At 41.1% G+C, this 103,245-nt stretch overlaps 2 protein-coding genes across 8 annotated transcripts; both read left to right on the forward strand.

Annotated features, from left to right (window-relative positions):
- The first annotated feature begins 553 nt into the window (after positions 1–553).
- On the forward strand, positions 554–77,347 carry rhot1a (ras homolog family member T1a). 5 transcript variants are annotated; one of them, XM_073026426.1, is made up of 22 exons: positions 554–852; positions 14,750–14,808; positions 19,324–19,375; positions 21,900–21,981; positions 28,892–28,935; positions 30,001–30,054; positions 30,198–30,250; positions 30,612–30,720; positions 32,589–32,690; positions 36,552–36,650; positions 38,020–38,128; positions 38,946–39,066; positions 40,797–40,881; positions 42,726–42,871; positions 42,984–43,084; positions 44,107–44,237; positions 46,829–46,912; positions 52,647–52,769; positions 57,546–57,748; positions 59,196–59,318; positions 72,043–72,189; positions 76,143–77,347. In XM_073026426.1, the coding sequence occupies exons 8-22, from the start codon at positions 30,613–30,615 to the stop codon at positions 76,258–76,260; spliced, it is 1,800 nt and encodes a 599-aa protein (XP_072882527.1). In that variant the 5' UTR covers positions 554–852; positions 14,750–14,808; positions 19,324–19,375; positions 21,900–21,981; positions 28,892–28,935; positions 30,001–30,054; positions 30,198–30,250; position 30,612; the 3' UTR covers positions 76,261–77,347. The 5 variants fall into 5 exon arrangements, with proteins under 5 accessions (XP_072882527.1, XP_072882523.1, XP_072882525.1 ...); XM_073026422.1 differs by lacking the exon at positions 19,324–19,375; XM_073026424.1 differs by lacking the exons at positions 19,324–19,375; positions 72,043–72,189.
- Positions 77,348–82,937: 5,590 nt separating this feature from the next.
- LOC140714817 (uncharacterized) lies at positions 82,938–102,507 on the forward strand. Of its 3 annotated transcripts, none has more exons than XM_073026428.1 (11): positions 82,938–83,475; positions 83,739–83,816; positions 83,907–83,939; positions 89,782–89,865; positions 92,356–92,453; positions 92,867–93,048; positions 93,412–93,501; positions 96,646–96,723; positions 97,370–97,435; positions 99,538–99,646; positions 101,223–102,507. In XM_073026428.1, the coding sequence occupies exons 1-11, from the start codon at positions 83,407–83,409 to the stop codon at positions 101,242–101,244; spliced, it is 909 nt and encodes a 302-aa protein (XP_072882529.1). In that variant the 5' UTR covers positions 82,938–83,406; the 3' UTR covers positions 101,245–102,507. The 3 variants fall into 3 exon arrangements, with proteins under 3 accessions (XP_072882529.1, XP_072882530.1, XP_072882531.1); XM_073026429.1 differs by having other exon boundaries at positions 96,655–96,723; XM_073026430.1 differs by having other exon boundaries at positions 83,409–83,475; positions 83,739–83,808.
- Positions 102,508–103,245: the final 738 nt, after the last annotated feature.

Raw genomic sequence — 103,245 nt, forward strand, 5'->3', positions numbered from 1 at the left:
GTGCTGTCGTACCTTCTTTGTAATAACACTTTATGTGCTAGTCCGAGAGCAGATGCTCGCAAATGAGAACGCCAAGGAATTTAAAGTTATTGACACTCTGCACCTCCGACCCCCTAATAAACACTGGATCATGGACCTCTTGTCGCTTCGTCCCGTAGCTTTTTGGTTTTACTGTCGAGTGAGAGGTTTTGTTGTGGCACCATTCAACAAGATTTTCAATCTCCATTCAGCCTTTGATTCGGCCCATAACACTGGTGTCGTCAGGAAATTAAATTAGGCATTGGAGTTATAAATTAATTTATTACCAAAGTATGTATACCATATAGAACCTTCAGATTCATCTTCTTAGTGTTACAAGTATAAAACGAGTAAAACAGTGCAGAAATAAGAGTCTAGGCGCAAGTGCAGGGCAAATCGGGGGCACAATGAAACTAATAGAGTTGAGGATTAGGTTTAATCTGGACAAGCAAAGAATCCGGAGACGTGCATGTCGAAGCTCGGGCGCGCCTACGTCGAGCAAGGTGCGGGAGCGCGCACGTAGCTCGCGGGAGTGAGAGCGCAGAGGAGAGCTAACGGCGAGCGCGGCGGCGGGTGGGGGTGGTAGGGGCAATCAGGCGTGCTGATGGAGTGTAGAGTAACCGCGATGCCTGACCTCTGAGGAAACCTGACCCAGTCGGAGGGAGAGTTCGCCACCTGGAGACGAAAAATCAGCGGCCGCTGGGCTTGGGCCTAACCCCCGCCCTCCTGCTCCCGGCACACCGGGCCGCAGCTCTGCTCCTGGCCGGGCCCAACCGTGACCAGGCCTGGCGGCAAAGATGAAGAAGGACGTGAGGATTCTGCTGGTTGGAGAACGTGAGTGGGGAAGTGGGTACGGTCCACCTTGTCGCCGAGGTCCGAGAGCTGGCAGTGGGAGGGGGTCGCCGCCTCCGGACCAGCCTGTGGGGTAGTGGGACATGTCCCCTTAACTATGACCTTCCCACTTAACTGAAGCCGAAGGAGGTTAGAGCCTGCAGGGTGTCAGGACGAGAGCTACCGGCAGCCAGTCAGTTGGCGTTTTAATGGAAATAAAAATATATTCCGCTCATCGTAGGAATTAATCGACATCTTTAGTTGTCTCTTGACGTTGTATCCGTTCCTCTGGCCCATATTCCTCTGTGCGAGTGTGTTCTCGGCATCTTTTCCTGTAACCCCTTCTTGTTTCATCCTAGCATATTTCTCTTATCAACGTGGTTGTGCATAAAGTGTCACTAGTGTGACACTCATAGTTGATTCAGTCGTAGATGCACCTCGTGTGCTGTCACTAGTAGATCAGCTGTTCTGAAGTCAAGGCGTGTACGTCAACTGCTTTTGGTCGCTAAGCTTCTTAGCGACCAACATCTGTCCTTACGCTGATATTTTCCCATTTTACACTCACTTTAATGGTTGGGAAATTACAGGTATTTAGCCAGTAGCCTTTAAGGGATGGAGTCGTATCAGTTGTAATTATAGCCCTTATCCCCAACCCTAGAACGTGTCATCGTAAGCAGCACACACAAAACGCTGGAGGAACTCAGCATATCAGGAAATGGATAAACAGTTGACGTTTTGGCCGAGGACCCCCCCCCCCTTTCAGGACTGAGAAGGAAGGGGGAAGATGCCAGAATTAGAAGGTGGGGGGGAGGGGAAGGAGGCGAGCTGGAAGGTGATAAGTGAAGTCAGGTGGGTGGGGAAGGTCAAGGACTGGAGAAGAAAGAATCTGATAGGAGAGGAGAGTGGCCCATAGGAGAAAGGGAAGGAGAAGGGGACCCAGGGCAGATGAGAAGAAGTAAATGATCACAGTGGGAGTGGGGAATGGGGGGGTGGGGATTTGTTCACCAGAAGGAGAAATTCATGCCATCAGGTTTGTTGCTTCTCCACCCTGAGGGTGGCCTCATCTTGACACAGGAGGAGGCCATGGACTGACACATCATAACGGGAATGGGAATTATAATGTTTGGCGCAGGAAAGTCCTGGTTGTGGTAGGGGTGCTTGATGAACCGTTTATTATCCTACACTCTTAATTTCACCTCCCAATAATATTAATAGTGTGGCTCTTGGACCTCTCTCTTTCCACTTCTTAAATGTTCAGTCTATTACTCAAGTGGGTAGATCTCTCACATCTGAATCAAAAGGTCATGTGTTTCAACCCCAGTCCAGAAACTTCTTTATCTAACCTAGGTTGAGGTATTATTTGCCCTCTTGGGTATTAATGTAAAATGCATCAAAGAGAAGGAAGTTTGCCTTGTGTTTTGGCCACTCAGAGAATGGCTGATGCGTGGAATGCACTGTCAGTGGTGGAGGCAGATACACTAGTGAAATTTAAAAGACTACTAGACAGGTATGTGGAGGAATTTAAGGTGGGGGGTTATATGGGAGGCAGGGTTTAAGGGTCGGCACAACATTGTGGGCTGAAGGGTCTGTACTGTACTATTCTATGTTCTCCATTCAACCAACCAACCAAAGTAAAAATTACCGTATAAAAGCATTCTCTGAACTTTTTCCTGATCCCAGTGGAAGAAAGATGGAACTTTTCATGATAGAACAACATAAGTCCATTGGAAAGCCAAAGATGTTCCTTTTATGCATTGCCAATATTTTAATTCGGGAAATGTAGCCAAGTTACATGTGATGTTTCACAAACATATGCTGGACAGAGTGAATGGTGGGAAGGGGAGAGGCTGGATTTTGTATTTGACTGAGCTGTGCCCACAACTCTCTGCAGTTTCATGCTGACTGGCAAAGCAGTGGCCATACCAAGCTGCATTGCCTGCAGATAAGATACTTTCTGTGGTGCATCTGTAAAAAAAATTGGTGAGGATCATTGGGGACACGCTGAATTTCCTTAGCCTTCTGAGGAAGTAGATATACTGGAGTTTTTACTTGGCAATTGCGTCTACATGGTTGGACTGGGGCCTAAGTTATTGGTAATATTTAACACAACAGTCTCAACTATTTCCGTCGCAGCACCTTTGGTACTTCATCCCTCTTCATGAGTATGTTTTCCTCACATACTCACCTTCCGTCTAAACTTTTCATTACACTTGGAATCTCTTAACTCTTTGGAGAGTTGTAAAACAGGGAGTCTAGGATTGCAAGTCCATGGTTCCCTGAAAGTGGCATCATAGGTGAACAGGGAAGTTAAGTTGAATTTTGGCATCAGTCATCAGTCAGGGCACTGAGTACGGAAGTTGAGAGATTATGTTATAGTTGTACAAGACATCAGTAAGGCTGCATTTGGAGTATCGTATTCAGTTTTGGTCACAGAGGTGCAGAGGGGATTTGTGAGGATGTTGTCAAGTCTCGAGGGATTGAGTTGTGGAGAGAAGTTTGAAAGAGATTGAACATGTAGAGAAAATTTAGAAGGATGTTGCCAGGATGAACCTGAGGGAATGTGAGTGGGAGGGCATTGGTCAACTTGGAACAAAAGGGTTATTTAGTGGGAACTTACTTGGTAGCAGTCTCATAACAAGAGGGTAGGATGTGGCATATGTGAATCTTCTTTAGTTCACACTGAAATATAAATCCCTCAATCAGAATTCAGGTGGTACATGTCTCCCAAGCTGCTTATACAGAAATTCGGGCATTATTACCGCTAATGAAATACTTGCAAATGTGGAGCAATTACTTATCACTTTTGGCTTCACATTGTTGACCAGCTGCTCTGTAATCTGTTTGGTTCACTCGGTGAAACAGACATATCAGACTGTACTGGAACACCAGCATGAGAGGAAATTACTTTTCTATATTAAGATTGATAAATTCTGTGGTTGAAATCAACAAGTTACCATTCAGACAAAAATGTTTCACTGCATCATCAGTTCATTGAAATTTATTTAACAGCATGTCCCACAGTGCCTTTTATGTCCCACTTAAAATTTGCAACCTGTGCCTTTACTATAAACATAAGATATTCTGCAGATGCTGGAAGCCTTGAGTAACACACACACACACACACACACTCAGCAGGTCAGGCAGCATCTATGGAGGGGAATAAAGAGCCAACTGTTTATTTCCCTCCATGGATCTTGCCTTCACTACACTTGTAAGTTGCCATCACCATTTTTAGAGAACTGTGAACAGATTGGACTCAATCAACTTTTTTTGTTGCTCTCAATGACCATTGTTGTCAAGGTCAGTGTGCGTAGCCCCACCTGATTCAATATCATATTCAAGTCTTTTCCAGTAAACAAATGTAAAGGAGAACGAAATAATTGTTGCTCTGGAACTGATGCAGAACACACATTAATTAGAAAAACACAATAAATATAAATTCATTAGATAGTTTAAATATACATAAACTATATAGCTTTTTTAAATATATAAAAACTATGATAAAGTGACCTTAATGTACTTGTGGTACAACTGAGTGCAATTAACTTACAAGCTAAAGGGCAGTGAAGCAACAAGTACTTTCATATGGGGCTTGGTTCCACATCACTTGAGGATGTCAGATGTTCTTTTATTATAAGGTTGAAAGAGCATTGGTAAAATTTACAAGGATGTGCTGGGACTTGAAGACCTGAGGGAAATGTTGAATAGGTTAGGACTTTATTCCCTAGAGTGTAGGAGAATGAGGGGAGATTTGATAAAGGTATACAAAATTATGAGGGATATACTGTAGATAGGGTAAATGCAAGTAGGCTTTTTCTACTGAGGTTGGGTAGGATGAGAACTAGAGGTCGTCATGGGTTAAGTGAAAAGTTTGAGGGAAACTTTGTCACTCAGAGGGTGGTGAGAGTGTGGAACTAACTAGATACAGGGTTGATTTCAATGTTAAATCAAATTGGTTAGGTAGGTACATGGATTGGTGGATAGGTACATGGATTGGTGGGGTGTAGAGAGCTATGGTCTGGGTACAGATTGATGGGACCAGGCAGGTTCAGCACATACTAGATGGGTTGAAGGGCCTATTTCTGTGCTGTAGTGTTCTATGACTCTAATAGACATCAGTGTACCAGATAGGGTTTCCATTAGTGTTGTAGCTTCATATTTATTAAAGTAGATACTGGATTTAATTGATTAAGTGAATTTGAATAATTGCTTTGGTGAGATTGAAAATTATATCTCTGAACATTTGCCTAGATCTCTGGATTACCAGCCCTGTAACATGATTGCTTTGCCACTGTTTCTTTAATGTAGCAGGCCATCACCTCTCTCCATTATTCTGTTTATTTGATGCTATAACTATAATGATGGAAATTCAGGGATTTGATCTACCAGGAATGAAGTACAAGAAATTTTTATCTGGTTTGTTATATCATTTGGTGATGGAGGATATGAAGTTGGAAATACTTTCATAGTAATCTTTTGTGTTTCTCTGCAATCCATACTACTGTTAATGGAATTTGATTTAGCTTACCTCTTTAAATGTTATGAAACCCCTTTTTTTTTTACCAGGTTTCTCCAGAAACACGGCACGTTAGCCACTCGCTAACAGCCACTGAACACAGCAGTAAGAAATTTGCCTTTCTCGAACTCCATATGTCTAGAGTCAGTATGACTTGGGACCCACCAGACCGGAAAGTTGGGATGTTTCAACCACCCCAACCTCAATCTGAGCAAATACTGTGTAAATACTGCCCACATGCAAATGTCCATTGTTAAGAAATAACAGATCGTTCACTGCACACATTTATAAACAAGGTGTATTTATGAATTTCAGCTTAATGAAACAGTTATTAAAGGAAAAAAAGGAAAATAGAAGGGACCATATTAATTAAACCAATCAAATGTGCACAAGGTAGAGCTCATATCTTCCAAAAGCTGGATGTATCTCTTACTCATGGTGCCGATTCCCATTCACTGATCACCAGTAGAACCTCCCATCTTGAACTCCATAGAATCACGTATTCCAGTCGGATTGGATCTTACAGCCAATTCCCTCGACCTTCTCTTTCCATCTTCTGCTGAAAAAGACCACAACCCCTATCAGTGTCCTTCACAAAGCCTTTCCGTCCAGCTTTCTCCAGAACCACCCAATTCCACCATCCTTATTGACTGACCCAAAATTCCCAAGTTGAACATCACAACCCCTTACCTTTAATGGAAACTCAAACACTATCAGCAGAACACACTGCTTCTACAGAAAACTATTAAATGAAATACCCTACAGCATTCGCAGTAAAATTCTTAACCAGGGTGTTACAGTTATGGTATGTCATGTTGTGCCTGATAGGGTGCTCTGGTAGTTTCTCAGATTTCTGCCAAAAGCATTGAACTACTTATTAGAGATGAACAATTGGGGATTCTCCTCAAACTACAACCATCAGGCTCCTGAACCAGCATGGATAACTTCATTCACCTCAACTCTGAACTGATTCTACAACCTACAGACTACAACTCATTTTCTCAATATTATTTATTTTTCTTATTTTCACAATTTGTCTTTTGCACATTGCTTGCCAGTCTTTGTGTATAGATTTTCAGAAATTCTATTGTATTTCTTTATATACCTGTAAATGCTTGCAATAAGATCTCAAGATAATATATGGTGACATACACACAGTGGCCACACTTTATTAGTCACTGAGCGTATGTTTGAGTTACTGTCGCCTTCCTGTCAGCCTGAACCAGTCTGGCCATTCTCCTCTGACCTCTCATTAACAAGGTGTTTTCACCCACAGAACTGCCACTCACTGGATGTTTTTTGTTTCTTGCACCATTCTTTGAAGTTTGACCATTCTCTGTAAACTCTAGAGACAGTTGTGCACAAAAATCTCAGATGTTCAGTTTCTGAGATGGTCTAATGATCCCATCTGGCACCAACAATCATTCCATGGTCAAAATCACTTGGATCACATTTCTTTCCCCATTCTGATGTTTGGTCTGAACAACAACTGAACCTCTTAACCATGTCTGCGTGCTTTTATGCACTGAGTTGCTGCCACATAATTAGCTGATTAGATATTTGCATTAATGAGCAGATGTACAGATGTACCTAATAAAGTGACCACTGAGTGTGTATTGGCTTTGATTTTGAATTTGGACATTTTACCTATGTTTTGTTTTTGTACAAAGTTGTGTGCCACTGGAGGGCTAAGTAGAACACGTGACATTTAAAAAAACAGTTTGTTGGAAAAAGCTCAGTATGACAGGCATCTGTGGAGAGGGAAACAATTCAGTTGAAATATTTGGTCCATAACCTTTCATCAAAATTGTGGCTAGGTCACTGGATTTAACAGAAAATTGGGAGGAAGCAATTGTAATGCTTCTGAAATGAAAGCACTGTTATACAAGTAAATCTGATCATCCTAAATGACAAGAATCTACAAAATTTAAATGAGTAAATTAGCAAACTCATTATTAATCTTGGAAAGGGGAAACTTCTATGCTCTTTTGCAAGTTGTGTTATGGGATTCGTTAATAGGAAGGTGACGCTGTGATTTAATGGACAACAGTCACTTGCTAAATTATAGGCTCTGTAGTTGGAATGGATTGTGAACATAGATGAGAGGTTTCATGCATGAAGGAGTTGGTTTGACACGTCGGTAGTACAATAATGTGTAAGCACGGGGCTCTTGAAAATTAAGTTCATTCCTTAGTAACTTTTCCAAAATAATAATTTATTATAAATGCTATTTTAACAAAGGGAGTCATACTTAAGAAGGATATGGTTTTTATATCCTATTTAAGGAAGTGAACCAGGGACAGATTATTATAAAACAACTCACAAGCAAATTGCTGCATGTGCAACACAAACATAATGCTGGGGGAAATCAGGTCTTGCAGCATCAATGGAAATGAATAAACAGCCGATGTTTCAGGCTGAGACCCTTCTTCAGGACTAGAAAAGAAGGGGGAAGCCAAAGAAAGGGGAAGCCATTTGGCCTCGCCTACTGAGTTACTCCAGTATTTTGTGTGTGGTGCTTTGGATTTCCAGCACTTCTTTTATTTATGATATGCTGCATGTGCTCATAGGACAGTAACTGTCATTTAAATCATCTTTTGTGAAGCTTGAAACTGATCCTTGGTGTTACCAGAAGAAATGAATTAACTAGCTTTCTAAGTCGTATATGTGTGAGTATTTAGGTTTCAGTGGTAAAGGAGCTGTAAGTTTATTGTGAATTATGAACTGCAAGGCTTTTGGTTGTGAATATGTAAGCAGGTCATTTTCATGTTGGGAGAGAGTACTCCCTGGGTAGAATTGCTGCAGCTCCAGCTGTTCATATTCTATATCATTTTATAAAGGATTGTTGGTTGAATGCATGAATTCTGAGGACAATACAGAGAAGCGGGGGGTTATAAATGGGCTAAGCTACTCAACAAGGACAAGACAAGTGGAATATAATATGTGAGAAAGATTAGGATCATCAATTTCTGTAGATATGGATAAATTGATTATTTGGAATTGTGAGAGTTTGGGGGGAAAATTCAGAGGCACTTCATGGGCTTAAACATGAATCACTGAAAATAAACATACAGATAAAGCAAGCAGATAGGAAGGCAAACAATGTGCTGGCAATAGAATTTGAGTAATAAAGGTGTCTTTCTGCAGTGAAATAGAGTCCTAATGAGGCTGCACTTGCTATTTTGAGAACAGATATGATTTCCCTTTCTGAGAAATTATATTACTTATCAAAGTGGGATTACAACCAAGATTTACCAAAATGTTTCTTGGGACAAGGGCAATCTCTCACGGAGAAGAGAATAAGCTAGGCACTCTAGAGTTTATGAGAATGAAGTGAACTCATTAATATGCACAATTCTCAACAGTTCCTGACAGCATTGATTTAAGGGTTATGTTTCCTCTGGCAAGCGTCACAGTCTGAGAATAAGAGGCTGGCCATAAAGGATAGAGAAGAGAAGTTTCTTCAAGTGAAATTTTTCATCCTGTTAATCTTTGTAGTTCTCTCCCTTGAGGGCAGTGGAGGCTTGTTCATTATCTGGAAGTCATAAATTGATGGATATTTGGAGAATTGAAGGATTAGCACAGGACAGTGATGCCAAATTATAAAGATAAGCTGTGATCTAATTGAATAGGTGAGTAGATACAAGTGGATGGAGACCTCCACAGCCTGTATTCCTCTAATCTTGTCTTTATTTCTGTGTTCTATTGTCTGTTTGGTACATGGCTTGTGCACATTGAAACTAAATTTGAGTCATATTCTAAGCAAAGCAGGTTACAATGAATTACAAAGAGATCTTGATCAGTTAGGAGTATGGGCTGAGGAATGGCAAATAGATTTCAAGTAAGCTAAAAGTGAGATGATGCATTTTGGACATTGAAATCGGAGCAGGACCAATACACTGAGTGCTGTGGACCAGAGCAACCTGAGAGTGCGAGTTTACTGTTCACTGAAAACAGACGTAAAAGGAAGCAGGATGATACTTGTTTACTGCCTGTTACACCGCTGGCATTTAGGGTAACAATGAAGTTCCTGCAACTCTGGCAGTGTTCAGGGCTTCCTTCATCATGTCATTAGCTTCCTCTCATGAGGAAATCTGCAGATGCTGGAAATTCAAGCAAAATGCTGGTGGAACGCAGCAAGCCAGGCAGCATCTATAGGGAGAAGCAGTGTCGACATTTTGAGCCGAGACCCTTCGTCAGGAACGCCAGAGTTGCAGGAACTTCATTGCTGCCCTAAATGCCAGCGGTGTAACAGGCAGTAAGCAAGTATCATCCTGCTTCCTTTTACGTCTGTTTTCAGTGAACAGTACACTCGCACTCTCAGGTTGCTCTGGTCCACAGCACTCAGTAGCTTCCTCTCAGTTTTCCCTACTGTCAGTCATGAAAGTCCTGGGGTCAAGAATACCGTCACACTCAGATGTGGAAGTGTTCTTCATTGTTGCGTCATGACGTGGAAACCATAGAAAGGGATAAGAGTAGAATTACAAGGATGTTGCCTGGATTGGGGAGCATGCCTTATGAGGATAGGTTGAGTGAACTCGGCCTTTTCTCCTTGGAGCAACGGAGGATGAGAGGTGACCTGATTGAGGTGTACAAGATAATGAGAGGCTTTGACTGTGTGGATAGTCAGAGGGTTTTCCCCAGGGCTGAAATGGCTAGCACGAGAGGGCATAGTTTTAAGGTGCTTGGAAGCAGGTACAGAGGAGATTTCAGGGGTAAGTTTTTTTACACAGAGAGTGATGAGTGCTTGGAACGGGCTGCCAGCAACGGTGCTGGAGGTAGAAGCGATAGAGTCTTTTAAGAGACTCCTGGATGGCTACATGGAGCTTAGAAAAATAGAGGACTATGGGTAAAGCCTAGGTAGTTCTAAAGTAGTGTTGTTAGCCCTGAGCTGAATTTCTTCCCCCCCCCCCCCCCCCCAAAGAACCTGGAGGACCAGTGGACCAATCTTAATCTGTCCTCTACCCTTTGACCTGTTTGGCATGGATGATCCCACCAAGAGCCAAAGCATAAAGCCCAGATTCCAGCCAGCATAGCTCTCCAGGTCATTGAGGCATGCAAGCCTCCAACCACGACAAGGTTGTGATCATCTTGGAGGAAACAAGGTAGCAAAGAAGGCATTTATCATGCTGGCCTTCAGGCAAGACATTGACTTTAGGAGTAGGGACATTATGTTACAGTTATACAAGTCATTGGTGAGACCGCGTTTGAAGTATTGTGTACAGTTTTGGTCACCCCATTACAGGAAAAACATAGTCACACTGGAGAAACTGCAGAAGAGATTTATGAAGATGTTGCCTGGACTAAAGGGTCTTGAGTTATAGGACGAATTTGGCCACACCAGATCTTTATTCCTTAGAGCATGAGAGACTGTACAAGTTTACAAAGTCATGAGGAGTATACACTCATAGTCTTTTTCCCAGGGTTGGGGAGTCCAAAGCTAGAGGTAATTTCTTTACACAGAGGGGAGTGAGTACCTGGAATGAGCAGTCAAAGGATGGTACAACTGGAACATTTAAGAGGTATGTGGATGGAGGAGCTTGGAGGGCTAAGGGTCAGGTGCAGGCACTGCCATGGATAGAAGGGCCTGTTTCTGTGCTTTATTACTCTCTATAACATGCCTGACAGTCAATGGCTCAAAGCCAACAACAGGAATTTCAAGTTGTATTTGTTTTGGGGGGAACAAAATAATTTGGGTTTCAGACTTTAATTGTGGCTATTGGAATTGTTTTCATAGAATTATAGACTGCTGAGAGATAGTATGAATCTTAAATGCAAGAGGCCCATCTTCAGTTTATATCAGGAATTTTCATTATTGTGGATGCTTGAAGTTTCCTTATAGTTTCTACAATTTGAAAAAAAACTTTTAAAATAAAGTCTCCCTCTAGTGATAAGCACAAGAGATTCTGCAATTCCTGGAAATCTTGAGGAACTAACACAAAATGCTGGAGGAACACAGCAGGTCAGGCAGCATTTCTGGAGAGGAATAAACAGTCAATGATTTGAGCTGAGACCCTAGTGGTGATTGTGAGACTCTCCAACAAGCTTAGTTTAGGGTAAATCAATATAGGGACAGTGGCCACAAGATTAGGATTACCAGTTTGAATTTTATCCTTTCTATCAGTTTTGAAAATGTACTGGTATGTTCATATTGGCATTTGGAATACAAGTTTCCCAAGTGTACCCCTACATTTCACCCCACCCTTTCTATTCCATCGCTTACCAGGGTGCTCCAGTTTCCTCCCACAATCCAAATATGTACTCACGCAGTCATGGGGAGAAAATACGAACTCCTTACAGGTTGCACCAGATTTGAATTCCAAACTCTGGCACCCAAACTATAATGGCATCATGCTAACCATTATACTACCATAGAGCCCGAAGATTTAAGAGAAGTTTGGATAAGTACGTGGCTGGGAGGAGTATGTAGGGGTACAGTCCAAGTGCAGTCTGAAGGAGTTAGTCAGAGTAACAGTTTGGCACAGACTAGATGGGCCGAAGACCCTGTTTCGGTGCTGTAGTGCTTTGTGACTGGTTTGGTTGGTGATTCAGCCATCTTGTTTCTGAGTTTACTCCTGTTTGTAAGTTGACCAATGTTTTGATACACTTAGGGTTAAGTTACAGCTAGAGACACAGCAGAGGTAACTTATTGTTGTGTTATTTGTTTGTCTCACATGACACTTACGCCAGAAAAGCACTAGATCCTTTTTCAAGTTTTCTGTTAATACAAGTACAGATAAAAATCTACAACATGAAAGGTCATTCAGCTGCTCTGTCCTACCTGTTTCAAAATGTGTTTGTCTACATATATACATATATATTGTAGCAGGTTTCTAATTTATTGACATTGCTTAGGATGTGTGAGTTTAATGCTCGTGACCTCTAGTTAATTACTCATTGTCAAAGACATACATAACTTGTTCAATCTGAGAACAGTCCATTTGTTTCTTGTACATTACCCACTCACAACTATGTCCCAGAATGGAATCCTTTATTAAAAATAATTTTTACATTTCCCCCAGGCTGAGACGCAACCAATGATGTTTCCCAGGCTGAATAATTTCAGTATCTCATAGTCCACTATGTCCTCTTTTTATATGCAGCATTATGCTTTCCTCCTAACCTAATGTTATAAACTTTGTTAGATATTCTTCAGGAATGAACCTTTCTTCATTATGTTTCTATAATTAGTCCTTCTGAAGCTGGAGCTGACTATAGCACCCACTCACAGCATCACGTGGAAAGCCCTTAGGCTATCTTAGCAACCCAGATGTTTACTAATTTGCCTGAAATTACCAGTTTCAAGTTCTACATTCTTGCATGACAACAATATGACACTTGCCATCTGCTCAGCCCTGAATTTTCTACAGTATTCCTTGAGCCATCGTTAACTTCTTATGTTAATTCTTGGCAGTATGTTTTCCCCTTCACTTCTTATCAACCATTCCTTTGTGTCTAAGTTGCACATTCTACTGCTATTGACATTGCATTTTGCCTGTGGGTTTATCAGTAACTTTCTCTACTTACATTGGTGCAATTATACACCTAGTAGCCACTTTCTTTTATACATTCACCTGTGTACCTGCTCATTAATGCCAATATCTAATCAGCCAATCAAGTTGCATCTCAATGTACAAAGGCATGCAAACATGATCAAGAAGATCAGTTGTCGTTCAGACCAAACATCAGAATGGATTTCACCTTAAATAATTGTGAGGTGATACATTTTGGATGTTCAAACCAGGATAGGACCTATACGGGGAATGGTGGGGCACTGATGAGTGTGTGGAACAGAGTGATCTGGAAGTTTTATAAGAGTACGTGTCTCTGAAAGGAGCCTGTGTAAGTAGACATGGTGCTGAAGAGGGTGTTGAGAATGCTGGCCTTCATCAGGCAAGGCATGAAGTTTAGGAGAAGGGACATCATGTAGCTATTATATAAGTTGTGGACTAAAGGGCCTGTACTGTTCTATGTTTCCTATAATTGCATGGGAAACTGCTGCAGGGTGGGAAGTGGTTGATGGGGATGGAGAATTTTCAGAATTATTTTTCTCAAGGGTTTCTTTAGCAGGCTGCTGAATGATTTTGGCATCTTCCATAGTGTTGAAAGGGAAAGGGATGGGAAAATGTGTCTTGTGGTGGTATCTTGTTGGAGCTGACTGACAGTGCAAAGAATGATCAATTGAATGCCGAGGCTGATGGGATGGAAGGTGAGGACCAAAGAACTCCTTCCTTGCTTTCGCCAGGAGGAACTGCGGTGAGAGCAATGGTGTGAGAGATAGATGAGAAACAGTCATGACCCTGATGGGAAGTCATGGTTCAGAAGGAAAGAAGGCATCTGGGTGGGAAGTCTCATCATCTGAACAAACACAGCAGAGATGGAGGAACTGAGAGAATGAAATGAAGTCCTTGCAGGAATGAAGCTGGAAAAAACATAATTAAGACTGCAATGGGAGTCCGTAGGCTTGCAAAAGATGTGTGTGGTCCTTATGTTCTGAGATGGAGAGATGCAGAATAAAAGACAGAGATGGTCCATGTGAAAGTGTTAACAGGATGGAAATTGAGGTAATGAGTTTTGTGAGTTCTGTATAGTTGTGAGAAACGACACCAATCCAGTTACTGATATACTGGAGAAACAGCACATTTGTTGTACTTTGTGTAAAACTGAAACAAAGACAGCTTCATTTATCCCGCAAAGAGGCAGGCAGGCAAACCTTTGTGCATGCAAACTTAAAGTGCTTCAAATAAGAATTTGTCATGCTTTGCTAGAGCAAGTGTTCTTCCCAAGGAGTTCTTCAGTAGACCATAAGGCCATTAAGACATAAGAGCAATATTAGATCACTCGGTCCATTGAGTCTGCTCCACCATTCCATCATGGCTAGTTTATCATCCCTCTCAACCCCATTCTCCTGCCTTCTCCCTGTAACCTTCGACTCCCTTACTAATCAAGAGTCTGTCGGCACCTCTTTAAACATACTCAGTGACTTGCCCTCCACAGCTGTCTGTGGCAATGAATTTCACAGATTCACCACCCCTGGCTAAAGAAGTTCCTCCTCATTTCTGTACTAAGGAGATGCTTCTTCAATTCTGAAGCTACGCCCTCTGGCCCTAGACTTCCACACTAAACACTACTGCTTGCCTCTATATATGATTTTGGCATTTTCATATTGATCCTTTTTTTGAGTAAAACATCTTTGGGAACACTGAATATGGGAAAGTGATTAAGCAGTCATTTAAAGCAAACTCTGCTTGATATGTGTTCGGGTAAGGCCCTTACCACCTCACCAGATATTAGCAATGAATTGTAAACCTGCTGGTGAACCACCTGATGTGCTGACAGGTGATCATGACTAAAGAGTAAAGTTATTTATTTTCCTTTGTGCAGCTAAGGTGGGGAAGACATCTTTGATTATGTCTCTGGTCAGTGAAGAGTTTCCTGAAGAGGTATGTGACTTGTTTTCTTTTAATGTAGGCCAATGTGCCCCTGCAGTCTTTTTCTTGAAACTAGATTATGGTAGAATCATACAATTTACAGCAAAGAAGATCATTCATACCATTACTGTTACATTATTTCATTGAACAACCCAAGTTAAAATATTCTCATTTTCATGTTCTGCATAGCCTTGCAGATTGTTCAATTTCAAAGATACCTATTTGGATTTTGAAAATTACTTTCACTGTTATTTCCACTCTCCTTTCACACAGTGCTTTCTGGATCATTATACTTTCATAAAATGACTTTGGTTCACTGGAGTGTTTGCACATTATCTTAAGAAAAATGAATGAATCCGCCTTTAGCTAAGAGGCTGATTTACACACTGTTTGTGATTATTTTCCATTCTGCATTCAGAAAACTGGTCTCTAATTTTGTTGGAGTATCCTCAGTCAAAAATCATGCAAGTATAAACTTTAGTCATCTTGATAAATTTGGTCCCTATTTTAAGGTGATTGAAACAAAGTAGTTTACTTGAGTGCATTTTAATTTGGTGACTGATACTGATTCATGAACTCAAGGGAGACATGAGGGAGAAACTTATACACTCAGAGGGTCATGAGAGTGTAGAACAAACAAGTGGTGCATGCTCAATTTTAACATTTAATTGAAATTTGAATAGGTATATGGATGGCAGGGGTATGGATGACTATAGTCCAGGTGCAGGTTGATGGGTCTAAGCAGTTTAAATGGTTTGGCAAACGCTGGATGGACCGAAGGGCCTGTTTCTGTGTTGTACTTTCCCTTGATAAGGTGATGGCAAATAGCCTTCTTGAACCACTGTTGCTGTTCTGATGTAGGAGACACTGTACCAGGACTGAAACAAAGCAACAGAAACAAGTCTCTGGGCCTCTACTCACTGGAGTTTAGAAGAATGAGGGGGAATCTCATTGAAACCTATCGAATATTGAAAGAGCTAGATAGAGTGGTCATGGAGAGTATGTTTCCAGTAGTTGGGAGAGGCTAGGTCATTGGCTATATTTAAAGCAGAAGGTTGATAGGTTCTTGGGTAGTAACAGCATCAAAGGTTATGGGGAGAAAGCAAGAGAATGGGGTTAAAAAGGAAAATAAATAAGCCATGATTGAATGGTGGCGCAAACTCAATGGGCCAAGTGGCCTAATTCTGCTCCTGTGCCTTAATGGTCTTATGGATGTTTCATATAGTGGGGTAGTCTAGGATCAGAGAGCACAGCTCAGAATACAAGGACGTCCCTTTAGAACAGAGATAAGGAGGAATTTCTTTAACCAGAGGGCAGTGAATCTATGGAATTCATTGCCACAGTTGGTTTAGGAGGCCAAGTTATTCAGTATATTTAAAACAGAGGCTAATAGGTTCTTGATTGATAAGGGTGTCGAATGTTATGGGGAGAAGGTAGAAGAATGGGGTTCAGAGGAATAATGAATCAGTCATGATGGAAAAGTAGAGCTGACATGATGGGCTGAATAGCCTAATTTACTCCTATGTCTTATGGTCCTATAATTCCAAGTCAGGATGGCAAATATCCCACCTCTCCCAGAAGTTCCTGGAGTCTCCCACATATTGATAGCAGCTCCCTGACCCTGCAAATTATATACAATATCCTGGAAATCGAATTTTTTGAGAGTGAGAGATGGCAGAGTGTTCCAAAAAAAGAAAATATAAAACGTACTGCACCCCAGACTACACTAAGGTGTACCCCTGCCTAATAGGGGTCAAAAATAATGACTGTGTTGCTCGCTGCACTGTTTGCAACAGTAATTTTTCTATTGCCCATGGTGGGTTAAAATGTAAAAGACATGTTGAGGTGAGTTTAACAGGTGTCATTCGTTCATTAGCATAGCTAACATTAGTTAAACTAGCTGGCTCGCTGCTAAGGAGCTACCTTATAACCATGTAACAATTACAGCACGGAAACAGGCCATCTCGGCCCTTCTAGTCCGTGCCGAACACTTACTCTCACCTAGTCCCACGGACCTGCACTCAGCCCATAACCCTCCATTCCTTTCCTGTCCATATACCTATCCAATTTTACTTTAAATGACAATACCGAACCTGCCTCTACTCTATTGCAGACATTGCACCTCTCCTGGGAGTCTCCCGCAAATTGATGGTGCTACCTCCCTGAAATGAGTTTTTGCAGGGTGGGTTGTCTGGGACGGTGTGTAACTTGGAGATAGCATGTAGGTGTGATGTTTCCATGTACTTGAAGCTTTTGTGGTTGTTGATTTGGCATTAGTCTAGGAGAGTTATTGTAATGCATTTTGTGGGTGGTACATTTTGCAATCGTGTATCATTGGTGTAGACATGAACATATAGGGGAATGAATGGGGTAAACATTACTATAAAACACCTGCTTTATTCTGGATTATGTTTTTCATCTTTATTTAGAGATACAGCACAGTAACAGGCCATTCTGACAGTGAGCCCACACTGCCCAGTTACACCCATGTGACCTATTAACCTACTAACCCATGCATTTTTGGAATATGCAAGGAAGCTAGCACACTTAGAGGAAACCCACATGGTCACAAGACAAGCAGACAAACTCCTTAAAGACAGCAGTGGGAATTGAACCTGGGTTATTAGCACTGTAAAAGCATTAAACTAACCACTTCTCTATGTGCTGCTATTAAGATTCAGCTCTGAGGAACTCCTGCAATGCTATCCTGCTGTGAAGCTGTGTGTAAGCATTACATCTTTGATGGAAGGAATGTTATTATTGAAGCAGCTGAAGGTGTTGTGCCGAGGACACGACCCTGAGAAACTCCTGCAATGATATCCTGGGCCTGGACAGATTGATCATCCTCCATTGTGCAAGGTTTTCATTTAGCCAAATATCACCTTCATGTTAGACAATTTCTCTCTCCTCACTTCTGGAATTCAGATTTTTGGACCAAAGTAGTGTTGCAATCTGGAGCCAAGTGGTCAAAATCAAAGCAAGTTTTATTATCAAAGTACATATATGTCACTATATACAACCCTGAGATTCATTTTCTTGTGGGCATACTCAACAAATCTATAGAGCAATAACTGTAAGAGAATCAATGAAAGATTTCAGAAGACAATAAATCATTCAGATACAAAAAGAAACAATAATAATAAATAAGCTATTAATATCAAGAACATGAAATGAAAAGTCCTTGAAAGTGAGTCCGTCAATTGTGGGAACATTTCAGTGATGGGGCGAGTGAAGTTATCTCCTTTGGTTCAAGAGCCTGATGGTTGAGGGGTAGTAACTGTTCCTGAACTTGGTGGTGTGAGTCCTGAGATTCTCATACCTTCCTGATGGCAGTAGCAAGAAGAGAACATGTCCTGGGTAGTGGGGGTACCCGATGATGGATGCTGCTTTCCTGTGACAGTGTTTCATGTAGATGTGCTCAACGGTTGGGAGGGCTTTAACTGTGATGGACTGGGCCATATCCAGTACTTTTTGTAGGATTTTTCCATTCAAGGGCATTGATGTTTACATACTAGGCTGTGATGCAGCCAGTCAATATACTTTCCACCAGCCATCTATAAAAGTTTGTCAAAATTATAGATGTTATGCCAAATCTCCACAGACTCCTGAGGAAGTAGAGGTGCTGCCATGCTTTCTTCGGTATGCTGGGCCCAGGACAGGTCCTCTGAAATGCGGTCCAAGCAATATCTGCATTGTTCCCTCGTTGTTTTTTTTATTTCTTCCTGGAGGCAAAGTTAGGGCCAGCAGAATTTTTCACTGAGAGCAAACAGCATATAATTAGGAACCAGTTGCCTGATGTAAAGTGGTATGCAGTCCCTTGAGAAAGTTCTAGTAAGGTGTCCAAAATAACTTTATATTTAAAATCATCTTACTTTATATATACACACACACAATCAGTCTATGTATACAAGCTAATCTTTCATATATACAGCCACACTCAGAGTTACTTGTATATTGTCTTTTATAGGATTGATTTTATAATTATTGTGTTTTTTTAATGCTGCATCAGATCCAGAGTAACAATCACTTTGTTCTGCTTTACACTTGTGTACTGAAAAACAGCAGTAAACAATCTTGAATCTCAAATATTAATTTGTTTTGTATGTATAAGTTTTGTTATGATCTGGAATGGACAGCAAGAAAGGCTATGGAATTCAATGATAACTTGTAATAAAGATATGTTGTTGAAATTGAATAGTTTGCGAGACTCTGGAGAAAGAAATGGGAAATACTCTTGCTAAAAGGATAGGAAGATGACCTGGTTCCTGGTCCCTGTCGATTTCTTGCTGTGATTGTTCTTGAATGCAAGAATGGAAACAGCACAATGTACTTGGGATTCATTTAACAGGGTTAAGTATAATTAGAATGCATAAAGGTTGAATATATAACAAAAATAGTTAGTTACAGCAGTCACAGGCAAACTTTAACCTCAGTCTTGCACATTTGAATTTGTTAATAAATTTCATTCTCTGCTGTGTAAGAATAAATATCATTAAGAACAAAATCTTGCTGCTCTTTTCGATTTAGGTAATTTTCTCACAGTGGATATGGTGAACAAATCTGAAAACTAGGTGGTGGGGTGAGGAAGATTAATTTCCTTTCAGTCAGCAATGTTGATTCTCTTTTTATAGTCCAACAAATCCATAAAGGAATAAATTTTAGATTTTCTGACCATGTTCCCTCCTTGCTTACACTCTCTTGAACCTGAGATCCTGCTGATAAGATGCCTTTATTTCTCGGTCTGTCTTTACTTGACGTTCATTGCAGATCTTCTACTTACTCATAATTATTGCCAAGACAATGGTGGTGTAGTGTGGGGTTTCCTCTGAATCCTGTGGTTTCTTCCCACAACCGGTTGGTAGGTTGATTGGTCATTGTAAATTGTGCCATGATTAGGCTGGGATTAAATCGGGGCAGCGGGGTTCAAAGGGCTGGAAGAGCCTACTTCACCTTGTATCTCAATAATAAGCCACTGGCCAAACATTCAGATGAATCTTCTCCAATAATGGGGAAATCTGCATTAAAACCTATAATACTTTACAGCAGATTTTACAAACCATTCAAATGTTTTCCAGAGATAAGGCTACTTGTGTTCCTTCTCACATTCCCTTAGTCCACTTTCCAGCATCTATGTACTTAATGCTGTTTTACTAATTAAATCTATAATTGGAAAAGAATCCTGAACTTGCCAAAGTTAATTTTGCAAGTGTTTTACCCACATTTAAGAAATAAGTACCTCAGTGCTTGACAACCAGTGAAGTAATATTATTGACACGTTTAATTGGCAGATATTGTTGATAAAATACACCTGTGCTTTCAAGTAGCTGATAATAACTTTTTCCAGAAGTTTGAAGGTCAAAAGCTGAAAGCAGCACAACACATCTGGTCTACAGGACAGGAGAGGTTCATATCCTCTTATGTGCTTCTGGAACTTGAATAACCTGCACCACCTCCTCCAAAGTATTGAGTGCTATATCTGCACATTCCTTCAAATCCTCTCACAGGATCCTTAGCCAAAATCCCTAACATCGAGGCCTTAATTACACTCAAGTGGGCCAGTCCATCATAGACCCAAAACAGACTTGGCAGCTTGAAACCTATCACAGGAAGAAATGAGAATCATAGAATTCAGCTCAAGCATACTCATGATGCTTGCCTACACTGATCCAATCTGGCTGCATTAAGTCCTTCTTCTCCAAATGGCCTTTACTAGATGGATAGTGAAAGACATTGAAGGATGTTCTAAAAACCTTGGGGAGAAAATGCATCTTTCCCCATTGCCAGCTGGGAATCAGTGGCCCATTATCAAGCTAAAGGAGCATTCAGGATAGTACATAAGTACATGATGCATCAGAAACCAGAAGGAATGCTCCACCTGCACACATTTCAGTAATATTACTAAATTGGACAGTGCCAAAAGTCTGCTAAAACCTACTGGTAAAATAGATCTAATAAAAGATCATTACTTAGAAACATACAGTACAACACTAAACAGACCATTTGACCCACAATGTGCCAATCTTGATGCCAATTCATTCTAAACATCGTCCTCCTGTGTATCATCCATCTGCCTCCATTCCCTTCATATCCGTTTTGTTTATATATTTATTGCATTACAGTGTGAAATAGGCACTTCCAGACCTTTGAGCCACACTACTCAGCAACCCAGCCTAATCACAGGACAACTTACAATGACCAATTAACCTACTAACCAGTATATATTCGGGCTGTGGGAGGAAACCCACAAGGTCATGGGGAGAACGTACAAACTCCTTACAGACGGCGGTGGGAATTGAATCCCAATCGCTGGTACTATAAAGTGTTGTGCTAACCACTATGCTATCATACTGTGTCTATCTAAAAGCTTCTTAAACTGCCTGCTTTCACCACTACCTGTGGTAACCCATTCCTAGCACCTACCCCACTCCGTATAAAATAAAACAAAAATTTCCCCCTTTAACCTTAAAAGCATGTCCTCTGGTGCTTGATATTTCTGCCCCTAGAAAAACTGTCTACCCTGCCTTTGCTTCTCATAATTGTAAAAGTCTCCCCTCAATCTCCAAAACACTCTAGGGAGAACAACTCAAATTTATCCAACCTTTCCTTATAGCTCATACCCTCTAATCCAGGTTACATCCCAGTCAACCTCCTATACCCTCTCTTTGATCTGCAGAATTATAATTCCTGTCTTCAGGAAGAAGCTACTTCAAGGAGAGGTACAGGAACCTGAAAGCACACACTCAACAATTCAGGAGTAGCTTCTTCCCCTCTGTCATCCAATTTCTGACTGGACATTGAACCCATGAACACTTCCTCACTACTTTTTATTCTCTTTTTGCACTACATATTTAATTAAACTTTTAAATATATATATAGTAGTTTAGTTTTTATTATGCATTGCAATGTACTGCTGCCACATGACAAATTTCATAACGTCCCAATGATGTTAAACCCGATTCTGAATATGATTCATAATTTTAAATATGAATTGTGTTTATTACTATGACTCAGTCTTCGGTTAAGTCACACTTTGTTAATTGTTATTTTTAAAATTACTTTTGAATAACGTACTATGGTTATGCATTTATTTCTATTTTAAAAAGGTTCCTCTACGAGCAGAAGAAATCACTATCCCTGCAGATGTCACTCCGGAGAAGGTTCCCACACACATAGTAGACTATTCAGGTAAAGAAAAATCCATCAACAAATAGCAACAAAGTCTTTTACTAGAAAATGCTTCTTCCATCTTACTGCCATTGAGATTTTGGACCAGATTTTTCCAGAAACAATGTTGTTTTTTTTTTAAAAATCACATTTCAAATAGTTATCACCAGTTTAAATGGCTCAGTTATCTTAAGCCTATGGATAAAGCATATGCTTTAAATTCAGTATGTTATTTTATCCCCACTTTCATAGTTACCAACATTTATCTTAAATAGTAATTCTAAATATTAACAACAGGCTGACTTTTGAAATGTTGAATTTAAATTCAGTGCCAGCTGAAATTGATATTGCAGTAGTAGAGCTATTAGTTGAGCTATTAGAACTTGATGTTTCAATCAAATAACTGATGGAAACAGAATCCTCAGGCAGTATAATTTTACTCTGCCTCACTAAGTTTGTTGTAACTACAAAAGGTGAGAAGGGGTCTGCAAAACCACAATATTCTGTAATCCAGAAGAGAAGGTTCCTGAGAATGATCCCAGGAATGAAAGGACTACCGGTAATTTAGCAATGTTTGATGGCTCTAGGCCTGTATTCGCTGGAGTTAAGAATGAGAGAGGGATCTCATTAAAACCTATGGAATATTGAAAGGTTTAAATAGAGTGGATGTGGAGGGGATGTTTCCTGTAGTGAGGGAGTCTCGGATCAGTGGGCACAGCCTGAGAAAACAAGTATGTCACTTTTGAACAGTGATGAAGAGGGATTTCTTTTACCAGAGGGTGGTGAATCTGTGGAATTCATTGCCATGGATCACTGTGAAGGCCAAATCATTGGGTATATTTAAAGCAGAGGTTAATAGGTACTTCATTAGTTTGTGTGTCCAAGGTTACAGAAAGAAAACAGGAGAGTGTTGTTGAGTGGGATAATAAATCAGCCACAATAGAATGGTGCAGCAGACTCGATGGGTTGAATGTCCTAATTCTGCTCCTATGTCTTACAGTCTAATAGAGTTAGTTCTTTTAGGGTGTAATTGAAACGTTTCTAGAGATTAGCTTGACATTTTCATTTTGGTTCTTTCACCAAAGTAGGTTGTGTTCAGTAAGCTATTGCATTACATTTTGCAGGTCATTCTTGCTCAAGTATTGTGATGTATGGTATCTTCATGGTGGGCCTGGCTGAAGAAGGGTGGGCAGTGGCACAATTAGAAAGTTGTATTTTCATGGGATTCAGTTAACAGCATTACTGTACACAGTGCCATGCATATATTTAGATTATTTCTCTCAAAGTATACTACAACTAAATGAATTAGATATGTGCAAAAATATGCATTGATTGTATTTGTTGGCGTTTAAAATAAAATAGAGTAACATGCCTATCCTGTCTTACGCCTGACATTGTTCTTTGTGTGGACCTTTTACAGTGGAGATCCTTACAGGGTGTGAACTTAACATCTGATTAAATTTATGAATGTGGTGGGCTTTAATTGTGGGAATTTCATAAAGCATTTCTGATGGAGGGGGATGCAGTTGAACCATTATATTGAAGGTAAAATGTCTTTACAAAGTACAAAGTAAATTTATTACCAAAGTACAGACATACAAACCTGAGATTCATTTCTTGCAGGCATACTCAGTAAATCCAAGAACCATAGTAGGATCAATGAAAGACCACAAGGCCATAAGTAGTAGGAGCGGAATAAGGCCATTTGGCCCATCAAGTCTGCTCTGCTATTTCATGGCTGATCCATTTTTTCTCTCAGCCCCGATCTCCTGCTATCTCCTTTCTCCTTCACCCCACCCCCCACCCCCATATACCTTCATGTCCTGACCAATCAATAATCTATCAACCACTGCCTTAAGTGTACATAAAGACTCGGCCTCCACAGCTGCCTATGGCAACAAATTCCACAGATTCACCACTCTCTGGCTAAAGAAATTCCTCCTCATCTCCATTCTAAAAGGACACCCCTCTAATCTGAGGCTGTGTCTTCTGATCTTAGACACTCCCACCATAGGAAACAAGGCCTTTCACCATTTGATAGGTTTGAAATGGGTCATCCCTCATTCTTCTAAATTCCAGTGAGTACAGGCTCAGAGCCATCAAGTGTTCTACATATGACAAGCGTTCAATCCTGGAATCATTTTCGTGAATGTCCTTTGAATCCTCTCCAATGTCTGCACATCTTTTCTGAGATAAGTGGGCCAAACCTGCTCACAGTACTCCAAGTGAGGCCTCACCAGTGCTTTATAAAGTTTCAACATTACATCCTTGCTTTTATATTCTCGTCCTCTTGAAATGAATGCTAATATTGCATTTGCCTTCTTCACTACAGACTCAAACCGCAAATTAACTTTTAAGGAATCCTGCACAACAGCTCCCAAGACCCTTTGCGCCTCAGTGTTTATATTTTCTCTCCATTTAAAATAGTCAACACTTTCATTTCTTCGACCAAAGTGCGTAATCATACACTTCCCAACACTCTATTCCATCAGCTATTTCTTTACCAATTCTCCCAATCTATCCAAGTCCTTCTGTAGCCTTCAAATTCCTGAAAACTACCTGCCAGTCCACTTATCTTCATATCTTCTGCAAACTTTGCGACAAAGTAAATTCCATCATCCAAATCATTGACATATAATGTAAAAAGAATCGGTCCTAACACAGACCCCTGTGGATCACCACTAGTCATCAGCAGCTAGTCAGAAAAAAATCCCTTTATTCCCATTCTTTGCCTCCTGCCAATCAGCCACTGCTTTATCCATGCTAGTATCTTTCCTGTTATACCATGGGCTTATAGCTTGTTAAACAGCTTCATGTGTGGCACCTTGTCAAAGGCCTTCTGAAAATCCAAGTACACAACATCAACTGATTCTCCTTTGTCTATCCTGTTTGTAACAGCTTCAAAGAATTCCAACAGATTTGTCAGGCAAGATTTTCCCTTGAGGAAACTATGCTGACAATAGGTTATTTTATCATGTGCCTCCAACTGCCCTGAGACCTATTCCTTAATGATCGACTCCAACATCTTCCCAACCACTGAGGTCAGACTAACTGGCTTATAGTTTCCTTTCTTCTGCCTCTCTCTCTTGAAGAGTAGAGTGACATTTGCAATTTTCCAGTCTTCCAGAATCTAGTGATCTTTGAAAGATCATTACTAATGCCTCCCTGATCTCTTCAACCACCTCTTTCAGGACTCTTAGATGTAGACCATTTGGTCCAGGTGACTTACCTACCTTCAGACATTTCAGTTTCCTAAGAACCTTCTCTCTAACTATGGTAACGTCACACGCTTCATGCTTCTGACACCTGGAACTTCTACCATATGGCTCGTGCCTTCCACAGTGAAGATTGATGCAAAATATTTATTCAGTTCGTCTGCCGTTTCCTTGTCCCCCATTACTACCTGTTAGGGAAATTAATTTGCTAAGGAAGTTTGATTAAAGTTGATCACAAGTAAATTAGACATGGACTTTGAAGTAAAGAGAGCTTTATTCACTATATCATGGTGAGTGAAACCTCTAACGGTGGGGTTTGAACTGCAGGTAATACAGAGACCACAGTTCCTTTTATGTGCGTACAGATCAATTGCAAAAATAAAGGGTGTTCAGTTAACCTTATGAATTAGAAAAGATAAGCTACGTCTACATGCAGTTCTCTGGTGATAAACTATACCCATAGTAACAGCCAAAAATTAAAAATTCAGTCCCGTGTACAACTTTGTATTAACAAACAGTTTGTCTCATATACTTGAGTCTAATTCTTACAAGATAAGAAACTGCAAGTATTTATTCTAAAAGTAATCTCTGCTGAAAGCCAAGTCCATATCAATAACAAACTAAGCTGCAAACTGGTTTCCAGACCCAAGAAGCCAATATTAACCCTTTGTCTATCAAAATCCTTAACTCAATATTTTTCCTCCACACTACCTCTCCAGCATTGTTTTCCAGTGGTGCAATATCCACTCTCACCTCTTTTACACTTGATATGTCTGAAGAAACTTTTAGTATCCTCTTTAATATTATTGGCTAGCTTACTTTCGTATTCCATCTTTACCTTAATTACTTTATTGGTTGCCTCCTGTTGGTTTTTAAAAGTTTCTCAATCCACTAACTTCCCACCCACTAATTTCTGCTCTATGCCTTCTCTTTGGCTTTTATGTTGACTTTGACTTTCCTGCACAGCCATGGTCATGTCATATTTCCTTTAGAATACTTTTTCCTCTTTGGGATGTAGATACTCTGTGCCTTCCAGAAATTCTAGCCATTCCTGCTCTGCCATCATCCCCGCCAACGTTCTTTTCCAATCAATTCTGGCCAACTCCTCTTTCGTACCTCTGTAATTCCCTTTACTCCACAATAATACTGATACATCTGACTTTAGCTTCTCAAATTTCAGGGTGAATATGATCATATTCTGATCATTTTCTCCTGAAGGTTCTTTTACCTTAAGCTCTTTAATCAATTCTGGTTCATTACACAATACCCAATCCAGAATAACTGATCCTCTAGTGGGCTCAAACACAAGCTGCTCTAAAAAGCCACCTCGTAGGCACTCTAGAAATTCCCCCTCCTGGAATCCAGCACCAACCTGATTTTCCCGATCTACCTGCACGTTGAAGTCCCACATGACTATTGTAACATTGCTCTTTTGGCGTGCATTTTTTTTAATCTCCTGTTGTAATTTGTAGGCCACATCCTTACTACTATTTGGGGGTCTGTATACAACTCCCATCAGGGTCTTTTTACCCTTGCAGTTCCTTGGCTCTATCCACAATGATTAAACAGCTTCTGACCCTATGATTTGATTTCATTCTTTACCCCAACTCCCAGCTATAATTTTCTTTCAGCCATGATTCAGTGATGCCTACAACATCATACTTGCCAGTCTGTAACTATGCTACGTTCATCGACCTTATTCTATATATAGCACACCTACAAATATAATCCCTTTAGACCTCTATTCACCCTTTTTGATTTTGTCTGCCTTTTACGTTCCAACTCATCCTGTTGACTGCAATGTTGCCCCAACGCAAGCGTCTCTCTGCTGGGAGTCTCACTACACATTGCCTCTCTTTGTAAACCAACTTCCTCATCTTCAGCACTATCACTCTGGTTCCCATCCCCCTGCCAAATTAGTTGAAACCCACCCAAATATCTTTAGCCAACCTGCCCACCAGGATGTTGTTCCTCTGCAGGTTCAGGTGTAACTCACCCCCTTTGAATAGGTCATACCTTCCCCAGAAGATATCACAATGCTCAGTAAATCTGAACTTCTCCCCCGTGCAGCAGTTCCTCAGCCACATACACCTGCCAAATCATCCTATTCTTGCCCTCATAGGCATGTGGCACAGGCAGTAATCCAGAGGTTACTGCCCTGGAGGTTCTGTTTCCCAGCTTTTTACCTAATTCCCTAAAATCTCTTTATGATCTCCTCACCTTGTCTATCTGTGCCATTGGTGCCAAAATGCATCAAGACTTCTGGCTGCTTGCTCTCGCCCTTGAAAATGCTATAGACCTGATCCAAGACATCAGGGAGGCAACATAGCATCTGTGCATCTCCATCACACCCACAGAGCATTGTCTCCATTCCTTTGACTGAAGAATCTACTAACACTGCAGTTCTCTTCATTTTTCCGCTTTTGAGCCACAGCACCAGATGCAATGCCAGAGAACTGTTCACTGTGGCTCACCCCTGGTAGGTTGTCCCCTTCAATAGTATCTAAAATTATAGACTTATTATTGAGGCAAACTGCCACTAGTGTACTTTACTCTGGCTGTGCATTTCCCCTCCTCCTGACAGTTACCCAGTTACCTGTCTTCTGCAACCTAGAGTTAATTTCCTCCCCGTAGCACTTGTCTATTACCTCCTCATTCTCTCATATGAGTCTAAGGTAATCGAGCTGCAGTTCAGTGCCCCTGGTGCAGATGTGTTTAACGTCTCCCAGACTTCCCACATTCCACACAGAGTACAAAATACTGCCATTCTCACTATTCTATGCACTAATAAATGTGGAATGAACAAATAAGAACACAGAGAGAATAACTTACAAGACAATCTACCTCGCCCAAGCAAGCCACTCTAAAAACTGACACACTCCAAAACAATGCCACTCGGCTTGCACTTGTGATATTTTTTGTTCCTTTCTGATGAATCCCTTTGTGGTTTGGTCACACCTCAACTCAGAGAATCTGCCATGAAACTTTGCCTTTGAAATCTTGATTGCCACCCTGATTTAAAAGTAGCTCTTTTATGCACCCTTGGTGTGGATTGTCTTATTCGGAGAAAACTGGCTCAAATCTCTGCTTTTTAAACCTTGAATGTGGACCTGACTGAAATTAGCTCTTGCTGATTGGTTGCTCCTCAACTCAGAAAGATCATACCCAGCAGGATGGACAAACAATCAATGTGCAAATGACACTAAACTGCAAATACAAAAGAAAAAAATAATAATAATAATAAATAAGCAATGAATATCAAGAACATGAGATGAATAATCCTTGAAAGTGAGTCCGTAGGTTATGGGAATAGTTCAGTGATAGGGCAAGTGAAGTTATTCCTTCTGGTTCAAGAGCCTGATAGTTGAGGAGTAATAACTGTTCCTGAACCATGTGGTGAGAGTCATGAGGCTTCTATACCACTTTCCTGATGGTAGCATTGAGAAGAAAGGTGGGGGTCCCAGATAATGGATGCTGCTTTCCTATAACAGCACCCTGTGTAGATGTGCTCAGTGGTGGAGAGGACTTTACCCATGGACTGGGCCATATCCGCTACTTTTTGTAGGATTTTCCAAAAACTTTGTGTGGTTTCTCCTACAGTGTGTTAATTTCTCAATGTGGATTTTTTTTCTTTCCATATTTTTAAATAATTAAGTAAATTTCTCAGCAAAATTAGAAATTATGCTATCTTTGCCTAATTGCCTTTTCACCAACAGAAGCAGAACAGACAGAGGAGCAACTTCACAATGAAATTTCCAAGGTGAGACTAAAATTAATTTACTAATGTTTGCAAAAGTTTTCTGCTGAATCAAAAAGAGTGCCACACTTGCTGATGAAGTTTGCAATTCATAGATGGAGAGTTTGTATAATTATATTTCATGTTACCTTACTAATCATCATACCATATTTCCAGCTGCTTTTTAAGCAAGCTTTCAACTTGCTTCATAAGATAAATCCTGAATTAAAATCAGATAATGCTGGAAATGCTGAGTAAGTCCGGCAAAATCTGGTGAAATGCAGAGTTAATCACTGGCCTGAAAAGTCAACTGTTATTTCTCTCACAGATGCTACTGGAAATTTCAAACTTCTCATGTTTTTGTTTCAGATTTTTGCTATCTGTAGTATTTGTTTCTTCCCATTATAATTATTTCTTTGCTATGAAGGTAGTTAATGTTTTTAAAAAATGCTTAGGAAATGAAGCTATGGAGTGAGCCCACACTCGAAGCAAAAGAGAAAAAGGCACTAATTTATGGAAGAGGTTAGAAGTAAATGTCCTTGAAGCTTATAAAGTTTATTGCTGTCTCAGAAGAAAAAGTGCCTGTATGGAAGGTGAGGGAAATACACCAGTAGCCGCATTATTAGGTACTTTCTGTAGCTTTTAAGGTGGCCACTGAGTGTACGTTCATGGTCTTCTGTTGTTTTAGCACATCCACTTCAAGGTTTAACATATTGTGCATTCAGAGATGCTCTTCTGCACACCACTGTTATAAGGTATGGTTATTTGAGTTACTGTCACCTTCCCATCAGCTTGAACAGATTGACCATTCTCCTCATACCTCTCTCATTAACAAGGCATTTTTGCCCACAGAACTGCAAATGACTTTTTTTGTGGTTGTTGCACCATTCTCTGTAAACTTTAAGAGACTGTTGTGCTTTGAAAATGCCACAAGATCAGCAGTCAGAGATACTCTCAAACCACCTTGTTTGACACCAACAATCATTCCAATTTGATTTACTTGATTTACTTTTTTTTTCTGCAGTGAGTAAATTTTTGCTGTTACAATTTTTTGACTCATCCTTATTATTTTACACTTTCCTATTGCAGGCTAACGTGATCTGTATAGTGTATGCTGTCAACAACAGAAATTCCATTGACAAGGTTTGTATAGTTCAGATTTTAAACAGCCATAAGCAAAGGTTTGAAAGGGCTTTGTAATATCTTAGTAGCTTACAGAAACACTCACATTTGTTTGCTAAATTCAAACCTAGTTTGCATCAAAATCAAGTATTTGTTTGTTGCAGGTAACAAGCAGATGGATTCCTCTAATCAGTGATAGGACTGATAAAGATAGCAGGTACTGTGAAATTAGTTCAATACAAACAATTACTTTGCATGGTTGGATTGCCAAAGCTTTAAAGAAATACCTTTCTGGTTGTATTTAGCTTGTTGGCCAATGTAGTGTTAAAGTAATTAAAAGGAGGTCTTGCAGTTAGAGTTAATGTAGTGAATTAATTTCTCAATTTATAATTGGAATAGGTTATGTATTAACTTGTGAATTAAGTGGCGTTACCAGGTGAAGTGGTGTGGTGGGCCTTTACAGCCAAGTGAAGTTTGACTTATCTACATTAAAGATTAACTAAACTTTGCAAAGCTGTATTCTTGAACATTCAATGACTATTTGATTTACTGGAATTCCTATACACTTCTGTTTCCAGAATGCCCCTCATACTGGTTGGAAACAAATCTGATCTGGTCGAACATAGTAGCATGGAAGCTATTCTTCCCATAATGAACCAGTACACAGAGATAGAGACCTGTGTTGAGGTAGGTCATCCTTTCAGAAGCACACTTGGTGAGATTACAGCCATGAACCAAGCAACATTAAGTTACTTTTAAAATATTCAATTAAGCGGACCACCAAAACCACTTAACTATATATACACTCAGAGGTCACTTTATTTACCTCCTGCCACTGTAGCCCATCTACTTCAAGGTTTGACGTGTGTTCAGAGATGCTTTTCTGCACGCCACTGCTGTAAGGCATGGTTATTTGAGTTACTGTCGTCTTCCTGTTAGCTTGAACAGATTGGCCATTCTCCTCTGACCTCTTTCATTAACAAGATATTTTCATCCACAGAACTGCAGCTCACTTGATTTTTTTTAAATTTTGCACCATTCTTTGTAAACTCTAGAGATTGTTGTGCATGAAAATCCCAGGAGATCAGCAGTTTCTAAGTTATGCAAGCCACCCCATCTGACAGCAATAAACATTCCATTGTCAAAGTGGCTTAGATCACATTTCTTCCCCTTTCTGATGTTCAGTTTGAACAGCAAATGAGCCCCTTGACCATGTCTGCATGCTTTTATGCATTGAGCTGCCACATGATTGGCTAATTGGATATTTGCATTAACAAGCATATGTGCCTAACATAGTGGCTATTGATTATATAACTACAGGGTTTTTCTCTCTGTTGTCTCCTCTCACCTAAATTTAGATAATTTTTTACTACAAAGAATTACAAGTTTCAATAGCTTCATTGAAAATCATACTAAAACTCAATTTTCAATTTGAATAATTATTATATTCTGCATTGTGATACTCATACCTTAGTCTGTGAGTGTTGAACCCAAGGGAAAATATATTTCTTCACAATAAAAGTGCATCCATGAATTTATTTTATTTGGTTTCTGAACTGTATAAAAAGTTGAAAAATTAATTCCTTTTGTTTCTCTGTCTTTGTTACTTGATCTGAAGTAGTTCAAGAAGATAGTCTGCCAACACTTTCCTGAAGCCTACTAAATTAATGCTGCCATTGCCCAACAATACCCACATTCCAATTAATATTTAAAGTAACTGCATTCAAGGATTAGGATTAGTTGGCTACACCAGCATATTTTCATTGTCATTTTAACCTTATAAAACTTTGTATGTTTTTGAGTAATGCTTTTAACTAATTTATGAGAAAGAGTCATAAAGGCAAAAAAAGTTACTTTAATAGTTCGCTCTTTGTTTCTTTGAATACTGTGTTATCTAATGTTAACTATATTTGAATTTAACTCCCAAGTAATAACCATTGTATTGAAATCATAATGTTTTAGTACAGCTCCTCCATAGACCAAAAGACAGGAGCAGAATTAGGCCAGTCATTGAGTCTGCTCTGCCATTCCATCATGGCTTTACTCCACTTCCGCCAACCTCTCAATCCCATTCTCCTGCACTCTCCTTGTAACCTTTGATGTCCTTACTAAACAAGAACCTATCCACCTCAGCTTTAAATATACACAGTGACTTGGCCTCCACAACCGTCTGTGGGAATACATTCCATAGATTCACCACCATCTGGCTAAAGAAATCCCTCACCTCTGTTCTAAAGGGATGTCCTTCTATTCTGAGGCTCTGCCATCTGGTCCTAGACTCCCCACTATACGTAGGAAACATCCTCTGCATGTCCACTCTACCTTATTACAGGCTCAACCTGCAAGATAATCTTCAGTATATCCTGCACTAGGACTCTCAAGTTCCTTTTGCACCTCCAATATCTGAATTTGCTCCCTGGTTAGAAAATAGTCTACACCTTTATTTCTTCTACCACAGTGCATGATAATAGACTTCCTTTCTCCATATTAAAGCTGCACTATAATATTTAAACTAGTCAAGAAATATTTTAGAGGTCTACTTTTTAATTTTACAGTGTTCAGCAAAAAACTTGAAGAATATCTCTGAGTTGTTTTACTATGCACAGAAAGCTGTTCTGCACCCTACGGGTCCACTCTACTGCCCAGAAGAGAAAGAGGTAAAGACAGTCCTGCATAGTCCTATATCTGCATAGTGTTGCTTTTTGTATTGTCTTGTGTAAACATTATTATCTGGACAGTGGTGACCAAATACCCAGTTCTTTCATCGAAAATCAAAAGATTGTTGATGGTGGAAATCTGAAATCAAAGCAACAAATGTTCAGAAGTGATGCCTGGCCTGCTGAGTGTACCTAACACTGTTTTTAACCCATTATCTACGGTGTAATGGGTCCAATTACTAGTCCAGTCATAATTTTGCTACAGCTCCAGTTCTACCCACTGTTACCTGGATCTTGAATAGACCTTTTATATGATTCGATGGACTGTTGGTCTCACAGTCTACGTCATTATGATCTTGCACTTTATTATTTACCTGCACTGCACTTTTTTGATAGTTTTTAGATTTTATTCTGCATTGTAATTGTTTTACCTTATTCTAGTGCAATGCACTATACAATTCCAGTACAGTCGGCCCTCCTTATCCGCGGATTCCGTTTGCGCGGATTCAACCAACCACGGATCGGGAAAACCCAGAAGTTCTCTCTCCAGTACTCGTTGCTTGAGCATGTGCAGACTATTTTTCTTGTCATTATTCCCTAAACAATACAGTATAACAACTATTTACATAGCATTTACTTTGTATTAGGTATTATAAGTAATCTAGAAATGACTTAAAAGTACAGGCAGTCCCCGGGTTATGAATGAGTTCCATTCCTGAGTCCGTCTTTAAGTCAGATTTGAAGTCGGAATAGGTACATCCTGTATTATTTAGCGTCAGTTAGTCAAACGTTTTTCTTAGTATATAGTATATATTTTGCCTTTCTATACATATAAAACACTTATGAAACATACGTATTTCAGTAATTTAACCACTGCGTTGCTTAGTAATAATTGTAGCTTTCATCAGGGCAGGGCCTTTCCCATTCTCCATTAAAATTGTTCCGATCGTTGACCGACTGTAGCCTAACACTTTTCCAGTGACCGATGGCGTTTCATCTCTTTCTGATCGTGTTATTACTTCCACCTTATTTTCAGTCGTGATCGTGATTATTTTTGTGAACAGAAACGCTGCAGATTTAGAGCTGCGTCGCCAGGTCCTAATGTCCACCACATGGAGACATGTTAAATAAAGTCTGGGGTTCCGCTGGGTCCTAAAGACCTACGCACTGATACATGTTAAATAAGGGACTTGAGCATCCGTGAATTTTGGTATCTGCGGGGCGTCCTAGAACCAGTCCCCCGCGGATAAGGAGGGCCGACTGTACCAGTTGTAAACACAAGATTCTTCAGGTCTGAAAATCTTGAGCAACACACAAAATGGAGGGGAATAAATGGTCTTTGTTTTTGGCTGAGACCCTTTGTCAGGATTGGAAAGGAAGGGGGAAGAAGCCAGTCTAAGAAGGTGAGGGGTCTACAAGCTTGAAAGATGAGATCAGGTGAGGTGGAAAGTGGGTGGGTGGAGGAGGGGGAGTGACGTGCAACTCTGAGAGAGGATAGGTGACCACAAGCTCCAGTGGAATGTAGATAGGAGTAGTGAAGGGCTGGAGTGGGGAGTCCTGTAATATTGTCTAAACCATACGATTCAATGGATTTAGAATAGTATAGCACACTCTAGGCCCTTTGCCTCACAATGATAATGCTGACCTTTAACATTCTCCCAAGATCAATCTAACCCTTCCCTCCCCCGTGACCCTCCATTTTCCTTTCATCCATATGCCTATCTAAGAGTTTTTTAAATGTCCCTGTTGTATCCACCGCTGCAACATCATATAACCGTAAAGTTTTTGTTTGACTTGATAGCTCTTCTGATTCAGTACAAATCCATGGCTACTTATTAGGAAGACTTGCCAGTTAGCTGGATATGCTGCTCCCACATCCAAAGAAAAGCATAGGGTGTTGCCAAAGTTCAAAGTAAGTTTATTATCAAAGTGCATATATGTCACCACATACAACCCTGAGATTCATTTTTTTTTTGGGCACACTCCATAAATCAATACAATAATAGCCATAACAGAGTCAGTGAAGGACCACCCAACTAGGGTGTTCAGCCAGACTGCAGAAGACAACAAACTGTACAAATACTACAAGAAAAAAAATTAATAAATAAGCAATAAATATCGATAACATGAGATGAAGAGTCCTTGAAAGTGGGTCCATTGGTTGTGGGAACATTTCAATGATAGGACAAGCGAAGTTATCCCCTTTGGTTGCAGAGCCTGATGGTTGAAGGGTAGTAACTGTTCCTGAACCTGGTGGTCCGAGTCTTGACACTACTGTACTTTTTTTCCTGATGGCAGCAGTGAGAAGAAAGCATGTCCTGGTTGGTGGAGGTCCCTGATGATAGATGTTGCTTTCCTGCAACAGCGTTTCACGTAGATGTGGTCACTGGTTGGAAGGACTTTACCTGTGATAGACTGGGCCTGTCCACTACCAAGTGAATTGTCTGGTTTTGTACTTTGTTTTATTGATGTAAGGCTACCTACCCATGGCTTGCTAGATAATTAAAGTGCTTTTGCAAATGTAGAATTAAATGCAGGACTGACCAGACCAAACTAAAAAGAAAGGCATTTCTCTATATTGATACCTTTCCTGTCTCTTTCAGAATACCTTATTTTATTTTCCAGACAGTGAAACCCTTTCAGTGTGTTACTGCTTCAATGTGGGAAATAGTCAGTTTGTGTAAAGTAAACTGAAGTATGGTAATAACCAGTGGCAGTATTTGAGCTGGTGACAGTACTGTGTACTGAATTGTCATCCTTGTTTTTAGACAAGGATTCTACCAAGTGTTACCAAGTAAAGATGTTATGTTTCTTTTCCTAAAGGACATTATTTAACCAGAGAAAGTTTTGTGAAGGTTCAGCAGTTTAATGGTTGGGTTTACTGTTAGCACTTTTAAATCATTTATATGTTAATTTCATATATATTTATCTCTCTGAATTTAAGTTTGCAAAAATTTGGAAATTGTGTGTCCAAAATCCTGGATTACTAGTTCAATAATGGTGCTTCAACAATAACCGTCTTCAAGTGTACTAGAAATCTCACGTAGTGTATTAGAGGTGCTGGTGGAAGAAGTACTTTTGGACAATCTGAGATTATGGGAGTCACTTTATAACTTACAGATGTTCAGGATATCTCCAAGTTAGTTCATGGCCTCCTCTACTGCCATGATGAGGCCAAGTTCAGGCTGGAGGAGCTGTATCTCATATTCCACCTGAGTAGCCTCCAACCTGAACATCGGTTTCTCCAATTTACGTTAATTTCTTCCTCCTCCTCCTTCTCTATTTCCATTCCCTATTCTGATTCCCTCTCTCACCCCTTCTCTCCTCACTTGTTTATCATTTTGTTCCTCTCCTTCCCTTACTGTCCATGGTTCATTGTCCCCTCTTTTAGGATTCCTCCTTCTTTAACCCTTTACCTCTTCTATCACCTCCCAGCTTCTTACTTCACCCACCCCTCCCACCTTCCCCCTCACCTGGCGTCACCCATCGCCTGCCACCTTGTACTCCTTCCAACTGTGCCCCCTTCCTTTCCAGTCCCGATGAAGGATCACAAGCCAAAACGTCCCTGATGGCTGCCTGACGTAACCAGCATCTGCAGAATCTTTTGTGTTTCTTTCCCCATCTTGTTCTTCCCTTAAACTTCTGTTTTCTAGTGCTGCAGAAATTAGGGAGCTCTGGGCATGAATTAGCTGACAGTCTGATGAAGTTTACTAAAGCCCAAGTTTGCTTTGGTTTCCAAGATTAAAGCATGAATCTTGAATGACTAAGTCATAGATTTTATACATTTTTGCTTTGTAATTTATGTGATCAAGGTAGGAATCTGCATCACTCAGTTTAATAACCATGTTTGTGTACTTACAGATGAAACCTGCCTGCATCAAAGCCCTAACACGCATTTTTAAGATATCAGACCAGGATAATGATGGGATTCTCAATGATGTAGAACTCAACTTTTTCCAGGTAGAATCCTTGGTCTGTGTGCTCATCAAATTAATACTGCTTCCCAGTATTGGAACTGTTTCTAGTTGCACGCACTGGATCCTCCTGTATGTAATTTACAAGTTAAACCTGGGTTAAACAGTGTTTATAAAAGTTGAAGATCTTTTTCTAAAAGACCATTTTGTATGAGAGAAAAAATATTTATAGGAAATTGATATTACTGCATTTATCATTCACTTCCAAATTTAGCAAGAGAAGTCAGTGCAGGTTGCTTGCTAATCAGAAACCTTAAAAATAACAGTAACAAAATTTCCAATTTCTGGTAGGCAGAGATCAGACAACAAAGTAGGTCATCAATTAAGGAATGTAACAGCTCATATTATCCCATCACCTTTTTGGATTAGCAGGAGAGTTTCCTGATTAACTACTAGCTCACTAGAGTTTCACAGCCTTTACATCAGCAAGCCATTCCACTACACAGTTTAGAAACTGCACTGCTGAATGGTGGGAGCTTCTAGCCCTTCCAGTATCACTCTTGCTAATATTATTATAATATTAATGCACCAAAAATTTAATTCTTTGACTATGTCTCAAACTTTGTTTAAAAATAATCTGTTCTGCATCAGATTACTTTCCCTTTTTATTTTGAGAATTGCTGTTTGATTCCTGGCAAGGCTTTAATGAAACAAGTGATGTAGAAGCCATGTATCTATTTCCTATCTGTACTGTATTTTGTGTTGTGCGTTTATAGTAGTCACATGGGTTTGGGTGTGGTAGAAGTGAAAAGTTTAGTTACATATTTCTGATTTGCCTTAGGAGCCAGTCTAGTTTAGATAGAGCTAAGTGAGTGATGAGCTAGGGGTGATATCTCTTTTGTTGACCACTTAATTATGCTTAAACACACTTAAAATTGCTTAAATACATTTGAATATTCTTGAAAACCTTTAAGAATGCTTGGCTTATGTACATTTAATACACTAAGACCATTTATTTTGTTGTATTGCTAGTTTTAGTTTTGTTAGTAAGATTAAACATGTTGTTCAACTTTGGAACTTTGTTATTGGATTGGAGAGTGCGTTATATAGTATCAACCCCACCACGATGCTTAGTCTCCAAGCAATTTTGGTTTGTTCGATTAACCACTACCAGTAATAATAGGAAATATACATGATTAGTAGAAACAGATAGAGCTAATAGACTTTCATTTAAATGGAAATTTCCTGGGTCTTTTTAAACAAAATGTTAGTGTGCTGTAACCAAATATTCATTTGAGTAATCTGGGTAGTAGAGTTGCTCCAGTCTGCGGTTTGGTTGTAGGGTGCAACGTATAAATGATGTCTTAGCTATGGCTGAATATTTGGTGATCTTTTATCAATGTGTTTTAATTTAGAGAACCTGTTTTAACACTCCATTGGCACCGCAAGCTTTGGAAGATGTGAAGAACGTAGTGCGGAAAAACATGAGTAATGGTGTCGCTGATAATGGACTAACGTTGGAAGGTAACCTGATACAACTGTTTCTCTTGTCATTTTTCTTCTCCATTCTGTATTTTGACCCATCCAACTTATGTGACACCTCTCTTTGATCCATCTTGTGTAGCAGCATGTCAGAACATAACCATCATAATCTTAAGCTATTGTTTAATTTTGAAACAAGACTTGTTAGGTTTTATTAACAGGAAATTGGTTAAGTTCTTTATTTAAACATAATTTATAATTGGAAATTGAAAGATTGGCAGCCATTTTGCTTCTACTTCAGTTTTACCACATAATCCAGCAAAACATTAAAATAATTGTAAGCATCTGTTCAAAAGCTATTAATGACTTTAATTCTTGTCTATGTGAGTATTCACTTCCATCGCCACAAGAGGGGAAGTGTCATTGTATGGACCTCTGCTTGACTTAACCACAGGAGGAGAATGTGATCACATTTGTCAGTAGATGCTTACCAAGACATGTGTGAACCTTGAAATTAGAAATCTTTCTTGATTGATGCACTTATTTCATGGGCATTTCAATGGTTTAGGAAGTGCTTGGACAATTTTTCAGGGCTATCAGAGTTTTATCTTACCAATTTATTCAATGGTTCTCTCCCTCTCCCCCTCCCCCTCCCCCTCCCTCTCTCTCCCTCTCAGGCACACACACTCACACCACCCCCCCCAGCCATTGGCATTGGACTTTATAAGTTTCTCAATTCCCCAATGGAATTATCCCATTGCTCTAATTTAATTCAGCATTGAATTTAAATTCCTTGCCTTTTTGTTGCAGGGATGGTGATGGAGCCAGTTTCTCAGTTTGTCATCTGTTCTGTGTGCAGGTTTTTTATTTTTGCATACACTATTTATACAAAGAGGGAGACATGAAACTACTTGGACCGTTTTGCGCCGGTTTGGATATGATGATGACCTGGAACTTACACATGAATATCTATTTCCAATGTATGTATTTGGTGAACAATTCCTTAGAACCTTTTTTCCTATTAGTGGTGTTTTTAAATATTGTAGATTTGTGGAAGAACTGTTCGGCATGATCAGGATGGTATAAAATAACTGACAATCTGGTGTTCAATAAACCAGTGGACTGTCAGAGTTTAGTTTCTCATAACATACCAAACTGCGAAAGTGATAGTTTTCCTAACTCTCTGAACAACTCTCTTGCTCTCAGCTTCTGCAATAAGAAAGAAAAATAGTCTAATAGTTAAAATGCAAGTATTTAGTTTTTAGTTAAATTCTTCAGCCACTAAAAAAGATAAATGTTCTGAAAACTTTGTCTTTCATGTAAGCATTTTACAGAAGGAACTTGGTCTGTTAATTATTTTTAATTACAATGACTGTAATTACTTAATGCAGAGCAACTTTATTATTAAATATCCCTAAGCTGCCAGCCTTCAATGTCACAAAAAAAATGGATTGTAAAATGTAAAGAATAGAAGTGTGGAAGGGAGTGACAGAGGAACATGTTTGTTTTCCTGTTGTTTCTTTTTGCTTCAGGTGTTCTGTGTGGTTCTGCCAAGCGTTGTGGGCATGTTATGTTGGCGCCAGAATGCGTGACAACACTTGTAGACAGTCCCCAGCACGTCATTGGATGTGTTGGTTGTTAACATAAATAACACATTTTGCTGTATGTTTTGGTGTACATGTAGTAAATCAAATTTAGACCCCAATCTCAGATTTACACTCAGTGGCCACTTTATTAGGTACACCTGTATACCTGCTCGTTAATGCAAATTTTTAACATAGCAATTCAATGCATAAAGACATGCAAATGTGGTCAAGAGGTTCAGTTAGTGCTCAGACCAAATATCAGAAAGGAGAAGAAATGTGATTTAAATGACTTTGACCATGGTGCCAGAAGAGGTAGTTTGAGTATCTCAGAAATTGCTGATCTCCTGGGATTTTCACACATAATAGTCTCTAGAGTTAACATCCAGTGAGCAGCATTTCTGTGGATGAAAATGCCTTGTTAATGAGAGAGATCAAGCAGAATGGCCAGATTAGAAGGCAACAGTAATTCAAATAATCACACGTTACAACAGTGGTGTGCAGAAGAAGATCTCTAAATGTACAACATGTTGAACCTTGAAGTGGGTGGACTGCAGCACCAGAAGACCATGAGCATACACTCAGTGGCCACTTTATTAGGTACAAGAGCATGTAAATCTGACTTAATATCTGAAGTTAAAAAACAGGTAAGGAGGCTTCCATGAGGACAGTCAACATGGATGCTCAAAGCCAATTCCCTTAATCACAGCAGTTGTTCATACATTTTGGTTTTTTTGAGACACAAAAGTCCGCAGATGGTGTGATTTGGAGCAGATAACAATCTGCTAGAGGAACTCCAAGTTAAGCAACCAGGTTTCAAACTGAAATGTCAACAACTATTTGAAAACCAAGTTTTTTCCATAAATCCTGTTATATTAAATGCCTGCAAGTAAATGAATCGCAAATACATGGTGACGTACATATTTGAAAATGAATTTACTTTGACTTTGAGTTTTAGTTTAAGTTGCATGGTCAGCTTTTAGAGTGAAGCCACTTTGTTTAATCACATTGCTCAATGTCACATTCACAATAATGGAATACTCAGGTGTTCTGCTGTTCTAATGGATTGTGCAAGTTAAAAATTTGTTTGTGGGTGACAACTGAATCCATTTTTCCTCTTTTTACAGATTGAAAGTTCCTTCAGACTGCACGACTGAACTGAATCACCATGCATATCTTTTCCTACAAAGCATTTTTGACAAACATGATTTGGTGAGCTGAATTTGCAGATGTGTGCTTTATTAATTTAATTTTTTCTTCATTTCTGCGCTTTATTGATCTATTCTGTCAAATTTTGCCTATTTATCATAGCCTAAAGATTTTTTAAAAATGAAGATTAGCTTTATTTGCCACGTACATGAAAACATACAGTGCAAAGCGCCATTTGCGTCAATGACCAACACAGCACGAGGATTGTGCTGGGGGCAGCCTGCAAGTGTCACCATGCTACTGGAGCCAATGTAACATGCCCATAACTTGCCTTAACCTGTACGTCTTTGGCATGTGGGAGGAAACCAGAGCACCTGGAGGAATTGCAATTATAGGAAGAATGTACAATCTCCTTGCAGATAGCGGTGGGAATTGACCCCGGTCGATGATCACTGGTTTTGTAAATTCATAACCACTACGTTATTGTGCCACCCCAATTTCTATTCAATTAAAATAGAAATATTCAAATAATTGGGCTGGTTTATGATATCCCAGTTTACAAAGCTCCTTCACTCCAGCCCTTCTCATTTCCAATTTCAACCCAGCTTTTCCCCCGAACTCATCTTCTGTAGACATGCTATGCAGAATATTCCGCACATGCTAATGGTAGCCAGTTCTGTGTGTCCACCACCTCTCGATTCTTTTTGCTTCTCCTTGTATTATTACTGTGTTGTTTGATGTTATTTAGAATGTCAAGGTTGTATCTGTCATGTTTGTATCAGGTCCATTACTCTTTTTTGCTTTATCGTCCTCTTTGTCTCCCCTTGTCCTATTGATAGAAAACAGAACATTTCAGCCTCATTTTCTATAAAAGGCTTCATTCTTCATCTTTCAAAATGGCATCTAGTTGTTTAGTATTTTTTAAACGTATACCATTTAATTGTATGTTTCGATGTACAAATGACAAAGTTAATCTTTTCTTCATATTTGGTTATTTCTTAGTTGCCAAAGTTTACCCAAAGCCTGGTTCACAGTCAAGTCCCATTCCTTTACCAGTCCTGTGTTTGCTGACCTATATTAGCTCCTGTACTGTCAACACTTTCATTTTAGACCAAACTCGGGGGGAAAATCTGCAATAACTGAAGATACTCAGGAAGTCATGACCTTGTTTTAAAGTTCCCTTTCTTTTGTTTGTTCTTTCAAAGTGTTGCATTTTCCTTTCTCCAGAACCTGTTTAAGCCCCACAAACGTGTGGGATCTCTTCATTTGTTCAGATCTGTTTTTCATTCTTTTGAAAGAAAGATAAAGATTAGCTTTGTTTATTACATGTACATCAAAACATACAGTGAAATGCAGTGTTTGCATCAATGACGAACACATTCTGAGGATGTGCTAGGGACAGCCTGAAAGTGTCACCATGCTTCTGGCACGTAGCAGTCCCATAACTTCCTAACCCTAACCCTATGCCTATCCTGTACATCTATGTAATATGGGAAGAAACCAGAGCACCTAGAGGAAACCCATATGGTCATGGGGAGAATGTACAAATTCCTTACTGACAACGGCTGGAATTGACCTCGATCGCAGATGTTGTAAAGCGTTCCACAAACTACACTACCGTTCCGCCCCCTCTCATCTTAGTCAACTGTTATTGGTTGAGTCATTATCTATGTAAGCCCTAAATAATGTAGTTCTTGTCTTTTGTAATTTCTACCTTTAACTCTTTCTTTGAATACATTTTAAAACCTATCTCTCACCTAGTCTTATGTCATTCCTTCAAATTATTCCCTCTGTTCATTTTTATCTGTTAATAGATTTCCATAAAACATCTTAATCTAGTTTTTTATCAACCTTGGAGGTTGTGTAAAGATGAAAATTCTTTATTGTCCTTCTGCATCGTTTTTCAGGATCGGGATTGTGCGTTATCACCTGAGGAACTAAAAGATCTTTTCAAAGTGTTTCCCTACATGCCTTGGGGTCCTGATGTCAATAACACTGTTTGCACAAATGACAGGGGCTGGATCACCTATCAAGGTTATATTTGTCAGTGGACGTGAGTCATTTTTCCTTTGTGATTGTTGAGTAATATTTTCAATCTATTCTTTTTCTGTAAAATGCTGATTCAATATCTTTGTAAATAGCTGTATATTTGTGTTCTGAATCAGGCTGACTACATATCTCGACGTTCAGCGATGTTTGGAATATTTAGGTTATCTAGGATATTCCATTCTAAGGGAGCAGGAGTCTCAGACAGCAGCTATCACAGGTATGACAGTGGAATTTTATTAACTTTTTCTCCTTAATTTCTTAATTGGATGAATTATTTACATGTAGCTACATCTTAGCCATGTCTTCTCTCTCCATCATCCCTCTCAGATCTGTCTATATTTAAGACTTCTATCACACCTCCATCAGTCTTTCATCAAAAGTTTCTATTTGTGTTATCACCCTAGTAAATTCTGTATTCTGTCTCTAATACAGAGACTAGGATTATTTACTGTTTGCTGATCTAACTGAGGTTTCATTAAAACATTCAACGTATTTTCTGATCTATCCCTCCTAGCAAAGTTTGGTTGGTTTTTAACCACTTGAATTCAACTGAAGTTGATATTGTTGGACATTGCTATATCTGTAATACTGTAACTCTCTGCTTCTCAACCCATCATAAACCCATATTCTTTTCTTCCATCCGAATTGAAAACCTAACAATATGTTACTCTTAAGGTTTAGCTTCAGTGCAGTGGAAACGAAAATTAAATTGCCATCACAAAATGCTGAAGGAACTCAGCAGGTCAGGAGGCATCCATGGAAAGGAATAAAGAGTCGAAATTTTGGGCTGAGAACCTTCATCAGGACTGGAAAGGAAGTGGGCAGGAGCCAGCATGAGTAGTAGTTTGGAGAAGGAGAAGCCATACAAGCTATAAGGTGGGGGGGGGTATATATTGAGAAGCTGGCAGGTGATAGATGGAAAAGGTAAAGGGCTGAAGAAGCTCCCAGCTTCCCACTTCATCCCCCTTCCCCCACACACCTACCTTTCACCTGGCTTTACCAATCAACATCCCCTCCTCCCACCTTATTCCGGCTTCTTCCCCCTTCCTTTCCAGTCCAGATGAAGAATCGCCCGAAACATCAAACGTATATTGCGTTCCATGGCTGTTTCCTGACCTGCTGAGATCCTCCAGCATTTTGTGTGTACCACTCTGGATTTCCAGCATCTGCAGAGTCTCTTGGGTTTAAATTTCCTTTGCCTGATAAAAATGTCATAAACCATGCTTTATATTCCCTTAGTAACAAGGGATAAAAAGTTGGATCTGCAGAAAAAGCAAACACAAAGAAATGTGTTTCAATGCAACATTATTGGTATGAAGAACAGCGGCAAGACTGGAATTCTCCAAGGTTTCCTGGGCCAAAACCTGGCAGTAAGTATCTCCAATTATTCAAATCCTGTAGTTTTATATTATAATGTAAGAAGGTCCAATACCGCAAATTAATTGGATAATTGCCTAACTTTGAACTCTGTATCAAATTAGAATAAAATTTAAAAATCTTGTCTATCATTGAGGACACTATAGAGCTAATTGAATCAGATATTAATGCATATTGGAGCCACTTCACAAATCTATTTGTTCTGTGCAACACTTTAGTGGTTAATGATTTAGGGTGGAGAGAAATTGTAGATTTTCTTCAAGTCTGATTGATTCGGTATTATTATCAATGAGAAAAAGATTGATGGTTTTGAATAAAAGAGAATTGAGAGTATTGAAGAGGTTGAGAGTATTTGGGCGGTGAGCAAATCAGCCCTCTTGTGCTTTTTGATCTCGTCACTTGAGATTCAGTGTCACGCAATCCTGTCACTTTGATCTGGCCCACGCCTTCATTAACCAGGTCCAACACTAGCTTTTCTTGGATCTTGCCCCTCCTAATACAGGTCATCGGGTTTATGGTGGCGTGGCCAGGGTTAATCGGGGTGTGCCTAGGGTTAGTGAGGGTGTGCACCCCCCCTTGGACCTTAGGATTGGGTTTGAGGATAGGGCTGGCGGATGTGTATGTTGGGTTGGGAGCGATCAGGTTGTGAAGTTTTGTGGGGTGAGCATTTAGGGCTCTGCTGGAAAGGGTAGTGTGCTGCGGGTTTGTGGGGGTGTGGCCAGGGTTAATCGGGGTGCGCCTTGGGTTAGTGGGGATGTGTGCCCCCTTGGACCTTAGGATTAGGTTTGAGTGTTGGAATGGTGTATGTATTTGTCTCATGTACATCAAAACACAATGAAGTGGGTCGCTTTGCAAAAAAAACCATTTAATAATGTATTGGGTACTGTAACAGATAGTGTAACATCTTACGACACTAGCTGTAAGATCAGGGTTCAATTCCCACTGCTGTTTATACTGTTTGTATGTTCTCACATGGATTTCCTCGTGGTGCTCTGGTTGCCTGCTACATTCTAAAGCTGTGCGGGTTAGGGTTAGTGAACTGTGGGAATGTTATGTTGGTGCCAGAAGTGTGGTGACATTTGCAGACACAATCTTCATTGACTTGATTTGATGCAAACAACACCTTTCCCTGTATCTTTTGATGTATATATGACAAAGTTATTCTAAAATCTTAAGGGTAATTATAATGGTAGGAACTACAAATGAGAGGAGTGGGTTCAAATAATTTTAGTTATCAGCCCTATTGCTTCCTCTCTTACTGAAGTTCTGTCTACATCTCCCAGAGGCATGTTAAACATTCATTATTAATGATTATTTGTGTATCTAGGATGAAAAAAGACTAAAACCACTATGAGGTGTGTGGTTGGGTAAGGGATAGGGTCAGCAGATTGAGTCTATAGAATTTAACTTGATGGAGCAGAATGTGAATTTACACATTAACGTGATATGAAACCCTTGACAATTGTCATATGGGTTGTGCTTAGTGAATATACTCAGTGGTCACTGACCGTATGTTCATGGTCTTCTGCTGTTGTAGCCCATTCACTTCAGGGTTCAGCATGTTGTGCATCATCTGCACAATGGTGTGATAAAACAAAAAAACATCCAGTGAGCAGCAGTTCTATGGGTAAAAACACCTTGTTAATGAGAGAGGTCAGGGGGAATGACCAGACTGGTACAAGCTGACAGGGAGGTGACAGTAATTTAAATAACTGTGTGATACAACAGTGGTGTGTGAAGAGCATCTCTGAATGTACAACACGTCAAACCTGGAAGTGGATGGGTTAGAGCAACGGAAAACCACGGACATACACTCGGGCTATTGTAAGAGAGACAAACTGATCATCTGACTACTTGGGTTTAGGACATCATTCCCGTGTTCACTCGGCCCAAAGAAATGACACCACTAAACAGTTCTGTAGAATGTAACGTGTAATGTCGTTGAATTGCCCAAGAGTGTTGTACAGCAGTGAAACAATATCAATGCTTTATCTTCCCACATGTTCCTTTCTGTGTCTTTCTGTCTTTCCATCTCCCTCAGAGATTAGATTGCATGGAGCACTAGTTAAAACTCATCATGGTCTACAATAATAAACACGAGAGATTCTGCAAGTACTTAAGATTTTGCTCTAGAAATTAGCGTCATTTGTCACACGTCCATCAGAACATACAGCAAAATGTGTCATTGGCATCAATGACCAACACAGCCCAAGCATGTGCTGGGGACAGCCCACAAGTGTCACCAGGTTTCTGGTGCCAACCCAGCATGTCCATAACTCGCTAGCCCTAACCTGTACATCTTTGGTCTGTATGAGGAAACCGGAGCACCCAGAGGAAACTCGCGTGTAAGAACATACAAACTCTGTACAATGGCAGGAATCGAACCCTGATCCATGATCACTGGCACCGTAAAGCAGTTGTGCTAACCACTATGCTGCTGTGCTGCCCTAGTCATACTCTGTTTGATTTACTGAGTAGTTTATTTTTCACATTCACAATGTTAAGTCAATGTGTTTTGTAATAGATATTGTGACCTTCTGTTCAGAAGCTGTAAATGTCACTTCTGTTTTATTTTTCATCACAGAAACAAAGACAAATAAAAGAAGAACACAAATCGCTTTATGCCATAAACACAACGTATGTATATGGACAAGAAAAATATTTACTGGTAGGTAATCATGTGGACATAATAGAAATGAGTAGAAATTTTGTACATTTTAATCATCTGTGGTTCACAGTTGTCCTAAACTCTCTAATTTTCAGTAACAAATATTTTAAGACAATGTTAAATGTGTTGAATTTTTTTAGAAAGTTTAAAAGCTATCTAATATTATTTTATAGTAGATAAGACTCATAGAACACTACAGCACAGAAACAGGCCTTTTGGCCCATCTAGTCCATGCTGAACTATTATTCTGCCTAATCCCATCGACTTGCACCTGGACCTATTTCCCTCCCATCCATGAACTTATCCAAACTTCTCTTAAATGTTGAAATCAAACCCACAACTGCCTTTCTATTGCAACTCCTTTGACACTCGCCACACTGAGTGAAGAAATTCCCCTTCAAGTTCCCTAAGAATTAAACCTTTCACCCTTAACTCATGACCTCTAGTTCTAATCTCACCCAATCTTCTCAGTGGAAAAATCCTACTTGCATTTACCCTATCTATAGCCCTCATAATTCTGTAAACCTCTATCAAATCTCCCCTCAATCCTACGTTCATATTGGATTGGTGGTAATTCCACTCAATTTATTTTGTGCTCTATCAATAACTACTTAACATTCCTGAACAAGTATTATAACAAAGGGAGAAATCTATAATAAATTTGCTATTGTTGGGATTATGTTTGAACAACTTTTGTCTCAGCATTTGTGATCTTTTTTAGAAGTTTCCCCTGGTCTCAGTGTTTGGCTTCATTAAAGTTTTGCCTTTTGTACCAGATGAAACTGTATGGCAGGGTGGAGATGCATCTCTACCAAAGGAGGTGTAAGGTGCTCCTTCCCTTCGCTAGCCAGCAAGATGTAGCACCTCTTAGCCCCTGGTCAGGGTCACGTGAAGCCATGGGAGCAGCTGCTTAGAATGGCTGCATGTGCAGCTGGTGCATATCACAAGTCCTGGTTATGCCACTGACGGGCAGATGATCTCTGAAGAGTATTGATAATGGCTGGGGTCACCTGTCTTGTAGAGACACTGCCCAGAAGAAGGCAATGGCAAGCCACTCCTGTAGAAAGATTTGCCAAAAACAATGGTGTCATGGAAAAACTATGATCACACACGTCATATGACACGGCATGCATGTAATGATCATGATGACCAGATGAAAATCTCATTAGGTTTTACGTTTTGTCCTTCGGGATGATACCCATTATAGTTTAAAACCTCTGTTCTGAACAGCAAGGATTTCAGTCTGAAGCCCCAAATTACAAACCTTTGAACATGTTAGCTTATTTAACTGGTAGTATTTTCAATGCCTCAAAGTTACTATTTTGAGCCCTACTTTAGTAGGACATACAATTCCCTAGGCTAACATAGGAGGAGGTCTTATACTGATCCAAACTGACTGATCTCCCAGTAAGGAAGTTAAGGATCCAGAGGGAGAGGGAGATACAAAGGCCAAGGTTTTGAAGCTTGTTAATTAGTACTGAGGAGATGATAGTGTTGAACACTGAGCTGTAATCAATAAGCAACATTCTGACGTAGGTACTGCTGTTATCTAGGTTCTCCAAAACTGCATAGAGAGCCAGTGAGATTGCATGTACTGTAGACCAGTAGGCAAATTGCAGCAGATCCGGGTACTCGCTCAAGCAGAAGTTGATTCTAGCCATGATCAACCTCTCAAAGCACTTCATCACAGTAGGTGTAGGTGAAAGTCATTGAGGTAGCTCACCCTGCTTTTCTTGGGGACTGGTATGATTGATGCCATTTTGAATAAGGTAGGAACCTCTGACCACACCAGTGAGAAGTTGAAGCTGTCCTTGAACACTCTACCCAGTTGGTTGGCACGTGTTTTCATTGCCTTGCCAAGTACGCCATCAGGGTGTGACATCTTGCAAGGGTTCACCCTCTTGAAGGCTGCTCTGACGTCCGCCTACAAGACAAGATCACAGGGTTAGCAGTCGCTGTAGGGATTCCCAAGGTGTAGTGTTATTCTACCTTTCAAAGTGTGCATAAAAGACATTGAGCTCATCAAGAAGTGAATCATCACTTGCCACTTATGCTGCTAGGTTTCACCTACTAGAAAGGAGTGGCATGTAGATCCTCCCACAGCTCTCATACACCTGATTATGTCTCTAACTTCACCTCTCATAAAGTTCCGCTTCCTTTTGTTATGGTGATGCAAGTTCCATTTCAGCAGAGGAAACTTATTTAAAATATAATTAAAATAGTTGGAATTTTAAAGTTGAAGGTACATACTGTCTAGGGTAGTATTTAAAGCAGAAGGCAATATTGCCTAAAAGTACTGTTCCCTTTCTTCTGCATGTGCACACACACGAACGCGCCTCCCGAGTAGTTTTAAACATTGAAGCACATAAGGTCATGCCATTTACACCCTTGTTCAAAGTACCTATACTAGCCATATCCATATTCATTCATTCATTATGTATCATGTCGTATGACGTGAGCGATCATAGCCTTGACCATGATTGTTTTTGGCAAGTTTTTCTACAGAAATGGTTTGCCCTTGCCGCCTTCTGGGTGGTGTCTTTACAAGATGGGTGACCCCAGCCATTATCAATACTCTTCAGAGATGGTCTGTCTGGTAACAGTGATCACATAACCAGGAGTTGTGATATGCACCAGCTGCTTATACGACCGTCCACCATCTGCTCCCATGGCTTCACATGACTCTGATCAGGGGCTAAGCAGGTGCCACACCTTGCCCAAGGGTGACCTGCAGGTTAGTGGAGGAAATGAGCAACTTGTACCTCCTTTGGTAGAGACATATCTCCACTCCACCACCCCACCAAATCCATATACTACCCTGAGATTCCTACAAGAAAATGAACCTCAGTGTAATATATACTGATTTATACGTACTGTAGTGTTCTCGCTCAGGTGTAAGAGAACGCTGAACTAAACACCGAGGTAAACCGTCGTCAATGAAAACAGGACCGCAGTAAGATTAACCGTTTACTGTTCACTCTTCCACATTAACGTATGGTGAAAACTGTTGATAAAACAATACAAGATTTGTACAGTATTTGTTTCCTTCTTGATATCACATTTACATCGTAAATACTTGCAAAAGTAAACTACAACAACTACATTACATTAAAATGCAGCATACAGTCAGAATCTACTTACGCCATTGACTGCTTTAAATACACTTCAACACAAACTATCCGCAACTCTTTAACTAATGAAAACATAAACCTTATCGACCGTCGTTACTTTTAACAGAATCAGTGTTAACATTTTAATTCAACATATTGATTATCTCATGAACTTACGGCGTTGCTTCACTATGTTTCTAATGCGTAGAAGACAACTTTTCTTGCGCTGATCTCGCACATGTGAGCCCCCTCCTTCCCATTTCTCCAAACTGGTATTTTCCCACAAGATGCGACGAAACCGGATGTGACGTCATCGCATGCTGCGATATATCACAGACAACAAATTTACTTTAAACAATCCTAACTTTAACTAGAAAATGCTAACAAACGAATTACTAAGCGAAAATATTATAAACTAAACGAATGCCATAAAGGCAACACACGTACTTTGATAATAAATTTACTTTGTCCTTTGGTGCTAAAGCTCCAGAAACTCTTAAAATATTCTGTTTTACTTTTTCATGGAGGTACTTCGTACTTATCATCTCTAGATTAAATATATTCAAATTCTTTAATCTCAGAGTTCACTACCCTCACCTTTTGGATTACAGTACAGTCGTCCCTCCTTATCCACGGGTTCTGCATGCACGGATTCAACCAACCGTGGATTGGGAAAACCCGGAAGTTCTCTCTCCAGCACTTCTTGTTTGAGCATGTACAGACTATTTTCTTGTCATTATTCCCTAAACAATACAGTATAACAACTATTTCCATTGCATTTACATAGTATTAGGTATTATAAGTAATCTAGAGATGATTTAAAGTATACAGGAGGATATACATAGGTTACCGTGGATTGGGATCGGAAAAAAACACGGAAGTTCTCTCTCCAGCACTCGTCGTTTGAGCATGTACAGTCTTTTTTTTCTTGTCATTATTCTGTAAACAATACAGTATAACAACTATTTACATAGCATTTACTTTGTATTAGGTATTATAAGCAAGTCGGAACAGCTACATCCAGTATTGGTGTCAGTTAGTCAAATGTTTGTGTTAGTATATAGTATATATTTTACCTTTCTATGCATATAAAATACTTAAGAAACATAAGTATTTCAATAATTAAACCACTGCATTGCTTAGTATTAATTGTAGCTTTCCTCGGGGCAGGGCCTTTCACATGCTCCATTATTCTCACTTTATCCTTTAAAATTGTTCCAATTGTTGACAGACTGTAGCTTAAAGAATTCCAATGACCAATGGTGTTTCACCTCTTTTCGATCACTATTATTTCCACTTTATTTTCAATCGTGATCGTTTTCCGTCAATGGAACAGACACACTGCGGACAGCGGGTCCCGAGCTCCACCAGGTCCTAAAATTCACCGCACTGAGACACTTTAAATAAGGGACTTGAGCATCCGTGGTTTTTGGTATCCGCGGTGGGGGGGGGGTCCTAGAACCAATAACCCACGGATAAGGAGGGCCGAATGTATTTAGTTTTGCCGCCCTCTCATGTTAGGAACTGGTATTACATTCAAATCCATCTATTTTGTGTATCGAAATGGAAATAAGACTCCAGTAATCTGGCACCTTTGGGGCTTTGGTCATGCCATGTTTCCAGACTATTGGATGTTAATAGAACACAGTTGCCACTTTTGCTTACATGTTGTAAACTTGTATCTGGATTTCTGAACAATCAGGCTGGATTATTCAAGTTTTACTACTAGAGTTTGGCCAATAAGTAGCAGTAGAGGTGTCTGATAGTGGGAATGCCTAACGCTCTGTATTTTAATAGTTTACTTAGTAGATTTCCCAGGAATATCAAATTAACACTTTTACCATTAATATGAAATAAACCATTACGGGAACAGCATCTGGCCATTCTACCTTCTTTAACGTATTCTTTCATTTGGTGGCTCATATGGAACCCAATTACAGAGAGCCAATGTTAAATTTTCCAGCTTGGGATGTAATCCTGAGACTGTAAAAGGCACTGATGATGTCTGTCTTAGAGTATTATGAGCAGTTTTGGGCCTCCTATTTAAGAATGGATATATTGACGTTGGAGAAGATTCAAAGGAGGTTCAAGAGAATTATTCCAGGAATGAAAAGGTTATCATTTGAGCAACCATTGAAGAAGGCTTTGAGCCTGTACTGGCTGGACGTTAGAAGAATAATGGTGGATCTCATTGAAACCTATCAAATGTTGAAAGGCCTTGATAGGGCGGATGTGAAGAGGATGTTTCCTTTGTTGGGGAAGTCCAGGACCAGAGGGCACATTCTCAAAATAGAGGGACATCCATTTAGTGCAGAGATGAGGAGGAATTTCTTTAGCTAGAGGATAGTGAATTTGTGAAATTTGTTGCCAGAGGCTAGGTCACTGGGTACACTTAAGACAGAGGTTGATAGATCCTTGATTAGTAAGAGCGTTGAAGGGTTACAGGGAGAAGACAGGACAATGGGGCTGAGAGGGAAGTGGATAAGCCATGATCAAATAGTGGAGAAGGCTTGATGGGATGAATGGCCTAATTCTGCTCCTATGCCTTATGATCTTATATCCTGTTTTAGTACGTTGTTTTAAATATAAAGATTAATTCTAAGTTTGTGTATGTACTTTTCCAGCTACATGAGGTTTTGTCTGATTCAGAGTTTATTTCTGCCTCTGACACAACTTGTGATGTCGTTTGCCTCGTGTACGATGTCAGCAATCCCAAATCGTTTGAGTATTGTGCAAGGGTCTTCAAGGTACGTCTAATTGTAATATGAAATATGTATTAAATTTAATATAAAAATGAATTTGTGTTTGTAATTTCTGTGCCACCTGCACATCTATGGAACATAAGACAGAACAGTACGGTGCAGGAACAGGCCCTTTGGCCCACAATATTGTGCCGAACCAAATACATTAATAATTAAATGACTAACTAAGCTAATCCCTTATGCCTAAAGAATGTACCAACCATAGAATAGGTTACTCTGCTGAAATCTCGCCAGTTCAGTCCAAAGCCAGAGCTGAACTGGTCAACGTCATGGGCTTTTATCACACCTCCCCGACAGGAGTTATCCATTCAATCTGCTTGTTTCCATCTCACCTTTCTGTACCATTTGATGTGCTTGTAGTCCTGTCAGTCATCTGCACTAGTTAGCTTCTGCTTAGACAATAACTAATAGAGGAGTCAAAGCTTCATCTCAGTAAGTCAGGCAGCGTCAATGGAGGGAACTCATTACCTTCCTTTGCTGCCTGACCTGCTGAGTTCCTCTAGTGTTTTGTCTGTATTGCTAAAGATTTCCAGTATCTGCACGATCTATAGTATCATCTGTAGCTTCCCCTCATTTCTAATCTATCTGTCACCCTTCACTTATGTAATCCTGAGGTCAAATTTCATAATGCTACCATTTTATCTCTGCTACCTCAGTTTCCTGTCTGATGGCTTGAGCTATTATTTTTATAAAATTCTCCTTCATTTTATCTGCCATAGCCCTCTTTTGCTTTCCTAATGTCCTCCTTGTGTGTACACTTACACACTTAACCCCACTACAGATAGCCTCTCCCAGTTAATGTTTGCAAATTCTGCTCTGATGCCATTGAAGATGGCCTTCTCTTCCACCTCCCCCCCCGCTCCAGTTTAGAATTTTAACTTGAGAACCAGTCCTAACTATTTCCATTACTAAATTGGAACTAATATAATTATAGTCACTGTCCCTAAAATACTTTCCACCATCATGTCAACCACTTGCCCTGCCTAAGGGGAGTTTGACTGTAGCCCCTTTTCTAGTAGGGCCAGATATGTTTAGTAACTGGGAGGTATTGTTTAAAACATCCCACTGACCAACAAAATAATATAATACCATGTCACAGCATGGTAGCGTAGCAGTTAGCATATTGCTATTACAGCACCAGCCCCTGGAACTCATTGCCCAAGAGGCTGTTTAGAGGTAGAGTCACAATAGCATAACAGTTAGTGTGATACTATTACAGACCAGTGACCAGGGTTCAATTCCCACTGTCATCTGTAAGGACTTTGTATATTCTTCCATGACCATGTGAGTTTCTCCCCCACAACCACATTCCGAACATGTACGGGTTAGTAGGTTAATTTGTCACATGGGTGTAATTGGACAATGCAGTCTCGCTGGGGCAGTAGGGCTTGTTACTGTATTGTACCTCAAAGTAATATTAAACTTAAAAGAAATCAAATGCTGTGTCTGTGCTATCAGGAAGAAGATACAGGAGCCTCAGGACTCACACCACCAGGTTTAGGAACAGTTATTATCCCTAAACCATCAGACTCTTGTACCAAAGGGGATAACTTCACTCAGTTTCACTTGCCCCATCACTGAAGTTTTCCACAACCTATGGAGTCATTTTCAGGGGCTCTTCATCTTGTTCTCAATATTCATTGCGTATCTATTATTATTGTTTCCTTCTTTTTGTATTTGCACAGTACGTTGTCTTTTGCACGCTCATTATTTGTCCGTTCTGTTGGTGCGGTCTTTCATTGATTCTGTTACGTTTATTGGTATTATGGTTATTGGATTTATTGAGTATGGCGGCAAGGAAATGAATCTCAGGGTTGCATATGGTGACTTTGAACTTCTGAACTTTGAAATGTAGTAGGGGAAATATGCTTCTGAGCATTTAAATAATTTGAGGAGAAGTGTTGTAATTCAATGGGGTTATGTTTAAATAAGCAAAACCTGGAAAGAGGATTAGTTTTGTACTCTAATTACTTCACAAATACAGGCTTGCACTTCCTCATGGAGAAAATGACCCTAACAGCTGCTCGTTCATATCCTGCTTCAAATTAAAATTTACGTACTTACAGGTGTAAGTTCTACAAATATTAGCTTTTTGCAGCAGCAATGCGATGCATTATAGACATAAACCTAACACAAATTTTACAAAACTTCCACATGAGTAAAATAAATGACAAAATATAACATCATATTGCTTGGATGATGTAGGCCTGCTTGAATGGCATGCCATTGGTCAGGAACAGTGAAATGGTGCATGATGAGGGAGTGGCAAAGGGGTGAGGGAGGGTTGTAATTTTTTTCTAAAAACTATTAAGTTTATGATTCATTTATTAATGATAACTGGTTTCTTTGGATCAGTGAAGTTCCCATTTAAATTCTCTATTATTTTGTTAGCTGGTAATAATCGGAGTGCAACAAAGTAGGGAATGGAAAAGTCAGCCAGGATTCCTGTTCCTTATGGAGTCATAGAGCACTTCAGCACAGAAACAGGCCCTTTGACCCATCTAGGCCATGCAAGGCTGTTATTCTGCCTAATCCCATCAACCCGCACCCAGACCATTGCCCTCTTACCCCTCCCATCCATGTACTTATTCAAGTGTCTCTAAAATGTTGCAATCAAACCTGTACCCACCACTTCTGCAGGCAGCTTGCTCTGCACTCACACCATTCTCTTAGTGAAGAAGTTCCCCCTCAAGTTCCCCTTAAATATTTCACCTTTCACCCTTAACCTATGACATCTAGTTCCAGTCTCACCCAGTTCCAATGGGAAAACCCTATCTATACCCTCGTAATTTTGTATACCTCAGTCACTGGGTGGTGGGATGGAGATATGCCTCTACCAAAGGAGGTGTAAGGCACTCCTTCCCTCCATAAGCCTGCAGGTCACCCCTGGGCAAGGTGTAGCACCTAGTTAGCACCCCCGCCTACCTGAAACGTGAAACGATGGGAGCAGGTGGTGGATGGTCATCTGAGCAGTTGGTGCATATCACAAGTCCTGGTTATGTGACCACTGACGCCAGGTAGGCAATCTCTAAAGAAAAAACTCTTTGCAGGCTTCCAGCCAGGTACAAGTATCAATTTTTACTGATGTTTCGATGACAAACTCTGCCATCTTCATCTGGGATGATGCCTGGGCATGTCTAGTCCAGTGGTACTTATACCCCTGTAATTAGAGTACAAAACTTGCCCTCTTTCCAGGTTTTGCTTAATTAAAGATAATCCCATTGAATTACATCACTTCTCAAATTATTCAAATGCACAGAAGCATACTTCAAGGAGGAACCTGTCGCTGCCACCTGTCTTCCCTATATTCCTTTGGTTTCTGGAGGAATCACCTGAAATACCAGGTTAATAACATCCACAAACCCGTAAGGAAGCTTAGGTCACAGCTTGTATGGGTCAGAGATGGCCTGGGACTCAGGTCAGATGGCATTTACAGGATTCCCTGTGAATGCAGAGCGGCATGTATTGATCAGACAGGATGCACAGTGGAAACCCACATCATGGAGCACAGGAGTTGTACCTGGAGAAATCAGTGGTAGCAGAACATTGTGTTCGCAATGGCCAGAGGATTGACTTCAACAGCACAAAACTACCGTGCCATGCTAATGGCTTTTAGGACCGTCTGGTGAAGGAAGCCATTGAAATACAACTAGAGGAAAAGAATTTTGACAAAGATGAAGGCCTCACTTTAAGTAAGAACTGGATTTCGATTGTAAATGAGGTGGGACAGTGGAAACCTGATTGGAGGAGGACTAACCAATCAGGAGGGACAGGCAACAGGTATAAATACCATCGAACTGGACATACCCAGACATCATCTCTGATGAAGGTGGCAGATTGGTTAAAATCAATACCTGTACCTGGCTGGAAGCCCAAGAAGAGTTTATTTGTTATGTACGCTGGGAAAGCACTAGATCCTTTTTCAATTTCTGAAGAGTATTGATAATGGTTGGGGTCACCTTCTGGACAGTGTCTTTACAAGACAGAAGGCAATGGCAGAGGGGAAGAAGCTGTTCCTAAACATTGATCGTGTGTCTTCAGGGTCCTGTACCTCTTCCTGGTGACGGTAATGAGAAGAGGGAATGTACCAGATGGTGTTGATTGTGGATTTTTCTATTTTGAACTCCATGTATAGCAGGATGGATCACATCGCCCACCCTGAAGAAATAGCTTGCTGAAACTCAGTCTTGCTCCCTGTTAGATAGTAGTTGTTTCACATAGTACAAGATGGGGCCTTGTCACCAGATTACATCCCAGAGTGTATCTAAGAGTAGAATAGAGAATCATAAAGCAGTGTGGCATGTGTACCCACCCTTTGGTTCAACTGTCCATGCCCACTCAGCTAACTCCAATTTCCTGCATTCAGCCCGTATCCCACACACATCCATGTACCTATCCAAGTGCTATGTTATACTATTGTACCTGACTCGCCATGCTTCCAGCGCCAATATAGCATGCCCACAGTTGACTAACCCAAGCCATATGTTATTCGAATGTGGGAGAAAGCCAGAGCACCTAGAGGAAACCTTCGGGGTCACAGAGAGAAGGTACAAACTCCTTACAGGCAGCAGTGGGAATCAAACCTTGATCAGTGATGACTGACAGTGTAAATTACTGAGCTAACCACTACACTACTGTGCTGTCTCAAATTTTGGAAGCCATTTTTAAACTTGGGGTAGAGTAACAAGTGTTAATTAATAATAATTCTCATTGTACCTAAAACTGCAATTAATAATTGTATGTTTTTTTTTATGACAATAGCAACACTTCATTGACAGCAAAACGCCGTGTATTATTGTAGCTGCAAAATCAGACCTGCATGAAGCTAAACAAGGCCACAGCATTTCTCCCACTGAGTTCTGCAACAAACACAAAATGCCACCGCCACAAAGTTATACCTGCAATACTGTTGGCCCACCAAGCAAAGACTTCTTCGTCAAAGTGACTACCATAGCTATGTATCCGTAAGTATAATGGCAGTCGCGTCACCATGGCGCTGCGTGTGTTATGTTAAGATATGCAGAAATTCCCATTGTTAGCTACAAACTGACATGACACACTATTATCAAAGTTGAGCTGAAGTAACAGGAATACTCTGCAAAACTGGATGAATAATGACCAAAAATAACTAATGAATTCAGATAGTTCACCTGGGTCACTTTGTTGTAATATTTCAATGAACACAAATCTGTAACCAAATGTTCAAAATATTAAATTTTAGAATAGTTAGAATAACCCTTATCTAGGAAGTGATGTGCTGAGAAATGAGAGGGTCCAGAGGAGGTTCACAAGAATGATTCCAAGAATGAAAAGGTTAACATAATGAGGAACGTTTGGTGGCTCTGGGCCTGTACTCACTGGAGTTTAGAAGAATGAGCAGGGATGTCATTGAAACCTGTTGAATCTTGAAAGACTTTGACAGAGTGCACATGGAGAGGATGTTTCCTATAGTGGGAGAGTCTAGGACCAAAGGACATGGACTTCCCTTTAGAACAGAGATGAGGTATTTCTTTAGCTAGAGAATGGTAAATTTGTTGCATTCATTGCCACAGATGGCTATGAAGGCAAAGTCACTGGGTATATTTAAAGCAAAGGTTGGTAGATTTTTGATTAGTAAAGGTGTCAAAGATTACAGGGAGAAGGCAAGAAAATGAGTTTGCAAAGGAAAATAAATCCGGTGTGATTGAATGGTGATGGTGGGGCAGACTTGATGGGCCAAATGGCCAAATTCATTTTGTTTGTCTTATAGAAATGGAGCTGAATATATGATGATTGGAATTCCACTTTCTGGAATATTTCTATTTCATAATCTCTCAAATCCAGCAGAGTATGCTGTTATTAATGGTTCAAACTTGAATGCCCATTCCCTCTTTGTAGCACATGATGATATTAAGTGCATGGAGATTGCTTCTGAAATGTGTGATAACTGCAGGCTTCTGACAGTATGACAGCTGGCATCGGTGTATTCATATGACTTGGATTCATCCAGGGTATTTTACTAAAACAGGCAAATCCCAGTAAAAATAAGCTCTCGACTACAGCAGGGAAATGACAGCCAGTGAGTCAGCAGACTAATACAAAGCCTTGGTGTTATTTTCTTTCAAATCTAGTATCACTGGAATTGCTACGGATGCACATTGTCTTTTAAACGCAAAAGGACTTCTTGTGTTGCATTTCCTTTATTTTGCTCCATTTAGTTATTGCCATATATTGGTCTTGTAAATTTTACTTCCTTTCATTCCTGTAGGATTGTCACGTGTGTGTTCTCCCTGTGGGGAGTAGCTGAAAAATGTTCAGGACTGGCGTTGGACAGTTGGGGACTTTGACAACCATGTGAATCTGCGTTTTATTTTCTTTAATTTTTATTTACAACTGGCGACTCAACTGCCTTACTTCTGTGTGTTTCCGCAGCCATGCCCGATTACGCTGTCTATGCACCTGCAACAGGTGTACATTTTGCATCTGTCAGACCTTCCTCAACTCAGACTTGCTGCAATCTGTAAAGACCAAATTCTGCACTACAGTTCTTAACAGGTTCTTCCTTTTATTTATTGGCTCTCAGAAGATCTTTTGGTTGTTTTTCTGGGGCGGGGTAATCTTCAAAAGTCGGCTTCACTCAGCATATCCACTGAAGTTTATTTACATTTTCAGGATTTTAATTTTGAAGGTTTTTTTTTAAAGCTTTTATTCATGGGGGGGATTTTTTTTAAAAATTTCAAGCCCTTGACGTCAGAGGGAAGGGTAATGGCAGTCATTAAAATGTACTTGTTTTTAACTAGACTTGGTACATTCCTGTCAGTCATTACTCGTAAATTCTGATGAAAATTGTCTGGCAAGTCTGAAAAGATTACCTATGGAAGGAAGGATATTAAACATTTCAGCAAACACAACAATTAAAAAAAAATCACTGAACTGATTCTGCTACGTTTACAGTGCTGGATGAGCAAAATCACAGAATGTGATGTTTGATTCCTCATGCATGTAAAATAATATTCCACTTAAATCACTTAAGGAGATGCCCTTCCCCTGATTGTGTATCCATTTTGGGCAAAGTGAATGCACAGTCAATGTTAAGATTTAGAAAAGAACCTTCCTACACCAAACACCATTAAGGTTTCTAATGCTCAGAGCTGTGTGAGCAGATTAAATAAGCTCAAGTGGCTCTCTGCTTACCTTGATTTGCCTTGTGTGTTGTGAGTTTGATTAGAGTTAACAGATCAATGTCTACTCACAATATTTTGCATGATCCACATTTTCAGTGGAAAGTTTGTGGCTTGCTTTATGAAGAATTTAATGTAGGCCAGTTGTCATTTGTAACTCAACAGATATTCCCTCTTCTTTGGCAGAGGATTCCTGAGTGCTGAGCAGAATTCTCTCCATACAGCTCTGACATTACCATCTAAAACAAAGTAGCCAACTTGATTGGGACTCCATCCACCACCTTAAACGTTCAGTGACTTTGCCACACAGAGTGGCTGCAGTGTTCGCTATCTAGAAAATGCTCTGCTGCTGTTCGTCAGATTGACTCCAGTGACACCTCTCAAATCCATGACCACTGCCATGAAAGAGAACAGACACACAAGAATATGACCAGCATGTTTCCCTCTAGCCTAGGCATTACAGTAACTCACCAACACCTTCTCAAGGCCCAATAAACAGTGAGCGTGCCACCAGCACCCACATTGCCAAAACTAAGTATATTAAGATAACCAGAGATAAAGAAAGCACCAATAGGGACCAAAGCAGTAATTGTTGACCTTAGATGATGCAGGTGAGGTTTTAAATGTGTTCTGTATTCACAAAGGCTAAAGATAATGTCGTCATCGTCTTTATGTGCCGTGTCATAATGACGTGGGTGATCGTGGCATCCATGACATGATTATTCTTGACAAATTTTTCAACAGAAGTGGTTTTCTACAGAAGAAGTGGCTGCCTTCTAGGCAATATCTTTTCAAAATCCTCTTTGAGATTGTCTGCCTGGCGTCACTGGTCGCAAAACCAGGACTTGTGATATGCACCAGCTGCTCAAACAACCATCCACACCACCTGCTCCCATGGCTTCACTTGACCCTGATTGGGGGGCTAAGCAGGTGCTACACCTTGGCCAAGGGTGACCTACAGGCTAGTAGAGCGAAAGAGCACCTTACACCTCCTTTGGTAGAGACATATTTCCACCTCACCGCCCTAACAGATAACGTAGTGAGGTTGAAAGCTGAATTCTAGAGCAAGGTACCATTAATAGGGAAGAGGTATCAGAATCCGGTGTATTATTGATTTGTATATCATGAAATTTGTTGTTTTGTACGGTACAAAGATGTAAAAATTACTATAAATTACAAAATAGTGCAATAAAAAGAGAATAACGAGGGTTCATGAAATGTTCAGAAATCTAACAGCAGAGGGAGTGAACCTATTCCTAACACACTAAGTATGGGTCTTCTCACTTGTACCTCCTCCCTGCTAGTAGTAATGAGAAATGGCATGTCCCGGATGATGAGGCTCCTTAACGGATTCCATCTTCTTAAGGTACCACCTCTTCAATATGTCTACCATGATGTTAGGTGCCTTATCAGGATTGCAGGTGCATACTACCCAGGGCCTGGTACATTCGGGACATTTATGATGCTCTTAGATGAGCACATGGAAGAAAAATGGAGAGCTATGGGGGAGGGGAGGGTTAGATTGATCTTGGGATAGGTTAAAAGGTCAGCACATTGTGGGGTTGTATTATGCTATAATCTGTGTATTGCTAGCTGTAATGGGAGGCAAGGGGGAGCTGGGGCCCATAAGTGTAGTAGGTGTCAGATAACTGAAGAAACCACATGGATTGCCTGTGTTCAAGAAGAGCAGCAGGAATAAGCTAATCAATCAGTAGTAGGGAAATTATTGGAACAAGTTCCGAAAAACAGGATAAGTCTACTCTTGGAAGGCAGGGATTAATCACAGATGATCAGCATGGCTTGGTTGGGGAGATTCCCTATGACCAATTTGATCTAAATACTTTGAAGTCATAACAGAATGTATTGATGAGCAGTATGGTTGATGTTCTTTACACAGACTTCAATGAGGCCTTTAACAAACTCCCACGTGGGAGGGAGGACCAAAAGATGAGAGCCCACGAGATCTTAGCTAGGAACACTTCCCACTCCAGTGGGTTAGAGGGAGTGCAGTAATTAGAACTCAAACAGCAGATTATCAGAATTTTGCTATAGTAGAAACTTTTCTACATACCAGTAGGCAGAGGTTTAAGATCAAGGATGGGAATCTTGGAGAAGATTTTTGGAAGAATTTTTTTCACCTGGAGTCTGGTCAGCACCTAGAACACACTACCTGAGGGGCTGATGAATTCAGAAACTGTGTAATTAAGAAGTAACTGGGCAGGTGCTTGAATTGTCATGGCATTTGAAGGCTGTACACCTAGGGGTGGGAGAAAAGAACCCTGGATATTCAGCCTTAAAATGCTTTGACAATTCAAGTGCTTGCTGGTATACAGAAATAGGTTCTTGTGTTCTTCTTTGACTTTTTATTTTGGAATATAAGGCCTAGAACTTACACTTTTTTGCATTTTTTTAAAAATCTCCAGTATTTTCATAGGGGTTTCTGTAGATTAATATTATATCTGATGATAATTGTCTTATCACAAAAAACTCAGTTTAACAAACAATATAAATTAAATGGATTGACTTTTTAACCAGAAGCAAAGGGGCTCTTGTTTACACATGTAGAAGATGCAAAAGAAATGTGATGTGAGGTAGAATGATAAATTAATTGATGGTTCTAGCTATGGTTTGCAGCTTTTAGTAGTGCTGACTGAACCAGTAAACCAGTAACAGCTAGCATTTGAAATAAAACTGCAGCATCTAGCGTATCATCTAGTAGACCCTGTAAAATACAGCTGGGTTCTCTGCCTTACATCTGTCCTGAAAGACTGCACTTCTATCAGTCTAAATGATGTACTGAAGTCCGAGAGTAGGGCTAAGAGCAACAGTTCTTACTGGCTAGTGAAAAGAGTTTCTAATAAATCTGCATTAAAGGCTGAGGAAATTTAATGTAAAATTCATTTTTATGATCAATTACAACATAAATGAGATGGATGTGTTAGATGGATTTTCTTACTTTGTCATTTAGGATTATTTGTTATTTCAGATCAGTATTGATCTTGACTTTTTCAGTCTGGAACTCAGCATTATAGGGCAGTTTTATGAAACCAGCTGAATACTGGTCAAACCATCCTCTACATAGTATTGTATAGTTCCTAAATGCAAAGATTGGAGTAAAATGACCATCTACTAAAACTTCAAAGCAGGTTGAGATAAAGCAGCTGGTGTATTGTGTACAGGACCCACGTTAAAAGACCTTTACATAGAACGTGCACCTTTGGAAAATATCTGTTGATAGAATGCTTATAATGTGCAGGTATTACATGTACATGTTTACTGTCATGTATGTATAAATAAAGTATCTTTTTTTTTAAACTGACCAGAGATATTTAGCAAGCCAGACACTGCTATATCCAACCATATAAGAATGCTTTAGTTCATCCCTTTTCCTGTCCTGAATGCCCATTGTTACTGAGGTTAGAAACCAGCTATCCAAGAGGTGCACTGAACTATCTATAAGAATATCTACATGTATGTATGTGGAAGCTTTAGAGAAAGTGTAGAGGAGATTTCACAGGATATTGCCTGGACTGGAGGGCATGTCTAGTGAGGAAAGGTTGAGGGAGCTAGGGCTTTTCTCTTTGGTGTGAAGAAGCATAGAGTGGAAAACCAGTGTCTCTGGTGACCAATACCAGAGGGCATCCCTTTTAAGGTGAGCGAAAGAAAGTTTAGGGGGTATGTCAGAGGTTTTTTTACACAGAGAATGGTGGGTGCATGGAACACCTTCCCAGGAATGGTGGTAGAGGCTGATACTTTAGAGACATTTAAGAGCCTCTTAAATAGACACCAATGATAGAAAAATGGAGGGCTATGTGGGAGGGAAGGGTTAGATTGATCTTACTGCCTGTTAAGCTGCTGCATTTAGGGCAGCAATGAAGGTCCTCCATTTCCAGAAACCAATTTTGGTCTTGGTTTTAGTTTTGGCACTGTTCAGGTCTTCCTTCATCGTGTCAGTAGCTTCCTCTCAGTTTTCACTACTGCCAGCCATGCAAGTCCTGGGTGGAGACTCAGGAACTCAATTGCACACAGATGTAGGACGATTCTTCATTGCTATTTTCCTAACTGTTTTGTTTGACCAGTCAGCATTGTTAGCCCTGATCTGAACCACCCACCCCCTCTGAACCTGGAGGACCAGTGGATCATTCTTAATCTGGCCTCTACCCTTTCACTTGTTTGGCATGCATGACCCTACCAAGAGCCAAAGCATAAAGCCCAGATTCCAGCCAACATAGTTCTCTAGGTCATTGAGGCGTGCAAGTCTTCAGACCAGAAGAAGATTGTAATCCTCTTGGTGAAGATTAATCTTAGAGTAGATTAAAAGGTCAGCTCAACACCGTGTGCCAAAGGTCAGTACTGTGCAATAATGTTTATAATTACATACAAGTTGGAGATAGGTAAACTTAGTAAGTACCAGTTAATCTCACATGATGATGCAAAAGCAGGGTCAAACCAAGATTTCTTTGTGGGGTGATTTTTTGTCCCCCATTAAAACTCTATTTTTATATATTACATTAATTTTCTTTACATTTCTAAAAGAGTTGTAAATGTGAAGTTGAAAGGGTAGTTAGAGCTTTACAACTTGTCTGTTTAAAAACTTGAGATTCTAACTAGGTGGGCAAAATGCCAAGTTAACCGTGTGAGTTAATAATGTAAGGATGGGAGACCAGAAATAATGCCCAGGTGTGAGAATTGTCTGTGCTGAGATGGAGAGATATTAAATCTAGATATTAGCTTATTTTGACCTTGGAAATTAATTCAACACAATGTTTTCTTTTCACTAATATTGGGCTTAACTAGAAATTTGTCCAGTTCTGTTTTAGAACATTTTGTGTAAATTAATCTGACAAATCTGAGTTAATTCCTGTATAAAAACTTGCTGCTTAGCTACTTGCATTCCCCATTTTGATAATTAAGTCGACTTTGTGGTAAGAAATACCTTTTATTGTTTAGAGTAAGAAGTAATTCTCCCTTTACAGGCAAGTGTGAACCTAGAAATATTTTAACAGAAAATCTGTTTTTCCTGCTACTTCCCTACCTTTGCAATCTGCCTTGGACTTTTATAATACATCCTTCTATTTACCTGCATAGAAACATTGGAAGCATTTTGATTGCATCTAAGCTTTTTGAAAATAAATATTCTACATCGTATACTCCATTTTGGCTTCAGCAGGTGTTAAGTGTTACGTTTCTCAAGGTTATTTTCAGTTTTATGCCCACACCTGTTTTTTAATCGTTTTGGATTTTATTCTTCGACAGAATATTGTTTTTCCATACATCTTAGCATCACATGCATATTTTGAAACTACTTAAAGCAGAAAGTATGCCCTTATATTTGTTTTGTCCCATTTTCCCCCCAGAAAACATCAAAGTGCTTGATAATAAGTCTTACTTCTGAAGAGTAGTCACTGTTGTTAGCAAGCAAATGTATCAGTCAGATTCTTGATGGCAGGGTTGTGTAAACAGTAGTGCTTTTAACCTGCCTTGCTATGGGGAGAAATATTGGTTAAAACACTATCTTCTTTGAACAGTGTCGTGAGATTTTTCTACCTCCATCTGAGCAGGTAATTAGGGTCATGGCTTAATCCTAATGTAGAACACATTATCTGTAGTAATATACACTTCCTGAAGTCCTAAAGTAAAATACTCACAACTAATGGAAAAAAGTGTATAGGATTTTACCTCTGTTTCTTTTCCAAAGCTGCTATGTGACCTGCCTGAACATTTCCACCATCTTCTGTTTGTTTTGGGTCAAATTTATCCTGGACTAGAATGCCCGCAGCATCAAACGTAACAAGCCCCCTCTGTCTGGATCTTGTTACTCAACCTGTAATTGTTGTTATTTTAACTGATTTCCCATCCTGCAGTACTTTATAATAATCCAGTTTGCAACTTCCTCCTAGATCTTTTCAGTTTCTTCTCACCACAGATTACGGGTTGAAAGGGGAATAGACTAATGTAGTTTTTTTTCGGTTTTGGGGTTTATTGACAGTGAGTTGGAGATGCTACACTGAATCTCAAAATCAACACAGGCCAGGATGCAGAGAGGAAACTGAGTGCACAGAGTGGGGGAAATGGATCATTTCAGAATGTTGCTGATGCTCTTAAAGTCAGCAAAACTGCTTTTTCAAACTAGACTGTGCTTTCATTGACTTTCATGGCTTGGATTTGTATTCCCTGTGATCAGTAGGATAGACTTCAATACTTCCCCAGCAGTGAAGAAATTAATATCCTAATGATTTCCAGGGTGCAACCTCCAACTTGAGTAGCACTAACTACTTTTTCTCTGTTATAATTTCAGACTTCCCACTAAATGCTAATTAAGTTAAAACTAGGTTAAAAATACGTGTAGCAGCAATTTCTGATCCCTTGCTACATGTGTAATTCCCATTTTAATAGTGTATTGGAGTTTTCCAAACCTAACAATTAAAGATCTGCTTTATTTGTTACATACACATTGTATCACACACTGCATATCACGTATAGTGAATGGGAACCACAGTAGCATAGCAGTTACTGCAATGCTCTTACAACTTGGGGCATTCTGGAGTTCGGAGTTCATTTCCAGTGCTGTCTGCAAGGAGTTTGTATGTTCTCCCCATGAACTGCTTAGGTTTCCTCCAGGTGGTTCAGTTTCCTCCCATAATCCAGCAATGTGCAGTTTAGTAGGCTAAATTAGTCTTTGTAAATTGTCCTGTGTTAAATGGGTAGGTTGCTGGGCTTAGCGGCCTGTTCCATGCTGTATTACTAAGTTTTTTAAAAATGCTGCTTTTGTGTTAAGAGCATGCTGAGGACAGCTCGCTAGTGTCAGCATGCCAACATACCATGCCCACAACTCACTAACCCTAACATCTTTGGAATGTGGAAGGAAACCCACACGGTTACAGGGAGAATGTACAAACTTCTTACAGACAGCAGCGACCAAATTCACATACACTATTTTACACTTCTAACTAATTTTAAAAGATTGAAATTTCAATGGCTTATTTCTGTCAACAATCACTTCACCATATCTCTAGGCGACTACCTGCTTACAGTTTTGACATTAGAATTGTGATATCTGAGCTGATTGTGAGCAAGCATCATATGATTATGACAGGGAATGTCAACCCAGTTTGGGATGCTGCTCATACCACAGGACTGATGATCATATTGTTGCTGAACAAAGGAACTGATGCCTCAGACACCCAAGGGAAAGTGAGGGAATTGCTTCATTAGCTCAAAGACTATGCAACCAATATTAGGAGTGAACCACTTGAAAGTATTTTGGGGTCAAATTCAATTCCCTAGCTACACGTTCAGGCATCTCCATTCGAAGGCTAATTGCCTTCTTATACATGGAACAGTGTATCCTTCCTTCAGGTAAGTGATGTAAACTAGGCAGAACAATAACAGTGGATATGCCATGATTAAGGTGGCTATTGAAGAATAATTAATAAGTACAGGAACCCAAAGTACAACCAACACTGTTAAGAGTCCTGACCTTTTGATCAAATGCCTCCTTGTAATTTATAAGGCATTCAGATAATTTAAACTGATATATTCAAAACTGGAAATATATTTTTGGGATGGGTGGATAAAGGGACTTGATATTTAATGTTATTTGGTAAATTTTGGAGTTAACTTCCCCAATTGAATTGAATATAGTAATCTCCATATTGTAAAAGCATTTCAGAAATTATACCAATCAGTTTTCTGTTTGGGAAGTATGAGCAAGCTTAATATTGTTAATACCGTGTAAATGTACATGAGAGAAGTTAGCTGAGTTTGTTTAGAAGTGGTATAATTCTCACTATGTTGGTTGTATTGTGGGGTTTCTGTCTGTAATACTAGTAGCTGGGGCTGGGAAAATCTTTTCTACTCTCAATCTGTTATGGGAGTTCAAACCCTCATGCTAATAGTGTCAAAGGGAGTTCTTTGAGTTCTGGGTATACAAGGAAACACAGGAACTATCTAATGTTTTAATCTGGAACTTGCAAACTGGAGAGAAATTAATCTCATTGATTTAAAATTAAGCATTTTTCACACTTTCCTTCACTACACCAGTCTGACCCATGCAAAGGCTGATGAAGGAGAGCATTTTAAACTACTTGAATTGTAAAGTCAATGTCTCATAGAACCATGTTGCACATTAATCAAATTCTAAATCTACAAAGTTTGCTGAGCTAGAGAAAGTAACTCATGCAGTTAGCAGACTGCACACCTAAGCAGCCTGGCAGGTTCCCAGGTTCAATCCCTGCCTCATGGTGAATTCAGCCAGGTCACAGGTAGCTCCGTGCCTTACTGAGAGGCTAATCAGACAGAGGTCCTTTCTCTAATCACCTTTATATAATGTAGAAATGCATGTTAATTGATGTCCAGATTTACACCATAGGTCTGTAGGTGAAAAGGTTTGTTTTTACACTAAATTTGACATTAATAAAACAAATACAGATTTTTATTTTGTTGAATTAACCTCCTCTGCCGGGGAAATTTTTTTTAATCAATCCCACTTATCACTTGAAAGTTTAAAGATGAAAAATATTTAAAATTTTTATAGTCTGATTGAAAATATCTTGAGAGTTTGGCACTGGTGTTCAAAGTCATGAGTTTTCCCCCTTGTACTTAGTTGTAACTACTTTTATTCCATGAGAATATTGGTAGTCTAATGGGATGGACCTCATCTCCAGAAAATGATATTTAACTAATTTTCCATCGTTTGAAAAGATTGTTAAAAAGCAAGGCAGAAGGTAAATCTATCAATTAGTTTCAAGTCGGTAGTGAAATTTCTTTCTGTGACTTTATCAGAATTCAGGTTGTAATTTTTAGATATCCAAGTGAATGTGAAACATCTGTCATGTTCTGTTGCATGATTTCAGTCTCATCAATGTCAGAAATGTACAGACTCTCCCAATCCACTGCACCATTAGAAAAATTCTGGAGAAACTCAGCAAATCAGCCAGCATCTGTGGAGGGAAATGGGCAGATTGACAGTCTTCATCACGTCCTGTCTGTGTCTCTCCATCAATGCTGCCTGACCTGCTGAGACCCTCCAGTGTTTTGTATGTTGCTCCAGATTTCCAGTACCTGCAGTCTCTTGTGTCTCCAATATGCCATGATCTTGCTTTTACATTCTTAATTTTATTTAATCCTAAAGCCTGATGGTTTGAACTACTATTATTGCACTTGCCTTTGTAAAACTGAAGATTCATTATTGCATGCACAAATGAAGGCAAACTGTGGATAAATTATTAAATGTTCCTTTTAGATGTTCATTTTAATTTTATTTACTTGTCTGTAACAGTTCCATGCCAGTACCACAGCACTACTTATTAACTATATCACATAATCCTGTCTGTTATCTGTTCTTCACCCCCTGCCAGCTTGTGTTATCTTGGAAAGATCTTCCTGTTTTCCTTGAGAAGATAATTATTTGATATGTCATCTGTTTTTAATGTCATTATGTTTATTTTTTAACATTTTGGTTTCTGGTTTAAATTTTCTACACTCTCATTAACAGGATTTCACTTTGGCGGTATTTGCCACAATTTATTTAATCACTGTAGGTAACTTGCAGAGGTTGAATGCAGCAGATGGTCTGACGTTGGTGGTTCCGTCCTTATTGAACTACTATTATTGCACTTATCTTTGTAAAACTTCAGACTCATTGCATGCACAAACAAAGGCAAACTATGGATACGTTAGTACCATTTTTAAATTTTCCTTTTAGATGTTCATTTTAATTTTATTTACTTATCTGTAACTGTTTCCATGCCAGTATCGCAGCACGTTAACTGTGTTCCTGCACAAAGATCCTTTTTTTGAAAGGCAGTTTGATAACATCCTTGAGTCAGTCACTGACTTCTTAATGTATTTTTATACTGTACATTTTGTGGAAAATGACTGCTGCTTAAAAATTTTGTGACCAATTTAACCTCCCTGGTGCTTGATACTCATTTCCATCATAATTACTCAGTGGGAAACCCCAGTAAAACAATATTTGGAAAAGAGTTCCATTGTCCTTATTTCTCATTCCCACTTTCCCACATTGGCTGCTCCTTGTATAGACTCTGCTTAGCTGATCACAGCCTTTTTCTTGTAATGGACATCAGATTTTAAGCAACTTGGGGCTGGTATTCGGATTTGGGTGTCCTAGTTGAGAACCTCAATACTATGTCGAGATTGGTCATTTTTCATCTTTCTTGCGGTATAAGTGCCCTCAAAGTGAAATGCAGGTGTACTTGGCTGTTTAATCTGAATTGTTGCTATCCTTAACTTGCAGTTTTCATGAATTCATTTATCACTGTCATGCCTACAGCAGTTCCATTTTCCCTGGTGTATCTGTTACTACTGTTCTTAATTGTCTGCTGTGCTTGAGGCCCACTGCACCAATAATCTCTGAGCCATCACCAGAATTCTTGTTCACCTCAAAACAACCCTTCTAACTTGCACTGATCTTTGATCCTAACTTGAATTGACCAGTCATGAGCATGCTCGGTTAGCCAGTGCCTGCAGCCTGCTGGTCACTAACAGGCTAATCTACTGATGCCAGCATTGGTTTTAGTTGGTCATTTCGTAAGTGTAAGAGATGATGTGATGTAGACAGCAAGTGGCTAATGCAAATTAGTATGAAGGGGCAGTCCTGTTAAAAGAGAATGAATTTAAATTAGGTTTCAATTATAACTGAACTTTGAGAGTCTTAGAACTGGTCTTCAGTAAAACACCTTTGGTGTGGTTTTCATTATTTACCTAAACTGAGCTTTGTTCCCATCACGTTGGACTTTATCTTTCACCTAAGTTTCTCTTTTCAGCCCAATATTTGGTGATATAAAACCAGTTGCCCAAACCGTCAACTGTTTATTCCCCTCCGTAGATGCTGCCTGATGTGCTGAGTTCTTCCAGCATTTTGTATGTGTTGCTGTGGATTTCCAGAATCTGCAAAATCTCTTGTATTTATCAGTTGCAACTATTATTTGCACTGCCCATTAATGGTATCTTAATTCCAACAGCACAGAAATTTTCAGAATAGGATATTTTAAATGTTTTACCAGTTTACTAATCTGACCTGGTGTTTTAAGTTCCAGTGACACTGGCCTGTCATTGATTTCTGCCTGCTCAGTAAGGGTAATTTTATATAGTGTGTGGCTTTCATAAGCTACCTGTTTGAGCCCAGTTTTCGTACCTGTTCTACTTTGACCATCCCAGTGATTCTTTTAAAATGTAATTGATTCAAAACAACTGCCACAGTCCTTGATTTTCTGGTTATTGCTTATAATAAAAAAACAATTACTCTTTAATTGGTTTGGCTATTTAACCCTCCCCATGTTGTCCAGTTTTAGCAGAAGCTTCACTTGATTGGTATAGCTTCATGATTCATAAGGTGTAAACAGAAAGATGCTCTGTTACATGACAGAGTCAGAACAATCCACATGCACACTGATTAATTGACACAGAACGATCCACATGCTCACAAAATTACTAGACACAGAGGAAATTATGTTTGCCTCCTCAGCTGATGGCAATTCTTTTTAAATCTAAAGACAGCTGTATTAAATCTTTCGTTCTGCAATGCTACTTAAGGGCAAAAAATATCTCCATTTAACTATTGTCCAAAGAAACCTAGGTTGTATGCACTCAATGTCTGTTATATAGGACTGACAGTGATCTTGAATGAACCTTCCAATTCCTACCCCAATTGCACCAAACCACCTCCCTGTCATCCTCAATGTATCTAAGGTTAAAGAAGCACTTTAAGAGCTTCAACATTATAGGTAGTGATTTACATATTCCATTCCATTAATAAAGTTTAATCGCTGATTCAGAATCAGGTTTGTTATTGCCAACCAATGTAGTGAAATGTATTGTTTAGCAGCAGGAATACAGTGTAATGCATAAAATATACTTTGAATTACATGAAAAATAAATACATAGTGTAAAAAAGAGAGTAAAAATAGTGAGGTATTTATAAAATAGTAGAGGACTGCTCCTTGAATCAAATGATTAATCAATTGGGAATTCAAACTTGTGTAATGCAGAGAGGTGACCTGTGTGCTATTTTGTGCTATGTTATGAACTGTATACTTGTACGCATGTGTATGTGTGTGTGTGTGTGTATACACAAGGTTAAAAGACCGAGTAGACGAGGTGGGTGCTTTGCTGTTGGCGAATGATGAAGGCAGTCTCGTTCACCAAGTACACGCCGTCAGCTGTGTTGAAGATTCTATCTTCATGGGTTCTTCTGGTGCCTGCAGTTTACAGCCTGAAGACAGGTAACTGTATAAAGAGTAAATTCTCCTGAACCGAACTATGGCTGTCCCTTGGAAACAATAACTGATGTTTATTAGTTAACCGTTTCGTCCACACTCCAATTATCTGACTGTTCTCAGTCCTAAGCCTCTTCGGGAGTTTTAAAGTACGCTCTTTTTTCATTCAGTCCTTATTTTATATTTTCCCTTCCTACATACAAAGTAGCAAATGGAAACATCCAAAGCTCATACAGGAGAGGAAGGAAGGGTCTTGGCCCAAAACGTTGACTCTTTATTCCTCTCCATAGATGCTGCCTGACCTGCCAGGTTCCTCCAGCATTTTGTGTCTATTATACGCAGGCTTTGGTTTCTAATACATGAAGTAAATAAATTTACGCTGAAAGGTTGTGATTTTTTTATTATTATTTATTTATTAAATTTTAGAAATTACAAGGAATAAATGTGATAATAAAATAGTAAGAAAAATAATGTTGACCCTCCCCCCTCCCCTTAACCCTCCCCCCCCTTAACCCTTATCTAAAGAAAAGAAAGAAAGAAGAAAAAGATTGCCTGGATATCGGAGGACCCCCACATGCTCCATGGAGTTCAAAATAATTTTGATATTTATTTTTTACTTTCCCCAATTACTGTGATTTTATCTTCAAAGGACCTGTGTATTTAATCCTATCTTTTGTAAGTATGGGAGCCAAATTTTCAAAAATATATCATATTCATTTCTTAGATTATACCTAATTTTTTCAAATGGAATACAACTATGTATTTCATTATTCCAATGATTCATAGTTAAATATAAATCAGATTTCCAACTAACTGCGATAACTTTTTTGGCTACTGCCAATGCAATTTTTATAAATTTTTTCTGATACTTGTTCAATTTAAGTTTCGGTATTGTCCCTTCAATGTCTCCTAATAAAAATAATAATGGACTATGTGGGAGTTGTACTCCAACAATTTGTTCCAATAAAAGTCTTAAATTTATCCAAAATGGTTGAATTTTAAAACAGGACCAGGTAGAATGTAAAAAGGTTGTGATTATTGAATGTGGAAGTTAAACTTTGGGAGAAAATTATTTTGTTATTTAATGAGAAATGACCACAAGGTATAATATGTACACAGTCCAGAACTACATACTAGGAGCCAGTGAAATTTAATGATGGTTGTAATGTACTTTCACCCTGTGAGTCTGGATTGTTGAGTTTATTTTTAAAGCATTTTAATTTGTATAACTATGTATATGATGGTGATAGGTAGCCACCCACATGTGCCCAAGGTTGATTGGTCTAAAGAATATTCCCACTGTTTTTTTCACAGGCCTTGCAGCAATGTCTGTGATATGTGTGTGCATGTGTCTGTGTCTGTGCAGTTGTTATGGAAAATATATATCCAAGTTTGATTCTATAAGGATAAAGTATTTTTGTTCATAAAAATCATTAAAATATTCTACGATGTAAAAGTAAAGTTATATGTATATGTCAAAAGTATGGAATAATCAGACAAGTGTTAAGAAAGGAAAAGAAATAGCTTACTGGCTTGGCATTAAAATGTTTCATCCCAAAAGCATCTCCTGATAGTCCGAAAAGGCTTTGTTTCTATGCCATTTCAAATTGCTCTTTTATTAAAAGCACATTCAATGCTTATTTCAACACACTTTTGATTAAACCAAAGTTAACTAACTGTTGGAAAATCTAACGATAATTGATTAGTTTCTTACGCCTGGTGTTTGACATCTCTGTTTATTATAATAATTGGAATTGGTTTATTATTATGTAAAGCTTGTCTTGCATATTGTTCATACAGATCAAATCATTACACAGTGCATTGAGCTAGAACAATAATAGAATGCAGAATAAAGTGTAACAGCTACATAGAAGGTGCAGTGCAGGTAAACAATAACAGCAGCAATAGCTTATTTGTACAACATGTTTAATATATTAATCTAGTAAAACAGCTCAAAGGCACTTTACAAGAACACTCAAAATAGAATTCAACAGTGAGATACCAGGGTTTGAAGAACTGATTGATTAATGAGAGGGGAGACACTGAGAGTCACTGTGTGACGTGGTATGTGTGAAGTCATGCTTTTAGGTAGGAGAAATCAAAAGGCAGATCATCTGAATGGAGAGAAGTTGAGATACAGAGGCACCAAGGTGTTACTGTGCAGGAATCACAAAGGGAAGGGGGGTGTAACAAATAGTTGTGAAGGTAAATGGCACATTGGTCTTTATTGCAAGAAAGCTGAAGTTTGAGGAACAAGTGGTGATCATATTGAAATGTATAATGGAGCATCACGGAGTAGATGTTGAAATGTTTCCATTGATGGGAGAGACTCGTGGTTAATAGACAAAGGGGTGGTCATTTAAAACCGAAGTGCATAGAAATTTATTTTCACAGAAGGTGCGGCTGGATCCATGGAAGTATTTGAGGAGGCAATAGATAAGCAGTTAAAAAGGTGGCAAATTCAAGTCAGTGGGAATGGCCACAGAAAAGGAGTTAAAACCTGGAGCAGATACAAGATCAAGTTGTAATTATATTGAATAGCGTGGTCTGTTTTTATGTATTATTGGATATGCTGCAGGAGTGAGGTCCGGTAAAACTATGGAGATATTTTGAAAATTGGAATGAAAATTTTAAAACCAAAGTATTTCTTTAGCAGGAGCCATTGTGGGCCACTAAACATGGCGATATGTGGTAGTTAAGATTTTTGGATAACCTCAGGTTTACACAGAATAGGAACTAAACTGGTTGCAGAGCAAGGGTTTCAGCCACACACGAGTTGAGCTAAGAGAGTGACATTAGCATGAATCAGAATCACTGACTTAGGCCATGAAATCTGTTGTTTTGCTGCACAGTTCAGTGCAATGCATAAACTTACTACAAGTTACAATTACAAATATTTTTTTTAAATGAATAGTGTGGAAAGAGAACAAAATAGTAAGGTAGTGTTCATGGACCATTCAGAGGGGAAGAGACCCCTGATAGTAGCAATGAACAGAGGGCAGGTCTTGGATGGTGAGGCTCCTTCATGATTGATGCCACCTTCTTGAGGCATCACCTTTTGAAGATGTCCTTGATGCTGGGGAGGCTAGTAGTGCCCATGATGGAGCTGACTGAATATATGACCCTCTGCAGCTTTTCCCAATCCTGTGCATTGAGCATGAAAGGATGAGGGAAATCAAGAGTTCAATGCCATAATGTTTCAAGGTTTAAAAGCCTCCCTGGTGTAGAGTGGATGGGCCAGGTACATGGTTTAGTGTTTTATGTTTCATTGACATTGTCAAGTATGTTGATGAATGGCTGAGTCAAACTAACAATTCAGGTGGTATAAAACCCAGCTTTGCTGCAAAATGGAGAAAACTGAAAACAAGCAGCAGCTTTCTCAGCACCCGTAAGAGATGTGTCATCTCAGATATTGTTCAGTTATATTTTAATGAATTTCTGAATGTAATATTTGTATCACTAATATATTCTGCACTTATCTCTTACTAACTTTATCCAGTGGAACAGACATGTAAATGTGTTTAAAGTTTATGTGATATTATTTTGCTGGATTGCATTATCTTTCTGTAGATTTATTAAAAAGAAACTCATGCCGTACAAATGACTAACTCAGCCCTAGATCAGTAATCACACTGCCTCATTAACCAACTCTCAAAGTTGTTGTACTGTGAGGAGTCTGGCTGGCTCAGTGCTTAACTGAACATGCTCAGTAACCACCTATCACATTGTGTATCCTGCTGTGGGAGCATTTAGTGTGACTGTCAACCACAGCCATGTCTTTCACAACTGCAGTGTGGCCTATGGTACAAAGAGCATGACTGTTATTGTCTGTGAGAGGAAAATTAGAACTTTATTTTAAAGAGTTCATGCTTGTGCTTGAGCATGGTTTAAAATAAACTGCTCTTTAGATTTGGACTGTAGTATGTCAACAATTACTGTAAATATTTTATTCCTTTCAGACACACAACACAGGCTGACCTGAAGACTTCCACCTTCTGGCTTCGAGCAAGCCTTGGGGCCACAGTGTTTGCTGTCCTAGGATTTGCTGTGTACAAAGCATTACTGAAACAGCGGTGATCAGAACGGTGCTGCATCCTACGGTCACCATCTCAGTTTTATAAACAGTTTCAAGAGGCTGCAATGAATATTCTGAGTGGTTTTTTATTTTAATATGCAAGCATTTCTTTAAAGGTAGGGTGCAAGACAGTACTGTACTAAAAGATCGAGCTGGCCAATGGCTAGGTGATATCTGAAAGAGCGATACAGACTTGTACTGACCCTTCTACTATTTCCAAACCCGCTTTTGTTTGGAAGTAATATCCCTAGGGTACCTGTCATGTAAGAATAGCTCAAATCCGCCAATATCAGATCCCCAGAAGAGATATAATTGTGTAAATACTGTAAATAAGGATGCAATACACAAACAGCTTTGTTCCCCTAGGTGCCCACTACAGTTAGTCTACTCTAGCTCAATAGTGCAACAAATCGAATGTTACAGAGTGGTTGTTTCATGTGGATATTTAAAACTTGATCCACCAGCCAGAGATGCCTGGTGTTTAAAACAATGAGAGAGTTTTATTTATTCTAAAGTTAATATTTTAATTTCAAGGAAGCACGTCTACACAGAGAGGAATCATCAAGAGATTTATTTCTCAGGGTATCAGCCTACAAGGAATAGTGACCGTAATTCTTTTTTTCTCTCCCTGAGTAAAACTGACCTTATCTACCCAGAAAATTAGTTTTATATTGGGGGGGGGGGCTAACAGGTATTATTTCTGTCTTTTTCCCCCACCCCTCAGACTATTCTGCATTGTTGCATTGTTCTTTAAGATAGGTTTGTGGGGGGGGGGGGGGGAGAGACAAAGATGGTCTTGCAGGTCCCACGACCTTAACACTCGAGTAAATAAAGGAAGACTTCCTCCTCTTTTACTCTGTGCTGTGTTGCAATGCAAAGGCAGTGCGGGTATTGCTTTGTTAGTGTGTCCTAGTTGCATGTTCCACACTATCTCTTTTACAGTTAGCTCTAAAATACCACTCAGCAAATTTTCTGTTACAATCAACTTCCGTTCTTCCTGTATATTAAATGAATAACTGTTGCATCACATTGTTTTTCATCCTTGACTTTTTCAAACAGTTTCAATAAATATCTATGTGCTATATCGTACATTCTTTTGGTTAATTTTTTTGTGGGCAATTATTTTCATTCAAGACTGAAAATATTGTATCACAAGTGTCATGCCTGTCTGTAAAATGTTTGGTAGCAGATTCAAGTTTATTTATTTTGTACACATGGAAACATACTGTGAAATATGTCGTTTGCATTAACAGCCAGCACACCCAAGAGTGTGCTGGGGGCAGCCCGCAAGTATCACTACACATTCCAGCACCAGCCTACCTTGCCCACAATGCTTGGCAGATCAACACAGAACAATGAGCAATAAAACAACAAGTCTCTTTCCTCCCACGCACTCACACACATACAGTCCTTCAACCCCAGGACAAGCCATCTTCTTCCGTCTCCAGTGGACTTGGACTCGGGCTGCAGAATTCCCTAGTGGACTCTTAGGTCAATGCACTGAGTTAGAATTGGAAATCTGCTTTTTCAGTACCAGAGTTTTATGTCATTCTGTTCCAGGTTAGGAGGATTAAAATTTGTTCTCTCGATTTGTAACATTGTATGGTGCCAAAATTAGATATGTACACCATGGTAGCATCGTCATTAGCATAGCCTTGGGGTGTTATGGATTTCAGAGTTCACTTGCAGTGTGGTCTGTAAGGAATTGTATGCTCTTCCCTGAATTGTGGGTTTCCTCTGTGCTTAGATTTCCTCCCATAGTCCAAAGGCATACTGCTTAGTTGGTTAATTGGTCATGGTAAATTGTCCTGTCATTGGGCCAGAAGGGCCTATTCCACACTGTATCTCTAAGTAATAATAAAAACAAAAAATGCTGAAAATACTCAACAGGCCAGCCAGCATATGTCAAGAGAACATTTTGAGTTAATTGGCTTTGTGCATGGTAAGCCATGTCTAACTGATCTTTGTGCCATGCCTAACCTATCTTGTAGAGTTTTCTGAGGAAGTTATCAGGAAAGTTAATGAAGGCAAGGCAGTGGATGATGATCAGATCCCGCAGGGGAGGTTGGGCCAGAAGGTTCAGTCGCTCAGCATTCAAGATGAGATAGTAAATTGGATTAGACATTTTGGCTTTGTGGGAGAAGCCAGAGAGATGGTTGCCTCTCTGACTGGAGCACTGCAGGGATTGGTGCTGGGTCTGTTGTTGTGTGTCATCTATATCAATGATCTGGATGATAATGTGATTAACTAGATCAGCAAATTCACAGATGACACCAAGATTGGGAGCGTGGTGGACAGCAAGGAGAACTATCAGAGCTTGTAGTGGGATCTGCATCAGCTCAAAAACTGACTGAAAATGGAAGGTGGAATTTAATTCAGACAAGTGCAAGGTGTTGCACTTTGGTAGGATTAACCAGGGTAGATCTTGCACAGTGAATGGTAGGACACTGAGGAGAATGGTAGAACAAAGTCATCTGAGAATACAGGTCCATAATTCATTGAAAATGGCACCATAGGTCTATAGGGTCATAAAGATGGATTTTAGCACACAGGCCATCATAAATCAAAGTATTGAGTACAGGAGATGAGATGTTATAATAACATCCTACCTACAGAAAAGATGTAAATAATATTGAAAGAGTACAGAGAAAATTTACAATGACGTTGCTGGAATGGAAGGGCCTGAGTTATAAAGAAAGATTGAATAGGTTAGGACTTGGAATGTAGAAGATTGAGGGGAGATTTGATAGAGATATACAAAATTATGAGGGGTATAGATAGGGTAAATGCAATCAGGCTTTCTCCACTGAGTTTGGGTGGAACTACTACAAGAGATCATGGGTTAAGGGTGAAAGGTGAAAAGTTTAAGAGGAATGTGAGGGGAAATTGCTTCACTCAGAGAGTCGTAAGAGTGTGGAACAGGCTGCCAGTGTAAGTGGTGTATGTGAGCTCAACTTCAACATTTGAGAGAAGTTTAAGATGGGTACAATGATGGTAGGGGTATGGAGGGCTATGGTCCTGGTGCAAGTGGATGGGAGTAGGCAGTTTAAATTGCTCAGCACAGACTAGATGGACTGAAGGGCCTGTTTCTGTGATGTAGTTTGTTCTGATTATTAACACAAGAGATCCCGCAGGCACTGGAAAACCAGAGTAACCCACACAAAATGCTGGAGCATTATGTTCCTCCGGCCATTTGTGTGAGTTACAGGGGAAAACTGAATAAGTTAAGACTTTTATTCCCTGGGATATTAGGAGAATGAGGGGAAATTTGAGGGATATACAAAATTGAGGGGTATAGATAAGGCAAATGCATGCAGGCTTTTTGCACTGAGGTTGGCTGAGACTAGAACTACAGGTCATAGGTGAAAGGTGAAATGTTTGTTTATTTTAAATCTACACTGTGGGCTCCTGATGACTGATCCTTCTGAGTGCAAAATCTCCAACTGGATTTAGTGATGCTTTCATTCACACTTCTGCTCCGGGCTTCGTGTCTGCAGGCTCAGAGGTGTTGTGATGAGCTGGAGCTGAGGCTGAGGCCCGTTCCGGGCTTTGTGTCTATGGACTCATTTCCATTTTGAACCCTGCTTGCTCTTATTGTTTGCACAATTTGTTATTTTTCTTCCTCTCTCTCTCCCTCTCCACAGTGGGTTCTTTTGGGTTTCTTGTAGCTGCCTGTAAGGAGAGGAATCTCAAGGTTGTATAATGTATTCATACTTTGATAACAAATGACTTTGAACTTTGATTTTTTGAACACACCTTCACCACCCCATTCATTCCATTTCAAAGTCCACACACTTTACTGAGACCCCTAAACATGGATGGTCCTGAATTGGCTTTCTGGAAAACTAGACCAGGAATAGTCATTTAATCCAAAGTGCTCTCCTCCACATCCTCTGGTTTCCATCATCAGTATCATTATTTTCTCAGTAATTCCTACTCCCTTGAAAAACAAATTATGGACACTTCCACAAATATCCTCAAAGCTCACTTGCAAGTGGATGATATCTGCTCCACAGACAAGATCCTCTTCACTTCCTGATGAAGCGTCTTGGCCTGATACATCAGCTGTTTATTCCTCTCCATAGATTCTGCCTGACCTGCTGAGTTCCTCCAGCATTTTATATGTGTTACTCTGGATTTAGGGTGTTGGGGTGGAGATGTGTCTCTACCACAGGAGGTGTAAGGTGCTCCATCTCTCCGCTAGCCTGTAGATCACCCTCGGGCAAGGTGTAGCACCTGCTCAGCCCCCTGATCATGGTCACATGAAACCATGGGAGCAGTTGGCGCATATCACAAGTCCTGGTTATGCGAGCACTGATGCCAGGCTGACAATCTCTGAAGAGTATTGATAATGGCTGGTGTCACCCGTCTTGTAAAGACACTGGCCAGAAGATGGCAATGGCACACCACTTCGGTAAAAATGTTTGCCAAGAGCAATCACGGTCGTGGAAAGACAATGATCACCTACGTCATACGACACGACATGGCACAGAAGGAACAATGAACTCTGGATTTCCAGCACCTGCAGAATCGCTTGTGGTTATCTCTTCACTTGCGATGGCTTCCAGGCTTAGCTGTTTATTAACCTGATTTAGTTGCTTCGTGGTGCAATTCCAATACTGTGAATTACTCCCATCCTGTAAAAGGCCCTGGAACAAGTACCTTCCCACTACCTGGACTACTGACACTGATTAAATATTCTTTTGGAGTTGTGCGTTAGAATGTGAAGCTCTAGTTTAGAGTATCTTGCTGCTGTCCTGCTATTTATGCAGTACAGCCATAAAACATGATCCCTTCAGGGATTAGAAGGCGTGTCAACATAGACCAGTACAGGCAACACACACAAAATGCTGGAGGAACTCAGCAGGCCAGGCAGCATCTATGGAACAAAGTACAGTTGTCCAATCCTTCAGCATTTTGTTAGTGTCGCTTGGATTTCCAGCATCTGCAGACTTTCTCTTGTTTGTGACAGACCACTACAGTGTAGGAAGTAACTCTTCGGCCCACTGAGTCTGTGCTAACCATGATCTCACTCCAAACTAATCCCACCTGCCTGCATATGTGATTCAAAATTCAAGACTGTTTCTTGTCATTCTTCAGTACACAGGTGTAAAGGAGAACAAAATGGTTGTTACTCCAGATCTCATTAAGCATAAAGAGCACAATAAATATAAAAACAATCCTATAACCCGCAATGTACAAGTAACTGTTGAATGAGTCCATATATCAATAAGGTTCATGAGGTTCATAAGTTAAGATGTATGTTAACTTTCACCCCATTTAGTCAGTTTTTCGATTGTGAGTATCTTCCTTAAAACCCATTGTCTCCTGACTCTCATGGTGCTGAAACCAGGACGAACATAGTCCAGTACAGGTTCTTCGCCCCTTCTCTCTCACGTAACACTCCATTTTTATATCTTCCATGTGTCTAAGAGTTTCTTAAATGCCCCCTAATGTATCTGCCTCTACCAGCACCCCAGTGCATTCCATGCACCCAACACCCTCTGTGTAAAAAAAAGCTGCTTCTGACATCCCACCAATCACCTAACCGCCTCCTGAGTCCTTTGACAATATTTCTCACCATCCACAATTCCACTGGCATAGCAGATTTCAATTCTGACATCATCTGTAAGGATTCTGTATATCCTCCCCGTGGAATGCGTGTGTTTCCTCCAAGTGCTCCGGTTTCCTCCTACAGTCCAAATACGTACCGGTTGGTAGGTTAATTGGTCTTTGTAACGTGTCCCATGAATCGGATAGGGTTAAATTGGTGGGTTGCTGGGCAGCACAGCTTCACGCTGTATCCAACGGAGGTCCTAACATTGATCCCTGGGGAACACCACAGGCCACAGCTTTACAGTCAGGACAACGCATGTCCTCCACTCCCCTGTCTTCCCTAGCCAAACCAGTTTTGAATCCATCCATAGTTATCATCTTTTGGATCAACCTACCAGCCCATTTTAAATTCCTTGCCATTATTATATCAGAGCATCTGTCCTGGGACCAGTACTTAAGTGCTATAGTAAAGAAGGCACGACAGTTCTCCTTTCTGAGAAGTTTGCAGAGATTCAACATGTGACCAAAAACTTTTACGGACTTCTGTAGATGCACAGTGGGGAGTATCCTGACTTAGAAGAGGCAGGTGTGAGTGCAAAGCACACAAAATGCTGGCATGTGGCACCCAAGATTTCCAGAATCTCTCATTCAAAGTTCAAAGTTAAATTTGTTATCAAAGAACATATATGTCACCATATACTGTCCTGGGCTTTCAAGTTTAAGTTTAATTGTCATTCAACCACACATGATTATCCATGACTACAGCCAAACAAAACCCAGCCATTCACAGCACAAGGTGCATACAGTAACTACAAAGAAACATAATAGAAGCAATAAAAGTCTGACTTTGTGTGCAGCTTAGCAACCAATGTGCAAGAGACCAACAAATTGTGCAAATACAAAAAAAAGAGGGGGAAATCTTTTATTTATTTAATTTATTTAGAGATACAGTGGGAACAAGCCCTTCCGGCTCAATGAGCCACAATACTAAATAACTCACCTATTTAATCCTATGGGACAACTTACACTTGACCTACTAACCAGTACGTCTTTGGACTGTGGGAGGAAGCTGAAGCACCCGGAGGAAACCCATGCGGTCATGGGAAGGAAGTACAAACTCTTTACAGGCAGCACCAGGAATTGAACTCGGAAATCCAGAACATCTCCAGCTGTAACAGTGTTGCTCTAAGCACTATACCACCATGGCACCCTAACAAATAAATTAGCAAAAAAAAACTGAGAACATGAGTTGTAGAGTCCTTGAAAGTGAGCCCATACATTATATCTACAATGTGAGTGTTGCAACTGTTCAACCGCAGAAATGAACCTTGTATTTTTCTTAAAGAGGAGCCGGTTTCATTTTGCCCCCTAAAGAGTTAACTGAAACTGAACCTTGTGCTGACAGAACCAGGAAGTTCCTTGCCAAGCTGAGCCAAGAGTCTGGTTTTAAAGTGGGTGTTGCTGTCACACATACACCTCCACGCCAGAGCTGATCCTTCTCGAGAATAAGCTCCGTGGTTCTGGGAAGCAGAAACGACCTTGGGAGAATCTCTGTCCACCTCTTGATCACCTCGCTCCATCACCACACCACCATGACTTCTGAAGAAAATGGCAAAGACCTGATCTTCGAAGGGTACTTGAAAAAGCAAAAAGACAAGATGGTGAGCCATTTTCTACTCAATGCTTTTTCTTCACCTGGAGGGTCCTTTATGAATGAGGAACAAAAGTATTTAAATATTAATTTTCTGAAGAAGTAACAATCCTAATGAAAAGTCTCAGACTGAAACATCGGCTGTTTATTCCTCCCCTTAGACGCTACCTGACCTGCTGAGTTCCTCCAGCAATTTTTGTGTGTGGCTCTGGATTTCCAGCGTCTGCAGAAACTCTTGTGTTAACAATTGTGATTTCTTTCTATTCTCTGCAGAAGTTTGCTTGGGCAAAATATTGGTTTAGGCTCCAAAACACCACTTTATTTTTCTTCACCGATAAACAATGTGAGGCAGTAAGTAATCTATTTAAAAGATTTCAACTCCTTTATTGTCAAGTATTTTTGAATGTCCTGAATAACAATACTGTTTTATATTTTTTCTAGTGCCATCTCCGAGGGCAATATTACATCTACATGGTAAGCCATGTTCCAAATGTTTAATGTAGTGTTTCATTTAATGTAATTCAGTCAGCTCTGTAGCGTAGCACCAGTGATCGGGAGATTGGGCTTCAGTTCCTCCCACTGTCTGTAAGGAGTTTGTACGTACTCCCTGTGACCGTATGTGTTTCCTCCCACAGTCCAAAGATGTTAGGATTCGTAAATTGTGAGTGCGCTATGTTGGCAACACTTGTGGGTTTCCCTGAGCACAATCCTCAAACTGTGTTGGACATTGACGAAAAACGACCCATTTCACTGTATGTTTCAATGTTTCGACGAATAAGACCAACCTTTAAATCTTAAAACAATGCGTAAAAAAAAATCTGCCCTCATATCTCATTTAAACTTACCCCCTCGCATCTCAAATGCATATCCTCTGGTATTCGACATTCCAGCTGGAAAAAGAATCTGTCTACTCTATCGAAGCCTCTCATAACCTTATAAACAACTATCAAATCTCCCCTCAGTGTCTGAAAATAACCCAACTTTGTCCAACCTCTCCAAACCAGAATCAAGTTTTATTATCACTGGGATACAGAGTGTTGTAAAATTTGTTGTTTTGTGGCAGCAGTGCAGTGGAATTCACTAAGAATTGCTCCAAAATGTTTTATATGTATAAAAATAAATCATGCAAAAAGAGAGCAAAATCGTGAATTAGTGTTCATGGACCGTTCAGAAAACTAAGGGGAAGAAACTGTTCCTAAATTGTTGAGTGTGTGTCTCCTGTACCTCCTCCTGATTGTAGTTATAGCTCATGCCCTCTAATCCAGTCAGCATTCTGGTAAACCTCTTCTTCAGCCTCTCCAAAACCCTCACACCCGTCCTGTAACAGGGTGACCAGAAATATGCAGAGTATCCACGCACACGGGCACACATGCACGCACTTCTGCAGATGCTGGAAATCCAGAGCAACATACACAAAATGCTGGAGGAACTCAGCAGGCCAGGCAGCATCTATGGAAAGAAATAAACAGAAGATTTTTTGGGCCAAGATCCTTCTCCAGGACCTGGTGAAGAGTCTCGGCCCAAAACATCAACAATTTCTACAATATTCACCATGTTTCCTTATATCACTTGGCATACTGAGTTTCCAGGTTCACAGAACAAACCCATTCCCAGTGTCGCATGTCCATTAACTCCTCTTCCCACACCCACCTGTCCGCCCTCACATTCTCCAAGCAGCCACTACAAAATAAGAACAATTAAAAGAGGCCAATTAACCCAGCAAGTTGGATGTTGGGAGGATGTGGTAGGAAACCCACAGGGTCACAAGGAGAATGTACGAACTCCATACAGATAGCAACAGGGGTCAGAGTCGTACCCAGTTGCTGGATCTCTGTGCCAGTGCTGCTGTACCCACCCAGCGAGGAGTGGGAAGTGCTCTGATCTGGAATTCCCCAGGTATTAAGTTCCCAATTTCAGCTTCAGCAATAGTTATGGGTGAATATTCTTTTGTACTTTAATTCCTCTTTTGAAACAACTACTTCCAAGCATTTCTTCTGCCTCAGGAGGTCACAGTTGGTTACAAACTTCACTACGAGGTTCGATTGGCATTTATCTTCTGAGAGGTGACTAGATAGGGGTGACAAAAGGCACAGGCTGAGTGGACAGCCAGAGACTCTTACCCAGGGTGGAAATGGCTAATACAAGGGGGCATCGTTTTAAGGTGATTGAAGGAAAGTATAAGGGGATGTCAGAGTTAAGTTCTTTACACAGAGAGTAGTGAGTGTGGGGGACACACTGGCAGGGGTGTTGTAGAGGCAAGATACATTAGGGACATTTTAGAGACTCTTAGGCAACTGGATGATAGAAAAATAGGGGGTTATGTGGAAGGGAATGGTTAGATTGAGTAGGTTGAAATGTTGGCACAACATTGTGGGCTGAAGAACCTGTACTGTGTTACGCCGTTCAACGTACATTTGTTTTGTTTGCATCTGTCCTGATGAAGGGTCTCAGCCCAAAACATCGACTCTTTATTCCTTTCCGTAGATGTTGCCTGACCTGCCGAGTTCCTCCATCATTTTGTGTGTGTTACTCTGAGATTTCTTGTTTGTACATTTTGTCTTGGATGGGACTTTTCACTACTAAGGATTAGCCATTTCCGCCCTGGGAAAGTCTCTGGCTGTCCACTCGGCCTGTGTCTTTTATCTCCCCTATCTACTCACCTCTCAGAAGATAAATGCCAGTTGAACCTTATTTAATAAAGCTCCAAAGAACAAACCAAGTCTTGAGAATGAACAGCTTGTTCTGTTCTCTACAATTATTTTGCCTGTGTAGAATTACGTCAACACTACTCAGTCCGGTGCTTTCAAAGCGTACAGGTCTGACTTCCAACAGTGCTTGCAAGGAAGTGCTTCAAACTTCTGGGACGTGATGTGAAACACACACAAAATGCTGGAGGAACTCAGCAAGTCAGGCAGTGTCTATGGAGGGAAACAATCATTTATTTCAGAGACTGGCAGAGAGTTTAGCGTAGCCATCACGGGTTAATTCCTGCCGCTGCCTGTAAGAAGTCTGTATGTTCTCCCGGTGACCACGTGGGTTTCCTCTCACACTCTAAGGATGTATGGATCAGGGTTAGTGAGTTGTGGGAGTGTTGAGTTGGTGCTGGGAGCAAGGCAACTCTTGAGGGCTGCCCCCTGCATGTCCTTGGACTGTGTTGGCTGTTAACGCAAACGACATATTTCACTGTATGCTTTGATGTACGTGTGACAAATGAAGTTTATCTTTCGTTTTTTTTTTATCTTTTGCGCCGTACCTACGGCAGTGATTGGAGTACTGATCATATTTCAGCAGCTTGTTTGCTGTAAAGCACTTCGGGGTATGAACAAGGGGCATTTTTGGGCCCCTGATCAAAGAAAGCTGGCGCAGAAGTTCAGAAGAATGGTGCTGGGATTGAAAGAGTTAATGTTCAAGAAGTGTTTGGTGCCTCTGGGAATGAGGGGGATCTCATTGAAACCTATCGAATATTGAAAGGCCTAGATAGAGTGGACGTGGAGATGATGTTTCCTACAGCGAGGGAGTCTAAGACCAGAGGGCACAGCCTCGGAATGGAGGGACATCCATTTAGAACAGAGATGAGGAGGAATTTCTTTAGCCAAAGGCTAGTGAAGCTGTGGAATTCATTGCCACAGACAGCTGTGGAAGCCAAGTCATTTAAAGCAGAGGTTGATAGGTTACAGGGAGAAGGCAGGAGAATGGGGTTGGGAGGGATAATAAATCAGCCACAATGGAATAGTGGAGCAGACTCGAGTCTCCTCGTACATTTTATAGTACTCTGAGCTCGACAAGAAAGCGACTGCGGAGGGAAGGGGAGGAGCTGGTTGTGGGAAAGGAGTTTCTGCCCTGATGCAAGTGGGAAAGGAGTTTCTGCCCTGATACAAGGCGTGGGAACCTGGAGAGGAAAACCTCCTTAGGGCAACTTCACACAAGTCAGGCAGTGACAGCGCAGGAAGAGCAGGTCACAGAGTAACTCACTGAACAGGTACACAACCTGCTGAGGTATCCTTTTTGTTCCCTGTCTATTGTGAGCTCTCTGTATTGTTCATTGTTTCAACCACATTCGCGTCACAGTGAGCAACACACCATTCCGTTGTCGTCCACAGCCTGTTTCGCAACTGAGTGAGGTCATCGTCTGCTCCTTCCATCTGCTTCAGATCCAAATTGCTCACATTTATTAATTGTTATTATTATTGAGATACAGCGTGGAACAGGCCCTTCTGGCCCTCGAGCCATGCTGCCCAGCAACCCCCATTTAATCCGAGCCTAATCACAGGATCATTTACAATGAGTAACTAACTTACCAACCAGTACATCTGTAGGCTGTGGGAGGAAACCAGAGCATCTGGAGGAAACCCACATGGTCCCAGGGGGAACATACAAACTCCTTATGGGCAGCGGTGGGAAGTCTCTCTCCGTCTCAGTTTGAAACTCACTGACCGAGAGAGTGTCTACTCCTATTTGTAAACATGAGAGATTCTACAGACGCCGGAAATCCAGAGTAACACACGCAAGATGCTGGAGGAACTCAGCAGGACGGGCAGTATCTGTGGAAGTGAATAAATGGTTGGCGTATCGGGCCGAGACCCTGCAAAAGGTCTGGAAAGAGGGAAGAAGCCAGAATAAAAGGGTGGGGTGGGGGTGAACATGAACTGGAAATTCATAGGTGAACCCAGGTGGGGGAAGTGGGAATGTTGTGAGAAGCTGACAATGGAGGAGGCAAAAAGACTCCGATGAAGGGTCTGGGCCTGAAACGTTGACTAATTTATTCATTTCCATAGACGCTGCCTGCCCTGCTGGGTTCCTCCAGGTTTTTGTGTGTGTTCCTCCTATTGTGTCAGAGAATAGCTGAGAAACAGAAAAAAAGGGAAGTACTTTTACAGGTACTTCCTACGTTTCCTTCCGAACAACCCACTCAGATTTTACAGTTAAACTTTCACACAGGAGCTGCTCGGTTGCACACGGTTATCAATTTCTGCCGCTGCCTGTAATCCCCCCCCCCCCCCCCCCCGTGGCCGCGAAGGTTTCCACCAGGTGCCCTGGTTTACTCCCACATTCCAGGGACGTACGGGTCAGGGTCAGTGAGTTGTGGGCATGCTATGTTGGCGCTGGAAGTGTGGTGACACTTGCAGGCTGCCTAGCGCAATCCACACCAACTAAGTTTGACACAAAAATGACACATTCCACTGAATGTTTTGATGTACATGTGACAAATGAAGACATGTTAAACCCTCCCAACAGTGAAATAGTTTCTCTTCCTCCAACCTCCAGATCAGTAACAGATCACCCCCACATTCCATCACCCCCATTCCACCCCCCCACCCCTCATTCTACCATCACCCCTATTCCCCATTGATGTCTATCATCTTTATCAATGATCTGGATGATAATGTGGTTAACTGTATCAGCAAATTTGTGGATGACACCAAGATTGGTGGTGTAGTGGACAGTGAGGAAGGCTATCGTGGTTCGGACCTGGATCTGGACCCATTGGAAAAATGGGCTAATGGCAAATAGAATTTAATGCAGATAAGTTCATGGTGTTGTACTTTTGGAGGACCAATCATGGCAGGTCTTACACAGTGAACGGTAGGGCGCTGCGGAGAGCAATGGAACAGAGGGATCTGGGAATCTAGGTCCATAATTCATTGAAAGTAAAGAAAGCTTTTGCCACATTGGCCTCATAAATCAAAGTCTTGAGTACAGGAGATGGGGTGTTATGTTGCAATTTAGAAGACGTTGATGAAGCCTAATTTTGAGTATTGTGTGCAATTTTGGTCACCTATCTACAGGAAAGATGTAAATAAGATTGAAAAAGTTCAGAGAAAATTTACAAGGATGTTGCCAGGTCTGGAGGACCTGAGTTAATAAGGAAAGGTTGAATAGGTTAGGACTTTATTTCTTGGAACATAGAAGTCTGAGGGGAGATGTGAAAGAGGTATACAGAATTATGAGGGGTACAGATGGGGTAAATGTAAGTAGGTTTTTTTCATGGAGGAAGGGTGGGACTACAGCCAGAAGTCATGGGTTAAGGGTGAAAGGTGAGAAGTTTAAGGGGAACATGAGGGGAAATTTCTTCACTCAGAGTTGTCAGAGTGTAGAATGAGCTGCCAGTGCTAGTGGTGCATGCAAGCTCGGTTTCAATGTCTAAGAAGTTTGGACAGGTACATCAATGGTAGGGGTATGCAGGGCTATTGTCCTGATGCAGGTTAATGGGGGTAGGCAGTTTAAATGGCTCGGCACAGGCTCGATGGGTTGAAAGGCCTTTTTCTGTGCTGTGCTTTTCTATGACTCTCTGACTCTATAATTCACTCAACAACAGGTTCAGTCCGTGAGAGAAAAGGAAGACAGGAACCACGAGTATCTATTTGAGATAGTCATGAAGAATGGGAAGAAAAAGGTGCTGGTAAGTCCAACCATGGGAACTTTGGAGATGAGTTAAACTGTAGTCCTGCGGTGATGCTCTGTAACAAAAACAAAAAAAAACTCTGGAAACCCAAGTTTGAATCATTCTGTAAAGGAACAAAGTGAACATTTATCTGTCACCTCCCAGATTCTTACATCATTCCCACTGCCTATCAAACCCCACTCCTCTGGATCCACTTATCACCACTCTCCCCCACCTGCCTATCAAACCCCACTCATCCTGCCCATCTCCTCCCTGTGGTTCTCCTCGTCCTTCCCTTTCTCCTCTCCTAACAGATTCCTTCTTCTTCAGCCCTTTTCCTCTTACACCTATCACCTCCTCCCTCCCCCACCCACCCACCTTCTGCCTCACCTGGTCTCATTTATCATCTGCCACGTGTACTCCTTTCATTCCCCCAGCCTCCTTATTCTGGTTTCTACCCTGCTTCCTTTCCAGTTCTGATGAAATGTCTTTGCCTGAAACATTGACTGTTCATTCCCTTCCATAGATGCAGACTGATCGGTTGAGTTTCTCCAACATTTTGTGCGTGTTGCTCTGGACTTCTAGTATTTGCATAATCTCCTCTATACTGTAACCCATTTTGTTTCCGATCCTGATGAAAGGTCCCAAGCCACCAAGTATTGAAAGGCCTAAACAGAGTAGGTGTGCAAAGGATGTTACCAGTAGTGGGAGAGTCTAGGACCAGAGGGCGTGGCCTCAGAATAGAGAGATGTCCCTTTAGAACAGAGATGAGGAGGGATTTTTGTTTAGCCAGAGGGTGGTGAATTTGTGGAATTCATTGCCACAGATGGCTGTGAAAGACAAGTCATTGAGTATATTACATGGAGATTGATAGATTCTTGATTAGACAGGGTGTCAATTGTTGTAGCGAGAAGGCAGCAGAACGGGGTTGAGAGGGATGATAAATCAGCCATGATGCAATGTTGGAGCAGACTCGATGGGCTGAATGGCCTAATTTTGCTCCTGTGTCTTATGGTATTATGGTCTAATTACAACTTTTAAAAGACATTTGGACAAATATATGGATAGGAAATGTTTAGAGATGGGGGCCAAATGCAAGTAAGTGGGATTAATTTGAAGAATTTATAATTTATTATTACAATGGGATAAGCATCCGTTACTTAAGATTAAACAGGATTGGGAGAAGGAACTCAATTTGACTTTTATATGGGAGGATTAGACTCGGATTCTGAAGCTGGTTAACTGTTCTTTGATCTGTGCTAGTCATTCACTGATTCAATTTAAAATTGTACATTGTTACCATTTGATGAAGGAGAGACTTTCTAAAATATTTTCCAATGTTGACAAGTATTGTGATAGATGTGAAACTGAGATAGCTACACTGACACATATGTTCTGGTCATGTTCTACATTAAAACAGTTTTGGAAGTCAGTCTTTTCGACAATTTCTAAAGCACTCAGAATCAATTTACAACCTAATAAATTGACTGTGCTTTTTGGAATAATTCCTCAGAATATCCATGGTATTTCTGTGTCTGATCAACATGTTATTGTGTTTGTTACATTGATAGCTAGGAGGGCCATCTTGTTGAAATGGAAGGATATATCAGCTCCTACTTTGTCACAATGGTTCTCTCAAGTGATGCTGTGTCTTAGCTTGGAGAAAATTAGAAGTCGAACCTTTGAACCTTTATTTGATTTTGAGAAGAGATGGGGCTCATTTGCTCGTTATTATCATTTCAGTTAATTGATAGATTTCCTCCATGACCTAAATGTAAATTTTTTTTGATATATCTTTTTTTTCTTGTTGGCGGTTTGATGTTTATTTTTAGAAGCTTTGTGTATGACGCATGGCTCCGGGGTTGTACCTCCAAAGGGTTTCTCTTTTTTCCTCACTTTTCTTGCTTAGTAGGGGTTTTTTTTTATTCATAAAAATTTTCAATCCTTAAGATAATTTCTTTTTTGAGGCATTGTAAGTGTTGCTACTTCGATGTACTTGTGCTATTTTTGAATAATAATAATAATAATAATAATAATAATAATAAGAAGAAGAAGAAGAAGAAGAAGAAGAAGAAGAAGAAGAAGAAGAAGAAGAAGAAGAAGAAGAAGAAGAAGAAGAAGAAGATTTGAAAAGTGGGATTAATTCAGTTAGTCAGCATTGACAAGATGGCTGAAGGACCTGTTTCTGTGTTGTACAGCTCTACCATTCCAGGCTGGGTCCAGGGTTTCTGCTGGTTTTGGGAAACTCCTGAATGTTCTTGGCAGGGTGGATGTAGAGAGGCCATTTCCTCGTGGAAGAATATGGAAATAGTGGGTTACTGTTCCATAAATAAGAATTTACCCATTTAAGAAGTTACCCAGTTTAGGCAGGTGTTCAATTGGTTTCTGTTCCTGTGCTGTGCTGTACTGTATCAGTGAGACGCGTTTGTGACTAACTCGGTTCCTGTGCGCCCCTGGAGTGGTGACAAGCCCTCACTCTCCCCCTTGTCTCCCTGGTGTGTGCATCAGGCCGCGGAGAGCTCAGACCTGCGTGCCGTGTGGATGGAGTTTCTGTGGAAGGCCATGCAGCTTCCGGGGCCAGGGAAGAAGAACTCGGCCTGTACATGGTGAGCTTCTCTCAACGGCGAGATCCGGCGCTACCCCGTGGGATCTTTCTATCTGTCCAGCTCATTTTACCCTGAATTCCTCTACCCCTCCCTCCTTCTCTCCTTTCTTTCCTTCTTACGGCAACAGGCCCTACCAGTCCGACAAGCCCGCATCCATGTGACCCATTAGCCGTGGGTCTTTGGGATGTGGGAGGAAACCAGAGCACCAGGAGGTAACCCACGCAGACACGAGGAGAACGTATAAACTCCTTACAGACGGTGGCGGGAATTGAACCCGGATCACTGGCGCTCTGATGCGTTACGCTGACCACGATGCTACCCTACCGGCAGGGCGCTGACATGATGGAATATTCTGCATCGACTCCGCCTCGGTACGGGTGACAATTGACCAACTCTGTCATTTACCTTCACAGGCACGACATCCCCCACCTGATTCAGCGGGCAGCCTCACTCTGTCCGAATACTACAAAGCGGGAAGATTCGATGGGATCGCTGTGCTCGACGGACACACAGAGCGAAGACTACACCCCAGACACCGTACACCTCGCGTCTCCCGTGTGCTCCCGCCAGACTTCATCGACAGCCTCGGACTTAGGTCAGTTGCTTGGTGTTCATTCAGGATGTATACGTTCTTGCCCTCAATGCCCTTGGGAGGGTTCATCTGATGGAGGAAGACCGTTCGGCCCATTGGGTGCATGTCAGCTCCCAGTGAGCAACTAGAGATTTGTTCAGGGCCGCAGCACGGTAGCTGGCTATCCCGGCCCAACGAGCCCGCGCCTCTCGGTTACACCCATGTGACCGATTTAACGACCAACCAGTACGTCTTTGGAATGTGAGAGGAAACAGGGTCTCCGGGAGGAAATCCACGCGGACACAGGGAGACGTACAAACTCCGTATAGATAGTAGTGGGAGTCGATGGAATTGTAGCCTTCATCAGAGTCTGATGTCTCATTTCAGATGAATCATCGAACATGAGGTGCAGCAACATCACCTCTTCCAGTGAAGAGGGGGAGTCCTTGGATAATGAGGCCACACCCGCGTCCCAAGGTGACAGTGAGAATTTCTGGAGTCCTGGTTCAAACGTCAATCTGTTTAATTCACTGATTTGCAATACCGTAATAGAATCAATGAAAGATGGCACCGAACGGGATGGACAGCCAGTGTACGAAAGAGAACGGAGTGTGCAAAGAGTTTGCAGAGTTCTGACGGGCTGCATCACTGTCTGGTATGGGGGTGGGGGGGGGGGGGGCTACTGCACAGGACCGAAAGAAACTGCAGAGGGTCATAAATCTAGTCGGCTCCAACTTAGGTACCAGCCTACAAAGTACCCAAGACATCTTCAGGGAGCGGTATCTCAGAAAGGCAGCATCCATTATTAAGCACCCAGGGCATGCCCTTTTCTCACTGTTACCATCAGGTAGGAGATACAGTAGCCTGAAAGCACACTCTCAGCAATTCAGGAACAGCTGCTTCCCCTCTGCCATTGATTTCTGGATGGACATTGAACCTGTGAACAATACTTCACTTTTTTAACATATATTATTTCTGTTTTTGCACGATTTTTAATCTCCAATATACACGTACTGTAATTGATTTACTTATTTATCTATTTTCACCTTTTTCTTCTTCTACATTATGTATTGCATTCAACTGCTGCTGTTAAGTTAACAAATTCCGTGACACATTCCAGTGATAATAAACCTGATTCTGGTTCTGACATATAAAAAAACACAAATAATAATAATAAATAAATAAGCAATAAATATCGAGAACATGAGATGGAGAGTCCTTGAAAGTGAGCCCATAATCTTTAAATTTGCTGAGTGTGCATCTGTCCTATTGTGCAGATCGATACGTTGAATGCCCAAGTTGGTACAGTCTTTTGTTGATTCTATTATTGTTATTATGGATCTGCTGACTATGGCCACAAGAAAATAGATCACAGGGTTGTATTTGATGTCCTACCTGAACTTTGAACTTTAATAGGCACAGGGGCCTGAAGCAGACCATTGGACAGAACAGTACAGTTCAGGCCACAAAGTTGTCCTGACTCTTTAATCTACACGAAACTCAACCAAACCCTTCCCTCCCACATAGCCCTCTAATTTTCTATCATCCATACCATTCCTGGAGTCTCTTAAATGCCCCTAATGTATCTGCCTCTACCACCATCCCTGGCAGGGTGTTTCACGTACTTTCCCCCAATACTTTCCTCCACCAGCACCAGCTGCACAATGATCCCATCTCCTCTCCTTCCCCACTATCCTCAGTTCCTCTCCTCCCTTCCCCACTATCCTCAGTTCCTCTCCTCCCTTCCCCACTATCCTCAGTTGCCCTCTCCTCCCTTCCCCACTATCCTCAGTTGCCCTCTCCTCCCCCACTATCCTCAGTTGCCCTCTCCTCCCTCCCCCACTATCCTCAGTTGCCCTCTCCTCCCCCACTATCCTCAGTTGCCCTCTCCTCCCCCACTATCCTCAGTTGCCCTCTCCTCCCTCCCCCACTATCCTCAGTTCCTCTCCTCCCTTCCTCACTATCCTCAGTTGCCCTCTCCTCCCCCACTATCCTCAGTTCCTCTCCTCCCCCACTATCCTCAGTTGCCCTCTCCTCCCTTCCCCACTATCCTCAGTTGCCCTCTCCTCCCTCCCCCACTATCCTCAGTTCCTCTCCTCCCTTCCTCACTATCCTCAGTTGCCCTCTCCTCCCCCACTATCCTCAGTTCCTCTCCTCCCTTCCTCACTATCCTCAGTTGCCCTCTCCTCCCCCACTATCCTGTTCCTCTCCTCTCCTCCCCCACTATCCTCAGTTGCCCTCTCCTCCCTCCCCCACTATCCTCAGTTGCCCTCTCCTCCCTTCCTCACTATCCTCAGTTGCCCTCTCCTCCCCCACTATCCTCAGTTACCCTCTCCTCCCTTCCTCACTATCCTCAGTTGCCCTCTCCTCCCCCACTATTCTCAGTTGCCCTCTCCTCCCCCACTATCCTCAGTTACCCTCTCCTCCCTTCCTCACTATCCTCAGTTGCCCTCTCCTCCCCCACTATCCTCAGTTGCCCTCTCCTCCCTCCCCCACTATCCTCAGTTCCTCTCTTACCCCACTATCCTCAGTTGCCCTCGCCTCCCCTTCACAATCAGAATCAGGATTATTGTCACTGAAACCTGCCATGAAAATCCTGACGAAGGTTCTCGGCCCGAAACATCGACTGTTTATTCCTCTCCATAGATGCTGCCTGACCTGCTGAGTTCCTCCAGCACTTTGTGTGTGTTTGTCATGAAATATGTTGTTTTGCAGCAGCAGTACAGAGTAATACCTAAAAATAATTACTCTAAATTACAATAAGAATATATATATAAAAATAAATTGTGCAAAAAGGGAGTAATCAGGTAGTATTCGTGGGTTCACGGTCTGTTCGTTCTGATGGCAAAGGGGAAGATGCTGTTCTTAAAATGTTGAGTGAATGTCTTCAGGCTCCTGTACCTCCTCCTTGATGGTAGCAATCGTCTCCTCCCCACCTCCCACCCCTCACCCTCCAGACGTGAGTCCATTATTGACTCAAAAGGACAGCTGACACTGGGGGACCCAGCACGGGGTGGAGACAGCGACAGTGAGACACAGGGTGGGGACACTGGGGAACACTGAGACACAGGGTAGGCACCCCAGCCAACAATGGATGGTAGGTGAGGACTCTGGGTGGAGACAGTGGGAAACAGCGAGTCATGACAGGGCAGGACCCCAGGGGGCAGCGGTGAGTCTCAGAGTCGGGACCCTGCCAAACAGTGAGACAGAGGTGGATACACTGGGGACGTTGAGACAGAGGGTTACCCTCGGAAGGTGTGGAGGGAGGGAGCAGTGAGTCACAGCGAAGGGACTTTATGGAGAGTCACAAGTCGCAGAGAGGGAGTGGTGGGGGGGGTTGAGTTTCAGGAGGGTGTGGTGCGAGAGACTGAACAGTAAGTTTTGAAGGGAAATTGAAGAACGAGGAGGAGTGGGGAAGTTCCCCTCTGGTATCCTGCAGCTGTGTTTCTCTCTGCTCTGATAACACTTTGCACCGGGGTAACGGGTTACTGTCACGTTGCTGTTTGCCGTGTAAGAGTGTAGGACACCGTTTCTAGAGTCCCCCCTCCCACACAACGAAGGGGACGATTGTCCGCTCAGTTCCGACACTCCTGTCTCACCTTTACCCCGTGCTTTTTTCAGGGGCCGCAGGGGACCAAAGTGAACAAGAGGTGGAGACAGGAACTGTGCCTGGCCTGAAGGCAAAGGCGACTGACAGAGGTACGTGCGGTCATACAACACAGTACCAATGGTGGGGGTCTTTGATGACGGAGGACGCCTCCTGTCGATACCACCGATGGTGCCCGTGATTTACTGGGCAGAGTCCATTCCTCTCTGCAGCTTGCCACCTCCAACGCCATAGAGTCACTGAATGCTATAGCACAGAAAGAGGCCATTCGGCCCTTCCATCCTGTGCCAAACTGCTATTCCTCCTAGTCCCATTGACCCACACCCGGACCATACCCCTCCCATCCATGTACTTACCCAGATTTCTCTTAAATGTTGAAACCAAACCCATATCCACCACTTCCGTTGGCAGCTCGTTCCACCCACAACTGTGGAAGTGTACCCATTAAAGTGAGGTGCCCCTGGGGCGTGTATACAGTCTGCATTTGCTCTCATGTCAAGGTTGCAAGCACCCTGTGTCCTTCTCCCTCTGGCCAGCAGGGGGCACTGACCACCCTGCGATGTGATCGATTGCAGACCAGGGTCCAGAGCAGATGCTTTAGTTGGGATCAGATCTGTGCTTCCTCACTAAGTGATAGAGAACAAGACGTCGCAACGCAGCATGCCACGGGGCAGGGACAGGGGGCAGGCTGGGAATGGAGTGAGCAGTAAGTCACTGATGGTTGTATTTTCTTGTCAGTGGACTGCCTTAGTGGAGTGTACAATGTCCCGAAACCAGTGAGTGAGGAGTCAACAGTTCCCTCAGGTGAGTCAAACTTCTCCCTTTCTCTCATTGCTACCAGCAGCGAGGAGGTACAGGAGCCGGGAGGCGCTCCCTCAGGCAGTTAGACACACGAACAGACTGGGAGTTGGAGTTGGTTTGTTATCGTCACAGATACAGAGATCCGTCTCTGTCAAAGGTGGCCTGAGGCCTGCTTAGCGCCCCCGATCAGGGTCACGGAAAGCCATGGGAGCAGGTGGTGGATGGTCCTATGAGCAGATAGTGCATATCACAAGTCCTGATTATATGACCACTGACGCCAGGCAGACGATCTCTGAAGAGTATTGATAATGGCTGGGGTCACCCGTCTTGTAAAGACACTGCCCAGAAAATAGCAATGGCAAACCACTTCTGTGGAAAAATTTGCCAAGAACAATCGTGGAAAACAATAACAGAATGCAGAATAAAGTGTAACAGTTACAAAGAACGTGCAGACAATAAGCTGCAAAATCATAACGAGATAGATAGATTGTGAGATCAAGACTCCATCTTACCATACTATGGGAGCGGTCAATAGTTGTATAACAGCAGGATAGAAGCTGTCCTTGACCCTGGTGATACGTGCTTTCAGAATTTTATGTCTTCTGCCCGATGGGGGGGTGGTGGGGGGAAAGAAAGAATTTCCAGGGGAGGTAGGATCTTTGATTAAGAAGAGGATGTTTCCTATAGTGGGGGACTCTAGGACCAGAGGGTACAGTCTGAGAATACAAGGACGTCCCTTTAGAACAGAGACGAGGAGGAATTTCTTCAGCCAGAGGTTGATGAATCTGCGGAATTCATTGCCACAGACAGCTGTGGAGGTCAAGTCATTGGGTGTATCTGGTTCTTTTTGAGTGTAGAGGTTGATAGATTGGTGATTAGGAAGGGCATCAAAAGTTTTGGGAAGAAGTAAATGGGGCTCAGGGAATAATAAATCAGCTGTGTTGGAATGACGATGGGCCAAATGGCCTAATTCTGCTCCTATGTCTTATGGTCTTTTATACTGGCTGCTTTACTAAGGCAGTGAGAGTACAGACAGAGTCCATAGAGGGAAGGCAAGTTTCTGTGATGGACTGGGCTGTGACCACAACAGTCACAATTCAGACCAGTCGCTCTGCCAAGTCATGATACATATGGACAGGATGCTTTCCTGGTACATCAATAAAAAACTGAATGGAGAGTATAGACCACGTACAGGCAGATTTGCAGTTTAATTTGCCATCATGGTCAATAAAGACACGGCTTGCTGAAGGGCTGTTCGTGACCTGTACTTTTCCCACACCAGACGCGTCCCCAGCGCTGCTCCAGTGTGCTGAGGCCAATTGCAGTGCTGCCCTCCACCGCCCCCTGGTGGAGATCACCCATCGGTGCAGTTCCAGCCCGGCACCGCCCAGTTCTTTTTTAAAGATTAGCTTTATTTGTGACATGTACATCGAAACATACAGTGGAATGCGCCGTTTGCATCAACGACCTACACAGTCTGAGGAAGTGCTGGGGGCAGCCCGCAAGAGCTGCCAACGTGGAATTTGCTGGCCCTAACCCTTGTGGGAGGAACCCGGAGCATCCGGAAGTGCCCACTGAACCCGAAGTTCCAAGTAAATTTATTATCAAATTACATATACGTCACCATATACTACATAGAGATTCATTTTCTTGCATGCTTTGACAGGAAAATAAAGAAATACAATAGAGTTTATGAAAAAAACTCTACATAATGAAGACTGACAAACATCCAACATGCAAAGCAGGATACACTTTGCAAATAATACTTTTAAAGAGTAGTTAAATAATACTGAGAACACGGGCTGTAGAGTTCCTGAAAGGGAGTACATAGGTCGTGGACTCGGTTCAGAGCTGAGGTGAGTGAAGTTGTCCGTGCTGGTTGAAGTGCCTGATGGTTGAGGGGTAATAACTGTTCAGGTGGGTCCTGAGGCTCCTGTACCTCCTTCCTGATGGCAACAGTGAAAGGAGAGCACGGCCTGTGATGGTGGGGGTGGATGCTGCTCTCTTGTGACAGTGCTCCTTGTAGCTGTGATTGGTGGTGGGGAGGGCTCCCACTTCCTGCCATCACCCCGAGGCAGAGACTCACATTCTTGTCTTTCTTTCAGGTGTGCAGGCGCCCTGTGAAGAACCGTTCACCTCCATAGCCGAGGTCAACCTTCTAGACGAAATCATCTCGGGCTTCAGCCGTTCGACATCCTGCTGGCTGGACTCACAGTGAGTCATCGAGTCGTATTGTACAGAAACATGAACGTCGGCCATCTAGTCCATGCTGAACTGTTATTCTGCCTAATACCATCAACCCGCACTGGGACCATCATCCTTCCTCCCCCTCCCGTCCTTGTATTTATTCAAACTTCTGTTAAACGTTGAAATCGAATCCACACCCACCACTTACACTGGCAGTTCGTTCCACACTCTCGCCACCCTCTGAGTGAGGAAATTCCCCCTTAGATATCCCTTAAATATTTCACCCTTCACCCTTAACCTATGACCCCAAGTTCTAGTCTCGCACAACCTCAGCAGAAAAAGCCTGCTTGCATTTACACAGTCTATACCCCTCATAATCTTGTATACCTCTATCAAAACTCCCCTCAGTCTCCTACACTCCAGGGAATAAAGTCCTAACCTATTCAACCTTTTACTGTAACTCAGGTCCTCAAGTCCTGGCAACATCCTTGTAAATTTTCTCTGCACTCTTTCAGACATTTACATCTTTCCTGTAGGTAGGTGACCAAAACTGCACACAATACTACAAGTATAGTCTCACCAATATCTTAAGCAATTTTGTTATAACATGCCAACTCCCATACCAATGTGCAAAGAATTTTCTTTATGGCCCTATCTGCTTGTATTCTGGTTCTTGACCAGTAAATACAGCTTCCATTTACCCTTCTCAGCTGGCCACCTCTTTCCAATCTCCCCTCTGTCCAGGGAGAATTAATATCTGAACCACTTCATAACTGGATTCACCTCACCAAACAACATTCACGTCATCGTCATCATCATCACCATCATCATTATGTACAGTGTTGTACGACATCATCACTTTGTACTGTGTTGTATAACATCATCATTATATGCCATGTCGTAAGTCATCATCATTTTGTGCTGTGTCATATGTCATCATCAATATGTGTCATGTCGTATGACATCATCATTATGTGCCATAGGTGATCATGGTCTTTCCATAACCATGATTGTTCTTGGCAAATTTTTCTACAGAAGTGGTTTGCCATTGCCTTTTCAGGGCAATATCTTTACAATACGGGTGACCCCAGCCATTATCACTACTCTTTAGTGCCAGTTGGGGTTCAGTTCTCCCCGCTGCCCAGAGCAGTGAGCATAAGACAATTACAGAGCCAGCAACCCGGGTTCACTTCCCACCGCTGTCTGTAAGGAGTTTCCCCCTGTGACCACGTGGATTTCCTCTGGGTGCCCTGGTTTCCTCCCACATTCCAATAGTTCAATTTAATATCAGGGAATGTGTACAGTATACGGGCTGAAATTCTTACTCTTCACAGACAGCCACAGAGCAAGAAACTCCATAGAGTGAATGATAGAAACATCAGTATCCCGAGTCCCCCACCCCATAAGCAAAGACGGACGAGGGTTAGTAAGTTGTGGACATGCTCTGTTGATGCTGGCTCTGTGGCGACATTTGCGGGCAGCTCCCAGCACATCCATGGACCGTGATGGTCGTTGACAAAGGCGATGCATTTCGCTGAATGTTTTGATGTACATGTCACAAATAAAGTTAATCTAATCTAAATGCCATCCCTCCTCTATCCAGAAACACCTCGATTCCATCCTAACACAGCTGCTGGACAATAGGCGGGAGGAACGTCCCGGACGAGATGAGAAAGCAGCCGTGTAAAGTATTTTCCACGTTGATCTAGTGGTGTGGTGACCCTGCTCATCTGTCACTAGAGAAGCTTGGTGAGACAGCCACACGGCAGAAACCATCACCTGGGTAACCACACCACAACAGAGTCTCAGGAGCACTGAAACTTAGCAACGTTGGCACAGAGGTTGTGCCACACGATCCAAAAGTATTCAAGAAGGTGTTGAGCTGCAGTCTCCATCGAGGTTGTGGCTCAAACTTAGCTATTTTTTATGTTAGGGGTGGTTTTGGGGACAGAGAGAGGAGTTAGGGGTCAGCTTAATGTTTAGGGACAGGGATTTGATGGTCAGAGTCTAGGCCTCCGTTCTGCATTCAATGGCTGGCAACGTGGACGTGCGACGAAGGACATCTGTGGACAGATGTTGGGTGTGCTGGGGTGGCCCTCAACGTTCACCACACGTTCCAGCACCAACATAGCATGCCCATAGTGCTCAGCAGAACAACAGTAGCAACAACCACAGGGGAAAAAGTCAAAAGTCAAAACTAGCCCTGTTCCTCCCTACACACACACGCACGCGCACGCACACGCATGCACGCACGCACACACACACTCTAAGCCCCCAGACCCCGTTCCCTGATTCTCAGACCTCAAATCTGGACCACCCCAGGACTCACTGATAATGGGTTTGACCTTTGGTCCTCAACTTCTTGACCCAACTCCTCTGACCCTGGTGATTCAATAATGTAGGATAGAGTAAATGGGACAACATGGACTTTGTGGGCTGATATTTTTCTTTGACTGTGATATATTTAAGTATTCCGTGAGCACAGAGATCACATACAACCCATCTGCCTGGATTCCAAACTGCTTGCTTTAACCTTGACTGCACCGCTTGTTGTCCACATTGAGTCTACAGATGGTGCAAGTATTGGGCTCGATGATTCTATGGTTTTGTCTGAACTGTGCTGCTGTGTGATGTGTTCCCAATAAATCTACTAAAGCAGGGGCGACCGTGGAGACACAATGTCGATGTTTCAGCTTGGGATTGCTCTGTAACACCCAGAGAGACAGACAGAGAAAACTGTAGATTCAAGATTGTTTACTGTCACTCTTCAGTATACGAGCGTAAAGGAGAACAAAATGATTATATTCTGCATTAAAAACACAATAAGCAAAAAGAACACAATAAAAAACAAAATAAAAACAATAAGTATAAATATAAAAGCTTTATACAGTAAAGTGGCCACTGAGTGTATGGTCATGTTCTTCTGCTACTATAGCCCATCCACTTCAAGGTTTAGCGTGCTGTGTGTTCAGAGGTGCTCTTCACACACCATTGTTGTAATGCGTGGTTAGCTGAGTTACTGTTGCCTTCCTGTCAACTTGAACCAGGCTACCCATTCTCCTCTAACCCCCTCATTAACAAAACGTTCTCACCCATGGAACTGCCACTAACTGGATGTTTTTTTTTGTTTTTCACACCATTCTCTGTAAACTCTAGAGACTGTTGTGCATGAAAATCCCAGGAGATCAGCAGTTTCTGAGATACTCAAACCTCCCCATCTGGCACCAACAATCATTCCACAATCGAAGTCACTTCGATCGCATTTCTTCCCCATTCTGATGTTTGGTCTGAACAACAATTGAACCTCTTGACCGTGTCTGCATGCTTTTATGTACTGAGTTGCCTCCATATGACTGGCTGATTAGATACTTGCATGAACGAACAGGTGTACCTTATACAGCGGTCACTGATTGCAATTATAAACGCAATCCTACAAAACACAGTGTCCGAGACAACATGTGATGTGGATGGAGGTGGAGGCTGGGTTATTGGTGGAGGTGTTGATCAGCCTGTCGGTTTTGGGGAATTAACTGCAACTGAGTCTAGTGGTCCTGCTGGTGGGTGCTGCGAGGCCTCTTCCCAAGTGGTCTTTTGATGTTTTCCGGAGGGTGGCGCGGTAGTGAAGC

The sequence above is a fragment of the Hemitrygon akajei genome, chromosome 22, assembly GCF_048418815.1.
Source record: "Hemitrygon akajei chromosome 22, sHemAka1.3, whole genome shotgun sequence".
Classification (NCBI taxonomy): Eukaryota; Metazoa; Chordata; class Chondrichthyes; order Myliobatiformes; family Dasyatidae; genus Hemitrygon; species Hemitrygon akajei.

Coding starts and splice junctions, on each gene's coding strand:
- rhot1a (XM_073026422.1), top strand. CDS start 816: ATGAAGAAGGACGTGAGGATTCTGCTGGTTGGAGAAC. Junction 40,882..42,725: donor TTTTTGACAAACATGATTTG/GTGAGCTGAATT, acceptor ATCGTTTTTCAG/GATCGGGATTGTGCGTTATC. Junction 52,770..57,545: donor ATTGTGCAAGGGTCTTCAAG/GTACGTCTAATT, acceptor TTATGACAATAG/CAACACTTCATTGACAGCAA.
- LOC140714817 (XM_073026428.1), top strand. CDS start 83,407: ATGACTTCTGAAGAAAATGGCAAAGACCTGATCTTCGAAGGGTACTTG. Junction 92,454..92,866: donor AAGAACTCGGCCTGTACATG/GTGAGCTTCTCT, acceptor TTACCTTCACAG/GCACGACATCCCCCACCTGA. Junction 93,049..93,411: donor ATCGACAGCCTCGGACTTAG/GTCAGTTGCTTG, acceptor GTCTCATTTCAG/ATGAATCATCGAACATGAGG.